Source organism: Cottoperca gobio, chromosome 13, assembly GCF_900634415.1.
Source record: "Cottoperca gobio chromosome 13, fCotGob3.1, whole genome shotgun sequence".
Classification (NCBI taxonomy): Eukaryota; Metazoa; Chordata; class Actinopteri; order Perciformes; family Bovichtidae; genus Cottoperca; species Cottoperca gobio.
This window is the reverse complement of record NC_041367.1, coordinates 16223332-16348791: the sequence shown is the minus strand read 5'-3', so window position 1 is coordinate 16348791 and position 125460 is coordinate 16223332. Positions and strand designations below refer to the sequence as shown.

General features: G+C 38.9%; 6 protein-coding genes across 8 annotated transcripts; 2 read left to right on the top strand and 4 right to left on the bottom strand.

Moving 5' to 3' along the window:
- Nucleotides 1–13904: 13904 nt before the first annotated feature.
- On the bottom strand, nucleotides 13905–68508 carry b3glcta (beta 3-glucosyltransferase a). 3 transcript variants are annotated; one of them, XM_029446989.1, is made up of 16 exons: nucleotides 67807–68508; nucleotides 60671–60714; nucleotides 48738–48777; nucleotides 38699–38808; nucleotides 33598–33674; nucleotides 32848–32959; nucleotides 30588–30724; nucleotides 30419–30482; nucleotides 29343–29474; nucleotides 25122–25191; nucleotides 23059–23172; nucleotides 16729–16828; nucleotides 16157–16276; nucleotides 15187–15331; nucleotides 14337–14520; nucleotides 13905–14272 (listed from the first exon to the last, which is right to left on the bottom strand). In XM_029446989.1, exons 1-15 carry the CDS (start codon nucleotides 67868–67870, stop codon nucleotides 14353–14355), a joined length of 1497 nt encoding a protein of 498 aa, XP_029302849.1. In that variant the 5' UTR covers nucleotides 67871–68508; the 3' UTR covers nucleotides 13905–14272; nucleotides 14337–14352. The 3 variants fall into 3 exon arrangements, with proteins under 3 accessions (XP_029302849.1, XP_029302850.1, XP_029302848.1); XM_029446990.1 differs by having other exon boundaries at nucleotides 13905–14266; XM_029446988.1 differs by having other exon boundaries at nucleotides 13905–14520.
- A 2155-nt stretch (nucleotides 68509–70663) lies between these two features.
- wdr95 (WD40 repeat domain 95) lies at nucleotides 70664–87472 on the bottom strand. The gene is made up of 30 exons (XM_029446521.1): nucleotides 87426–87472; nucleotides 86524–86776; nucleotides 85343–85396; nucleotides 85172–85255; nucleotides 84938–85003; nucleotides 84156–84386; nucleotides 83983–84062; nucleotides 83764–83854; nucleotides 83631–83678; nucleotides 83477–83523; nucleotides 81862–81979; nucleotides 81645–81714; nucleotides 80847–81066; nucleotides 80652–80757; nucleotides 80054–80205; nucleotides 79784–79886; nucleotides 79519–79625; nucleotides 79327–79406; nucleotides 79173–79227; nucleotides 79040–79085; nucleotides 78609–78668; nucleotides 74514–74676; nucleotides 74319–74414; nucleotides 74158–74216; nucleotides 73368–73500; nucleotides 73238–73277; nucleotides 72732–72820; nucleotides 71253–71437; nucleotides 71026–71127; nucleotides 70664–70894 (listed from the first exon to the last, which is right to left on the bottom strand). The coding sequence occupies exons 1-29, from the start codon at nucleotides 87470–87472 to the stop codon at nucleotides 71059–71061; spliced, it is 2952 nt and encodes a 983-aa protein (XP_029302381.1). The 3' UTR covers nucleotides 70664–70894; nucleotides 71026–71058.
- A 480-nt stretch (nucleotides 87473–87952) lies between these two features.
- Nucleotides 87953–91088, bottom strand: tex26 (testis expressed 26). Its single transcript, XM_029446863.1, has 7 exons — nucleotides 90820–91088; nucleotides 89479–89563; nucleotides 89212–89374; nucleotides 88947–89103; nucleotides 88648–88830; nucleotides 88383–88538; nucleotides 87953–88274 (listed from the first exon to the last, which is right to left on the bottom strand). The coding sequence occupies exons 1-7, from the start codon at nucleotides 90830–90832 to the stop codon at nucleotides 88147–88149; spliced, it is 885 nt and encodes a 294-aa protein (XP_029302723.1). The 5' UTR covers nucleotides 90833–91088; the 3' UTR covers nucleotides 87953–88146.
- Nucleotides 91089–91994: 906 nt separating this feature from the next.
- Nucleotides 91995–94727, top strand: LOC115018099 (high mobility group-T protein-like). Its single transcript, XM_029446914.1, has 5 exons — nucleotides 91995–92152; nucleotides 93312–93467; nucleotides 93588–93733; nucleotides 93830–94004; nucleotides 94137–94727. The coding sequence occupies exons 2-5, from the start codon at nucleotides 93321–93323 to the stop codon at nucleotides 94281–94283; spliced, it is 615 nt and encodes a 204-aa protein (XP_029302774.1). The 5' UTR covers nucleotides 91995–92152; nucleotides 93312–93320; the 3' UTR covers nucleotides 94284–94727.
- A 6074-nt stretch (nucleotides 94728–100801) lies between these two features.
- LOC115017823 (protocadherin Fat 4-like) lies at nucleotides 100802–104372 on the top strand. Its single transcript, XM_029446520.1, has 7 exons — nucleotides 100802–101215; nucleotides 101306–101480; nucleotides 101599–101779; nucleotides 102037–102287; nucleotides 102390–103129; nucleotides 103895–104053; nucleotides 104352–104372. Exons 1-7 carry the CDS (start codon nucleotides 100802–100804, stop codon nucleotides 104370–104372), a joined length of 1941 nt encoding a protein of 646 aa, XP_029302380.1.
- A 14069-nt stretch (nucleotides 104373–118441) lies between these two features.
- On the bottom strand, nucleotides 118442–119413 carry LOC115017822 (olfactory receptor 52E8-like). Its single transcript, XM_029446519.1, has one exon. It carries the CDS (start codon nucleotides 119411–119413, stop codon nucleotides 118442–118444), a length of 972 nt encoding a protein of 323 aa, XP_029302379.1.
- Nucleotides 119414–125460: the final 6047 nt, after the last annotated feature.

Here is a 125460-nt window from a genome sequence, read left to right as displayed (position 1 = left end):
TAGTTTAGGAATATGGTGTAGTTTAGCACAGAACTTGGTATCATCATTTGAATTCCCATCAAAAAATACCAAAGAGTGAGAATCAATATGATTCAGATAATTGAAGTCGACTGAGGTATTTGTAATTCTTACCAAAGAGGAACTTGGTACAATTAGCAGTGGTTTCTTGGAGAGAAAAACAGCAGGTGATGTTGTTGCTACTGGAGAGGAAGAAATGAGAACGCAGGTTTGTGGATATTTATAAGACTAAGCAAGAATGTTAAGGCTACATGTGAAGCCAGAGATATATTTCTGCTTTTAACTCTAACCAACACCTGGTCGATGCAAGTAATGGTTTTCAGACAGATGGAAAGTGTCCAATTTGCATACAGGACCTGGGGAGGCATAAAGACGCTACCTTACACCATTGATGTTTTATATTCAACATTTTAAGGGCTAAATACTCAAGAAAACCTTCCAATCACTGATTTTTGAATTGTCTCCAAAAACCTCCCTTGCAAGCTAACATATCCAAATTGCAGTAAGAAGTGACTGTTTGTACTCAGAATTCATATATCATCTGTGAGGTATTACAATGTAGCTGATGTTTACTAACTCAGGCTCTGATTGCTTTATGCCAAAGCATACCAAAGGGATGAGATAGGCAGACGATCTAATGAGGTCATCCATTTCTATTTTGTTCTTAAATTTGGTTATTTTCTGTGAGCTGACAAATGCTCACTTAGCAGGGGTATGTCACTCTTCTCCACTGCAGCCCCTTTCTTTGATCAAGGCTACTAGAACAGGTGTACTTTACCATGAATATCTTGCCTACTGTGCCGTTAAGGCTTTTCTGCCAACCTAATTATCTACCTAATTATGGGATCTAATGCCACCACAGCAAAGGCATGTTTAATGCCTTAGTGCATATCAAGACTAATTTGCACATGAGCAGAGATGATCAATGCAAAAAGAGTAAAATTATAATATATTCTGAAAGTGAAAGTAAGAATCTAAATGTAGTGTGCAACCAAACCTGAAACCCAGAGAGAATTATCCCCCACATTAATGCACATTAATGCATTGTCCCTCACACTAGTGGCCAGAGATAAATTATCCTTCATTGAAGGGGCTGGAATTTACATAAAAAGGTCAAGATGGACAAGGTACAGTATGAAATGAAAAGATCACATATTATATTATTTAGATAAACCAGTTACAATTGACTTAAGTGCAAATCAGGAGCTGGCAGCTTTAGACACGTCAATGATTTCCTTTTATGCACAGCTAGCCACTTGGCACACCGTGCACGCCACTCTGCAGCCCCCATGCTCTGCACGACTAAGAGGACTTTAATGGGTTTTTCTTTCCACTTTAGATTTAGCAACACAACCTAACGCTGCTCGCTGGTCAGGACATCAGTGGAGTCACACATGTCTCATTTGAGTGCATTTAGCATGGTCTGCGTTTCACACCCAACAATGTAGCCTTGAGGTGACTTGTAACTTGTAGCTTTACACCCCGATCGTTTGCTTTCAAAAGGCAGTAATTACTTGACGCACACATGTTCTGTCTATCTGTTTATCTACTTGTCACAGACAGTTGATAAAGTCAAGTTGATAACTTTATGTATATAGTTGCACTGTTAACAATAATGATCCCTATGTTTTGGGATGCTGGCAGAATTCAGTGAGTAGTCTTCCAAAGATGAATACGTCACTTTCATAGCTGTGAACAAATGATGGATCTGTTCAATTTGCATGTTTTCAAGTGGTGGCTACTTTGGACATTGTCATTTTTTATTAGGAATGTATTAGGCCTGGTTGTCAGACTGTAAATGTAATGTTACTTAGGTGAGTGATTACAAACGTTGTAAAAAGAAACAGGCTTTATTCTGTTCTGTGTACCCTGTGTCAACTTTCAAGATGATTGAGTGTTGCCGCCTCACTGCTGTTGGGCTCATATTATTGCTTGTAATAAATATGATGACCTTTATATCTCTGTGTCCAATTCTGGCTTAATTTGCACAATCTGCGATTGTCTTTTTGCCCTTGATGTTTTTGTTGTTGTTATGACGGCTCTGTAATTCTTATTGACTGCTCCACATGTGTGGCATCCAAAATGAATCAAATTATATTAAATGAATATGAGTGTAATGCTAATAGACATGGATGTGAAAGCCTGAAAGCAGCTAGAACATCATTGTGTGTGTGTGTGTGTGTGTGAGTGAGTATGAGCAGCATCAGTCTCACTGTTATCACTCTTTGGGAAGGCAGAGGTGAGAGCTGTGTATTATTTCCCTGGAACTGATGCTCCAATTCATCATCCTCTCTCTGTCTGGTTTCAATCAGTCCCCTACCTGCTAATCTCCCCCAAGAGGGATAGCAGGCCTGGGCCTGGCACAAAAGCACGCAGGACGGCCTCTTATTTATCTTTGATTTGATCAACAATCTGCTTCTCTGGAAATATAACACACCCCACAAGATGACACAGCTTCAAGTTATGAGGCTGCAGCAAAAAATACAACTCAAGATTAAAATATATTAAAAAAAGCTGAATAAGTAAACACAGATATATAAATGATATAGGACTGACAGTCTTAAAAGGCATCACAGACAAAACCAAAACAGAGTCAGACTGTTAGGCATAGGCAACATTAACAGTCATAATATACTATGCAGAGGCTTCTGATAAAAATGTATCTCTAACCCGATTTGTCACTCCAATAATTGACATCCTACTAAAAGAGCGTCGTCATATGTCTCGGAATCTGTGCATTTTGCTGCAAGGAAGCTGCTCTCTGCATGTTTTTTTTAATGTAATGTGTGGAATTTGTCCTCTGGTCGTCTCCTAATTTGATTAGTGTGTACGGATCTAAAGGATGAAGGGCAGTGATATCAAGTCATTATCTGCGGAAATATGTATCACCCTTTGTGCTTTACACCAATTTGCCTCACATAACCGGATTTGACAATTTCAATCAGAGCCTCTATCAGTGACTTTAAATCTGGAACAGATGGCAAGTTGAAACTAATAATATTAAGAGAGACATTCACCCACACAGAGTACACTTGCAGGGAAGCAAATGCAGACAAATTACAGCATATCACAGACAATATATTCTAAATGTTCTTACAGTGCTTATAATGCAGCTATTACTCATGAAGATGCTGTATAATTCTATTCCAGTAAACCAAACACAGCCGTACAAAATGTTTAATCTTCATATATCTTGGGGAATTAGTTGTCTCATATTTCTAACAGTGCAATATCCTCGCCCATTAACACAATCAAATGCATTGCTAATTACAACTGTGATGTTTTTTAATAATGTTTTAAATAAGTAGTGTAAACACTCAGCAGACCACAAAGCCTTTCAGTCCAGAGGTGACTGCAATACAATAAAAAAGCCATTACAACTTTGGCAAAGCAATCATGTCTGGGTGAGAAGGTTAGAGCCTGCAATAAGACATGCTTACTTGCATTTGAACTGTGTTTGCCTTTGACTGTTCTGTGAGAACAATGAAATATTGTAAAGTGTAAAGTAATCGAGAATACATATACGATTTTGTAGCCATGAGGCTTGGCTCTACCACAACAACTATGTATTACATTGTCATGGAATTAGGCACACACATTAATTTCTCTCTCGGAACGAATCTTAATAACTTTGTTGACCTTTCAATCTAGCGTCATCTAGGTAAAAACTTCAATTTACCAAGTTTATGACTAAACCTGCAACACTAATGACATTCCTCAGTTGTACTGTGTGTTTATTGCTTATTAGCAAACGTTAGCATGCTAACACACTAAACTATGATGATGAATATGGTAAACATGATACCTTCCAGCCATCAGCATGCTGACGTTAGCACAATGCACTGCTGTGTCCACGTACAGCCTAACCATGCCACCAGCATGGCAGTACACTCTTAGTCTTGTTTATTTATTTTTTAATCAAAGAAATGTCAAAGTTCCATGAGTCATACAGTGTTAATGCAGCTTTGACTTGAAACAGGCAAGTACACTGAAGCGAGAGCATAGTGAGATTACTACATAAAACAAAAGTGGAGACAGTCATATATGACCCTCTTCAAAGTTATTACGCAGTGAGGACAGATGAAACAACAGAGCTTCATTTCATTCATTCCATTTGAAATGTCACGCTCGATTACTTCTTTTCTTTTTTTCTACTGATCAGTTGAACATTTTTTGCACATTGACATCATCGCTGCTGTATGAATTTGCATGAAGCCTGACTCTCATGAGGCCATGCCAGGGCAATAATAACGGAGCCAATAAAGATAATGTCATACTGACAGCAATTTAAGTGATGTTAATGATCATTGGGACACATTACTGTAGAAATACTCGACTGATATACGGTAAGTAGATTTCAACTAAAGGCCAGAATTAATTTATCCCAGAGTACCCAAAATTGATCTAACCAACTAACCAACTGAATACCCCTCCCTTTCCAAAACTGCGGTAACGAATCACCCAGTGCAAAATTGTGGTAACAGTATCTTTCAGGACCTTCGCCTCACACAGAAGCCATCTGTACCATAACTTTAGAAGCAATGAAATTCATGCTGCGGCTGGCATTACCAAACTTCTTAGTCGGGGAACTACGGTGGCCCTTAGATAACGCAAAAACAAGAAAGGCCCCATCTACAGCCAGTGTTTGTTTAGTCTGTTCCGAGCTACTGTAAAAACATGCCGGTAAAACATGGCGGACTCTGTGAAGAAGACCCGCTCCCTATGTAAATATGAAGGACTCATTCTAAGCTTACACAGCTGAAAACATAGTTATGAATATTATATTCCATTTCTGCTAATAGATCACCCTAAACCAGGGGTGGGGAACCTTCGGCCTTCTGGCCATATACGGCCCGCGAGACCATTTGATCCGGCCCTCGAGGTAATTCATAAACACACACAAAAAATTCCACTAGAGAAAAACTCCAAAAGATCTAGACAGCAATAGTATAAAACGGGCGACTGAATATTTTTCCTGGCCAATGTCAGGTTCCATGAACACAACACGGAACGTGTCATAATGTGGTCATGTCATGTCAAAAAACGTCAACATTAAACAAGACTGTCATTGACATCAGTGAACGCAGCGTGGCGAGTGTAAAAAAGAGAAAGGTGGATGCGGAATGTCGCACTTTCCAGGAGAAATGGACGAACGATTATTTATATGTGGAAGTAAAAGGCCAATGTGCCTAGTTTGTGCGGACGTGTTTGCAGTGATGAAAAATAATCTTGAGTGTCATTACTGCACGAAACATCCAATCTGCATGAGCTGAAAGGAAAGTTAACACTCTTCGGCGGAGTTTGGCCCAACAAACGTAACATGAAAACATGGAAAGATAGATCGGTAGACCACCACACCAAGAACAGACTACTCCACCACTGCTGTGCAATTATCACTGCCAGGTGCAATATTCACTTTATTTTCTATCAACTACTTGGTACTTTTCATCATTTTGGCTCTGTACATCACCACAATGGACTTGAAATTAAACAATCAATATGTACTCTAAGTGCAGACATTCAGCTTTAATTTGAGGGTATTTACATCCAAATCAGATGAATGGTGGAGGAATTACAACACATTTTATACGTGGTATCCCCTTTTTAAAGGGACCAAAAGTAATTGGACAAAGTAACATAATCATAAATCAAATTGTCACTTTTAATATTTGGTTGCAAATCCTTTGCAGTCAATGACAGCTTGAAGTCTAGAATCCATAGATGTCAGCAGACGCTGGGTTTGGTCCCTGGTGATGCTCTGCGAGGCCTTTACTGCAGCTGTCTTCACTTCCTGCTTGTTCTTTGGGCAGTTTCCCTTCAGTTTTGTCTTCAGCAAGTGAAATGCATGCTCAATTGGATTCAGGTCAGGTGATTGGTCTTGGCCATTGCAGAACATTCCACTTCTTTGCCTAAAAAAACTCTTTGGTTGCTTTCGCAGTATGCTTTGGGTCATTGTCCATCTGCACTGTGAAGCGCCGTCCAATGAGTTCTGAAGCATTTGGCTGAATATGAGCAGATAATATTGCCCGAAAGAGTTTAGAGTTTAGAGTTTAGATAGATAGATAGATAGATAGATAGATAGATAGATAGATAGATAGATAGATAGATAGATAGATAGATAGATAGATAGATAGATAGATAGATAGATAGATAGATAGATAGATAGATATAATACAAGGGAACCAGTTCCATTGGCAGCCATACATGCCCACGCCATAACACTACCACCACCATGCTTTACTGATGAGGTGGTGTGCTTTGGATCATGAGCAGTTCCTTCCCTTCTCCATAATCTTCTCTTCCCATCATTCTTGTACAAGTTGATCTTTGTCTCATCTGTCCACAGGATGTTGTTCCAGAACTTTACACGCTTTTTGTAGCTACCATGCTGCTTGATATTTACCGACACTTGTCAACATACAGACCAGGGGAGGGACTATTAATGAGATTTGCATTCTCTGTATGGTGTCACCATCACAACAACAATTATTCAAAGAGTATAGCCTGGCGAGCTTGGTTAAAAGAAAAAATGCACAAGAAAAACAATGAACCAACATCAAAAACAAACCCATACTAGTTGCTGGTCACAGTCAAACACAATTAACTGTTTTTTAGATTTTATCTTTGGAATTCTCGTTGGGTATTCGGCTGCTCATATTTAATTCTGCTCTTCATTAAAATGCATGTTTCAAAACTGCTCTCCACTTCACCATTTTATTCTTGCTAAAGGGCTACAGGTCATAAGTTCAAGGTATTGCTATTCATCTGGTCTTACACTTTCACTCCAAATGTCTTCACAAATGTTAATACGTAACTTTCATTTTGCATTTTAGTTGTGACAAAATGTCAATAAGTCATCATTAAGTGGTAAAGACTGATTTTTTAACCTAAAGCAAAGCTAATGTCATTGATTTCCAGCGTGAACATTTTTGCATGATGAAGATGATTTCTCATTTATTTATTACTTAGGTATGCTATCACCAACATTAAGTGAACAAAAGACCAACTGTGTCATGATCCTGGCTTTTAATCTTTCTGTCTTCTGTTTTAGTTTGTTAGTCTGTCTTCCTGTGTGTTTTCTCGCCTCTTGTGATTTGTTGGCCCCGCCCTGATTTAATCCTCCTGTGTCGAATCACCGTGCTGCCCTTGTGTCTTTGCCCATCTACTCCAGCTGTGTCCGGTTCTTGTGATTCGTTGTCTGTGTGTATATATACCTGTGTGTCCCATTGTTTCTTGTTGGTTCGTCTATGTTTCCTGGTGTGAGCGGTCCTTCTGTGTTTATCCCTGCGTTGATCCTGGTGTGCCACGGTGCCTACCTGGTTTGTCCTATTTTTTATTGCCTTGGCCTGCTCCCTCAGTTTTGTTCTATTCAGCTTTGTTTATTAAAGCTCGCTTTTTGTTTGCAACCTGCCTGTTTTGTGTAGGCTACTGCGCTTGGGTCCTCTTTTTAACCACACTGTGAAAAACTGCAAATCAGATGAAGCATTTGATCCTGTACTCTTCTGCTGACTTATTTAATTCTGCACATCATAAAACACCACCGACAACATGTCATAAGAGGATTATGAGCTTTTCTGAAATGATTCCAATTTTATTTCCCACCTCCAACATCAAAGTCAGAAACTTTGATGTTAAAAATGAAACATATCTTTGAAAACATTTAGGCACGGATGTATTTAGTGAGTAATATTTAAAAAGATTGACTCGCATGCCAATGGATGCAATGTGTTTTTTTGTGTTCCTGGCCACTTGTGCAAATCCTAAAATGTATTACTTTTTTAATAACGCATGTCCATGTGGAGGAAGTTCTGCAGTTGGATTTACAAATGGAGCTGTGTAGCTTGAACTATTTTGCGAAGTAAAATACTGACATTAGGTGAGGTCAAAGGGAAGAACACAGGAAGTCACAAATCTAACCTTGTGAGGAAAAGCATAAAACATCCATTAAACAGCATGAATAAGTTCTCCCGCACTGTGAAAGCTGGGCTCATAGCTGACTGTAACATTCCAGATAATAACACTTCAGGTGAGAAGTTCTAAAAATACTAAATGAACTGGTGCAGTATTTCCAGACTTTTCTTCACGTCAGATACTATGGCTGCGACTTATGGCGCTTATGCTGTTCCGACTTACCCACACCACTCACAATAATTACATTTCATGTGGAGATGAAAGTGAACAGGTGGCTTTTTTTCTGCTGCTTTCTGTGTCTGAAATGTGTGGGAGGAATTATGACTAGTTTCATCACCTTGTTGTTTCATTGAATATTTACAGTATCAAAGTACCTGCACGTCAAGCATGTTTTGCACTCTTTATTTTCTGGTTATTGAATAACTATGATCATCATCATCAGAATGATGGTAGCCTTGCTTGCAGCATTTGAAAGCAGAACAGTATTATTCTAACACACTACCTGAATATAATGACTCAGTCAAGGACAGTTGCCTCAGAATTGGAGTTGCTCCCCAGGTAAAGCAGTGTGGCTGCCTGCTGCTCCTAAAAGGTTGGGTCGGGTCAAATTCGGAGGACAAATTGTCCACAGGCACTACTAAAATACCAATGAACTCACAGAGCTACGAGCCACACCATGCCTACACCATATATTAATGTAAGTGCAATGGTGTACATTAATATACCAGACAAACACATGTCCTTAGACTGTAGTGAAAGAAGACAGACTTATCACGTGTAGGGTTATACTGCTGCAGCAAAATCATACAGTGCACATTTTCCTCTATGACAGTTATACTCAACTCTCCCCTAATCCCGTAGCTGGGTCACACCTCCATACGTGCAGCTCATACAGTGTCGGGAACTGGAGGTGAAGGCTCACATAATCAAGTGCTCCCACTCCTTTCTCACTTTTCTTACAAACTTGTTAAAGTTAATGCTTTCCCTGAGCCCATGACTATCAACAGAGCAGCTGTCAGCCTCTCCACAATCCTTGTTACTTGAAACACCAACAAAAATATCAATTGAGTTTCAGTTAAACATTAAAGGCAAATTGATTTTACACATACACATTACTGATTTTACACATACACATGACTGATTTTACACATCAAGATCAGTTTACTTGTCATGAGCGGCACCACTCATCAGCAGGTAACCATTTAAGCTCTGTATGCCATCAATGTGCAGCTGTTGAAGGGAACCAATAACTGTTTTATTGTATTATTAGTCCATGGGGACACTGTAAAAACTACATTCAGGTCATAAAACAACTTAAAATGATACTGCCAACATCCTAATGCTCCCCTCAGGATAACTTCTCGGCTACCTTTTTTAACTGTAAATGTTGAATTCTGTTGATTTATGTCGAGGTTGTTTTTTTGGGTGTTAACCTCTCAACCTAGCTCTCTGTCCTATCTTTAATGTAATGGTATATTGTTATAGCAATAAAATGTTGATCACACAAGAAAATATGTATTCTGTGAGTGTATCTACAGTATATCAGCAGACTCCACTCTCATCTTGGACAGTTAATACTATCTCTCCCCATCAGGCATGATACAGTGTCCCATGCAGCCTGTACAGATACAAGGAGTCTATTGTTCCCCTGCCAATAAAACTGATTAACTCTGAATGATAGTGTGGGTCTCCACTGCACACATACACAGGATGCTTCACATCCCTATACTATCCTTTCCTTAGTTCCTATTATTTATTTATGCTGAGTGTACAGTAATTTAACAGTATTTCCCCCCCCTCCCCCCATGGTGTATATCTTTAGTTATAGTTTTTATATGATATATTTAGTTTTTTATCCAGCACTGCTCTTTTCGTGTCCTTGATGCTGTGACTTCCATGTTCAAGACAAATTTCCCTGCCAAGCACACTAAAAAGTATTTGATCTAATCTAATCTTCTCTTGGAATAAGAAGCTGGTGGAGGGTGAGTATTCAGGAATATCTTAATCGCTATCAATATGACAGCATATTATTTATTTTACTATAAACTCGCTATAAAACCAATCTCGTATAACCAGTGGTTAATATCTGCTAGCGTTTTGACCTTCAACACTTGTCCTTGGCCTGGTTTTTATTTCAACCTGCCCATTTACCAGCACACCTGCACACATTCAACACCCTCTGTATTTTCCACTCTGCCTCTTTAAAGAGATCCATCTCAAACTCAGTATTATAATTTGAATGAGTTTATTCTTTGAGGTGAAATTGTGCACAATCATATTACCTTTACAGGACACCCCTGAATTATACATATACATAAAAATAATTAATGTGACAGCCTTGTCAACATTCATTATCATGATTTTTTTTTTCTCCAAGTAGACAAGCAAAGAGATGGCTACTGCCGAGGAGCACCTTCTGAATGCATAATGTTTACAATCAGTACTTAATTTGATTGGATAGTATCAGTGAACTGTTCCATTGATATGAAGCTGTTTACAATGCCAGCAAAGTTACACATTGGACTCAGAAAACACTGCCTCGCTCATTTCCTGGCTTTATGTGTGTATCACAGAGAGGTGGGAGTGTCAGTGGTCTCATATTAGGGATAAAATATTAAAATATGATGAGTTATGAATTAATCAGCAGTCAATTTGACCCCTAAATGTAAATTATTTAAATAAAAATAAAACTGTTCCATTGAGTTCACTACTACACTTCTGTGTTCACTACTAAAATTGCTTTGCGCTAAACCCTAACTTCAGCATGCTAATAGGTAATATTTAGCAGCGCTAACATGCTAATAGGTGATATTTAGCAGTGTTAACATGCTAATAGGTGATATTTAGCAGTGCTAACATGCTAATAGGTGATATTTAGCAGTGCTAACATGCTAATAGGTGATATTTAGCAGTGTTAACATGCTAATAGGTGATATTTAGCAGCGCTAACATGCTAATAGGTGATATTTAGCAGTGCTAACATGCTAATAGGTGATATTTAGCAGTGTTAACATGCTAATAGGTGATATTTAGCAGTGCTAACATGCTAACATTTTTTAATTTGCACTAAAATGCAAAACACAGCTGAGGTAAATTGGAATGTCATTAGTTTAGGAGTTGGGAGATGGCTAAGGTTGTTTGTACAAAATGTCATGACAATTCATCCAATAACATTAGTTAAGATATTTCAGACTGAACCAAAGTGGTGGTCCCACCAACAGGACAACAAGTGTAACCTTTACAGAACCACATCGCTACAGCATGGCTAAAAGGCTATAACAGAAATGTGATCATTACAATATATGGCTCACAAGGCTTAATTGTTTACCTAATGAGATCACTTACTATATCTGGGGAGACTTAAGTTTTGTTTCATGTCTCATGATAGTTTAGCTAAAGAGAACTTGCACTGTTGTTCTCTGAAGCGGTGGAAAACAGATTGGCAACAAGTGAGATCACAGTGATGATAAAAGCATCAGCTGAGCCGACTTTGACAGAGATTTGAGATGGCACTGACTGCGGCAGCTCTTCTCATCTACTCCCTTTTGGAGACCCTGCTGGTCACAGTAAATCCTCAGAAGAAAACGCACGCATGTTCAAACAGATCCTACTGAAAATTCAAAAATCTTCCAACTGCTATTCAGCCAGGACTCTCAACGGCTCACACATGCTTTCATTCGGTTAAAAAGCTTTGTGAATATTAATCCGGCCATGTGAACCCCAAATCTCTAGTTACAAAGATGAAGGCAGATGTTGAAATATGAAAACATAAACTTTCTTTACAGTTTATTTGCAACCAAGCTTCAAATGGAGGACTAAAGATAAATAGGGAGTGTCTGCAAAGTGCCACCTTTTTGCTGCTGTTGCCAACTTAATTCACAGCAATTCTAAAGGGCTAGTCCAAATGACAAAACATGCTGTCCAGTTTTTATGGGGACTATTGGTAGAAAATATCTCAGAGGCAGGTATTGAAACACCTCGACCAACTAAACTGAAACGATCTGCAGACAATGTTTTTTTTTTTTTTTGTAATTTGAGTGAAACAACTCTTTTAAACTGACACAAATGCTTAACGGGATGAATATTGTCAAGTTAAGCCTTACAGACCCGTTACCATTCTGCCCCTTCTCCACATTTGGACTGATTCTTGAAAATCTTTATATCATCTTTCATCATAAGTGAGTAATAAATAAATCACAAAACCCTGACTGGATGAAATGTGATAAGAAAGAGGACAAAAGGCAAAAAACTAATTTATTAAAACAGTTCACAGAGCAATATTGTAGCACAGATGACTGGAATTGAGGCAGACATCTGTGGTGTTTTTTGAAGCACATGATGCAAAATCCCATAAGTGACTAAAATAATCTTCAAAGCCAAATTCATAGCTGCATAGCTGTTGTTTTAGGCAAGTTGTTTCAGGAAAGGTGAGGACGTCACTAAGGACACTGAAAACATGTATTTTCTTCTGTGAATATCTCTGCAGAAGAGTTTACAGTTCAAAGTTACATTATGGTACGTTTTTTTAAGCATGATTTCTAAAGCACAATAAAATAAGGTATGGCAGTGAAGAGGCTTTGAACCAGTATTTAGACCATTATAGGAAAATAAAATATAATCCAGCAGTTCAAAATTCCAAAAACGTACTTTTCTTTTAACTGTTCAATTTTCTTCTGAGGGTGTGAAGTGCATAACCTGTTTCTAAAAACTCCGACTCTAAGCTGAACAGGAAATAGAGAATGTCTTTTGGAAGGATACAGTGCTACACTCATCTTCCTGATTGACTGTTTTGGACAAGGATTAAAGCATAAAAGTCAACACTAGACAAAGCTTAACCCGCCTTGAAAGTTGCTGCTAAAACGCTAGAAATAGTGGCGGAACAAGCATGTTGTGTGAACCTGCTTAGAATTATGAAGAGGATTTCCCTCAGTGCAAAGTACTGACATACCACCACTCATCACTCCATGTGTGGGTGAGTCCCACGAGGAATTTAACTTGTTTCCTGCAAATAGGTTACAATTCATAGGTGTATGAGATGTCTCCTTGACTTATTGCACTGCTTCAAATGCCTGAGGCTAATAGACTTCTCATGAACTCGAGCCGGTCTGCCGTGCTATTAGGCCAGTTTAAATTTAGCACCACATTACTGGCAGAGTCTATGAGTAGAGGAATATCTTCTGTATTACAGTGGGCTTTCCAGACTGACAGTAATGAGTTTAACATTTTCATGAGTTCAGTGTAATTAATATCAAGCATTTCATAATTTTCAGGTTTTCTAAATCTTGTGTGACCATGAGGCAGCAGCTACTTCCAGTTATTTCTTTTTAGAATGAAGCATAACAGCTGCAAATTAACTTTTTAAGATGGCAAAGAACCAAGAGGAAGGTTTAATTCCTCAACCGAGGCTCAAGGTCTTTAAAAAGACCTTTAATAATGGTCAGCAAATCATTGGGTCCGCCAATTTATTAAATGAGACCGTTCATTTTGCGAGAAAAAATGTGAAAATTAAAAATGAGAATTGATGCTGATGAAACTAATTTCTACCTCACACCTCAGGATATCAGCTTATGTTTTACAAGAAAGTAAGCCTCCTAAATTATGTTTATTTTTTGTGCCTTTGACTGAGGTCAAAGAGAGCCTTGAGAAGCAGATGGTCTGAGCCAAAAATGTAATGAGGGCTTTTAGGTGAGTCTAAAGTAAAGGTAAGACATTTATCTGCCCGAGCAGCAGTTGGTCCCTTTGAAAGACTGCATGTTGGGTACATTTTGGGAGTAATTACAAACCTTCAGCTTACTTTAAAGAGCTTTAATGCCTTTAAGCTGCACCAATAGCAGTGTTTCACCATCTTAGTCTTAGCCTCAATTAACCTTTAACAACTTCATAATTTATACATAACTGCCAGTAATGTAATTTAGTTTGAACCTATCTAAATCCTATTATAAGCCCCCAATGAAATAGAAAACAAAAAAACATTCTGAAATATTTATACTTTTATGTCAAAATAGAGCACATTGTACAGCATATGGGATACTTTTTTTCAAAGACACAGTATCTCCAAGAGAAGAAGATCCTCGTTTGTAAGGTTCAGATTATTCATAGGATATAAATATACACATAATGTATCCATACTTCCGAAATAACAGTAACCTCAACATGCAACTCAGTCATGAAGACACTGACAGATTAAGTCATGGACACACACTCGCATGGTCCCTCTTAATAACATCAACAATACAAAAACATTTACATCCGTGAAGGACAATATTTCAGTTCCATGACTTCATAAAGCGGACACACACACACACACACACACACACACACACACACACACACACACACACACACACACACACACACACACACACACACACACACACACACACACACACACACACACACACACACACTGTGTGCTTAAAATGATTATAACTCTGTCTTAGCGCTCTTATTAAGTCCATCTGAAGCTTTGGCCCTCAAGTCATCCTTGAGCCATTTGTTGAAAACAGCAATGGGGTCGATGTTCCAGTGTTTATGGAAAGAGATGGGCACCTGGTGAGCTAAGAAGTCTCTGGCATAGTCCTCTGGGCGTGCCTGAAAGGTAAGATTAAGTACAGTAATTTAGATTTGGAAGCAGCCACAAGAGAATGTGTGCAAGTGCTGCAGAGAGCAAGAGTGAAGGTGTGAAAGAGTACGCTTATGTTGAAACAGATACAGCATGCTAAAAACTGAGCCACTGCAACTTTTGTGTTTTTAGAAATGATTTCCAACTAAACATGAGTAACAATGTGTTGATGTTATTGGCTGATTCTCTGACACAGTGACCTATAGTTTGGATTAAATCATTGTATTGGTTCTCAGATACATCAGACTTAACGACACGTCCTGAAAAGGTTAACACATATAGATGCCCATTCAGATCCATAATAATTGTAATTAAACTCATATTTAATTGATATAGTACTTTAATGTTTATGTTTAACCTTTACAAAACTAATTCTGCACAAATCTTGAGTTGTCCAATGATGTGAATAGCCGTTATACTCATGGGAATCTTTCCCATCCGCCCCATGTGACGTGAATGTGACATGCTGCTGCATTTACATCATGTGAGCAGAATGGGACAGTTTTGCAGAAACATTTTTGAATGGCATTTCATCCAAAAGGAAGTGAGAAAGAAATCCATCAGTCTCACCGCCTTAGGTACAAATACACACAGATAGAGACACAACAAATGTGTTGTAAGAGTGTGAATACAACCTGGTGGAAAAGTGGACTGTGTGTGACAGGCAGTCCAAGGGCATTGAGGCACATTCCCAGCACCATGTCATCCGGCGCGTCATTGCTGTAGCACTTGCAGCCACTATTAAGAAGTTGGACCACAGCCTCCCTGCTGAACACCATACTGCAGCCGCACAGAGACGGACATCAGAAATGTTAGTGAATAGATACACTACACAGCCAATTTAGTTGCACTGTAAATTATCGGTTTAGAAACTAGTGTTGGAAATGACCGGGAAATAATAAGCATGTCTTTCAGCTGTCATCTTAAGGTTCAGCGTGCTTATTTTAATCAGTCGGTGAGAGGGCGACAGCGTAGTGAGTGAAACTGAAAATCAAGCTGTGAGGGAGATGTGGCTCTGCACAACAATGATGTGACATCTCTTTGAAAAGAGACGCAATCATATATGAAAAAAACAAATCTTGGGCTGCCAAAATAAAATTGCCACTCAAAACAGTTATTAGAAGATATCACTTTTAAGAAAACTGTCACAGCGACTGAAGTGTCCCTAAATAGAGTTTTTCACACTGCTCACTCACAGCTCACAATATATGTGTCGTACAGCCTTCCTTCCAGCACTGACAGCTGACATATAACGTCAGCGTATTGCCCACTTCTTCTTGCATGTAATAAAAAGAAATATGTATCTTTTGGAATATTAGTTTTTTTGCTATACGTTTGCATTATGTATTGTGTCTTCTTTTTATCAACTGACCGTCTGTTTACTGCATTTTGCGGTGATTTATTCTATTATTTATTGACTATCTTTAATGTAATGCAGCCTGCAAACCACAATTTCCCTTCAGGGAGCAACACAGTTTTGCACTGAATTGAAAGGTGTATCGGTAAATTACAGATTACAGGATTTCCATTACATATTTTATAGTCTCTCTGCTGCGTCTGTATCTTCCATCATTATTCCCCGAGCATCCCAGCTATGAAACTCACCCTCCACCTCCCGTGATGTAGCTGTAGCCGCCTTGGCTCAGGCCATAGCCGTACCTCTCCCCTAGACACACTGGTTCAGAGGGGTTGTAACAGCTCAGCAGGACTTGCAGTCGGGAGAGGCTACAGGAAGCACAGATCAAACTCATAACACACTCCTCATCGTTGTACACACAAGCCAGCGCGTACACACATATAAAACGGTCCATTTACGAGCTACAATAACTGCTCTCCTTCAAGAACTATAACACATCCAGAGGCTTCCACATGAAGGGGCAACCTGCCAGATAGAAGTGAAGCCAGCTGGACTTAAATTTATGTACTGAGCTTTTCAGATGTTCGACAGGATGGTAATATCTCTGGAACTAATTTTCCCCAAAATGACTTAATTCCAAACGTTTCTCTCTTTCGATGTGCAAGCATTTTCGTGGCTGTGTGAGACAGAATCTGTTACAAAATGTATGAATACCCGTCACTCAAACTTTGAGAAAAATGAAAGCGTGGAATATAAAGAATGAGACACTGTGTTCCATTTGAAAAAAGAGAAAACCCATTTTCAGATCATGAAAATATACCTGATAAGTGTGTCATCGTCGACAACAAGGAGCCACTTGGTGTCAGGGACAGAGCTGCTTAGAAATCTTTGAAGGATGGCGAATGTTTTCCCGCAGTGGCCTGCAAACAGAGACATGCTATCAATACACTGGCCTGTATGACTTAATCACATATTGACCATGTGCTGTATTCTGGTTTACAAAGATGAATGACCTTGTTGCAGTAAGAACAGGTATAAGCAGGTGTTTACATGCACATACACGCCTCCATACACACAAACACATACACAGGACAACAGCTCTGCTACAAACTGAACATAGTCATAAATTATGCTAAAGGTTTTAAAAAGGTGTCAGGCTAACTGCCAGTCACAATTAGTAACCACATAAACAAAAACATTAGTAAGGCCTCAGTTTTAAGGAAATAGACACAGCTCCATTCAGTACAATGAGTGAATGAATTGTTCAGAATTAAAGGCTCCTGTGGGAATCCAGTCAGAATAATGTTGATATTGTCAAATAAACATTAGAAATAGGGTTTTATAAAAAAAGAAAACAAAAACTATTGCAACACTTTGTTAAAAGACTTTCACTCTCTTCACTCTACGAGCGTGTGGGTGCCCAAACCTAACAAGGGTGCAGAATAGCATCATAAATTACAAAGTGTGAACAAGTAGTGGCTCTGCATTCTACTCCAGGGCACCTCAAAAGAATTCATGGCAGTATGCGGACACACCAGCCACTTCAGTGATCAAACAAGTTTTACAGTCACCTTTGTAAGATTTCTATTGCACAGCATTAAAGAAAATGTTCTCAATGTGAGGGTGTGTCGTTTAGAGCTTGGTGAGCCGAGAGAAAGCTGTTGTCTATAGCCGAGCATCTCAAAGACATAATATTAAAAAGGTACGTTTTGGCATGATGAGCCTGGAAGATCAAACTATTGCTCTGGCATTTTTGACATGACTGCCAGATGGAACAAAATGTTCTGCCAACTGCTGAAAACGAAAAAAAAGTGATGTGGCAGTAAACAACAAATACAAGGAACCAAAAGAAATATACTCATCAAATACCTGCACACCATCAGGGCTGAGACATGGAAATCCCTGGTGACAAGCGTCACAAAGAATACTGAGGCCTTACTGTTTTATTTATAAAAAGGCACCCACTGTGCTTTTCCCCCTAGTATCTGAATATAGAATAAGTAAGGACACCTTGAACAACTGACAGGAATACAAAAAAAAGCAAAAAAGCACTATTAGAGGCAGATCTCCAGATAAGCCTGGCAATGTTATCCGTCGTTGGAGGAGGTTAGTGAGTGACGTTCAGGGGCATGGCAGCAGGTTCCATGTTCATGTCTCATGCACTTTCTATCATTTAAATGTCAGCACGAAAAAGATCCCCCACCACTGCTAAATTTAGTGTTTACCATTTTCCAATTTCAAGGACTTGCATCACACTCCCCATCACTTGCTCTATTCTGATTATCATGAGTTTATTGTTAAACTTTCAAAATACTGTATATACTGTAAGGGTTTTGAGTTTTTACCAGATGATCCCCTAAACAGTTTAAAATATGCTCAAAGCAAGTTTCTAGAGGCAACCAAGTATTTTATGGTTAAAATATAGTCTTTAGTGTCAGTCTGTCTGTCTGTCTAGCCACATTTCATATCTGCTTTATTAGTATACATTTTTGAAAAACACTGCTTAAAATTGATTAGCTAATATGAAATTCTGAACATTCTCTTCAAAAGATACAGAAATGTTACATAGTTTTAAGACTTGGGTCTCAAAGCACAGCCGAGTCAATCGAATCAATGAACTCAGTGGACGGTAAAAAAATAAGAATAACGGTGGAGAATACAGATTCTTGACTTATTGATCATGTGAACTCCAAGCAGCAACATAAAATCTGAGGTCTTTAAAAAGGACCAAACAGAGGCCAAAAAAAAAAGAAATTAAGCATGTCCCAACTTTGACTCAATTTTAGTCCGATAACTGATTCAGTATCACGTGGGTGTATTTGGCACAGAGGGATAGATAAACTGCTTATTTTTCATTTGACCTCCATCATATATAATTTCAGAGCACGTTTATCTGATTAACACAGTGGCTTACAATATATCCCTATGTGACGGACTCCATTGCATGTTTGTTTTTAAAGATACAGTGTAATACTAATTACATTTTCTGTTGTCATGGCGCTATTTAATCAAGGACCATTCATCTTTAAACATACTTATTCTAGACACCTGTATGTATTCTAGTATGTGAATTGCAGTATGAGTGCTCTGTTTGACTGACAGTATGCATAGTTACTAAACAGAGAGTAACTTCAGTATCTGGCTGCTTTCCAAACTAGAGAAAATTCCCCCGCCTCGATGACAGACAGTGGATTGCTGCCAAACTTCCAACACTTGATCGTTTTCTCCAGAAAGTAGAAGAACTGGCATGCAGTGCAAGGCAAAATTAAAGGAAAAGAGACACTTTCTCCAAGATGACCTATCCACAACTGGCTACAGAAAATACTAACATAATTTATCGGATGAGAGGAGCCGAGCCATGGCTTTTTCTGGAGTAAGACATCAAACTCGCACACAACCCTCGGCACCCTGGGTTAGGGAACGTGTCGAGTTATGCAAATGAGCAGGTTTGAGAAGCCAGACAACATACACTTTTCTGTCATGGCATAATCAGCGGCCAGCCTGCCAGCTCGGCAGTATGCAAACTGTGAATGGGAGCACACGTTATCTCTTGCTCTGACCCCAGTCGTATGGAGGGAAAATATCATGAAGATAATTAAAAAATCTGCTAAATGGAACTAAACAGACAACCGTTATTTAATCTTTAAGTCAGAATCGCTAACCAGTTTACCTACTAGAGCTTCCAATTAGCGAAATGATATTTAAAGAAAAAAAAGCAAACATTCGTTATAGTTTAGCCTTGTTAAATGTGAGGATTGTACGTTTTTCATAGCTATATATCATATCATAGTAAACCTATTATCGATAATGTGTTTTCTTTCTCTGTCACAGTTGCAGGTACTGTATGATATTTTTTTAGGTTTCAGATACCGATGTTGTATTGGACCACTATTAAAGTGATGTTTCTCTCATGTGTTCTTCCTTTTTACTCTTCACATATTAAGACTTTCAACGTTACACCAGGTATGCTATCTCGAGATGTTCTGCAGTTATGATGAGATGCATTAGCGAGCTTAGCATATAGTGGTTTTTGTATTGATGTAAACTACACACACATTTGCATTTACTGGGGGAAATAAGAAGCAACAGGCTGGACGAAATACAGATTGTATGGTCTTACTCTTTACAGATCAACAATATCTAGTCCCAGTGTGACGTAATCAGTTTGAAATCGGATTTGAGCATTCTTCAAAAATCTGATCAAACTTCATGCAGACATTTCCATTTAACATTAGATCTTTTTAAAGTCCAATGTGATGACTCCAGTGAGGATACAGTGGAAATCTGAGAGCATTGACAGTTATCAATGCTATCTGTAGTTTAGTGTCAGAAAGGCAAAGGAGCTGCTAGAGGATTTGTTACAGAATGAGAAGCCGCCGGGACCGCGGTTTGCATATTAACAACAAACTGAACAGATACTAGAGTAACTTTACAAGAAAAGGTCGACTTCTTGATGAGCCTCAGCTTTGCAACAGACTAGTCTGCATGTTCCAGCAAGCAGCTGGTGGCAGTTTGCATCCTTCGCTGCCTTAATGCAAAGGAGGTCCTTGTTAAAGAGCTCATCTGCCTGGAGTCAGTAAGTGAGGGGAGGCTGGAGACTAAACCACACTCTTTCGAACAACCTTCAACCCTAAAGTGGGCTGAAAGTGGCCGATGCATCATCACAATAATGTGCAACATGAGAGGTCTGAGGTGCTGTTTTGTGCCGACAGCAATCAGAGTAAAATTATTCGAGTCCAAATGGCCTGTGGCTAAGGCAACCAGGCGGATGCAGAAGCAGAGAGCTACCGCTGTCTTCACACACTACCCTGGATAGCTTTGAGTGATCTAACACTCCCTTATATGTTGTCATACTTGTTTCTGATTATCATATGATGCATCTCTAGCATCCAGCAACTCCCTCAAGAGAAGCTAAAGGATGTTGTTGGGATGCAGCTTCTCCTGAGGGATCTCGGCTCTCAGACCCGTTGGGGGATGTGCTTTCCCTCCCGAGAAGCCTGAACTGTTCAAGAGTCTCCCGGTCAGCCAGGACCTGCAGTGTCCAGTGGTGCACCTGCAGTGGGAACCACCTTTGGGCTTTGTGACCAGGTGCAGCCTCTTAATGCAGAGGAACTGTGGTTGTAAACTTCTGAACTCATGATTTTCTCCTTGATTTCAACTTACTTTTGAGTAGAAGTAGAAATTTCTTCCATTCGAGAACATACTTTCATAGAAGATAACTATTACTCTCATATGTGTCCCTTAAAAAAGGTATATTATGCAGCATTTTCCTAAAGATTTACATATAGACATGCAAAAACATGGAATGCTATGTGTCTACAAGCAGCAACCGACAATCCTAAGTACTTTACCTTTAAATATAAAAATACATCGAGAAGACTGGAAACAGAGGCAACAGCTAATCTGGCTTTTTCCCAAGGTAAAAAGTCAGCCAACACCTCTAAAGCTCACTGATTGACATGTTTTGTTTGTATATTCTCTACAAAAACTGTAAAAATGACAAGCTGGGGCTTTGTGCCAGACTAAGTTCCAGGTGCATCCTCTTTTTGCCTGGAAACCACATGGTGATGACAAGACTTCAGGAAGTCACTGCTCCTGGCCAAGAAAGTGTCCAGCACATTACCCCCACATAAAACCAGTGAGCTTGACAGGTCTTGGCAGATATTGTCACAGGCCAGCTGCTTCCAGTGATTATGTTAGCTAAACTTAGCTGCTTGCTGTAGCTCCACATTTAATGTACATGTCATCTAACTCTCTCCAAGAAAGCCTAGAAACTTGTTGTGAAATGACAAACTATTCCTTATATAACAACCCTCGGCTACAAAGTTTGTAAAGATGGACCTGGCAGTTGGTTTGACAAAGTTCAAAAGGTTAAAGTGTGCCGGAAATAAACTACATGTGATGACATTTACTAATGACAGATCAACACCAGCTCTTAAAAAAAAGATATGTGGAGCAAACATTTCATCAAACACTAACAGGCCTGCAGTCTGTTCAAATCAGCAGGGGATGTTGGCCAAGCTTGTGCTGATCAAATGTGAAATTTATTGCTCTCAGTTGGAGAGAAGCTCCTCAGATTCAAAAACAAACAGAAGGCTGAGACCAATTTATCACCTCAAAGTATTCTGAAAAACAATTAAAAAAGAAAGCATGCCATAGTTTTAAAAGATCTTAGCAGCATAATGCAAGCAACTCCCAACATAATTGACTACAAACTCAGGTTCACATTTCATTTTCTATGTAGCTCTGTTTATTATGCTGCTGACCATCCACCCATTACCCAAGGCCTGTATCTGTAGTAACTGAGGCTGAAGGAGTTTAGCATATTTATTTATTTACCAGGGACAGTGCACATTAATCAACGTTTCAGTTTCCACCTCAATGTAAATATGCCAGGGTTAGATAATGACCTCATTTTCATCTGTAGTCCCTGGGCAGGTTTTTACAAATAGTGTTATCAATAAAATGCTTCAGCAAGCACTACAGTACAGCACATTACAATAAAATACCTAAATACATTACAAAATGAGCAGATATGTAAAAACAATGATAGGATGTAACGGCAGTGCCAATGATTCCACTTTATGATAGCACGTTTGGTTTGCCTAAGCCATCTTTTCAGTTTATGTTTAAGGTTAGATAATTAATGCTCCCTCTTAATTCAATAGGAAGACTATTCCAGTAGTGGGTGGTCTGAGTGAGAAGACTGTTTGCCATGACTTACAAAATCTGTATTGTACAATAGAGACCTCTCTGGTAGTTGCTCTTGCTTCCCATGCTGCTACTATCCTTCCTTCCGCATAATGAGCTGACTGTGTGAGTAAAGCCCGTGTAAAACTTTAAAGATGAGGCAAGCATCGGCAAACTGTTTAAAACTATCAACATGAAATAAATGAGTTGTCTTGCTGGCTTGTGACCAGCTGGTGAAGCAGTATGTTATGTGTGGGAGATGATCATAGCATGCATAAAAAGGCCTCTGTTAGGTATGGCCTTATAAGCCTAAAGTAAGCAAAGTTGAATGTGGTAGCGCTGGCCACCTTTTGAACATACTTATAAAATGACAGATTCAAATCTAGAATGGATCCAAGATATTTAAAATCAGACACAGCTTTAAGCTTTTCTCCTTTAACAAAATAAAAGGAGCACTTACCTCTTTCAGTGTTTGGAACTCCTAAATAAATGGTTGGTATTGAAGGATCAGCGTGGTCACTGTAGTACTCTAAAAAGAAGGCATCCTTTTCCCAAGTCTTCTTTATCACTGGAACTGGAGCAAAGGGGAGAAAAAGTGATCAGTGTGTAGTTTCACAACAAGCAGACCTCTGGTTCTGTGCAATATACACTTCCCTGAGAAAATGAGCTTTTCATATTTATTGAAATACATGGTTTCTTTCCCGCATCTGTCTGTTCTTGGTAAAGAAAATTATATTAAAGAGAAATCTAAGAAATCTTCAGAGATGGAAAATAGATTGCAATTGAAAAAAGAACAAAAGGTGACAGTTTATGTTTCTTTGTTGAATGACTATGATACATTATCAGAACTAGGCTCTATGTGTATAACACAGATACAGATTTCCTGTGGATTTGATCGGGATCTGGCTGATGAGATGTGGAGGTTTTGTGACGAGTTTCTGGGTTGTCGAGAGGCGAGAGTGTACGGGCTGGGAAACAAAGAATACTATTTCATATCACCACACTGATATTATGTAACCATATTAAAATGAAAATGTCTCATGCAGGTCAGATGCTGAATGTCAGTCGTACTGTAGTAGACAATCAATCGATGCTAAGGAGCAGTTTGAAATGAGACACTAAAACAGACAACATGCAACATACACATGAACATTTGTGAAAAGACAAACGTACAAATACAAATGTATATTAGACTACTGGTAAAGTAAACACAACAAGTTACTGTATGACCTGAGATACTGAGATGTAATTCAGTTGTAAATAGAAAGGGATTTTAGTAAGAATTTACCATAATCAGTAAAAGCTACTGTGAGGCTGTACTACATTACTATAGCACAATACAAAACACTATTAAATCTGTCCATAATGGAGCAGAGACCTAGCACTTTATACATAACACATTATTTGTGTTATATGCTATTTATAGTTTGTTTTGTTTCATTTTGTACCATGTAGGAATAACACTTCTTTCTTTTGTTTTTGTGAATATTTGGAAAAGTGTGTTACGTGCGGATTGTTTTTGACAAAATAAAACCAACAAACCAAACTAGTTTGGACTAGAAACCATTTTTCACAATTTTCTTTTTGTGTTTGTACAAAATGTACACAGAGCAACAAGTGATTATGGGATACCAGTGTTTCTCATTTCTTTTTGTTGCAGTATGAAAGCACCTAATAATTAATTTAGTTATGAAGGTTGAATCTTTCATACTGTCACAGTAATAGAGCTACCATGCAAAGGAAAACGCTGTGACCATATCAGATTGTTCACCATATTTTATATTAACTAGACCACTGCACATTTTCATGTCCTCGAAATTAAATGACGAGGATCGTTGTTTTCATACTGTTGTATGTAATCACTACCGATAAAGAAGATAGAAGAAGCCCTAACATTTTGTGAAAGTGACATCCTAAATTAAATACGAGGCTCTTTCATGTATATCGCTTATTGATCCAAGCTAACCTTTGAATGTATAAATCTAATATCCATTTCCATCTTGTCTACATCTGAAACCGATAATGGCAACTTGTCTGAGGAAACGGTAATTAAGGTAATTAGTGTAATTACTTTTGAGCGACACCCTTTGAATGTAGTGTACAATTTGTCAGACCCCTCTGAAATGAATCTGCAATTTGATCAATTGACTGAACCTGATACACTTGTTCAGGTAATTAGAGAATGGGATTTACTGTAGATAGCTTAATGCTATCAGAGCATTCAAATGAAGAAAATAAATCTGCAGCATTTTCGGATGATTCCGGGATCTAGGGTTGCACGTAATTAAGTACTTCAAGGTTTTTTTTACTAAATAGGCCTACAATCAAATCCTTTCAGACCTAATGGTGGAATAATTTAGCGAAATACTTTATTATGACACTGAGGGAAAGCTCTTACACAGTCACACATGTCAAAGGTAAAACAAATCCATTACGTGTAAACAACAGGACAAAAGCATGTGCCATCTAAAAGGGAAATTGTGCATCTTTGGCAGATTATGTGAGAGTGGGAGTGTGACTTACCTCTTTCACTGTGAAACTTCCTACACGTTTTCACAGCAACAAATATATCTTCTTTATTTACAGGCTCCCCCTTTGATGAAAATAGGAGACATGAATCAAACAAATGCTCACATGAACATACCACATACATCACATGTGATTAAGACAGAATCTATTTTATGTGGCCAAATGGTTGAAATGGAATTTTTCCGGCTATAATAAGTGTCAAAGTGATCTGTGGGACTTATCTTCAAAGTGAAATTAGAATTGGATATTTCTGTAAATGGTCCGAGGTCATTTGGCCGTCTGATTGTCTTTAGCTCTCCCTCGAAAGTAAAAACATACAGCAGCTGATAACACTGCAGCTTATGTAAAACATTCAGGACTTTATGCTGAATTAGGTGCAAAATGTAATAGCCTTGGAAATGAAAAGACAAGCAACAAGTGAGACTGGGAAAAATGATAAATGAAAGGGATTACAAAACTAACATCTCTGAGCCCTTCGTTATTACATAGTCCGAAATGGAAGAGGCTGAATGCTTCTTTTTTTTTTTCCACAAGCTCAAACAATCGCACAGAAAGAGTCACTAAATCAACATCAGACAGAATGCATAAAACATGCAACCTACATTAAAACTGTCATCAGCTGCTGCACAAACCATCACTTCTCCAATATTTGTAGACAGGATGTGATGTACAGTCCTGATAAAGCCCGAGCATCACATAGAAACCAAGAGCTGGATATTTAAAAAATAACGTACAAATTACGGCTGCAGCTAATGATTATTTTCATTATTCCATCCATCTACTGTTCGGAAACAATTGCTTACTTACACATGCAGCACCATTGGCTTTCATTTGCAGTCCAATTGACTATCTTTTAGATCTGTTTTTTTGTTTTCTCTAGCCACTCCTGAGGGAACTATCGGGCTCTTTAGCTGATTCCATGCTCCGCCATCTCCACCAGCTAGTCATTAACTGTGTCTGTTTGCTGTTTTCATTATGAGAGCAGTGAGAGGGAACAAAAACAGCAAAGTTGAGGGTCAGACAGCTAAATAATTAGCTGGAACTCTCTGCAAAGCTACGTAAAGCAGAGGAAAGCTGCAGATTCAGGTGAAATGTCTCTATCACTACGCATTTCACATTTAAGAATCTGGAATTAACATCACACCATCAGGCTGCACAGATAGTTATCCACAGGACTGTCAGGCTTTTAATATTTGTGATGAAGTGCTGTCTGTCTGAGTGTGTAAGCACCGTATGTTGACCTATGACCCAAAAAACCTCAAGGCAGCTCAAAATACATATTTTTATTATGAGCTTATTATGAGCTTTAATCCTCTTTTTATGAAATGACTCATGTCTGATACAAATTTGAACAGGCCTCTGCAGAGATACGCAACACCACAATAAGTTTATTGCCTAAAAAAAAGAGGTAATTTGTCGATTGTCGTCCTTCGCCTGCTTAAATCTGCCCCTTGAGCCTCTTGAGGCTCTTGACTCCTGTGCTGAAGTGGCCCCCACTTGGCAATTTGTCTTGCAAGTGTTTCGAACACGGACCGATTACGATAAGTCTCCTCTTGTTTTGTGATGTGAACTTCTCCCCGAATACTTAATGAACCTGTGACCTTCATGTTTCTTCACCGGCTGCTCGAGTCTATGTTTGCTGGTCAAATTAATGCAGTTTTATGAGGATAGTGATTTTAAGGGAGGTAAAAACCACATTTCAGACCGCAACAAACATGCATCAGACTCTAGAGCACATATGCACGTGCAGTATTTGATCTGAATCTCAAATGAAATGATCAGATTGGATTGTTTTTCTGTCAAAGAGTGGAGGGAAGAAAAATCTGAATAAGGAAACTTTCTGCAGCAGTTCTGGCTTCCCAAATTCAACTCACCTCACCCACTCTCAACACAGCTACACTATGAATATGAAATACCATGTGGAAAAGCCAGGTCATATAAATAATATACTGTCATTTTACAATAAATGCAAGTGCACCGTCAATCATAATTAAAGTAGACTGAAAGTTCTCTCTACATGACACTGCAAGTCGAGACCTTACTTTCTTTGTGTGCCAATAATGATATCTTTTTCCTCAGCCACATCCCCCCCAATGGCGCCTACTCAGATGCAATGCAACATCAAGTATGGCCTCAAGATAGTGCCAATTATTTCCTGCAGGATTACTCTACGGTAAGAAACTGCCTGCCTCGTAGACATTTCTCTCTTGCACATAAAACCGATTATAATATCTCCTCTCTGTATTATCTAATAAATAGGAAACCACACAGATCAATGCTATTTTTGTAATAAAGCCTTCATTACACTATGAGAGATGATACATATTCAATTACTTTTTGAATTACACAGTGTAGCACCAGTTCCCGACAGTATTGCTCCCATTTGATTTATTTAAATAACACTTTTGCTTCACATTTTACATTACAACAAAGAAACAACACAGCCAGCTTATTCACAAGCAACAAACATCCTTTAGACTCTCGTGATTTATTTAAAATTCATCACTAAATATGTGCTCATGTAACAACCTACTGATGAACATGTGTGTAAGATGGCTGACAAAAGAGAGACAGAGGATAAAGCAGAATGATTGAGACATTGAGAGCTGGTTAGTCACCAGCTGACAACAGAATTGCACTTTCCTTGGTCCAAACACGATGAAAGCATAAATCTAACAGAAGAAGCTGAAGACCTGTTCAAACTACTTCCAATGTTAGCACTAGCTGACACCACGTCAGCATTGGAGATGACTAACCTTCAACACATTTAGATGAATATAAAAAATAAGTCAAAAAAAGTCTGAAGCAACTGTAGATGAGAGGACGCAAAAAGATGTTGCTTAGCAACGGAGGAGTATTTTTTTTCTTGACGGAAGACTGTTAAATTTAGCAAGCAAACCCAGACTCCTGTCTTTTTAGGTTTATGCAAAATGTTCTACTGAAAGGAGTATAAAGGCAATAACACTCAAGGCCGCACTGCACCGTGAAATATTGGTGCTGTTTGGATGTGGCCGTGGCCACGAAGGCCGAATATCATGCATCATCACAGAACTGCCAACATCTCGCAGTGAAGCGCCCTCGGTTTTATGTTGTTTAATTTTGTTCCCTTACAATTTCCTGGGAATTGAGGACGACAACCTAATTGATGAGCACACAGAGGAGATACTCACACACAAAGCAGATACTCACACACAGAGGAGATACTCACACACAAAGCAGATACTCACACACAGAGGAGATACTCACACACAAAGCAGATACTCACACACAGAGCAGATACTCACACACAGATACTCACACACAGAGCAGATACTCACACACAGAGCAGATACTCACACACAGAGCAGATACTCACACACAGAACAGATACTCACACACAGAGCAGATACTCACACACAGAGCAGATACTCACACACAGAGCAGATACTCACACACAAAGCAGATACTCACACACAGAGCAGATACTCACACACAGAGCAGATACTCACACACAGAGCAGATACTCACACACAGAAGCAGATACTCACACACAGAGCAGATACTCACACACAGATACTCACACACAGATACTCACACACAGAGCAGATACTCACACACAAAGCAGATACTCACACACAAAGCAGATACTCACACACAGAGCAGATACTCACACACAGAGCAGATACTCACACACAGAGCAGATACTCACACACAGAGCAGATACTCACACACAGAGGAGATACTCACACACAGAGGAGATACTCACACACAGAGCAGATACTCACACACAGAGCAGATACTCACACACAGAGCAGATACTCACACACAGAGCAGATACTCACACACAGAGCAGATACTCACACACAGAGCAGATACTCACACACAGAGCAGATACTCACACACAGAGCAGATACTCACACACAAAGCAGATACTCACACACAAAGCAGATACTCACACACAGAGCAGATACTCACACACAGAGGAGATACTCACACACAGAGCAGATACTCACACACAGAGCAGATACTCACACACAGATACTCACAGACAGAGCAGATACTCACAGACAGAGCAGATACTCACAGACAGAGCAGATACTCACACACAGAGCAGATACTCACACACAGAGCAGATACTCACACACAGAGCAGATACTCACACACAGAGCAGATACTCACACACAGAGCAGATACTCACACACAGAGCAGATACTCACACACAGAGCAGATACTCACACACAGAGGAGGCTCGGTGCTCAGAGTGGTGGCACAGTGGCCGGTCTGGGGAGAGCCCTCCGGCTCAGTGCACAGCTCAGGAACAGCAGTGAGATGTGGACCGTTCCCATTGTCCCAGATATACAAGGCAACCTGGAATAACACAGATTGATCTTTTCAAGTTTTCCAGCTAAGGACAAGATGCAATCTACAATCTATTAATGCTATGTTATAAACTTAACAGAAGAGATGTGGAATGTTTTCTGTCTTCTTTCATAGTGAATACAACTACTTTGCTCTCACAGCAAATGTAATATTCAAGAGGACTTGAGAAATGTTGAGTATCACTTTACCGCTTTCTAATAAAATCTAGGATATAGTATAACTATTCTACAGGGGAAGCTCCAGACGTTACAGTAACAGAATATGTAATGAGGAGAGTACAATCAGTGCCGTCTGAATATTGGCAACTGTCTCACAGAATAAGGAACTACAGAAACTGGAAACTGATGTTTTGCCGATTTACAGCCTGGAGCTAATCTACTGACGGTGAACTGGATTGACATTGAGGATTCATGCAATAATTGTCTGTACGAGATATCGCATGCTTGTGATGTGCATTTTAGTGTTTGAAGTCCCATTAATCCGCAGAAATACAACTTCATAATATTTTTTAAAACTTAAAATTCCTTAATTCCATCTCTCTTTAAAAAAAGATGCATCTAAAAGAATATACGGTATTGTAATTGGATCTTTAGGACTGAGCTCATGCCGTCTCTAACTGAACCACCTTTCACAGACTGAGCTTGATAAATCTGATGCTGTGTTTACTCAACGAACTCCCTAGATGCCCCCCCGACTGAATTTCAGTGATAAAAATAAGAACCTCAACGCTGCACCATGACAATTTCCCAAACTAATGAGATTTCACTTCAAGGTTAGATGGATTTCATGACTCTCTTTCTTTGTGTAAATAAATTATAGTAGGTTGGCACCGGCTTGAGTTTTTAAAAAATGTCTGAAAACCGGCAGCCTCATAATCGCTGTCCAGACACAACAGGTCTGAATGTAACCGTGTGACGTGCGTGTTATCTCACCTCATGTTTCAGGTCAATGGTGAAGTCGGATTTAAGTGGCTCATTTCTCACTTTGTCTGCAAGCCTAAAATAATAAATCAGAGATTTTTAGTTGATATATGAAATAAATACTAAACCTTTCAAAAAATATTACTGCTGTGATAGAAACAGATTTACTGCACAAACTCACCGAACAACGAGGGAGGTGCTTACGGCCCAAGCAGCAACGAAGTCTGGATATTTAAAGATGGAGGGTTTCTCTGCAAACGCATAGTGATGGATGATGGTCGACTCCTCGTCATGGAGGGGCTTACCAAGAAACCACTCCTGAGAAATGAGAAGTACGAGACAGGATGTCAGCGGGAGTGCAGGTTACTACTCTTTACTGTGAGATTTTAATGTTATTTTATTCTTTTAACCAATAACATATACAATAACATTGAGCTCATTTGAGACAGACATAGACAGTCACCGGAAATGATTTCAAAGATGTTCTAAGTTTGTCACTGCCTGTGAAAATAATGAGATTTCTTTATAGAACAAAGTTTAAGGCTCTATTCATAATTCTTGACGTATCTGGAGTAAAAGTTAAAAGGAATAATTTCAGGATATTGCTTATTCGAGTGGTATCACTCTTCTCATACAACTCTCCACCAGACAGCAAATAAGCGTATTTCCCAAAACTTTAAATTTCAATGTATATGCAATGAGGTTATGGGAGCTCATGTAGTTATTCCACTAACAAAATATCTTTATTTAAACACACTGGCATGGTTGCAAGTTTATTAGATACATCTAGCAGCAACGGTCATCCAACTTTATGGTCATTGTGGAAGCTGTAGTTTGTGGTGCTGTTAAATTGTATTGAGGTCTTTTTGTCTCGCTTATCAAAATACAAGGCTGACCACAATGCCCTGTAAATCGTGTATCCATCGTCTCCTCCTCCTCAGGATAAGGTTGTGAATAGTCACATAATGAATAATGAATTCCATCTCCGACATTGAAGTGAAATACCATGCAGGGTCTAAATAGTCCAAAATGACAATAAAAAAGGTTTACATTTATTATTTAGCAGAGACAGACCAAAGCAAACTTCAATATTTGATGATTTACATCAAAGTGTAATTAACATAATGTGTGGCCCTGTGTCATTTAAAAGCCAGCTCAAACTTGTGTTGAAAGCTTGTCAACAAGTACAAAGAGCAACAAAAAAAAAAGTTTTTTGGAATGTTTAAAACATTAATTAACAAACTAATTATTGATGGAGAAAGCTATTGCTCAGCTTGATTAAGTGAACATATTTTCATTACAACCCCAATGTATGATTTTCTGACTGATGCATTTATCCGACACAGAATATATATTCATCCTACCCCACCGACCCATATGGAGGAAAAATAATTGTGGAGTGGAGACACAGAGCTTAAAGGTTCAATGTTGCTCCTCCAAAGAAATCGGCGGCATTATTTCTATTCATCTATCTGTACTACTGGGGCTATACACACTCTAATGTTTATATTTTTGTTGTAGCAGTTGGCATATTTATTGTATTCTAATATATTATTTATATTGTGTATTGCATTTACTCCTGTGTAAAGCCTGTCAGCCAGTCAGTGGGAAAGAATACCAAAATTCGACCAAACTGCTGAAACTCTGAGAGCCGATCAAAAAACATCTGCTATCTTCTAATCCTCACGTGGGGCTGATCCATCGGTGTTTACTGGGCACTAATGTTAACCGGGGCTGTAGTCTGTGTAACATTATGTAAATTTGTTTATTGGACTAAATCCAAAGTGCGAGAAACTAGAAAACGGCCGCATATTTGGCTCGTCTCATCATAGTGCGGGTGGATTTCTCATTTCTGCCACTTTGAATGTAATCAAATACACAAACTATAAAACAGACACAGAACATGGCTGTAATATTTACAAGCGAGTCAGGCAGCTGTACTTCTTCTCCCTCTGTATTGAGGGCAGACTGGAGCTACAGTGACTCACTATCACCTCTAGAGGAACAAGTGGTATTACAAGACTGAAAGGAGCGCAGCTAGCTGTTAGCATGCTAACTTCAGTAGATATCTCTGCAACACAACACAGAGACATCTTTGACACAACATCAACACTGTTACCTCTTCACATTCTGTTGATAATGTTAGTGCATTGTTTTTATGTTTTAAGTTTAAATTCTGGCAGATCTTACACATTGAACCTTTAAGTTAGGTCTACAGCAGAGGCAGCAGTGACACGTCTGACAGGTTACAATGTGAGCTGGCAGGGCTCAGTGCAGCTCAGCAGCTGAGGAGAGCTGAAGCTAAACTGATACTGCACTGATTGAACCGATGATCAACTAAGCTGGAGCTTTGGTCTCGCTGATGAATTTGGCATAGAGAAACAGAGCAACACAGACAGACAGAGAGGGCTGGAGGTTTAGAGGGAATATTGAATACTTACCTTATTCTTGTCAAATTTTGCAAGGACTTGAACCAGCTTAGTCATCTTCACATTTGTTTCCTCCTCAAGAAATACAATCCAGGATGAGTTTTCCCCGAAGGAGTAGGATAAGCTGAACGAACACAAATACATCATCAACATAATTAAATAATGAAACGAGAATAAATGGAACAATGCCATGCACACAAACTCTACACAAACTGTATTTTTATTTTTTCCATTTCAGTCCAGTCTGAGGATCTATCTAACGTAGGCCCCTGACCATGTCAGATCAAGGCAGCCGCACAGTTCTCCCTTGAGGGGAGAAAGACACAAAAACCTCACAAGCACACAGACTTATTGTAGGGCGGGCGTAATGATTTTGGCAATACATGTCCTCAATCTTTATGATGGAGGGAGAAAACAGATTCAGATGTTATTTCACACCTCCCCAAAACAATTTTTGAACACACATTGGATTTTTGAGAAGGCCCAAGCATGTAGACAACTGTAACTAATGTCATTATGATGCTGTTCAGACCACAGGATGACTGCAGCAATAGGCTTATTGTTGCAGTTATAGACAGCATTAGGAAGGCGTTTATCATAATGTGAGGCAATCGATCACGGTTATTGTGTAGATAATAGCTTCTCACCAATCTGTGGCCCTAAAACTAAATGTCTTCAAACCCAAAATATAACCTCGAAAGCTCAACTGAAGGGAGACTCAATGTTTCAGACACTCAATACTGAGAGTTCAGGGATACTTACTTAGGCAGCAGAGGAAGGATACTCCAATCTCCGTCATGATCTGATAAAGTGTGAAGAAGCAAAACCACCGGGGGTTTCTGAAAGAAACACCACACAAACCAGAGATGAGGTGATGTTTATTAACAGTTACACACAGCTATGGACAGTAAACATTTATGCAACAAAAGGAACATACAGTGGCCTGTTGTTCAGAGAGACTGTACAGTGACTGGGACATGCTTCAGAACTGGCTCATCAGCATTGACCTTCCAGTCAATTACTTTTTGTTAGTTTATTAGTTTTTGCCCATTTAATAAAAATCACATACACTCTGCATTAAAGCAAACCATTTTGCAATCCAGGCTGGTGTGTTTTACACTTCTTAAATATATCTTTCAACTACTCTACGCAGACGAGCAGTTTTCTATCCATGTCTGTAAGATATGAAAATAAATTAGCAGACTCCTGAATGCTAAAACTTGCTTGAGTTGTTTAATCAGTGAACATTAAGTCTGCCGTTATTTTTGTTAATGAAAACATTATCACTGCTTGGTAATGCAATTTGAAAAATCTGCACTGCTTGAACAAACAGCAATACTGTGTTATGGTGACAACATATAATCACTGACTACAAGTGTCAACAAATATAATAAAAAGACCACAACCAACAATAAATGTGTCCTCCAAGCATTGCCTATGTTGCCAAAGTGTGATGTTCCAAAGATGTTCATTGTTGTCCAAAAGCTGATCCCTGTTATACGGGCATGTTCCTTGCACACCTACAGTAAATCAATGGTGAAGTGCCACTTTACTATTGGACCTGACAGCAACAACAACGCATGTAAACACAATTTTATGAATGACAATAAACCTGGGATAATTCATTCTCAGTGAAAGTGGGTTGTCTGGTTGTCTTTCTAGTCAACAAAGAATACAAATGTGTGGATGGGGACTCTGGTCAAACTCAAAAGGTGTGATTAATTTGGTATAATGCTCCTGATCACAGGATGATATTAAAATGGTCACAGGTTCGCTGAAATTTGCCTACGGGAACAGAACACATAGTAGAAGCTGTTTAGACAGTAAAATGTTCGTCTTTTTGTTAGGGCGACGTGAGGAATCCCAAACATTGTGTCAGTTGTCTTACACTATGACACACTACACGTGATAAAATTACATTTAAAGTAAAGTCGATTTCATATATATATATATATATGTAGCAAAATATCACAAATTTGCATCATTTTCATTCACAACATCTGTTTGGTTGGGCTTTATCAGGCTTATATTGTGTAGTCTGACCTTGGCTTGACTTAGTTTTTGTTTGTTTGATCTATCAGTGTGATTAGTTGACAATAGGAAGAAGTCGAATTAATTCAATCTTATCTTTTAAGGAGATAAAGCTTGCAAACACACTGGTATTATCCTTTAAAACCGATATTGCCTTCAGGGTTGCTGCTCTTGCTTGCCCTTACACTAAGAAATAAACTGCCAATAAGACACAAATATCATTGGACACAAGCACAGGATATTTCAGGACATGGACAGTGCACATATAATCATATTCAAATAAGAGGAATCATATTTTTGCAAACTGTTCTATAGTGAGGACCGAGAGTAGGTGTCCGAGAGAGCCAACGTTTCACACTGCGAGGAAAACAAAGCAGCAGAGCGTAAGACCCTGGGGCTCATTACCGCACGGTCCACTCATCATGCAGGAAGTCAGGGTGAACAGTCTCCTCTCAGCCATTCTGTCCAATGTCAGCCTGTTTGATTTAGGGGACGAGTCTGACACTGTTTACACTTATTAAACCCTATTAGTATGTTAGCTCCTATCAAATATGAGCTTTATCTTAAAGCTAATGGCGTAATGACACCAACCATGTTTTATTTAACTGCTCTCCTTGACGTTCGCACTATTGCGGTTGTATAGAAAGAATAACTTAGAGAAATGTTAAATAGAAAAAGAAGAAACGTTGTCGTCAGATAATGTAATCTCTTCAAAGAGCTATTGGCATTCCTGTAATGAAGGAGGCATTCAATAGGAAGAGGATGATTATGTTATGGCAAGCTGCAGACTCTTCAACAAATAAGAGCTGGTCTTCGTGTAGACATGAATAGGACAGGATTGCTTGGTGACTTGGGAAAAGATGGGGGTCACTGAGACCAAGAAAGCTGTTTTTACCAATAGGAAGGGCTGGAGATCAAAACCACTTCAGTGATGAAATAGTCAAAAAGGACATTGTTGATGTGAGTGAGGGCCATATCTCTAACTGAAGATCAGTTCAAATATTTTCATCCGTGGCTCCATGAACACAATGCTTAAGATAATACAAGTGAAAGCATTATGAACAGTGTATTTCACTATCGCTGCTAAAGGTTTCTGAGTTTAATCTCATTCTGTTGTACACACGTCTCTGTGGATATGAACATCGGCTAAATGACAAAACTACTGTGTAAATGTAATGTGAATTCCTCCCAGAAGGCACAATGTCAGACTGCAGGAACATGGGCTGTGAGCCGCAAGATAAAATACACAAGTTCCTGTCTGTGGGAGGTTTCGTGATATCCACAGATTTACACAAAGATAAAAACAGAAATATGTGCCGAGGGTAAAAAGGCTCGGAGACAGACATACTGATTGACTCCGTCTCGGAGATGCAGGGATCAGCGCATGGATCTTCAACTTATCACTGATGCTGGCCTGAGATTTCACATATTTAGCAACACTAAGCCAACCTTAAATCATTTAGGAAGCTTTCAAGCTTGAAATAGTTTTGTATTGCATTGCTTTTGTTCATCATTCCCCGACCTACAGAAAAGAAAAGCCAAATACGACTGGATGACGACAATTAAAACCTGAACCTTCTGCCTTGAGTATAGGACTATGACTCAAAGGTTATTTCAGTTCTCTAGTGTCTCTTGTTGTTGATTTCAAGAGATTTTCACTACATTACAGATTTCTGTGGCAATGCACCACAACATACTGTACACATCAAGCATGTTTACAGCTAAAAGCCAAGCAAATCTCTTGTATCATTGGGCTTTGATCCTTTTCCTTTTAGTAACCCACAAACACCCTAAACAGCAGAATTAAAAGCTTGAGTGTGTGTAGTGCCTCGGAGGTGGGAGTGAATTGGTGGAGGGCAGGCTGTAACTCGTGTCTGGCTTAAGAAGTTGGGGGTGGCAGTATTCAAGATCAACTGCAGAGTTTACACTATCATCTACTGTATTATAAACGTTTTGTGCTGCATTTTCCTTCTGTGAAATCCAGCACTAACAGTATGCCACAATTCAGACACAGTTTTCACATGTATAAGGAAATTAGAAAGTGAAGTATTAGTAAATAAAGTTGTCTTTCTTATGGATTTGGCCTTTTGCATTTGGCAGTCCATTCAGCTTTTCAAACTGTATTTTTTCAATTTGGTTTATCCTCTATACAGATCTTAAACAAGATGCAAATGTTTCTATCATCGTGGGTTTTCTTTTCCGAGGAGTCTGCAGCCTTGGTGGAGGTACAGCATGCGCCGTCTGATTGCTGATGTACACCTGAGGCTGACGGTATTTTCACTCTGATCCTGTGAAGATAACTCATTTTGATCACAAGTCTTTGGGTCTTATATCTCTTTGAAAAGCTGTCAAGCGTTTACTGCCGCCTCTTTGAGAAGTTGCTGATTAAAACTCTCCCTGGACTTAGTTTGTGTAATTGCATGCAACAGATACTAAAACGCCAGACATCTCTGAGATCATAAATGCAAACACAACATGATGTGATATTCATATCGTCTGTCGCTTCTTATAAAATGTGATGTCTATTAGTGTAACAGAATCTTTTCATGGTAAATCTTATCGACTAGCACACACTGATGCCACTATTCATTTCAGGAAACATGAAACAATCTTTCCAAACCGTGGACAAAATCCGCCTTATTTGATTTAAATAATAATAATAATAATAATAATAATAATAATAATAATAATAATAATAATAATGGTATTTTGGACTTTGTATTGCTTGGGGTTAAAAGTAAAGGATTTCAGTGTGGCTGTAGTGAATAAAGAGAAAAGATAACAGAGAGTACTTTTCCAAGGGCATGGTATTTAAATGGTGTGGCATACTAAGTATTCTCAAACCACAACAACAACACTAAACAGACAAATAATGACTCACTGTGATTATTTATATATTTTTTTCAGATAAAAAGGTGTGTGTCATCCAGCAGTGGAGGACACCGAGACAACAAAAAATCTAAATCTAAATCTAAATTGGTCCCTTGCTACAGGAAACACAGCGAGCAGTTCCTTCATCTAATTTACTATAATAATGTCATTAGTGATGCTGCATTCAGTATTTAACCAAATGGAATAACTCCTGTATTACATCTGGCTATGATGAGATTTAATGAACAGAAGTAAATTGGCATTTTGACCTATAAATGTTCCCTGTGTCTTCCATTGACATGCTGCTAATGTGCTGACTGATATTTTACAAATTGCATGAAATAGTGAGCCGTTGTCAAATAGAAAATACAGTTTTTCTTTCCTGCAGCTTGTTTGGAATATCTGAATTATAATCAGGAATTACAATATTCATTAAGATGCACATATGACTCTGGATGATCATCACTTATTATTAAAAATGTTCTAACAAGAGGCCAGAAGTGGAAGGTTGATTTGCTGAGAAGAGTGATATATCTGAAAATCAAGGCTGCACAAATGTCTGGATTTATTAATTACATAAAATAATAAGCGAGCACATGATCTGCTGTCGCGAGGAACTGAGGGTGTTGCATATTTCAAACTACACTTTGATATTTTGGGCGCAAGAGCTTTAATATGGAGGGTACCATGAATAATTCTTCATACTGTCATTCAATATATAAAATGATGAGTATTAAGTAACAGTGTAACAAATGTCAAAGCCTTTTTCATGTTTAACTTTCTCCCAAATGGATTCCAATGATTTTTAAAGTGTACAGCGTACAACAACTCATATTTAGATGTGAATTGTTTTGCTTCTAGTGATGATCGTCACCTACATTTTGTCTTCTAAAATGTATGTGAGCTTTTCATGTGCTCTTCCAAATAAAAGAGCATATGTGCATGAGTGAAAGAATCTTACCTCTGTGAGACCGTGTGCCTGCTGCAGTAAGTCTGCTCTCCGTCTCTCTGCCTGCCTCACATGGAAGGAGTTGCTTTGGCTCTGGATGACGAACACTATCTCCCGCAGGTCTGGAGGAACACAAAAGGACAGAGATGTGAGACTGCTCACACTCTGTGAAAAGGGATTATGGCCATCGATGACCTTCTGAGAGCAAGACAAGATAAGAACCGCAGGTCTGAATAACTGAGGTGGTTCTGCTGATCTCCATTATTGGCCTGGTGATGATAACCAGCACATCAAGAGCTTAATTGGCTCAGGGAGAGAGTATGTAAATGTCACAGCCCAGACTGTGTTACTTAATAAAAGATTAGCAGTCAGAAGGGTCTTCCTCTGAGATGCCATAACACCTAAAAGGTTGACACGGCCCAGCTGTCCACTTCTGGCTGAGCAGCGTAACTGCATTGACAGTAAAACTCAGTATTGTTACTGGATGTTAAGGCCAAGGTTAACAGTGAGCCACTTATTCAGTTTAAAAACGGCTAATATGGGCTACTTCAATGCTGACAATGTGCTCAGATACCATCTTTGTCATTGACTCAGTCTGCTGCTGTTCCTCTTCATGTGAAACCCATTACAAGGCAGTAATACTGACACAGCTCAGTGAAGAATGACATTGGCTGCATAAACATGTTCATATAAACCCGGTGGCTCTCACGACCAGTACAATCAAAACTAGATCAAGAGGGGGGAGGGAATAAAACAAAGAAATCTGTCATTCTGTCTTTGGCTCTGTACAATTACATTGGACAACTCCTAAATCCATAAGCTGTCACTCAAATCAACCTGAAGTCTGCTGCACCTGGCTGGAATGAAACAAAAAGGCTTCTCAAGATTTTAAAGCCGAGAGGTTGGAGCCAATATTCAGCACGTACGAAGAAAAGCAGAAGAGAGTTTTCCTGCTATAACAGGCAGCTCAGAAACCTCCCAGTGATGAGATGTACTGGGATTTTACTTTCCTCTTTTTGTGCTCAAACAAACAAACAAACAAACAAACAAACAAACAGGCTTTGTGCCAAACAACTCTCACTTGCTTTCAATGTTTTAATTAGCTACTTAAGTATGTGTACAGAATATAGTCATAGAGGGTATACCATGTCATTAATTATGATTACCAGAAGGAAGTTTTCCCATGAAGCTTTGCAAAATGTGCAGAGTAAGTGTAGTTTAGGGTTTCAAAACATAAATAAAGTAACAGCCACTACTGACAGGTCTCTAATCTTTCCAGTGGAATAGTGCAAAAGCAACACCAGGAAAAAGGGGACGGGCGAGTGCTGACAATGGCAGGATTAGATGGATTGCCTCCTCCTCAATTACACTACTTGAACCTTTTCCCACCCTGGGTTCTCATATTAGCAGCGGGATCAGGGGTAGACACTGTGTCAGGGTACAGTATCTGTGTCAGATCTTTTTTAATTAAGTGTTGGTGGGTGTGTCGCCCCTTTGCTTTGCTGATAACAAAGATCCCATTGATCCTGGAGCCCTGGTGAGGGGGGGGATTTACTTACTAAATCTCAGCATGTCCATCTCCCAACAGATCTAACCTCCTCCGAGAGCTGAGCTTAGAGAGTGAATACCACTACGCCACCTCTAAATGTCCTTCTGCTGCGTTTGCTAAATGAATGACTGTGTGTGTGTGTGTGTGTGTGTGTGTGTGTGCTTTTGGTTTCACAGAAAGCAGTGCATTTTAAAGCCCCAGGTGTGGTACAAGCCTCCTGATACTGCACAGTACAGCAATAATACCAGCTGCATGTTGCCAATCCCTCATTGCGAAGATAAGGCATACCCCCCTATCTCAAAGCAAAGGAAAATCCGGGTTAAAAAAAGAAACTAAATTAAGACTAAATTCACTGGCCTCGTCTTCACACTAATGGGTTTCGATTAATCATCAAACAACGGGGAGAAAAGGTAAAATCCTTCTTCCTTCACCTCCATCATTCCTGTGTCCTTCTCCTATCAGGAAAAAAAGAAATCACCTTTGTATACTACCTTGACACTTATGGCAGCCCATGATAGACTACAATTATGCAATCAATACGTCTACCGGTATTTAATTATAGGGAAAATATTTAAAACAATACCATCGGTGCCAAGGATTCCACAAAACACCTTTCTATTGAATAGGTGAGATTATCTAAGCATGCTTCTGGGCTGAGAAGAATATGAATAACAAAACATGATCAACACTTTGGCCGTTCCTCACCCTTGCATTGTTAGGGCATTATAAGAGGATGTTAAAGGGAGAGTTCACCCTAAAATCAAACCCTCTTACCTGTAGAGATTTTTATCCATCTACATTGTTTTGGTGAGAGTTACAGTGTTGGAGAAATCAGCCGTAGAGTCGTCTGCCTTCTCTCAAATATAATGGAACTAGATGGCACTCAAAACAAAAATACATTTGAGAAACTAAACAGTGATGTCTTTTTCCAGAAACCATGACCTGGTTACTCCAGATAATCCACATCATTTGTTGGGCGCAGTTTCATGTTGGAACTATTTCCTTTCTACTAAACTACACACGCCAACCGTATCACCGCGCAGACGAAAGCGTGCATCTACTCGATGGTTGCTCGGATATTTTGAGTGGTGCCAAGGCATAACTACTGCAGATGGTTGTTAGGGCTTTGTTATTGTGCCAATTGGAGGTATTTCAGGTCTTCAGAGCTGTTGCTGCAATGGCCCCACGACTATATGGAACAGTGTTTTTTCTTGATTTTTTAAAACTTAAAGTTATATTTGTGGTTTGGTACACTTTGTCTAGTAGTTGTTTATATAAATCATCATGGTAGTGGCATGGCTCTGGGGTAACTATGGTCCATGGATGATGGATCCTGCTATGGTGATCCTATAATTTTCCTCTATTGCCATCATCAATGTTCACCTTAGTATTTAGTTCAAAGTAACGTTAAGTACAGAGCCGCTCGTGTGGCTGTAGACTAACTATTGTACCCTTTTCTTTCTCCTGTAAAGCACTTTTACAAAGCGCTATATACATTTAGTTTGCTTTCCTTTTTGCTTTTTACTTGCCAGTTGCTATCGTATCTGGGTAGTCGCTAGGTGTTTGCTAGGGAGTTAGCGGTCACTGCAATAGTCGTTAGGGTGACTCTGGGTGCTTGACAGGGTATTTAATGTTTTTATGGTTATTTTGTTTTCGGAGTTACAGAAGTAATGCTATTAGTACCAGCAGTATCAACTCTAGTTGTAATAATAGCAGTATTCCCGGAGCTGAAATTATGCAATAAATTAATCTGCTTAATAGTAGGGCAAGGATGTGAAGCAGCAGCGTGGTGCCAAACATACCACAAAGCTCTTTTTTGTTGGTTAAGTGAAATCTAAGGATGCCTCTTGGCTGAAAAATAATATGCCGCGAATGAAAGAGATTCAAGATTACTGGGGAGATGAAGCTAAAACCCCGGTCACATTGGAACAGATGATTTTATTTTGCCAGGCTGATGGAAGTACAAAGCATGAGTCTAGTGTTCGTTTGTCTCCCCTCACACATTCAGTATTCCACAGGGGCCACTACACAGAAAAAAACTATCAGCCTTGAAATATATTGGATGAAATGAGACACAAGGGAATTCTGCCTCTTTCTCTCTCTGATCTGACACTTTTCTCAATGCCATCCTTGAAAAGGCCATCGGCAACGTCTGTGTGAAGGCTTTTCTGCATATAAGAGGGCAGAGGATCAGCTTGATTGAAGAATCAAGGGCGATAATCAAAAACGTGGTTGTATTTCTTGGTGTATACACGCATACAGGAGGGTGTCGTAAATATCTGCACTTGAATGTAGATCGTGTGCTCTCGTAGTGGCCTGGCCCTGCAGTGTTGTCACCTCATTGACACAAATCAATAGTGACACTTCCTTAGAGCAGGATGGCAGACGTTGCCAAGTGGCAGAGGAGCTGAGAGCACACTGACCTCTAGGCACTCCTGGAGCTCTGTCATCTCCAACAGTGTCACAGAGCAGGTGTGTGTAGCCACAAAAGCTGCAACAGGAAAGTTTTATTTCAGCCTGGAGTATCTCCATCTCCACAGATAAAGAAACAAACGTCGATGGCAAGGCAACCGACAGTGAGCATGCACAAATGAACGCATGGGAGTTTGGGACGGCAGCATTTGAAATGTATTTGAGGATTCTGAAAGAATAAGGAGCGGCGTAAAGAGGGAAAGAAGATCAATAGTGTAATTTCAATGACAAACGCCTGCAAAAGTCGAGAGAGATAAAATTCTGCAAGTGGGGCCATTAGGCTGTTGTGGGAACAATGAAACTGTCATGACAGATCCAGAGCTCTTCATTGCCAGCACATATTCAGAGATGACAGAGGATGTCAATAGCTCATTTCCATAGCCTGACTTTCTCATCCAGCAGCTGATTGTGCTGCTGTAAAACCTGCTACACTCCAATGACTCACATCATTGGACTCCCCGAGACAAGATGGCTTAGAATCATCCTTCTCCTAAAAAGTCTCCTCCATCTCTCTCTCCCTCACGTCCAAGATGGTGCATCCCAGAGACATACTACGCCGAAGAGAATTGGGTTGCAGTTTCCTGACCAAACTAACCATGACCGTCACACCAGACAGCACAAGGATTTAATAGCCAATTCACAGACATCCGGTGATATTCAATCTGGAAGCCCAAATTCAATATTTCAAACTTTTTAGTCTGTCGAGTTTGATTTAACCGTATAAAAATAATTCACCTTCTCTATAGGCAATCGTCTGGTGTGGCACAGGCCTATGTCTCATGCAGCAAGTGAAACGATTTGCTATCAACCCTCTACTCATATTCATGCTGACTTTTAATTGCCTTGAACACCATCAATAGAGAGCATGGTGTATTTAACTTTCAGCTTACTGCTAAAAAAAGGTCAGTGTCATAAATATCTCTCAGTAAGAGAGGAAAGAGAGTAGACAGAGAGGGGGCAGACAGAAAGGGAGTGAAATGAGGAAGCAAACCAATCGAGAGAGAGATAGGGAGATGCACAAAGATTGTAAAAGAAGAAGAGAGGAAGTGTGTGCGTGAGAGAGAGATAAAGAGAGGTATGCACGAGGGGAAAGCTATCAGAGGCAAAAGTCACTCTCCAAGTAGTAACGCAAACACACACAAAACAATCACACAGGAGATGCAACACGTAGATGTTTGGGAGAAAAAAAAAGGGTCTCTAATCTGTGCTAACCACACTCATTACAGGTTCTCTCGAGTTCATGACTCTACGGACAAGTCTGCTGAAGACTAATGAGAGCTGAACTCAACCCTTAAACTTCACTTCGCATCAATAATTCAGGAAGCTAAGGCAATTAACGCTTAACAGATTCCAGGTTTTGCTTACAAAACTCATTCACTATCGATAATTGTATTTCTTGACACCACTTTAAAAAAAGCTGTTTTCCTAATTTCTGAAAAGTTGATTTGTTTTTGAAAGATGCAGCATTTCATTCCCCATACATCAATATACGCTTGTACCGTTTGTGACAATTCTAAGGTTGGATGTGTCGTGTTCAGAATAATAAAGAAAGAAAAGCAGAAACAATAGAGGTGGCGTTGAGCCAGGCATGAGGAAAGGGTAAGAGACAGAAAATAAGGAAAAGTAAAGTGTTATATAGTGTTAGTTGGTACGCAGGAAGAGTTCATTCAACATCTTGTGAACATTGTACCTTTTTGAAGATGCAATGCGTATGGCCTGTAAGGGGCTGGCTCCGAGCCACTTCATGAATATAATACAACTGCTGAGGGGACAGTAGCACTGCTTTCCTAGGTGAAATAATTGTTGCAGTGACAATCTGATTTCAATTCTGGCACACCTTCTCTGCTCTCAAGCCATAACATTCATTGTTTGTGGCACATAGTTTCCCTATGCCCTCAACTATCAAACACTATACTTTAAAAAGAAGATCCAACTAAGAATAAAAACTGCTTTTGTCGATGTACCTTGCATCTGCTTTTTGCTGGAACATTTGTCTTTCTCCACCATACAAAGAACCAAACCTTTAGTCATTTCTTTCTACAACACCAGAGGTGACAATCTGATTATAGTGCTATTCCCTTAAAGTCGAAGAGCAAAGGTTTATTTCTATATTTGCAACAAAGTAAAAAATAAATCATACAAGAAAACACAGATACATGACTAGAAGAAACTGTAAAGGAGAAGCAGAAGAAGAGGCAGACAACACTATTTCTCCACCATTGCAGCACCAAGACGGTTTTTTTAACAAGGATGTTTGAAATCCTGATTCATGTCTCTGTATTCATGTTTCTTTCCACTTACACATACCACTAAAAGGAGATTTAGTTACTTGGAGAGCACAAAGTATGTCCCATCAGAATCGAATTTGAACCGTTTTGTTTATTTTCTTCTATTTCATACATGTTCCACAAATCAGTGTCTCCCTATCAGTGGTTCAAGACACAATCTGTGCAGCAAAACAAGTTTAAAAAGTCCCTTTTAATGTAGGACTTTCCTAACCAGGTCTCAGTAGATCTCAGTGTAAAATCCTTTAGGAACAAGATGCAATCTGAAATCTTGATTGAAAAAAAGTCAGTCAACTGTAATATATCAGATCAAGACGTGTACATCGGCACTGCCTAAAATGAAAAAAGGTACAGAATATAAAACCATAAGCAATACATTACTGTGGTCTGGATGAATGGCTGGATTTAAGTCAATTCTGCCTCTTTTAGACATTACATAATCGCCTCACATCGAATTACTTAAAACAGCTGAGCTTGGCATACAAAACTTTAATGACTTTTCTCAATTCATTAAAGTGGCAATAGACAAGTTTTTTTGTTTTAACTTATAGTTATATAGTAAATGCTGATTGCGCAATGTAATGGAAGTATGACACCATCTGCGTTTAGATTGGTTCCCTAGAGTAGCTTTCACCGTGCAATGTATGCATGTATGTATGTATGCATGTATGCATATATGTATGGATGTATGGCTGTATGGCATGTATGTATGTATGTATGTATGTATGTATGTATGTATGTATGTATGTATGTATGCATGTATGTATGCATGTATGTATGCATGTATGTATGTATGCATGTGTGTATGCATGTGTGCTTTAAACCAGGAGCACTAAGTCAGAACATGGGACATGAAATAAAACCACCTTCTATACTTAAAAAATTGAAAAGGTTCTTGACAATTTCATTCTTTCCTGTGACTCCTCTACTGTGAAACTGCATATAAAACATCATTTTAACTATTGTACATTTTCTCTATAAATGAAGTGAATTGAGTGAATTGATTGGGCTAGACAGCCAAAGGCCTTACACAATTTGGGTTATAATGATGTCTATTGTATTTTGTGAAGCTGTAGAATATGAGCTCGTTTTGATACTGTATCCTTTAATATAAACTGATTTAGAGAAGAAAAAGGAAGATGTGGTTTTAGTGTTATATTTCTACATTGATGAACTGAATTTAATGAGCAATTGAAGAAGTGTATTCTTGTTGGCTAACATTTATGCTGGCACGTTGAAGCTACAATAAAATGTGAGAAAAACAGACATTTGTTGATTGTGCTGTTGGAGATGCATGGTACAATCAGGAAGGACTTGGGGCCCTGGGCACTCATGGAGAACGTTTTTAGCGCTCATATTTTAACAATTCAGTTATTTATGTTGTGGCTGGCTTGAACAATTTATTTTCCTGAGGCCTTTCTGTAGGTGATGTCCAGGTTTCAACTATTTGTCTTGTTGAGCTGTAGCATGTTGCATTTTTAAAAACACTACATACACAACAATATGGCTTCACGCTGACTTTTGTAATGTGATAATGTAGATGAGCAGTGTGTACAAACTGTGTACAACGCCTCATTTTATTTAGACTTAAATGAGACATAATTCCATTAGATTTGGCACCCTGTGTTCCCTCTAAAGACACATTGTTTGAGTGATTATATCGGATCCGTTCGAAAAAGGTCACCGGCTCCTTTAAAATAAACAAGCCAGGTATACTGTACCTTTTGAGCTGTATAGTTAAAACAGAAAGCCTGACTTTCCTTTATTCATCTTCTGAATTCCTGCCCACAAACAATTTTCTCTGCAGGCGAGCGTAGCTTTTCTGCTGCGACAAAGGGATTTACTAGGGCGGTGCCAGATAGATAGTGAAGCTCCGTTTTTTTAGATAGCTGTCTGTTTGTATTTCCTCTCTGTGCTGAGGTGCCAAATGAGAGCATTATGAAGTTGCCTTTGTGTGCTTTTGCGTCTGTGGTGACCCAGTTGAATGAACAACAGGAAGAGGTCCAGAAAACTGGCTCCAATCTCCTCTGCAGGCTCCTGAAAATCACTCTCAGAGGGTGATTGTATGAGCCCCCTGTAGCATGAAAGGCATGCATGAGATCCTTTTATTTGCTCTACTTATGAAATTCCTGGTTTCTGTCAAATCGATAAAGAGATGGGACTATATTTATGAAAAAGTCTGAGGAACTGTGCAGATTATATTTTCAAAGCAGGCATCAGACAAAAGCCCTTTTACCAATTGCATTTAATAGCATAACCAAATGTCACACTGTCCAACATTTTTCATTTCAAGATTTACTATTCATGATTCTAAAAAGTGATAACGTATTTCAATACCGTTCAGTTAAAAAAGGAAAAATACTCAGTAAGTCATCCAACATTACAAATGAGTTTCTCTGACAAAGACCGATTCAAATATCAAACACAACGAGTCCAAATTATGACCCCTAATATGAAAAGCAGCTTTGAACACAAGTACCATCAAAGACAGCAGCAAAATCATTAATATACATCAATACAACCTGCAAGTTACCAATTTGTATATACAGGGCATCAGTAAAATACTTATTGGGTAGAGGTTATCAAATAAGAGGATACAAACTTTGTGCTTCAGAGAGAAAGCGTACTCTTACTTTACAAAGTTTTATTCTTACTGGGTTATTCCTTTATCTTAAAACGATGATATGCTTACAAATGAAATTTCCTTTGGGAAATTGCACAAAGCTTTTTGTTGTTATTATTATTCATAATAATATGGTGTACATTATTGTTGCCAAGCTTTCCTCTTAATAGAATATAAAACATGAATTCACAGAGAGCATCTGTCTTCAGAGATTTAATACAATAAACAGGGTTCACGTTTGCAGATCTGGAAAGTTACTTGTACAGTTACTTGCCTGATAAAAGACACTTGAACATACAGGCGTACGTCAAGAACATCCGTTATTCTTACCCTTAACAGATGTTAAAGTCTTTCATCGGTCCCTTCACAACCTTAAGTCTCTTTCAGACTCTCTGCTGGAAATCAAGAGTTGAATGCTGAATCCTACGACTTCACTTCTAACAACATCTGCACTTTAAAACGGGAGGCAGAAACTACCAAAACAACTACTGTTGTTGTTGGAACAAAACATATTAGATTAAGCCTGGGAAGAAAGATGTACATCTGTAGCTGTAGCTATACAACTGTACGTCTTTAGAAAGATAACAAAATGTTGTAAAACATGTCATTTTGTGGTTGAGATCCATCTGACAAAGTAAATTAACGTTAAAGACATTTACCCAGAAATGTAATTGTAGTTAATTGGAAAACATGAAGTATAACAAACAGTGTGGTGAGCCATTTGCCCTTTCAGTCAAGTCAACATATCATATTTTATATTATTTTATTCATATATTTTCTATAAAGTGGCACATGAAGGTTGGCTCCTTTTTTATGACATATTCTAGCATTACTAAAATGACACAAAGGATATGCCCATTGGTCTCCTATCTGTACCCTGTAAGTATTTAGTATGTTTATGTACTGGTTAATTGTATAAGTACTTACAGTTACCTCCAAAATGCAAATTCCTTATGCTTCAGTAAGTATTTCATCAGCATCCCATGCGTACAGAATTACATATTACATATTTACACTGTAATGTCAAAAGCCATATATTTCAATGTCTTTATTATTGTGTATTCTTTTTTTTATTGTCTTGCTTCCCTACTACTTAAAATTAGAAGAAAAAACAAGACTTACCCAGTTGATTGTTGTGGATGACATGCATATCATCTTGGCTCTGAAAAGACAGAAATACTTTTAAGAAATAAAGATCTTCAAATAATGACCTATATACAACCACCTTTATGTTCTGACAAAAGATGCAGAAACTGTCAAAACATGGCTTGTGTGAAGATGCTTAGTTTGGGCTAAATACTCCATTTCATCTTCCTAATCACTAATTAAGGCTTAGTGATACTAAATATGGAAAGCCCTATGGGTTATTTGAAGAAATAATGGGTGATACCCCACGTCATTAGTCCTCCCTAATTGTGTGGGTTTAGAGCCTTCAGCGTTTAAGCTCTGCGCAGTCGGCTCAATTAAAGGTGCTCAACACTGTTCCACCTCCAGAACTCGCAGTGCACGCGGCAGGCCATGGAGGGATGAGTGAATCAATCACAAGCTGAGCAAACTTTGAAGGGCTGTCTTTTACCTCCTTCTTTCAGAGGAAATCTTTCAGTCTTGGGAGAAGGCGAGAACGTGCAAGTTCTGGCTGTTTCAAGAACTCTAGAGGCGCAGAGTATTAATAGATAATGACAAACTGAGGCCTGATTTGATTTATGACTTCCTCTAGACTAACAATCATTTTACTGGCAAGCTGTTGCAGCCTTCAGAGAGCTTAACTAAGTCATAAATTCACTCTCAGTGGGTGTGGTGCAGTGGTTACAGGGAATCACGTTTGGTGGCAGTTGTGTGAACAGCCTATATGTAACCCGCTATCTCAGCACATTTGGAAGGCTAGCAATTTTCATAAAAGAAAAAAACCCTATTAATTTAGTCAATTTTGTGCCCATGAACAGTTTCTTATAACTGTCACGACTACATATCATTTATTTTTTTGAGGGCACATCTTTCCTGCACCCATCTTTCGTATTATAATCATTAAATCCTGAATCAGTCGTTTTGACAGGCATTGTGCAGGCACATTTAAAAAAAAAAAAATGAACAAATAACATAAAAGTTCCCCATATGCACAGCGATGTTGCGTGCATGTGTGAGGCTCTTTGTCTTCTCTGATTTTTTCAGGTGATCAGAGTTAAAAGGCAAATATATGCACAGGCAGACAAGATCATATCAGGGTGATTTAATTCAGTGGGTACAAGACATCATCTTAATTGGACTCAGTAGCATTAGTCATGCCCGCAAGGTTTCTGTCTCATCTTATCAAACGCTACTCCTCTGAAGTCATTTCCTCAGCTGAAGAGAGGGCACCTCAAGGAAAGAATACATCTCATACGGCAGGAGAAGCTGCCTCGTTATCAGATGATTACTCTTATCAAATCGTGCAACTTGGTAAAGGCAAATAATCATAAAACAAATTGGGTAGTTGTGACAGAAGAGTGGCAGGTGCAAAGCAGGCTCCTCCAGCACAACTCAACTCTCAGGCAACGGAGAGGAAACGGAAAAACACTGCACTGTCAGACAAATTAAATCAAGATCTCCAGTGTTATGAATTAAGTGGCCGGTGAAACGTTACCAATTATTGTGCAACTGTGTGTGTGTGTGTGTGTGTGTGTGTGTGTGTGTAATGCATGAGAGTCTAATACATGATTTTACATGACCCTACTGTAGATAAGACGTAATGTTTTATGACCCGTTTTAATTAAGCTTTAATGAGAACTCTCTAAATCTAGCCCTATACTGTTATACATCAATTTGTAATGTTGCTGCATATTTCAGGAGTTCTTTTGTAATGAGCTTTTGTAATATAGGCTCTGCTGAGTCCAAAAAAAGGCAGTCTCCTCATTCATTTAAATTAGACCACTATTTTGGCACAGTAGTGCTCCCAACGCAGCTGCCTCAGGCAAAAAACACAAAGTCATCTGATGTAAAAGTTGAACCTGCCTCAGCTTTTCCACAACACATAATGCAGCAAGGCATTTCTTTGGCCCATCAATTACATGCAAAGTATTTGCACAGTAGATGACTTTCTATGGTTACTTATTACCGTTTACCTGGTAATCTCTGTGATGAAGGATACAATATTGATATTGTGATATCTTTGCAGAGTTGTAAAATCCTATCTTGGAGTATTAGAAACAAATGTGCAGTGTGTTGCTGTCTGTATAGGCTTCAAGCTCATGGATGCATTACTCATCCCGGACTTCTTGGATCATATTTCATCCTCTCACCTGTACCTGTTTTGGAGTATGAACAACTACTTGAGCTATTGAGGTTATGTATTTACACATGTTTATACTTCCTACATTTTTCAGGAAGACAATTATAAACCTCCAATACCAAAAAGCTACTCATTGGACCTTTAACAAAATACTTTTTTTTTTATTCTGCCCTTGATCAAACTTTTAAAAAATCCCTGCAGTTGAGTGACACCAGGGATACAAATCTTTCTCTGATAAATAAGCCAATATTCTACGGAAGAGTGAACTCCGATCAGGTCTAACATCATTTTCGCCATTACCGAGAGATGAATAATTCTCAGCTCACAGAACTCGACTCTTTATGGCCTTCTATGTTTCTGCACGCAGGTAACGCTCTCCCTAATCCCATCTGACAGCAGGCTGTCAGCCATTTGCAGTGGGAATCAGAAACCCATCGGTGTTAAAAAGGAATTGCTTTGAGTCTACACTGTCTATCTGAAGGGGTTAGTTTCACCAAGCATTGAGCGCGTTTGGTCTGTGGCACCTCAGCGCTGATGCAGACAGACAGAGCGATTGTGCCTCGTGTTTAACCTCAGAACAACGACAGCAATGCGGTTAAGGTTTTCCCGGATGAGGTGTACAGTAAACTCCTCGAGAACGATGCTCAACCTACTTAATGTGATCATTATGTAATCAAGGACACCAGCAAAGACAACCCTTTGATCCCTGCCTATTATTTGAAGGCTCTTCACATACTTACGTGGCAGAGCTCCTGCCCCCTGCTACATCTCTCTATCCCGAGGGCACAGACGCTCCACTGATGTGAGTGACCCGTCAGCTCCCATTAGCTTTCTGGTTACTGATGGCAACAATGATTCAAGGTTGCAGGATTTTCTGAATTTTGACATGAGTAAAATGTGGGATGTTTACAGAAGCTGGCTGTCTAGAGGGACTTTGAGCACCTTGCGTACCTGAGGAGTTGACCACCATTATTCACGGTTCCCTTTCTATATTTATATTGACTGAGGAATAAAATGATTTGACGGTAAAGTGAAAATTGTCAGATTCATTTTGAGGATGCTTTCAGATGTATTGAGCGGTGTAAGAACTAAAAGGCTTTTTGTATAGCTCCTCCATGTCAGGGTGCCAAAAGAAGTGACGGATAAACATTTTATTCAAGTTATTTTTCATTCACAAGCAAAAGTTCTTAATGTGTGAAGACTTAATGACTTGAAACGTCTGCGGCCTTTGAACATCAGCAGGCTATTCTTCTCATCCTTTTTCTGCATTTTGTTGACTTCCATTGGAAAATAAGAAATAAATACGTTAACACTGTCGGACTCAACCTGGCAACCAAGGACCTCTGTAATAGAGGCTGTTAGTTACTGTTGCCAAGCCTGTCAAGCTTTTTCCTGTCTTCTGTTCTCACACATCACATATGTAGTTTACAAAGAACTATGGTGGCCGATTTACCCTTTAGAAGTCGTAGTCAATTTTAAAACAATGTGTCCTTGATTTGAAATGCAGGTAGGCAAAAGCAGGCTTCTTATTTATAGCCGGCAACTGTTGCATTTGCTGGCTGAATGATAACAGTCGCTGCCAGATTTGATCAGATGTGGCTAGCTGGCTAACAAAGTTAACTGGGTACATGAATTGGTTGAGAACGCCGTCTCCTGCCTTCATAATGTTTCCAGTGGACTAGTTTTAAAAAAAGGTCCCATATTGTAAAAAGTGAGATTTCTATGTTGTTGTTGTTGTTTTTATTATAACGCAGGTCTAGGTGAGATATAAATACTGTGAAAGAAGTAAGGTTGTGACGTTACAACTATACTATGATAGGGAATGACTGCAACAGAGTATAGCAGCACTTTCTGTCTGGACAGAGCTGCCTCAACACAGTGGAGAAATACTACACAGTGCATGTTGTAATCGTGGACAGGGCTTCTTCTCTTTGGCCTTGAAAGTAATGCTCCTTACTAACCCTACCACTGAAGCTAGTAAGCTATGCCGAGTATTGCTCTTATAAAGAACTCCATGAACACTGTTTTGGCCTGTGGAGAAAACCAGACCCGTCGTGCCTTGCGCCGAGTTACAGCTGCTGAGCTATGATTGGACAATCACTCTTTAGGGGAAGGGTTTAGTGAAAAGTCAATTACATCTCCTAAATTATAAAAGTGATATCAAGAATGGTAAACGTATAGATATTGGACTCTCTGCCTCTGTGTCAAACACAGAAGAAGTAATCAAACCTTAGGGAAGTCTGTGACAGATTCACTTGATGTGGATTCGTTCTGCACGGCATGAAAGTCCCTGTACCTCTTGACGCATGTAGCTCAACAGTGTAGAGCAGAGGAAGATATGGAGCTGGTAGATGTTGAGTGTTGGCAACTACTTTCAATGGAAAGTAACTAAAGTATGCTTGTGAAAGAAAAAAAAAAAATGAAGTCATGACTAACTAGCTTTATCATGAGCCATTATAATTTTACAAGCTGCCATCATCTCATCAATATGCATGTGACTAACTGTAATTTAAAACTATTTTACTACACTATCAAGGCTGTCATGAATAGAGAGGATCCAGATACTGAAATAAAGTCAATTTTGTAAATAGTAATCATCCTGAGAAAAAATAGAGGGGTCTTAAAAGTCTCCAAAACTACCGAAGAAAGTTGCCAACTCTGCAACACTGTCAAATGTCGGCTAATGCCAGGTCACTGCAGCTGTTACTCATAAAACTAAACAGTAATTATTTGCATCCTCTTGAGGGCAACTTCAATATGTAATCAATTGGCTTAAGATGCTGTGTTGGATGATTGGATGGTTTCTATAGCAACAAGCATTATCCTGTCCCCAGTAGAGTAGGAAGCAGTGAACAACCTCAGGCCCTGTGATCCGACTAAATCATTTTATGGGTTAAAGATTTGTATTTATGTGTATTTCCTGTAGTCTGAAAGTGCTACATCTTGCATTTCATTGTGCAACCCTGTGTTGTAAAATTACCCATAATTGACCTTGTAAAACCTTCTTTCTTTGTTTCTCTACCTTTGTGTAGCAGACAACGCACACTTAAATGGATTTCATTAAGAAGAAGTGGCTTAGCTTCATTAATAATCTGAAATATAAAGAGAGAGTGAGCGACTGTTACTGCATTTAAATGTCACATCATCAGGGTGATTGTAATTCGCAGGATAAATTACAGTCGGCTGAATATTTAAACTCCTGCAAGCCTGGTTTAATCAATAGCTTCACAATTCTGTCGCATCAGAGAGGATTTTGATCAGGGGTGTCAAATATGTGGCCCAGGGGCCAAAACCAGCCCGCCAGAGGGTCCAATCCGGCCCGCAGGAGGACTTTGCAAAGTGTAAAAATTAGTTGTTTTGATCATAAAGTAAAATACTGTTCCAGATACCTGTGATGAAATGTTTTGTGCCTTTGTAGATACACTGTGATCTGTACGTTGTAATGCACGTGTGTAAATGATAAACTGAAACTATTGTTGAAATTGCATCTTTTTTTCTTAAGAAATTTCAGGTTGTTCATAATGTTTTGTAAAAAGATAAAATGTGAACAGTTTCAGAAAGTACTTGTACTTTTTTGCACTGAAACGAAGGGAAGAATTTGGAGTTGTCGTTATTTATAGTTTATCATGCTATGATTTTACTGGTCCGGCCCACTTGAGATCAAATTGTGCTAAATGTGGCCCCTGAACTAAAATGAGTGTGACACCCCTGATCTAGAGACAAAAAGCAAAATAAAATAAAAATAAAAAAGGCTCTTTGCTTTCCAGAATGCAGTAAACAATACTAAAAGTTTGACAGGGTCCAGATTTTCTGATCTCATATTATTGAGTACAGTTTTGGTTGTTTATCTTTATCCATCAGCTGATGCACTGCTTTCTTCAGACTCCAATATGTTTCAGCTGCCTCCTCAGCCCTGTGACTCTAAATGTTCTGTGTCCCTAATACCACTCTTGTGTGATATCCTATAAAGTTTATAGGGAGATATTACATTTTTCATCCAGAATTTCCCAATTTCTCCCACAGTAAAGCAGCTCAAGAGGGGCACGCTCACTTAGTTGAAGACTGTACGCAGGAGGGATTCAGCTTTGTTTTTCTAAGCACAGGAAAAACTGTTGCCAACAGAGTCAACCAGACCGCAGGAAATTGTTGACAGTGGTCCAAATCTGGTTGCCTTGGGCAACTACTGCTGTCAGGCCCCGCTGTGCAAGTTATTTAGGGTCACAGAACGCTCCCTGGACTCTACATGAGATTGCTGATATATTTTTCTTCAGATTTTAGCCATAACAAAAAGAGTGGGGTTACACATGAAAACCTTGCTCCAAGTGTTGTGAGCAGTAAATGTGGTTCAAAGAGTTACAAAACAACACTGATTGCTATGAAGTGCTGTGTGTGGAATCTAAACCTGTATCTGATCACGCCAATTTTATTTATTTATTTATTATTTATTATTTATTTATTATTTATATATATATATATATATATATATATATATATATATATATATATATATATATATATATATATATATATATATATATATATATATATATATATATATATATATATATATATATATATATATATATATATATATATATATATATATATATATATATATATATATATATATATATATATATATATATATATATATATATATATATATATATATATATATATATATATATTTATCAAGTTAACAGCAGTTGTTTCATAAACTTTTATTTTTTTTAATTAAGGGCATCTAGTCTCTTACAAATAGAAAAACTAATTATTTATTTTTGAATACCAATTTAAAATAAATTGCTGTTTTATTTGCCTACATATCTGCTCTGTGCATTACGTCCCGCGTTCCCCTTTGAGAAAACAAACAAGAGAGAAATGCATACTTTGTTTCATGATGGCACCCCCTAGTTTTGCACTAATTTGACAGAATATTTCTGGTATCCGTCTACGTAGATGGAGACTTCGATACAGCCAATCAAATCTTTCATAAAAAGCAGTGACGTCAGCGATCTGCCATAGGCAGAACACAGTCACACTGAGCCAGACAGCAGCGAGCTCCAGACACAAGACGACATCTTGACCTTTGAATAATAAACAAAACGTTGATGCAGTTGGGTGTGTACTGTTGATAATCCCTTTCTATCCAGTTGTAGTAGGATCTCTCGGTAATAATATTAATAATAATAATAATAATAATAATAATATTGGCAGCATTCATGCAGATTTGTAATGACAGAAATATAATCTTAAGGTAAGCTCATTGCAGGAGTTGAGGCAATGATTGAGACGTTAGCCTCAGACATCTCCTCTTGACTTTGTTTTTCTTTCACCAACTGCCCATGGTAAGGAAAATGCTAGAAAATAAAAACCTATTATCCTCTTATGCATGATGTAACTGCCATTTAGGAAGCACGGGTGACAGTTTAAACAGAAATATTTTCAAAGAGCTGTTTGGCAGAAAGCATGACATCCTGCACAGAACAGAGAGAGGACGTTCTTGTGTAATCAGACATGATGAGTTTAATTGAGTGTGTCGTTAAGGAAGGCGGCGGCTCTTTTCCTTCAAGACTGGTCATTATGTCAACAACTGAATGCCACTTAAGATTGAGTGCACGGAGATAAAGATCTATACTCTTAAAATATAAAGGGTGGCAAATAAGAAGTACTTAGGTCTCTTATCTAGGTTACAAGTTCACACTATTTAGTGTCATTTTGGCATATTTTGGAATTAGAATAAATGGGATGTTCCCATGACCTCCTGCGCAGCCTTAAGAGATAAGATAAAACTTAAGAAAACGTTTGTTTTGTGTGAAGCTACCATTTAGCCTGAAAAACACATGAAATAACTCAATGACCTAACAAACATGAGCACTTTCAATTACTTCTGCTGTACTGGTTTTGTTCTTGTGCATGTCATATGACTGGTTGTTGCTTTTCCCCACATCTAGAAGGACCATTGCCTGAAGGCAAAGTCACCCTTTTCAGAATAAAGCTAAGTGCCCTTATGTGCCGAATGGTGGCAAAGTGACAAGAACATTGCCAAGTTGAAGTTATTCATAGGCTTTGCAGGACACTCAACAGGAAGTTTGTAAATAATTTCTCACACCGTCTAGTCCTCGTGCATTCTTCTCACTGCTCTGAGTCCCCTGAGTGTATGAGATCAAGGCTCTTCTGCTTACATTAGCCACATTTAAGTACACTTGTTGTTTAGACTGTATATGAAGCCCTGAAGCGGCAGATAATCAGGGTACCTGTGCATGTCTTCGCCAACTTCTCCAAGTCATTCTAAGTTCAAACTGATGCCAATCATCAGAGGCTTCAGGCCGTCTTCAAAGGAGGGGGGGGGGGGGCGCTAAAACGTGCTCTGTATGCAAGCCACGGAATGTGTTCAAAGACAACCACTGAAAATTACTGCTGCAACCACGTTTCCTGCTTTACATACCATATGCCTTTGTAGCAATGTTATATGTAACTACAGTATACTGATCAAAGCACAGCATGCAGCTTTTCAAATCTGGAAACTTTAAAAGATGATCATATTTTAATCCAGCATAAGGGAGAAAACAATAAACCACGGGTTGCAGAATCACACTGAAAATGTATTTATCAATTTTATTAAAAAAAAATACTTGGAAGTGTAATACTATTTTGTACACACACACACGGGCTAATCAATCATGTATAATAAGCACTGGTCGAACAGTACTTTAAACAAGGACTACATTGGTGGTTTTATTAATAATGAATGGAATGCAAACTGCAATCTTATCTTCTCGGAAGCCAGGTAGATCCTTTACTTTGTGATTATTAATGGCTTCTTTAATGGGTTCCCTCTTTGATTTGCAACCGCTAAACATTATAGTACTGCCATTTATTAAATTATAACACAAAAAAGATTGCAAGTGAACCCACTCTCCCCGTAGTCAGTCGTTTTAGGCTGCAATAATCACAATGAAGCTCTGTGACGTACCAGTCAAATTCCTGCAAGTCGATTTTCACATCAGAAACTGACGGTCTTGTGCTTTATACGTTTCTAAACAACTCCATTTAGTTGAAATAAATCATCTCTTGAGAAGCAGGAATCAAACTGATTTTGGATTTGATTTGTCCAAAACACAACAAATATAAATACAATTTATTTTTGATCTGAAGTCTGTTTATATGCGTGTTGTGTTATATATAAAACTTATAATTCCTGATTCATTGGAAGAAAGGAGTTACTGACAAAAGGATACACAGTACATAGCAACTGTGTTAGAAAGTCAATAATCCTCTGTGGGAAGAGCAATAATTAATTGCTTCATTCAGCAACTGGTTTAACTTTGAAATAATAAATGAAGTGTGTTCACTTTATAGTCTGCTAATTTATCAGGATGTGTTTTAGACAGTAACTTTCCATAACTAAACTGGAGCGGTTCCATGACCCACAAATTTGTATTCCTCTCTAATTTGTTAATGTTGGTCTTCGGCTCAGGAGATGTAAAAAGAGGACAACTACCTGGTTTCCACTGTGCCGGTGGGATTTGTGAGAAAAACACACTACACTCACACAATACTGACTACAACAGATGTTTGATACACACATGTTGACCCTACTCTCCTTCTGGGATACAGCTGTAATAGTGACTGCATTAAGAATCAGGGGAGAGTGAAGGAGAAGATCCAGCACCGTGGTGTTGCATCCTTCTGATTGTATTTGTTGTTTCTATGTTACATCCATGTTCCATTAGGCCCAGGTGACGCAGCAGAGCAGACAGCTAGTGGTTAGCGACCTGTGAGGGCACCCACCTGTCACTCAAAGCGTACAGTCACAAAGGGGGAAATTTAGAGACTAAAACCGTTTTTTGTACCATGCTGTAAACTTATTAATTTCTGCAGTTGGGCAATTTAACATGGAGATTGACTCACTTCTGGAGGCAGCCTCAAATGGCCAGTCGATGAAATGCTTTGTTTTGGCACTTCCGTGTTGGCTTCGGTGTTCAGCACCGGAGATTGTTGCTTGGTCACAAACGCTTATTCCCTCAGGCAAAGTCTGCAGAACTGCGGACTAAGGGAAAGTGTGCAATAAATGCTTAAATTGTCTGCGAGACAGAGCCCTCAAGCGCTTGACGATGTGACAGCTCTCTCTCTCTCTCGTGCAGCCCTAAACCCTCACAGACTTTGGAACGGGCCTTTAAGTCCGTGGGTCCGTGAGTGTGGACAATGGGATTGGGCCCGTATGTGCCCGCTTGTTCACTTTCCGATTTCCTTGGTCACGTCTCAACCTACACACCTGCCTGCCAACAGCTCGTGACCTTTCCAACCCCGGCTCTTCTCCCACACGGTGCCAGATCGCTTGCTCAGTGATAGCTACGCTCCGGCCTCTAGCCACGCATCTTTTTAGAAGAAGTTTTTCCGCATTTTCTTGTAACCCAAGTTAATGCTTGTTTGTTTGCTGTGCTCCAGGATGCTTTTTGCCCGTCTGCCAACTGCCTGCCTCTCCACAATCTCTCCCCAGCTTTGTCTGCCTGCTGCTCCGCTAAGCTGCTCTCCATTTCCCCCCCCTCTTCCCTCTGGCAGAGACAAACTAGAACCTCTGCAGATACTTGTCCTCACTCCGTATTTGGTCCGTTCAGGGACTTGAATCGTCAACTTCGGGTTTCCCAGCCAAGCCCCTATGGACTGAACTACCGCCCACCTACTTACAAAAATAAAAAACGTAACGCGTGGTTCCGTGGTAACTTGGCAACACCCCTCATGAGCTCCATAAAGCATTAGCAGCCACATATCAGGGTCAAGAAGGGAGGAGAGGACATCAAACTTTTTTTTTCTGCTAATGCGCTACATTTATATCCAAGTATAGATGTTTTGTAAGAGTTTAGACAAAAAATGAACTCCATAAAAACGATTCTCAGCTTTTATAATGTGATTTTTACAGCACATTAAAAATGACTTTCGTTCCCGATTTCCATTGATGCAAAAACTCTGCTCTTTTTATTCCTTTAATGGGTTTCTTCTCCTGAATGGATGATGGAAATATTTGCTTTATCACTCTGACAGGCAGCTGTCCCTAATAGTTCTTTTATAGGAAAAATAAGTGCGATTGTGCGAGACTGTGCTTTGACTGCGTAAAAGGCACTCTGAGAACGTGGCACAACAGACATAAGCAAACTTCTTTTGTTCAGATTAGAGGCCGATATCTTTGTGTGCTTTGAATAAATGCAATCTTACAGAATCAATTGTTTCACGATGGGTTTTTTTCACCTAAATAACACTGGAGGTTTGGTTAATGACAATTACTGCCTAACATCATTTACAACTATATGAAAAAGTGACAACAAAAAGGGTGAAACTTCCTCTGCAGGGAAAGAAAAGCGCTTGACATCAGTAAAAAGCAAGATAGTATTTTCCCCATTTCAGTGATGCTTAGCAACTCTGCCAGGAGACTTACTGTCAACATCATCTCACACCAATGAGAAGTAGAGCAACTGAACATGTTAATTATTTATCAAGCAGCAACTGCAGACGTAGATAATGCAACAGCAAGAAAATCATCTTGCACTTGAGGAACGAGCGAATAGATTTGTATTGCGGCGCAAATTGAGCTTCTGATCTGGAAGACAAAAATCTATCCATTTTTAAAACAACATGGTCATTAATTTCAGCTGGTCAGGTAATTAAGGCTTTAATAGAGGTGAGGAGACCAGCAGATGAAGGATTAACACTAATTATCAGAAAACTAGCAAAAGCACATGGGTTCAGACTAATCTGCACACAGGAAATAAAGAATGTGTTTGTTTCTTACCTGTGAGCCTTTTCCTGTGCTGCCAGCAGAAAAGTTGATATGAACTGCAAGAATAGAAAGACAAGAAAGATTGTTCTTTTAGACATTGATACAAAACAGCAATGAATCCTTTTAAACTGAACCATAAACTGTCTCCTTTTTTCTTCAGGCCATCTACAACACAGGCAGGGCTGAACAGAAAAACATGCTTTAGGTTATTATATTTGGAGGGAAAAAAATGAAAAAGATATCTCAGAGCATAAGCCCTTTGTGCCGAGTCTATGTTGGATCTTTGAGAGCACCTTTCAGAAATTTGAGTTTATAATTAGAGCCCAGAGAGCTTCTATCCAATTAAATTGCCATCGATTCTGAGATGAGAAAATCTTCTCAGAAGGATTCCCAGGATTTCAAATCAATAAATCAAAAACAGCAGTCAAATCAAAATATATCAAATCAGGCGGCCTGCACTCAAACATCAGTCCGCTTTAAATCGGACTTTAATTAGGTGATAGAACTGACAAGAGTTAAATTTCTTCCTCCTGACTCACAGCAGCAGCCATTAGAGGGCAACTGAGAGTGTTGATTCAAACCTAAAAGTGGTAACGTTTTCTAGGAACAATCCAGCTGAAATTCCTGTTATAGTGTAATATCCAATGTACACACACAAAATAAAGTCCAATATTTAAAAAAAAGTATATATATATTTCATTAAAAAAAAGATACAATCTCTGATTTTGACCAAATTACTGCAAATTGGCTCAAAAGAAAGGGAACCCTCTTCTTAAATTATTCAAAAGGAGCTGATTTAACTTCAAAACACTTCAGTGTGTAAAGCCTGGAGTTAAGCCACCAGTTGTAATGAACCTAATTATTTTATCATGAAAGCTCCAAAAAAACAATGGATGCAAGCCATTTTTCACAAAGTCCAAATTTGCCAGCCAAGCCAAAGGATTCATTTGTGCATGTTTCTTTCAAAGAGAAGAAGAGAAGAAAAATACCCACATGAAGGTAGTGATTGAACCTTAGGTCTTTACTGATTTTCAAAGAAAGACAAAAAAAAGACAGAAGAAAAAAATAAAAATAAAAAGGGGATCTGACTTTCATACTTTCTTTTTAAAAATGTAGCCCATTTTGTTTTAGCAAGAACACTATAAATTATAAACAGTGAACAGAGTGGTTTTGTGATGGGGACAGCTCTGAATATGCCTCCAATAGAGAAAGTGATGAGACAAAACGGGAGGAAACACAAAAGAGCTGCTGGTGATCGTTCATATCAAGACCCTGGAAATAATGAACAAACTGAGAAGAAACAATGCTTCTGCAGAAAGTGGGCATCTTATTCATTCAATTCCAACAACAATTTGTCTTGCTTTTTGCTTGTTTAATATATTACAAATACTACTGCTTTTTAAACAAATGAACTTTTAAGCCCGCATGGATGAGAAATCATAAAATGGCTCAGAATAATTGAAAGTGTGAACTTCTACAGTTCCCCGACTTATGAAACCATCTCATGTTGACCATGTGATATGGTTGAAAGCCCTAAAACCCCCAAGTAGACCTTGAGCGGAGATTGTCAACTGCAATATTACAAGGTCAAGCTCAATATATTGACTAAAGCTTCTGTTCTTTTAAACACCCATTTCATATTTTTAACAGTTATTAACTTGGGTTTTATCAACTGCCCCTTTAAACAAGTGTCTTACACTTGTAAAAGAAAAGCCTGTGCATGCTGAAAAAAAGGAGCAACTAAATGTTGGAAATAATAATACAAATAATTAGCATTTTACTGACTCATTGTTTTTTGTTATATCAGCAACAAAACGTTAGATAAAACAAATGCAGGCTAAAACACATTATCCAATGTCCATGATTCCTAATTGCCATGTGCAGTTTACAAACATAAAATCTGATACAGCAAATCACAAGACCCGTAAAGCAATAAGAGTTACATTGTAATCTGGCATCCCAGTTTCGGCATGAAACAAAGCTTCCTAAAGGAATATGTCCACGATACATTCTGCTCGTCGTTTCACGGCTCACCCTAGAGAGGGAGAGTCAGAGACACACGGAGGGGGAGTGGGAGAGTAACTCCCTACATCATGCCAGGAGTGCTGATCGGAGCACATCCATCTCATTGCCTCCTCAGCCTGCATAATCAAGTCTGTTGTTTCCAACCATGTTTTCAATTGAGCCGCATCGAGGGGGAACCAGTTTGCTTTGATTTTAGAAACTCTGCAAATCACTCTACATGCTGAAAGCTCTGAATGGTTCAGCTGAATGCTTTTCAACAAGCTTCTCAATTTACATTGTCTTTGTAATAAAAGCAGACGTCCGATGCAATTAGCCAGGAAACACTGTGCCCATAACAATGGCAGGGAATCAGGTTGGTATGGGTGTGCAAAGAAAATATGTACAGTGGGTACTTTACAGGACTACAATTCCTCTTTGCTCAAGGTGAACGGTTCTGCCAGGAGCCATTTCCTTTTAAGGAACTACTTAACTCAAATGTAAAAAAAATCTTGATGGATTCAGAGTCATTAAGCAATGATTTGCTTGTTTGACAGTTGGTGTCAGACTGAACTTTGCACATCATCCAGGATTTAATGAGTAGAGCAGAAGTGGAAATGAATGGCGGCACCACATGAAAGCACTTTGAAGTAACTACACATTTGACACCTTACAATTCACATTAACAAAAAGGTGGCTATGCAGGTGTTCTAGTAACTTCAATGCTTGCAGTCAGTGTCAACTTTAAAAGGGCATTAATAATTACCATGTCCATGTGTGAGTGTTCAAAGCAAAATGAGACAACTTAAAAAAGGTCTCCAAAGAGGTTCAATAGTGAAGAGACCGAACTGCAGCTGCACTGGTCCCCAATAAAAAAATGAAAATCATGTTAGCTTCACAATGCTGATTTATGGTGGGGCTGCCATGCAGACCAATGCACTAACATCCTCAAGCAGAGGGCCATGAAAGCTGGATTCAGCGCTTCTAAAACAATAGACAGCAGCTCCCAGCTCTTCTGTTCGTACATGAACGCTATCCGCATAGCAAACAATGGCGTAGCGAGGCTGGTGAGGACAGTCAAACATTCAGCAGACCAAAGGGACTCAGAGTTTTCCTCAACAGTTGGCAAATCAAATGACAGATAAAAGCAGAGGGAATATTAAACTTCTTCTGGTGGTGACAAAGTGGATTCTCATGTCACCCCGTTTTTTTTCAACACAAAGCTGTGTTGAAATTAAACAGTTGATTTTCATTTTGCTTTATTCATGCAAATGTAATGGCTGCAGAGTTTTTTGGAGTCAGCATTCACCACAGCACGAGTGTAGACTACCGAGATCAGCCTTTAGCCAACTGCACTACAGATTGAGCCTTTAACCCGGTATACCTAGGAATCACGTTCATACTGAATGCTTCTGTGATTCCAATACCAATGTTCAGGGCATAAGCAGTTTGCTTATATGTAGCGAGGCGGAAAGTATAGTGTGCAGCAAGTAAGACTCATGCTGGAGATGGGTGTTTGCTACCCGGCACAAATGTTCAATTTACATTTACCTTTCTACTATGACCATGTCTATTGACTTTTCCGAACCTTTACCATACCTAGTTATTGTGCACAGATATTGCAGAACGTTGGCATTAGATGGAAAAAAAGACATTGTCAATGAACCTAGTCTGGGTTTTTCAGAATCGTTCTATATGGACGCTCTTGTCAGGCGATATAGTTCGTGCCTCTGAAAGTGTGACAGCTCAGACTAGGACTGATCTCAAAACTTATCAAGAAGTCCAATTGTTTCTGTTTTGACCTCCCTCAGTTTTATTCTCGTCTCTGAGTTGTGCGACTCCACTCCTCCAATGCACAATGAGAATCACTTTGAACTCATGCAGACCCGTCTTCAATTTGTGTTGCCTGTAGAACAAATCCATGTCTGTTTGCTTGCTTCTATTGTGTGTAATCACCCTCTTTCTTGTGCTTCGTGTTCAGTCTGAAAACATTTTAAGAAGGATTCCACTCTGTCCCTTATAGTCAAATTACTAAATGCAACTTCACCCATCTTTCATTGTTGGTAAAAAAAAAAAAAAATCTGTAAAGTAAATCACAAAATGCCAGTGTTTCTTTAAATAATTATTTCATGGAAAAACACTTTGCGGTGACAGAGGCAGAAGAGCCTATAATAATAAAAGTAGCTCCTCAAAGAAGTGGAACAGATGGCACACAGTTTGCACTGCACATACAATTGTAACAATGCATCTGATTTGTATGTTATATATGCAGGAAGAACAAGCTTCATCTGGCATCGTGTCATATTAAATCTAAACTTTTTATTTCCACTCGAACACATTCCTGTTTTTTTACTGAGCATGCTTAATATGCAACATCCTCAGGTGTTTTGAAAGGTGCTTTTTAAATAAATAAATATGCATTTACACTATTAGTGATATTTAACATGGCCATACATTAGGCAAATATGCAATACAGTTAAACAGATGGTGTATGGTGTCTGAAACACAATAAGTCATTAGTTAATTGATCTACTATCAATCTCAACATTAGTTTGTCTTAAGTACCACTTAAGGATAGATAACGTGGATAAAATCCTATATCACAGTGCTTGTAAAAAGGTACCCGGTGCCCGATCCACTTTAGATGGCTTCCTTTCAGTGTATGGGAGCCACAGCAGCAGCTGGACCCTGAACCCCACTTGAATCACAGACCTCCTCACCCTCTCACCCAGCATGCATAGAAAACACAGCTGCTTGTGTCTGCAATTTCAGTTCTTCAATCACTAGCCACAACTTGTGAGAACAGCTGGCAGTCAACGAAGAGTTGTTTGTGAGCTTTTTGTGAGGCGTTTTAGGATGTGGGGATGGAGAAATAAAATAGCTCTCTGTAACTTTCCAGATGTTCAACCTTAAGTTAAGATGAGAAAGCAGCAACAACCTTTGAGATGTTGTATGTTGGTACATGATGAAAATGTCAGCGACCGACCAACCATATGTTCATGTTTCACTTACGTGATAAAATTAGAAAGAACAGGTGCAAGGACCATTTCTCAGTTGCAGAGTATGAAGATCATCTCCAACCGCAATAAATAAGCCATTTGTAACATTTCAAAACACTCGCATAACAGCATTAAAAAAAATCTAATGCATACTTTGTGTACAGTACTCTCTGCCTCAAATATCGTACATCATTGTAGTATCCCTACATCAACGATCACATGCAGACTTTGTGAAGCTACAACAAGTACCACAATTGAAATGCAGCCCATGTGGAGTGCTGTAGCCTCCAACTTGGAGGTGCTGCTCCAGTGCACATCAGAAATGACAGTCTGTTGAAGCCTCGTGGACGACATCATTGAAAAACAGCAGAGGTGGCGCCCTAATGTCACCAAATTGGACGCTCTCCATACCTGGGCTGTGCCTTGGTGTTAGGTCCATGAATATTACAAACAGGGGCAGCAGATAAGCAACGTTGTCAGTGTCTGATGCCCAAATAAACATGCTCGACTCTGTGCCAAACACAGCTTTGACAGGGTACCGGTGGAATGCAGCAGTGACCCGGCTCCCCATACTGCACAGAGTACACTGTACTGTATTTTTTGACTTAACAAGCTTGAATTTTTAGCTCCGAGTGTACTGTATGTTTTTGGACAATGTGCAACATCTTCAGGAAAGCTAAAATGCAACATTCACCTTATCCAGTTATTAAACAAGACAAGTCTACATTTATTGACACACAACCAGGAATTGAGAGTGAAAGATGATCCTATATGATATTTGACAACTTTTCTTGCATTCCCAGAGAACTTAAAATAAGAGAAACAACTGATTTTTTTTTTTTTTACATGACATAAGCACAATCAGGTCTAAAGTAAGCAGATAAGGAATGTAAAAGAGTGGCAAAGCGCAGGTTAAAAACAGATTATCCCAGGTCGAATCCAATTAATAATAAATCAGTGTGAGCAGAGGCAATTTCTTGCAGCATTAAGATTCGTAGATCCTATGTTGCCTGTAACCTATCGGTTTGTGGTCTTTAGCACAACAGTATGTTATTTCTTCCTTGGTTTCCCAGGCAAATGTTGCCCTTTTCTTGCAGTAACCAACACATTTGCAGATCCTTTTATAGTCTAGCATTTCTTATTACAGTGACAATTGTCAGTCCCGGCAAAGCAGGCAGAGTCTCCTGTGCTCAGCATTTATCTCCACTTTTCAGGAGGACATCCACAGAGTACACAAGGCCAATGCAATATTGGTCACTCAGTGTAATTCTCCCCACAGCTGCAGCTACACATTGTGCTGCTGCACCCCACCCAATGGACATGACACACCACTGAATATATTCTGTATAGCAGATTATATGAATGGATGTACTGCATGTAGAGATCTCTATTATTAATGGTGAAATTAAATTATCCTGAAATATTTTACATTTAAACCATTAACTAGTTGTCTAATTTAGTAATCAAGTCCATGGATATACATATAAGTTATACCCCATTTGTACATGTTCCTGCAGCAAATGTAACTATTAAAAATAAAAATAAAGTACAATGACATTCTTTCAATTGGCTGGTAGGACTGTGGATATGATCGTTCCCCTTCTGTGGCAAAAGAGGAATCAATCACTCTCTGTGTTTAACTACTTTTATTGCTAAATTCTTGGCGCAGACTGCCAGAGAGAAATGTGACTTGGTAAAGCTTACAGTAGCTACAGCCTGAGGTGTATTTATCCTCGGGCTGGATTATCACTAGTGCACCGTCAATGTGTCAGGAAGAAGCTCCTTCAGTCTTCGCGAGAGGGAACAGATGTCAACAGAAATACCGTGATTCCAAAGGAGAGGACTTTCAAACCTTTTCCTGTGATTAACTCTAATGTAAACTTACAGTCGTGCAAGTCGCCTTTAAACTCCTCAGGAAGTTGAGGCAAATCATGCCTCCGCACTTCACAAACAGTTAGGAAAATACACTTATAGCTAGTCTCGTCTCACCGCTGCATTTTCAGCGCTACACTGTCGCTTCTTTTTAAACATAGCTTCACCTCTGAAAACAACAGTGTTTACTGTTGAGGGTATCCGTACGTCCCTCGCAGCTGCGTGGTCCGAGCCCCCTGACATGAAGATTAGAAAGTAAAAGTGAGTCCTACTTACAGACGGAGAGGAAAATTAAACAGCCGGCCACTTTGTCCCCGATGCGAGGGTTGTTCGACTGCATCCTGGGAGAGTCCTGTGAGCAGTGTATGTGGTGGAGAAAGCTCGCAGTGCATGGGCTTTCTGACAGTGTTAAAAAAAATAACAACAAGGGCTTTTCCTTTTCACAGTTTCACGGAAAACGGGGAGTGGGTTTGTGCTCTGCTAGAAGGCATCCACATGTTCTGTACGAGGCGCAGCGACGCGCTCTGCTGGCGGGATGAGTTCACTGAGGCAGCCAGACAAAAACACATACTGTCGACTGTACGGGTTTACCGGTGCCGCCTTCAAGTGCTCTTGCGGAACTCCTGTCTCAAACGGCACATAGTCTGTGCTGCTCTGCAATTTATACCAAGATAACTTTAATAGGGCCGAAACCAGGATTTTACTGAGGTCAGGCTTATTTTTCATTAAAGACTACTTTGTCGATAATGCTTGGTTAAAAAATAATTTGAAAATAGTAGCCTATATTGTTATGATGTGTTGCTTTGCTCTGTTTTATTATGATATAAACAGAGCAAAGCAGCAAATCATCACATTTGAGAAGCTGTAACCACAAAATCTTTTTTAAATAGCCACCAATTAATTTTTTTCACATTTAATTTCCTCATTTCCTCGAATCACACTGCCTCACTGCTAAACACACGTACCAGAAAGCCCTGCACCTTGACTCAATATATATGTTGTTGTTGTCATGGCAAGAAAGGCACAGGTGTAACTAATTGCAGTAATTAACAATGGCTTCATTCAGTGTAGATCTCCCAGTATAAGGCATGCCAGAAGTCCCTGGATTTGGAACACCTAAATGCGACGCCACCATCATTAATGTTATAAATAACACCTTTGTAATGTTGAGACCACTGTCTGTCTTGAAAAGAAAAGACCCATCAGGGCTCACAGTTTGCGTCCCTGACATTGAAACTGTGTAGACCCATTGTAGGTACAGTAGATAGGTTTAATGATTTAGCCTGTTAATATGTAATGCTTAGTTACTAATTGACATTTTTGATATATGAAAACACATGTGCAACTACAAGTAATTGCAAATAATAATGGCTACTTTGTATGTAAGTGTTGCCAAGCTATTTGCATGCTGGCTTACTGGTACATCTAAATTTAACTGACAAAGTATTCATTCGTTTTACACCTGTGTGTTTCCTGTTCTTGTGCACATATTTTCTGCTAAGGTATGAAGATTCAGGATTAAAGTTTAACAAAAATATTTTTCACAAATTTGCTCAGTTATGTTTTACATAATTTGAAGGGAATGGTTTTCTGAGGTCTGTAATGAAGCTGAGAGCTTAATGATCCTGTAGAAATGAGAAGTGTCTCAGTCCTGACTACAGTAGTGGCTTCATTTAGCTTTTAAATGACAGAAAAGGAAAATGTAATCTTTATACTGTCTGTAAGGATGCGTTATTTACGCATTAAGTATTTAATTAAGTATTGAAAGCCACATTGTGATGTGCATCAATTAAGGTTCCAACAAATACTGAAAATTAAAACATGGCCTAATTTTGTATAGGCCTATACATAGTGGATATAATATCATTAACTTTAGTTGTCTGGTTGTAGAAACAACATTTCCAACACCCTGTGAAGGCAGCATTCATTCAAATGCACTTTGACAGACCAATCCAGATTTGTGACTATAAACAAGTCTCTCCCACAGCTAGAAATAAGAAAATCAAGACTGCCTCACCCTGGATTTTTTCTCCAGTGCCAGTAAATGACAGGGCACATTTGTGGATAGTGACTGTTACTTAATTTTACAGAAACACGGTCAGACTTTCTGGTTCATGACTGCTGGCAAATAAGAAAAGTGTCTGAGTATGTTTTCACTTGAACATCACACTATTTTTAAAGCCTGGGTGTAACTAAAACACATGGATGTGTGGATGTGACCTATAATTAAGATGCTTTCCATCCAGAATTATAGTTTCTCCTTTCTATAGGTGTGTATATTCACTGAGCATTCCTGAATAATTCAGAGCTCCCACTTCTTTAAATCTGTGTGGGTAATTAGGTTTTAGTGCAAATAGTTACTGTAATTAAAAAATAAATGTGGTGTGGATAACCTCCCCCAGGACACTCTTGAAATTATTGTTTGTTAACATTAAATGGCACAGCCTCATACTTTTCAAGTAAGATAAAGAGGGGGAGTGTGTGTGTGCGTGCGTGTGTGTAAGGGATAATAAATGTGTGTGTGTGTGTGTGTGTGTGTAAGGGATGATAAATGGCAGGATTTCTGTGGGTTTGATTTTCATGAATGGTGTCCCGACAAAATATAAATACCACATTGAAAAATCTACTTGATGGACTGTGCAAAATACAATTTTTTGCACAAACATTGTACAAATACATCTCATAATTTCATGTTGTTATTTACTGTATATCACAGTTTATTATGCTTGCACACACAGGACTGTGTCTGCTCTTATATGGCTCACTCTTAACCTACTTATACCTCAAACGCACAAATACTGCAGTATACACTGGGATTAGTTATATCTGTCCCTATTGCGCTTTAAAAAGGTGGTATAATAATGCAAACTCCAGCCTAAGATAGATCTCTCACTAGAAAGTTATAAAGTAAGTAGAGAACAGCTAAAACAAGGGCATTACATAACACCTTCACAAGATCCAAGATAATGCATGTAATACATGGATAATACATCATACACCCAATATTCACTATAAATCCAATATTCCCTCATCTTTTAAATCTGCTTTCCACCAGTTCCTGAGGGAAATGCTACACTAAATTCACTCGGGAGTCAATAACTTTGTCTGTCCGCTCAGCTGTTTGGTGCTCAGAAGGTCGCGTGCAGTGGGATTTTAGAGCTTTTTCATTGAAAGGAGTTTCAGTACTGGATGCTGAAATGATCCAATTTACCCAATTGTGATCAATACAGACTTATTCATCTTATTCAGATGACTCCAGCTGCTTATGAGAGGTCAGGTCTTACACTGGTGTTTGGTGGCTCCACAGCATCAAAGTCTTTCAGATCACAGTGGTTCGACAGCTTGAGAGTTTCATGACGACAGCCTGAAACGCAAAAGAAGACACACACACTAAATATATTAATATAATATAACTCATTTTTTAAGCTGAGTCTGGTATAAGCCTTACATTGCATGTGTACAGCAGTCTTTGCTGGTGTAATGGTTATTACTCACCCAGTCTTGTGTTCCTCTGGATAAAACAGGCTTTTAATCTCCCTTAATGTCTGTGTCACTGACGGACGTTGGGGGAAGTCTCAGTTTACTGTTTGTCTCTGACTGCAATTATGCCGCAAGAGGAGTAGGCAAAAGTTCAGTTCAGTTCAACATTTGCAGGGGGGAGAGAAAGAGAGACACGTAGCTTACACAGTTCAGATAATCATTAGTGAAGTAATGCAGCTCACCTTTAGTTCACCTCTATGAGCCCCAGTCTTGTCAGGATCGATGGCAACAGAAAGACGTGATTTTACATTCAGAATTTCAGTATCAGGCATACTGAGAGGATCAATCAGAACCTCATAGGGGACAGCAGGATGTTTCCACGAAGAGGAAATGTGGACTCTCCAGCTCTCAGACTGCCCAAAGGTCCCTGAGGACAAAGACTTTTCAATTTCAATGTGTTTCAAAATTGCGCAGTATTGTGCTGAAGGAATGTGACAGAGTCAAAACTGCAGCTTCTTAAAATGTCACAATGTCTGAATCTATTTGAAATTCAAGGGCTCTACTGTGCAGCGCTCCCTTACTGACCCACAGGGAAATGTGAGCTTTTTTTTTTCAAAGTCTTATGAATCAGTTTGAAAAATAAATGCTAAAATATTATTAATGACATTTCCTCACATGCAACTATTTCTTAAAAAGATGTGTAAACAAGAGAGATGTGAATTTTACATTCATTGTTCCTATCTACTTCCTGTGAGAAAAGCTGAAGACCATTAACTTAATACAGAAAAACTGATAATACCGTACAAATAAAAATGCATCAGCTTTCTGCCCAGTTATTTTGTAGAAGCAGTAGATTTTCAGTAGGTGGACGGCCAAAAGTGGGATCACAGTCTTCCATTGGTTGTTATACAGCATTTAGAGAAACACTGTGGGGTAACCTGTACAGTCTGTAAAGCACACTGAGACAAATGTATAATTTGTGATATTGGGCTATACAAATAAATTTTATTTATTTATTTAATTTGATTGAGAGTTGTGATAGATGTATGTAAAGGCTGGACTATCAACGAGGTCAGTGACAGCTGTTTAAAGGACTAGTTCAACATTTTGGGAAATATAAGAGTTAGCTGAGAAAATGTATACAACAGGTAGGTTGTGCATTAAATATGAAGCTACAGCCAGCAGGCAGTTATCTCAGCTTAGCACAAATACTATTTCCTGGTGGAACTTCCTGTGGAACTATTCTTTATGGTTTATTTTCAATGTCTATTTATTTGTTTGCAATGTGATGGCCTTTAGGTACATCCTGCATCACTACTGCATGGATTTGTGTTATTACCCAAATGTAACTGACACACTGTAAACCTACAGCCAGGTAGTACTGTAGTGTAGGAGTACTGGTTGTTTACCAGCTCTCTAAGCAAAATATAATTAAGCTGCCATGTAGTTTTCTGTGTGCACTGTACTTGATGGGTACTTGAAGGTGACAGGGCACATACACAATGCACTAGGAGTGGGAGGAAGGAGGTACCATAAGGGTATTATTTTTACACGAGGTCCCTTAGTGGGTTGATCCCACCATGTGTGCCGTCACACTGAAATGAAAATGCCCACAAATAACAGCATTTCTACCTAAAGCACTGCACCATGATTAATGTTGTTGGCATGAACATTAATAATGTGTAGAAAGAAGGGATTGACAGATGCAAAATGACACCCACCTATGAATTCTCCATGTGCACTCCAAAGGCGCACAGTGTAGTCAGTGGATGAGGTAAGCACCACTTGATCATTGTCAACAATCTGCAGGCTGGACCAGAATAAAGAGACAAGAGATGTAATGAGAGAAGGCATTTCTGGCAGAACACTCTAAATCATCCACTCTGTTGGTACGTCTGATGGCAGATGCACCCCGGGCAGCATCTTACGTATACTGATCGTCTGTTTAAGACCTTCCCACACACCGTTTCTTCCATACTTTGTTCAGTCTACTGCAGCAGACGGAAGTTATGCTGCTGCTGCTGCTGATTCTGCCACCTAATACTTAGACTGATTGTTTCCACTAAGGATGTAGCCATGGGGACTCATAAATATACAACAAGCTAAAAGTAAAGGACACAACCCAAAGTCTACTTGCTGTTGGACAGCAGTTACCAGATCATTTTAAAATCAAGACAAGATGAAATTATGACTGACCATGAGAAAACGTGTTGTGTGTTTTACATACCCAGTGATTCTGCTGGTGTGGGCACGCCAGAAGTTTTCAGCTGAATGAATGTGAAAACACATTAACAGTATTAACAGTAACTCTTCATATTTCTACTATATGTCTAACCAAAGAAAATAAAGCAGCTAACCTCGAGGTGATCTTTGCCCAGGTGCAAACTTTTCCATGTTGTAAACATAGATGTAACCTATTTGGTCAGCAGCGTACAGCATTGTGTCCTTGTCTGTTTTAGCCAGTTTCGTAATCTTTTGTTGGAATCTAGACTGCAAAATGAAAAATAAAGAATGAAATCTTGCTTTTCAATCATAGCACTGACATGTCACCAACTGTTCACAATAAGTATTTGGTAATGGCTAAGTAACTGTTACCCTCCCTGCAGACAGGTTTTATACATTCCCCAAGATAATAGTCCTCGCCAAATAATCTGATATAATATATCATAACAAATTGTAGAAACTAATCATCAAGAAACCAAAGTACATGGAAATAAAAGCACCTTGAAATTGTTAAGAGACATTGTTGCTAGGTAACAAAACATAAGTGGGGTATGATATCAAAGCAAACATTTTGTTTTAATGGTGTTTTTAGTGTCTTTTGTGAAAAATATTAACATTTGAACATTTTATAGCCTCAAAACCCAATTTCTGCATTCATAAGCACATGTTTTATTTCAGCTTTATGCCCCCTTTTTCCCCCACCGCTCAATATTAAGGGTCCCTGCTTTGCATTATGTAGCTGCAAGGAAGGTATACCTGCTAGTTGTTCAAAAACTAGAACTAAGCAAAGAAACAGCCCGCACCAAATGATCTTACTGTTTAATCAGCAATTTTGAAGGTAAGAGAAAGAAAAGTGAAACTGGAGTGCTATGACTGGAGATCTAAACGTGAAACTAATAAATGTTGTAGAGTTAAATATCTTACAGCTTTGAAGGTGCCCACACATTGTCTTCCACTGAGCACGTTCCAGAGATTTATACAACCTTTAAAAGAGAAAATACATAATTAACAGTGTATTTGAAGACACTGTGAAAGGTTGTAAAATGCAGTCATGCGCTTTAATTAGTGCTGTTTATAACACTGACCCATGGCTCCTGACGACAGTAGAGCTGTAGCCGAGGAAAACTGCTGCAACTTGGAGTTCTTTAGGAAAATGATGCTTGGAACGCTTGTATCCAGTCCTGTGTAACAGAGAAACACATCAAATAAATACAATGTTCTCATATGCACATCAGAGTTTTTATTGAACATATTCACCATTCACTTTGCTCCAAAATTACCTTCAACATTTTGGTGTTCAGCTAGAAGAGGGCTGACAAACCGACACTGTATACGTCCAGAAACCACGTTCCACACTATAATCTCTCCATTATAGCTGCTGGTGGCTAAGAGAGATGGGGGACACTGCGCCACACAAAGGATGTCCTCCTTATGGCCACTTTTCTGAGGAAAGACAAAGTCTGAGTCTCTCATAATGGCAGGATAAAAGGTTTTGCCACAGTAGTTTTAAAGATAATAATTAAAAAAGATAGTGGATCGCTTTTCCTGTCACTTCAGCATGTTTTTAACCAACTGTAAAAATGTGTTCAAGCTTCAAAGATTATCTCTTACAATGGCAAGGAAAGTGCAAAGTTTAAAAAAAAATTATATTTACTGATAAAGCCTGATATGACACTAATGGTACGGATCCAATACAACTTTAAATACATCGTTTTTGGGAACATTTTGGGGAAAAAAGGTAACTGGCTGCTGGTGGTAGCTTATATTTATCATACATTTTACAGACACAAGGGTGGTCTTGTTGATCTTTTTATTTCACTCTCAGTAAGAAAGTGAATAAGTGTATTTTGCAAAATGTAATCTATTTCTTTAACTGTATCAATTTAAGAAGGATCAAGGGGTTTGCACAACTCAAAGAATAAGTGGAGGGGGGTTAAAAGTCACCAGTGTGACAAACATTTCAAGGAAACATCTTTCTGAAGAGCTAAGCAGTTCGATTCAACAGCACAGAAATTGTGGGTGGGAAATATTTCCACTCATTTCAAGCTATGTTTGAAGGTGGAAGAGTTTTCGCTGCAGTCTTCCAGTACTCTGGTGTGTCACACGTTTTGGATCGTTTAGATATCAAACCCCTGAGCGAGCAGACAAGCCAAACATTTCTCTTGCCTCTGTACTTCACACTGATATGTGGCCTTTTGTGCTTCCTACTTTCTTTCACTGAACTTATTGGGAACATTTAGCTTAAAGTGACACTGCCAACGAGAAACTGTATACAAATCAGGAAAAGCAGATGGCATTCTTTTGACTGGCACTGATAAGTGAACTTACTGTAAATTATATTTCAAGCCTAGGAAAATATTTAGCTGAACTGGGCCATGTTTTGAAATATTAATGAGAAGCAACACAACACTGACCATCTGGAGAAACAGAGAAAAAATCACAGTGAACCCCGAGGCTCAGTGGATAAGGGAAACAAACCAATATATATAGAACAACCCATTGATCTTCTTCCTGGAGGCCATTAATGAAAAACAATTTCAAGAGAGGGCTCTGTAAGGGGGTCACTCTTTGTACTGTCCTCCCTACTGCATTCATTCTACTCTGTTGATGGGCCTTTTTGAGGGTGAGTGCAACTACCAGCCATAATAAAAGAGATGGAAGGGGACTCAGCTTCACCTCCTAAATGATAATAAAGCATTACTGAAAATCAATTTTCCCTCCATACAGCTCATGGAGAGAAAGAACTGCACCCTGACACCAGAGTTAACCTGACCACTTTATACAGGTACAATCAAATAAAGGAACTGTAATCTATCCTGTGATATTATTGGGGACTGAATATACAGCGTTGAGAGCATGAGGCTACATTCATTTTTGTAGTTGCTGATTTTACCTGACAATGAAGTGAGATGCTGTTAAATCCCACTTCATTGACATGTAAAATCAATGGTTATAAACTATTTGGAATGGGAATAGGAAAATGAAAAGGTGCTTGGTCGAGAAATCCTAATTATTTTTGGTAATTCCCTGGCTTTTCCTCTTGTGCACACTGGGGAAGCTATAACCAAATGCTGAAAAATATTTTTTAAAGCAATTTTTTTAGGCAACGACTTCCTCGTTGGCTTCAGTTTTCAGGCCAGAAGTTTGCCGCTTGCCAAATACCTGCAAAGCTAATGGCACGCCTATCCGCCTCAACTGTACTTTGTGTTTAGTGATAATTAACCAATGTTAGCATGCTAACATGCTAAACTAAGATAATAACAATAATAAATTGAATTTATATAGCGCTTTTCGAGACCTCAAAGCCGCTTTACAATAGTAGGGGAAGTGGGGGAGGGGTTAAGACGAGGGAAGAAAGAGAAAGAGAAAAAAAAAAAAATAATAATAATAATAATAACAATACGGTTAACAGGGGGCTAGCAAATGATACTAGAGAATAGGTGCGTCTTGAGGCGGGACTGAAATATGGAGAGGGACTGAGAGTCACGGATGTCTTGGGGGAGGGAGTTCCAGAGCCTGGGTGCTGCCCTGGAGAAGGCTCTGTCTCCAAAGCTGCACAGCTTGGATTTGGGGGTGGAAAGGAGACCAGCTGAGGTGGATCTGAGGGACCGTGGGGGTTGGTAGGAGGAGATGAGGTCAGTGAGATAGGAGGGGGCTAGGTGGTGGAGGGCTTTGTAAGTGAGGACCAGGAGTTTGTAGTTGATTTGGAGGGAGACAGGTAGCCAGTGGAGTTCTTTGAAGATGGTGAGTATGGTAAACCAGCTAAACATCCGCATGTTGGCATTGATAGGTTACAGCAGTAGTTGTTTGCCTGACTTCACCTTTAGGACATATTGTAGCCTAAAATCAGATTAAATTAGTGGTTTCATTCACAATCCAGCAACTATAAATCCGTCAATGATGAGAAATACAATCCCTTCAGAATGCCAATGGTGTTAGCATCTCTCTGACGTGCCTTGGATTACAACACTGTGACATTTAGAGTATCAAATCATCTGTATTTCTTAAGGAGATTTTTCTTGAGATAGATGTATTGCTTTTTGAATACACAATAATCATGTGCTTTAACTTTTGTGCTAATTCCGATACAATTTTATCTGCAAACAAAAACGTGGAAGAAAATAACTACAGGGGATAAATATATTGAGGTTAACCTATAAGTCACTGTGGTGGGAGCATAGGGCTCAGTCAGTACACCTTGTGTTCTGACTGAGTCAGTGATAAAAATCGTCTTACATTTCAGTGAGATCTCAGACTCTCTGGAGCAGAGCCTGCCATAAATGACAGGTATACTGACAGGTCAAAGCTTGGCTGCACTGGGAGAGACACAAAGAAAAGCTATGTGATGTGACATCCCCAGTGATGTGTCTGGGAGAAAACCTCAATATTATATATTACACTATAACTTAGTATAGGCCTGTATACCATATGGGTAAATGAAGATGGCAAGAAAGGAAAACATTTCAAAATATGTAATGGAAATTTTCAAGATGGAGAGAAATGGCGAGAAATGTGAGACAGGAGCAATGGGGTAACTTGCTGCTTGAGTTTTTTTTGTTTTTTTATCTGCAAGCAATGCTGCACAGTAAGGCAGAGATCAGGGATGCTGTGTTACCCATATCTCTCTGAGCTTTCCAGCCAGTCAGCAAAACAGACTCTAAGGACGACAGCGTTCTCTGTGTAATATGAACAAACATCCAGCAGTGAACTATTACTCTACACAGCACTGAAGGTGCACCAGTGACTGGGGCTGAGAATGGACAGGCTGTACTGCAGAGCTAAGTTTACTATTTTATATACTACTGGCTATATACACAATGCATCATATTTTATGTATTTGTATGCAAACTCCTTGTAACCATCACTGTCAAATAAATGTGATGGAATAAAGCACACGGTGTGTGTCTGAAATGTAGTAGAGTAGAAGTATAAAGGGACATAAAATGGTAATACTCAAGACCTAAAATACCTCAACGTTTTACTTGAGTATAGTACTTAAGTAAATATGCTTTTTTACTGGAAAAATGGAAAATGCAGATTTTCAAAAACATTGTTTTATAAATAAAAATACACTGCAGCAACAAAACGATGAATAAGGTGGTAACTGAATAACTACAGAGATAGTTCAAACTGTGCACTCGCCTGATGTGTTTTTGATCATGCATTCAGTTCACAAAAAAAATATCCAATTTTTATTTTTGTCATTTTTAACACATATAGCTGTGCTTTTTAGAAATGGAAGAATAACGATTGGATCTGACTGAAATGAACATCACAGGGGAATACTACCTCTCAGTCGGAGCCCATTGAACTACTTATTATTTTGATCTGCCTGAACATCTTTTCTCAAAGACAATTCTCTGTTTATTAATCACCAGATCATCTTGCCACGAAGGCTGCGGCCTCTGAATATGATGAAGTCCCTCAGGTATGTCCTGACAAAATAAAGATGCAGTCAGAAAACAGGACATTTTTGACTTAATATTAATATATTTTCTTATGTTTGGATCAGAAAAATTGCTGGCAGAATATCCTATTAGCACATACAAATTCTTATTAACATGACCATGACAAGAAGAGTTATCCGCCATGCAGCAAGAAACGTGCAAACTTCTTTCTGATTTTATAATGACATTCAAAACAGACTATATGCAGCATGAACTATCAGTAGTTCTTTTTATGTTTCCCAATGTATACAAAGGAAAATAGGATACAATATGATGGATGGATTGGAGAAATAATTGGATTGGGATTTCTGTAGCACAACTGACAAATAATACCTAGAACTCATGTCTTTTTTACTCACTGGGTAAATGTCAATCTTCCGGTCCCGGCCGACAGACATCACATAGCTTCAAATATAAAATTGCAAAAGCTCAATATGAATAAAAATGTACACTGAGCCAAGAACACAAGCCATAAATCACATCATTACTCACAAAGTCCTGTGAACTTGCACAAAGATGCAGTCACACACTTCGTGACATTCACCATCTACAGAAAACATTGAAAGCAATCTTTCACAATTAATGGATAATATAAGATTTCAAGCTCTTTTGTTTTGTGGAAGTAATGAAAATGTACAATACATACCCTTCTGTAGTGTCTTTAGGCACTGACCATTGTTGAAGTTCCAGATCTTTAAACAACCATCTCTCCCACCTGTGACGAGTCTGCAAACACAAAGTGTGATAAAGTAGTGTGTAAGTGGTAGTAAGGGTAAGTAGTGGCTAAATATATTTCATTAAAAGTGAAACATTTTACAAACTGTTTCATGTACAGCACCTTCTCCCATTGGGGTCAAAAGCCATGCATGTGATGGCAGACAGGTCATGTGTGCCACCAAACTCAAAAACCTGACGGCCAGTGTCGAAATCCCAGACTTTAACAATCTGCAAAAAGTAATTTTAACATTTGAAAGTAATTGTTCAGTTGATATATGTCAGACAAATATGATCATGTTCCTATTTTAACACAGACTGGAGGAATTTAAAAGTGGAAGTGTGAAGATGGGTCATTTGTGTCTGTTGTAAAGTATTAATTTACTCACAGATCCCTCAGTGCAGCTGACAACTTGACGGAACTCCTCACTGTATCCGCAGCACATTACAGTCTCATTATGTGAAACAGTCAGACGGCTGTGAAGCTTTGGGCTTACAGAGGCAGAAGATAATAAAATGAATAAAAAGGAGAAAAACAACTCTTCAAAAGCATCAGCTGTATTTTTTATTTTTAGAGTTTTACAAACCAGTGTCCTGAAAATATCTTCAGAGTGCATTAGATTCTGTGATGAATAAAGCACAAAAGCTTGAAAACCAACCTTATCTTCAGGGAGAGCACAGCCATACAGTCTGCTGCAATGTAAAAGGATTTCATAGCAGAGGAATATGAGCATGCCGATATGTCACCATGAATCCTGCTTGCTTTGGGGTCTGCTGTAAACACGCAACACTGATCTTGAATATCCCAGATCTGAAATGGAAACAGGTGAACAGCGATATAAGAAGTATTCACATTATTCACTTAAAGCAAAGCCACGCTACAGAAATATTCAAATTCTCTATTTAAAATGTAATTCTAGTACAAGTACAGGAGCATTAGCCCTAATTTGTACCCTTAAATATCAAAATACTATATAATACACATTCATGCAGAATGCCTCCTGTCAGTATTACATTATACCACTGGATCATTGTTATTAACTGATGTAAGCAGCACTGAACACTGTAGCTTGTTGAGGTGAAGCTAACGTATGCCGGTTTTTATACTGCTGTTTAGCTTAATCTTTAATTAACATCACGTTTAATAAAGTAGCATAAAATGGAAAAACTCAAGAAAAGTCAAAGTCAATATTTTGTTTTTAAATTAGTTGTAATTAGTTACTTAGCGAAACATAATAATAATGACTCATGAATCACCTTCACAATGCGGTCTATGGAGACAGAGAAGATCTGACTGTCCTCTGAGAAGATGCTGAGGTAGACGATGGGAGCGGAGTGGCCTTTCAAAATACCGGTTGGTTTCCTAAAAAGAAAAACAGAACCAAGAGGAGGTGTTTTTTTTATTTATTGTTCGTTGTCTTAAAGATAGCCTGCTGAACTCTGGCTCCTCACCTAGAAAAATGTGGGTTCCACATGCGTATCAGTTTGTCCATGCCTCCAGTGATCAGCAAGCTGTGCTCCTGACAAAGGTCAAAGGTCTTGACCCCTTTGCAGATGGTAAAAGCTGTCTGGTCACATGATGCTCGAAGCTGTGGAGTCCAGCTCAGTTGGACCTTCTTTGTCTTACCTTCATAGCAGGCCTCTCTGATCTCACTCAACTGCTGTTCAGCGTCTATTAAAGGCAGCACACAGCCTCACAAAGAAAAAGAAAATACATTTTGTTACAAGGCTACGTGTATGAGCATCAATCAAACATGCCTTCTGTAGCAAGGAGAGCCATTATCAGAATAAATGACCAAGCGGGCAAGTAGACACACACACAACACACACAAACACAAACACACACACACACACACACACACACACACACACACACACACACACACACACACACACACACACACACACGCATGCTGGCATTGATTGGTGAATTTGTGATAGATGAGTCATCATGCGTCATCTATTACAGCTCTCCTACCAGGCTGCCTAATGTTCAACATAGAGTTTGATTACTGTTTGAAAGGACGTTTTAGAATTGTTTTTTAACATTTTCAACATTTGTCTTTTTTTATCTGTATCTTAAATCACAGCACATTCACAGAGAATATGTATATGAATATGTATGTGTAAGAAGAGAGTAAGAAGTGTTTTAAATCACAATATGGAAAGTCTTGGGTTGTGTGTTATTATCCTGATGGTGCTGAACATATGCCAAAAGAAATAAAAAATCCAAAGAAAAACAGATAATACCTATAACGAGGGAAGAAGATTCTTCATTTGATGAGGAGACAACAGCTTGAAAACTATGAAAATATTTTGCCTAAAGTTAGAGAGACAAATTAGTTGCTCAGTTTATTTCAGGGTTATCTGTTCATATTGCAAGTAAAATGTACACAGCTTCTGCAGATATTGTACATTTAGATTAATTTCTTTGGAAGGTAAGTATACATGCACATGGAAAGGTCACCTGTGTTACCCAGTCCTGATGAACTTTCCATCTGACAAATGTCACATTCGGAGAAAGCACTGCATTGTCCATCGCTATGTTGGGAATATTTTCAATCTTTGGTAATTTATTCCATAATCTATAAAAAAATTGAAGTTGAGATGTACATCAGGCATGAAACTGGTCACATTTTCTGAGAAACAGCCCTACGTAGTATGTACAATACATATAATATATTTGATTGCCAGGGAAACTATAACAAGCAAAGGTATAATTTTCCACCTCATCTTTCTGTTTCTGTGCTAATAATAATCCTTTTAGTATTTTGAGTCCATACACTCAGTTCTCTGTTATGACCAGAACAAAATAAGTACACAATCACTACTGCGAAAGACTCGGATTGACTCAATCTCACATACATGTTCTTTCATCCTGAATACATGGAAATGTTCCACGTTTAACTAAGAAAAGAGAAATACAAAAGAGAACCTTTTAAATGTTGAAGGTCACAATACTGGTGCAATGACTAGTCAATGAAGTCACCAGAACAAATAATGTATACTGCATGACCCAAACAGATTAAAAAAAGTTTTTTATAGTCTGGGAAAATGATAAAATCATTTGCAATTGTTTAAAATAAAACCTTAATAAATATAAAAATTAAAAGATAATTTCACAGCTACAAATCTGAACACTTTCTCTCAGTAATACATACCTAATAAATCAACAATATTCACAAATGACTGAATTTGGAGACACATTTTAGTCGACAATCTTAATGGAGATAAAAACATATTTCCTTTTAGTGCTCTAAATGTTTCTCTATCAAAGCTCAATATGTCAAAGTTTGATGATTTAATCAAGAGTTTCTTATATGATAAAGAAAAGATGAAAATGTCATTATGTTAGCAAAACCAGAAAGTTTGGTTCACTGCAAATGTGTTTTACAAAAGAGAACTGAAATTTGAAAAAATAAACCTTGCCCTTTCAAAAAACAAAAAGAAAGAAAGGAAATCATAGTCTTCAATTATTTAGTTGAAGTAGCTCTGTTTCTTTGTACTTAGAGTACTGCAAAACTGCACATCTAATTAAGCAATTCTGATTCAGAAGTGTGTGGTAGTCTTTAATGTAAAATCATGCCACGGCTGCTATCAGTCACATTACTGAGCAGAGAGCCTCAAATGTTTTACTCATCAGCACAAGTGTTATGCTGTGAATCATCAAATACGGCAAATGTATCTCACTCATAGGAAAGTTCATTTCAGTTTTTCACTAACAAATTCCTTTTGATCAGTCATCACATAATCTGAGAGGGAAACAAGAAAGCACACAGATCTGATTGGCTGTTTATGGTTGATGTCTTCCTCGGGCTCATCTGAATTTTCTTACCCGGCTGTGTAGTAAACTCAAAGAGTCTAATCAAAGACTTTGAGTATCTGGCAGATTATTGCTGGAAAAGATGCTTGAAATGTTCTGATACTATTATACTGTAAAAAGATGTGCACTGTATATACTAATAATACCTTTAGGATACCTCGTCCTCTAATTCCTGTTCCAATAACACTGACTAACAGTGTGTAAGTGAATAATTCAAATAAGATTGAATGTGTGTAACGCTTTAGAAAAGCAAAATTACCTGAGGGTATCTCCAACAGTGGATATTAAAATGATAGTCACGCATCCCTGAAACACAAACACAAAAATTAACCTCTGCCAGTGTTAATCAAGTGGAATATAATAAATGATCATTTTGTTTGAGAATTGGATGAGGATTACACAAAAAGACCTACGTCCATGTCTCCATACACAATACAACATTTATCAGGGTCCAGTGTAGCTATGAGGGAAAAACACAAACCATTATTGCGAGTTATTGCAACATTTGGAAGATATGGTTACATACCGCTTTGTTTTTGCTCACCTGTAGTCTAATGTCAAAGGCACTGTGTCAAGTGCATTGATCTGGCAATAAGGCTCCAGAGTGGAAAGCTCATAAAGTTGGATCTCTCTGTCTCTGCAAGATAACAAGACACACACAATAAACAAAGCTTGAATAGTCTGGAACCTGCAGTTAGAGTAATCAATGTACTCAATAAATAAAGTGCTCTTTAAGTTATTTTATTAAACCTATTCTCATAATACCCCGTTCCAATCATCAGCTTGTTGAACTCTGTCATGAGAGTAAAATCACTTGCCCACTTTGACTTCCTGTTTGCAGGGTCCTTCATTCTGTAAGACGTGAAAAAAATGAATATGTTAAACATATTGACGTGTCCTTGAGGTGTTCAGATTAATGTAGAAATGTGAAAACATACAAACATGTGTTTGGTTTTCAATGGTTTAAGTTCAGGGCTCCAGGAGCAAACAACCCCGTCTTCTCGCACTGTTATGATGGAGCCATCATGGGTGGAGTGGATGTTGACAATGGGGATGCCATGATGCAACGCCTTCGTACTGGCTGGCAGAGTGAAAGCCACCTGCTTACTGCGCCTCGTAGTTTCCTGCTTCTCTTTGTACTCCTGCAGCATGTGTGTGCAGAACTCACCCTGTGACACATTACTTTGTGTTAGGTTCAGGTTGTGTATCCTGCACGTTGACAGATATACAATTGCTATCATGGTTATTTAATAAGGGGCATAGGTTGGGTTTCACAGGTAGGGAGGAAACAGTTCTTCAAGCAAAAATAAAATAGGTATGTGGATGATTATTGCTATTTCCTACATTTTCATCTAGAAATTACGAAATGTGTTACATCATGCTTTCCAAATGATTAGCAGTATAATAAAAAATGAAATGTTGTGTAATTGCTGTATCTTCACTAAAAAGAGCTAAGTCCTTTATGTCTTATTTAAAATGTAATATTTGACTGATGTTTAATTATTGCATGAACATAGGATTTTGATAAGAGAGGCTAACGTATCTCCCCCATTACCCGTGAAAAGTACAATTGTAAAATAAAATAATTTGACTCTTGCAATTAAAAAACCAACCATACTACAACTTATTAAAGTTGACTAACTATCCAGCCAGAGAAAAAAACAGTGAAGTGAACAAAAAGGATGCATGCTCCATAAGAGACAGACAAGTTTCATCTCACCCATGAAATCTGTCCTTGGCCTGAATAATCAATCTTCTTAAATAACCCTTGAATCTGCGCATTGCTCTGTGAAATTCAAAGAACAAAAGAATACAGAACAATGACACTTATTGTAAATCAATCAGATAATTGCAAAGACTCGTCCTCAATTGAAAAAAGTGACATACAGAGAACGCAGAGATGAGAGAATCTGAGCGAGAGTAAAATATCAAAAGAAATGTCACACTGTCTTACCGTCTTAGGCAAACCCAAACACCTCTTCACTATACGTCCAAAACTCTTCGCATCAATGGATCTCAAGCCACCCGTTTCAAATTCCTTTACAAGGAAAAATACAGTCAAATCTTACAGATATGAATATCAAGACTGTCAGTATGTTTTTAAAAGATGCAGTTTAAACAGTACCTCAAATGCTAGTTTCAATTTCTGGAGGTTGTCGAGTGATATCGTCTCATCGATCTTATTGGAGAGAGGAACAATTGTGACTTTATATTTTGACATGAGACAATTAATAATGTGGGTTGATTGTGAATATTCTATGAAAGGAGCACAATACATAATAATACCAGTACTACAGTTTAATTGGCAAAAATGCTCCTTTTTTTTCACTCCACTCAAATCCACTCACCAGGCAGTTCATAAAGTCTGTGTGCTAGAGAGGAGATATTAGCACCATGTAATTATCAAAACACATAATTAGGGCTGCACCTCTGAGTATTAATGACCATCTGTAAAGGCCATTGGCAGCTATGATATGTCTCTGAGATGCTTGCACAAGTCTGCACGACTGGCCGGGCTGATAATGGCCTCTCTTCAATTTGCCACGGTTTCCTAGCAACGGGTCATTGATCCATGACACTATTTGATCCATCATTAATAAATAACCGGGAATAATAGCCTAATTCCTTAAGGATGTAACTAGAGTCAAGGTTTCCTCACGTTATCGCCTGAATTTCAGAGATAATTGTTTAATCAGTAAGCGATGGAAGAGCTGAAAGTCGACTGCAGAACTTTGAACTCCTGAGCCTGTTCTGTCTAATCTGCCATGGCACATTGCTCATGACCTGAAGCAGGAGCGTGTGACTGACATCTGCAACGTCAACTTCAGCTGGTGCATCAGCCTCCTGCATCAGTCCATCATTCCTGTCAGTTTAAAAGCTTGAATTTGAATCTACTGGGGTCCTTTAAAGTGGTTCGCTCAGCAACTGTGCTTGTTCTTCTTTGGCCTGAAACATGACCGTCCCTGGCTCTGGTACAGATTGTCCTGCCTGATGCGCTGTTAGGCTGCGAGTAAATTGATCGTCAACCTGATTTAAAATGGCATTTTTGCCATTATCTCATTCATTCTGCAGAGATATGCTTCAGCTGTAGTTGAGTGTAAGCACATGAAGGAGTCTGTAAACTGGTGAATGTAACACTCTAGTGACACCTGGAGGATAAAAGCAGCAACTTTAAGAAAGTAGACTCATTGGGAAAGGGATCATGGCACTGAAATATTCCAAATTAAGGACAACTCTTTATGTGATAGGGTCAAATGTATCACATTCTCTTATTTCATTTACAGATTCATGGTTTGAAAACTGTACCTTGAGGCTGCACAGTCTGCGAGTTGAGTCAGTAATGTGGTAATGTCGTCTCATTTGAGCCTCATCTCCAAGTGTGATAGAGTGTCTCCGCCTGTTCTGTCTCAGCAGCTCTCGCACCAGCCATTCAGGCTGCTCTTGTCTGTCCTCGGTGACGGCCCTTTGTCCGGGTGCTGAGAAGTCATCTGTTAGTTTCTCACTCCAACAACCCGACCCCGTCGTGCAGCCCCCTGTAATCCCCAGTTCAGAGAGGATGCTGGAGGATCAGAGATGTTGTTTTGTTTAAATGCATGTACTGTTGTTATAGTAAATTGTTATCATGGGTAAATATTGTTTTGGTTCTCACTAAAGGTTTTTGAGAAGGTTGTTATTGTATCTTTACTTGACGCAGGGAAACCAACATTGTTCCAAACTTTTTCTTTTTTTAAATGCAAGTGGAAACTTCACATAGATCTATTTAATCTTTGGAGTGTGATTGTAAATTCCAGGTGACTTCCTGTATTACATGGTAACTGCTCAGTGCTGCCACAGATGGCAACTCAGGCACCATGACAACAGTAAACATTTTATGAACATGACAGAGAAACAAGGAAAGGCCTTTTATTCCTAAAGTATACCAACATTAAAACTCTTCAAATACAAATACAAATTGTATTAAATAGGGAAAAACTCACAGATGAACACATTTGGTTTTAAATGGTGGTAAGGAGAGAAACCAAATAGCAGATTACCTGGTCACATGTTGGGTTTCTAATCTTCCTGAGGCTGAAGAAGCGCGGACTCTTTTCCCCAATGGCATCCTTGTTAGATGGCGATGTGATGTAAAACGCAGACTTTAATGTGGCCCATTTCCCCAGTCAGACCTCCAAACAGATGTTATTCAGACAGATCTCACATGTGTCTACCTGACACTGACTCTAACATTACACCTGAGCAGAGCAGGTGGCCCCATGGTAACTAAGAAACCCAGAGTGACAACTGAGACTACAAAACTACGGACAAGAAGCTGCACTTACAGAGAGAGAAACAGCTTCGTTAAAGCCATGTTAAATCTAGTTGAAAACTAACAATATATCGCACTCTTTACATTGTACTTCAATCAGCCGACTAATGTAGCAATCGTCGGGTAATAATAGTTTAATTCAACTCATTAATGTTTACTCACATTTCCATTTTTATTGCAACAAACAAGTGCATACATAAATTAAAGAATAAATATCATTAATATTCCTTTTGGAAAGACTTGGAAAAAAGTATTTTACATTGCAAAACAGAATAATCAAAAAGTTTTACTGCTTGTCTGTGCTGAACCCATTAAATCAATGCAACATGTTTTTATTCTGTCTTGTTATCAAGCTGCAAACAGACTGCATAATGTTAGATAGCAGAATATGGGGGCGATGAAACATGAAGGCAGACAAGTATCTTTTCATCTGGCAGAGATGTTTAATTATCACAACACACAAGTTCAACAAACATGACAGCAAATATGACCTGAAAGACACTTTTTACAATGTATTATATCATATTATTCATTACAGTTTTTACCCTTACCATGAAAATAAATGACATAAAAACACAAAATACAAAGAAAGATGAGCAAACTACTAACATCAGCAATGAGGTTTAGAGAGGTCCTGGCCAGCTTGATATCCACTCTGGTGAGCAGGAATTAAGCACAACTGCTGGGAGTTTATTCACCTTCTCCTTGTTGTTTGGATCTTTACTTAAAGCTGTTTTTAAAGCCTCCTTTTCTGCAAAGCCAAAAGACACTAAACATGAATTTACCTGCCTGTCAAATTCAAAATCAGTGCGCATCCTGTTAAAATGCTCAAAAATGTGATGTTGACGTTGATACTTACCCTGCTCAGGAACAATTATGTTCAACTGCTGCAGCTCCTCGGGCAGCAGAGACTTTATCACACCTGGGACATTAGTGATTCTCTTTCCACAAAACCTGTCGTAGTTTGTCAAATCTGATCTTTTCTGCTCAGTGTGCCTTTGCACAACAGTTGGAACTGCAACACACAGAGGATAATCAATCGATAGAAAGCATTAGGCTCGGGGAATTGTAAGCACTCTTAAGTGTGTTTACATCAGTTCTTTGTTTTTTTTTACTATACATACCTATACCACGACAGGCCACGTCAGAAGCTGTGCTGCTGTAGTGAGACAAGTTGCCCTGCAGTTCTGGTTTCTGCTTTGGCAGGCGGTAATTGTCCCTCATCTCTGTATCAATAAAAAGCGGCATTTCACACCTGCTTTGAAGAGGTGCAAGTCTTCTTTCTGCATTGTTAAAATGACCATGTCCTGTCAAATAAATTCCACAACAAAACAAACATAAGCTGTAGAGAGAGATTATTATGCTTGTTGGATTTGGACAGGTGTCCTTGAGTGTCAGTCATTCAGCTGATGCTTTCATGTACCTTGTGGCATACCCATGTAGTCACATCTGTAGATGGAGCTGTACTGTGCTGTCAAAGCCTTATGGATTTCCCGCTCAGATGGGGGACATTTCCAAGGGATGCCGACATACTCAGAGCTTCGTGTAGAATCCTTAGGCAGCCTCCACCTCATGAAAGACTTCGGGGAAAATATTTTTGATTTAAAGGTTACAATACACTGTGAGAGGTCAAGCATGGCATTTAACTATCAATGTAAAATACAGGCTAACAAAGCCTGAATACCAACCTGACTGGGATGCGGGTTGTTTCTCCTCTGTCCCGAGGCTGTTCCTGTGCGAATGCATTCAGGTTTGCAGGCTGGGTTCCAGCCAAAATCCTTGTTGTACACAGTTGAACCAAAAGGTCCAGACTGTGAAGAGGAGTCTATAAATGAAGTTGACGTGGGGCACCTACATATGCATCAGCATAGACATACAATTACACACACAGAGAAACAAACACACACATTCTGTATACCTATTCAGAAGCCCGTAAATACATAAATAGAACTTACAGCAGAATCTCTGCAGTTGGGTGTGGCCGATAGACAAACTGTCTTCTATTGGAGGTTTCATATGGGTCCCACCACTGTTTGCCCTCTACAACAACAAAAAAAGATCGTACAGCAGTGTAGTGTACAACAGTCACTCTGGGCTACAGAAATTATACAAAATGACGCACCACTGCACCCTATATACTCATGTTGGATGGTCTTCCCTGACCACCCGTAGACTGAAACACTGGCACATCCTTATTTATAAAACTATTCTGGGTGCTCTTCCACAATACCTAAGGATCTACATTAGTAGGAAATGTAGTGGACGGTATCGGCTTCGCTCCGAGGACTTGTTTCTTTTAACTGTCCCAAAAGTCCGTACAGAACTTGGGAAAAGGGCTTTTAGTTACACTGCTCCGGCTGCCTGGAACCAGCTGCAGAATGAGCTGAAACTCAGAGAGCTGGTCTCTCTGAACAGACTTAAAGCGATTCTTAAAGACATTGAAGCAGACCGCTGTGTCTGTAAATGTTTTAATTAATGTTGTGATTGTTTTTTTTTTGTCTGTAACTGTGCTGCTGCCTATCTTGGTCAGGACACTCTTGAAAAATATATTTTTAATCTCAATGAGGCCATATCCTGGTTAAATAAAGGTTATAAATAAATAAATAAATAAATAAATAAAATCTTGAAATGCTATGTAAAACTCTGTACTGTGGCCCTATTTAAATATTTATAGGTTCCAAAATAGATACATTTTATTACTACAAGGAGAAGTGTGCTTGACAATTTTATTTTTGATTGACGTGAAGTTATAGATTTTGATTTTCCCAGTAAGAGAACAATGCTCTGAGACACTTCAGTATAGAAAGTCAACCTGAAACTAACAAGGGTGAGGAGAGGTGGACAAAAAATAGGATTTTGCAAGGTGCGGGGGACATATCCCCGTCCCAGAGGAAATAACGCCCTTGCTTACACTCACAACACAACTAACTACTACCCAATAAAATGACCCCTAGGCGAGGGATGATGAATAGGGAACCTCTACAATAATAATTATAATGCTGTGAAAACTAGAGTATAACTACAGCAGTGATAATAATAAAACGTGACTCTGCAACAGTCCAAAATAATACAGTGAATTTTTATAAACTAAAAATAGACAGTATAATGTACCACAGTCTATCATATAGCCAAATCCCACCATAAACCTATATTACAGTAAACAAAGACATAACAGAAATGTATCAAAAGAGGTCTGCAAAATCAAATATTACATGTTTTTGCAATTCAAAATGATTAAGTTACTTTCCATTAAGTTAAGAAATTTCAATCTTTACATATCCTCGGTTTAACATTACCTTTGGTTGCCATTGGTGACCGCTTGTTCGGTAGCTTGTGCTGTACTAGTTTTGGTGTAATGAAAACCTTTCCTTTTCCAGATGACAGTTCACATCATGGATGGCTTGCTCAAAAGCGTAACTGACAACTGTGGATCCTAAATTTGAGCCTGTGACATAAAAAGTTTGTCTTTCAGGTATTGTTTTTATCTGTGCAGAGGCAGAGCTGATCCCAGCACGGTGTTTATGTGCCGTGGTTATGGAGACCTGCAACATTTGAATGGCCACAGTGAGCTGCTCAGCAGGGGAGATGTGGCATTAAATATTCAATATAGCCAGATATGCCCTATGTTACTTTCATACTTTCAGTTACTGTCAGAAATTGACCATGTAAGTGTAAGAAATACTGTATATTTGCTATATATGACAGCTATAGCTGGTTACTCTGCAGATACACATTTCAACATACAATGATTGTGCATAAGAATGGTGGATTGCATAAAGTACTTAAAATCCCTGCACTCCATCCACTCCTTTTTCAGGAAACTCATCTTTTTGCAATGTATGACATAAATATTTTCCAAAAATGTCAGTTTATGCAGATACAAGATTCAATCAAGAGATGGAAATTCTCCAGATCATTTTATGTCTTATTCTTTTTAATTCCCTTCAGCCTTACTGCTACTAAACCAGCCAGTTATCCAATAATCTTAATCTTTAAATCTGATTTAAAGATTGAAAATAAAATGATCTGCCCCTTAACCAGCTACAATATTAAAAGTCTGCTTAAATCCACTACCCGTTAAGTAGGTACTTAACAGGTAGTTTGTTAACATTAATCTAAATTTACTTTGGCCTCTTTATTCAAATGTCAATGCATTTTGAAATTAGCAATTCAAAAGTGGTAATACAATACTAAATGCAGTTTGAAGTAAATCATTTTGATAAAGAATACAAATGAAAGCTAAATCAGTTGCACTGCACAGTTAAGTGTAGACTTCCCAATAGAGTAAGTGCACACTGTAGTGTTACTTCTACTACAGTAAACACGGGTAATGTTCCCACTGAAGTCTGTAGACTAGTTGTATCCCATCCCAACATGACTCTACTTGCATTAATTTGAGCTTTCACTAGAATAAAGGCGTTGGCTGTTTGACATTCAAGTTTAGCGCCACAGCCCTGCGACAGCGAGTGTCCAATAAGATACTCCAAGGAGTTGACGGCAGCCAATGTCCAACAGTAGGAGCCCGACACACAGGACAAACAGAACCATCCTCCTCACTGCCGGAGCATCTCTTCTCCTATTGTTTGAGACATACCCGACGCCGAGCTGGCTTCGTATAGCGCTGTAGGGGTAAGCATAATACATGTTAACGTTAAGCGACTAGTGTGTACCTGATATGAATAAACCCGTGTGCTCCGATAAGGTTTGCACAGTATACATCGGCATTGTAACCATATCATTAGTTGCATGACTGAGCTGGATAGGATGCTAACAAGGCATTGAGCTCCTGCTGATGTTAAACACTGTCTTGTTATCTTAGCTGCGTAGTTATGCAACACTGACATTAGCTTCGACCGTAAATAACGTAAATAACCCAAACAAGGTCATATGCACGTTAAATGATAACCCCCGAATGACCAAGTCAACTACTACGCTTGGGTTAGCGTAACCTCCGCTAATGTGTTACGAGCTAACCCATTTAGCAATCCTGCTATGTTAGCCTGACAATGGTGGCTGGCTGGTCTGCCCGCTGACTCTAGCTAGAAGGTGAACGTAGGTTAATACTACTGACTGGTGCTGAAGCAGCCCGGGCGCAGTGATGCAGGCGAAGCATCTTTCTCCGTCAATATCGTCACTTTTATTAAAACTTTAAATCCAATTATCTGTATTATCCTGACGCGTCATTTAGGTTAGAATTAAGGCCTGTTTAAAGCCGTGTGGTGCGTGATAACATAGCAATTGTTCGCAATCAAATCAGCCATTTTAACAATCGTCTCGTGAAATGAGCACCGTTTCATGCCAGATGGTTAAAACTAGCTAGCCTGGCTAACATTAGCTAGCCTAGCTAAAAGGCTAACGGCTAAAGCAAGAGGACACAAAGCAACGGCGAAGGCACAATGGCTACCAACTAGCGAACAATCAAAGGCGGTGGAAGCTAATGCTAATGGATTAATCTACATGCTAATTTAATGTAAAACTAACGTTATTATATAATACATTTAACCTCATGTGCTGATTTTAACTAACAATATACTATATCACCGTGAATGCATGCTAGAAGTACGGTACCAGTAAACTAATGTGTAGTTAAAGGAAGCATCATGTTGGCCTTGCATACAATGGGTTATTAGTCATTCCAGACACCCTCCTCCCACCACCCGATTTAAACAATAGATGGAACTGACAAAGCAAGAGGCAGACCCTTGACTTGGGAGACGTTTAGATATTGCCACTGCTGCTGAATGACTGATACATTTCTCTCTAAACATTAATGTTTTTCTCTATTTAGAAATCCAAGATGGGCAAGGACCTTAGGAAGCCGAAGGGCAAAATGTCCTCATATGCCTACTTTGTGCAAACATGCAGAGAGGAGCATAAGAAGAAACACCCCGAAGCCTCTGTCAACTTTGCAGAGTTCTCCAAGAAATGCTCTGAGCGATGGAAGGTAAAATAAATTACTCTAAATATCTGAATCTTATATTTTATTTTATTCTCTAAATCCAATATTTTTTAACAAGCATTGTATGTCTCCTAGATTGTCTCAAACTGCTGTTTCTTCCTACAGACAATGTCACAGAAAGAGAAAGGCAAATTTGAAGATTTGGCCAAACTGGACAAGTTGCGTTATGAGAGGGACATGAAGAATTACGATCCCCCCACGGGCCAGAAGAGGAAGCGATTCAAGGACCCCAATGCCCCCAAGAGACCACCGTATGTACCATAATGAACTTGCTACACATTAAAAAATCTGACAGTAAATGCCAAGTGGATTATGATCATTTATCTTACACATTTTTTCCACCACAGGTCTGCATTCTTCCTGTTCTGTGGTGACTTTCGTCCAAAGGTAAAAAGCGAGCATCCTGGACTCACCATTGGGGACACAGCAAAGAAGTTGGGAGAGATGTGGAACAGCTCCTCTGCAGAGAACAAGCAGCCATATGAGAGGAAGGCTGCCAAGTTGAAGGAGAAGTATGACAAGGTAAATGGACAAAGCTGGACTTGTTTTTGTGAAATTTTAAGATAAATATTTATTTGTTCTGAGGTTTCTTTTACTTTGAAGCATTTAAAAGAGTAGGTTTCTCTGTAAAAACACATTTGTTGGGTTCCACAGGATGTCGTTGCTTACCGCACAAAGGGCACAGTGGAAGTAGCATCTGCTGCTGCTGCTGCTGCTGCTCCTGCTCCCACAGCGGACGATGATGATGACGAAGACGAAGAAGATGAGGAGGAAGACGACGATGATGAGGATGATGAGTAGATTGCATAGGGGTGGGACCTGAATTTTTGTTTATGCCATATAACCCTACTATATTCAATTCACCATCTTGAAACATAAGTCAGATTGAACAAGAACATGTGTATATTTAATGTTTTTAAGATGTACAGTGTTATTCTCCTTTTTTTGTAAAGTTAACACTACATATCTTAAGTTTGGGATTTTCTAGTGGTAGTTCTTTATCTCCTGCCATGTGTAACAATTTTGGAGGATTTAAAATCAGTATAAAAGTAACTAGTCTTTAGGTGTTACAACTCAAAAATGAGAGTTCCGAGTTGGTAGTGTATTTTTATTTTATTTTGAAAAATATTTTTTTATGTGCTGTCCCAATGTCTTTTTATTGTTCTTTGAATACCACTCTAATATCAAATACAGCTGTTGACATTAAAAAATGTCTTCAATAAAGGTCGTTTCTTTTTTAAATAAGTTTTTTTTTCTTTCTCTAATTTGAGTTATTTTGACATCTCCCAAGGTTACCACTCAGTTATCCAAGGTGTACAACATCCAGCCTATCAAGTATACACATAAATAAGTCAAACATTCTGGGGTTTGAGGTTTTTCATTTAAAAGGTGGCTGAACAAGTTAATCTGGAAGATAACACAGCAGCTCCTTGTTAAACTGTCAAGTTATACTTGCACAGTTTGTGGCAAATATTCAAAACAAAATGAGGACTAAATAGTCTCAACTCAATCTTTACTTAGTTTCTATCACATGGTCTGTTATTCCCCCAGCAGAACAAGCAAACAGTATGAACACAAACATGTTTTACTACAATGATGAGCTTTTTCATACATTATTAATTCCAAATACAGCCTAATGTCTGTGATTCGCCCTGCAGGAGTATTGCATTTACCTGGAAATAAGTTTGTGAATCGGGTTTATTGCCACACAGGAATTTGTCAAGTCAAGAAATATATAATACAAAATGCTGATTTCTTTAAAATAAAAAAGCTGAAAATGCTTTGGGAATAAGGCCACAGTATAAAGAATATGTGCAGATTACAGTGTATGTTATCTAACTACCTGATTTGTATTTTATGCTAGGCTTCCACAGTTCTGTTTTGTTTTTCCCAGAGTAGCCTTGCAAAGTAAGTGTAATCCGTGTTTGGTAATCGTGCTGTGGTTAGAGCAGGGGTGTCGAACTCGATTTAGTTCAGGGGCCACATACAGCCCAAAAGTGGGCCGGACCAGTAAAATCGTAGCATAATAACCTATAAATAATGTTTCAGTGCAAAAAAGTACAAGTACATTTTGAAAATGTTCACATTTAATGAACTGAACATTATGAACAACCTGAAATTTCTTAAGAAAAATAAGTACAATTTCAACAATAGTATACCTCAGTTTATCATTTACACATGTGCATTACAACTTACAGATCACAGTGTATCTACAAAGGCACAAAACATTAGTATTTTACTTTATGATCAAAACAACTGACACACCACACCATACAAACTAAAGTGGGAGGAAGGTTAAGTTATCACCCTGCCTTGTAAATGTATACACAAAAAATACGTAAAGGTTTCCACAGTAAGTATTAATTTTCCCAGAACTATATTATTCAGGGTGCAAAAGTGTCTGAAGCAGCATTTTTACATTAATTTCACGATGTCATTAAGTGCAGTCATCCCGCGGGCCAGATTAGACCCTCTGGCGGGCCGGTTTTGGCTTGTTGACTTTATGTTTGACAACCCTGGGTTAGAGGAACCTAAAACCAGAAGGTGGCGCCACAGTTAAGTAAACTGTAGTTAGAAGTTTAAACCATAGTTGTGTCATGCACATAGTGCCCAGCCCACATGGTGAGATGTTTGTCAGACATGAACATGCCTTGATACATTACATTGTAAACAGTGTGCCCTCCAGCAGTTCTCTTTGCTTACCCAACTCTTATTAAAGCAGTAAATATGGCCGGGACATAAATTTGACGTCATGATATAATTCCACTCTGTCCCTCTCTCTTTCTGAATCTCTGAACTTTGTCTTTTGTCCCAGGCTCCGCAAATTAAATCAGCCAAACAAAAGGAAGCATTCCATAAACACTTCTTTTCTTAAAATCACCCACCCAGAAAAACTCAATAGAAATTAAGGACATTTTACTGAATTCAATACCCCTTAAATCATAATGAGCAATAATGGTAATGTACCTGAATTGTTGGGTAAAGTATGCTTCTTCTGATTCTACACTAGGTATTTGTCATCAAATAATATGTTCACAATTTAGGCTTGTAAAATACAACACTGTGTGTGTAATAGTCCCTAAATGTCACAATACTATATTGTTGAAAGGGCATAATTCAATCCAAGAAGACAAATAGTCATATATGAGAATTAGTAGGGTTTATTTGTGACTAAAGGAGGATAACTCCATTGGTTGAGTTATACTGACAACATACAATTAAGTGTTGTGCGCTTATTCTAGTTGCACCAATAGGTCCAGAGAACAGTTTTGTTGTTAGTGTGTGCACTTCCCCAGTGAGTCCAGGCAGGGATCTTTTGTGATGCTCTTACCGAGATAGAGTTTCCTCTGTGTGTAATTTGAGCCAGTCTCTCAGTCACAGTGGCCTCACAGTCACTTAAAGGGGGTTCACGTGTCCATTTATCAGACCTTTCTCAGCACCATTGACCTTTGCCATACAAAGAACTGTCCTCTCAAATGTGTTTGCAAATATGAATGGACCCACAGTGGTCTCCTTTCAGCACTGAAACAGGCTTTCATCCTCAGTGTGTCTGCATGTAATTAACATTAGGATTACAACTGTTGTTTTTATAGGGAAGAAGCCATGATGATGGCCCTGTTCCCCTGTGTACCAGTTACATTATTACATTATAGTAACTGTAATTCAGTCAATCATAAATGTAATCCCAAAAGAGGCAGTAAATTCATTCTGAATATTAAAGATAAACTCTTTTGACAATGCTAGACATCTACTCAAGAAACTTATATATTATGTTGGTGCAATAACAACCTGTTAATATAAATTCAGCTTTAGTATTCTATACAACAGTGTCATGTCAGCTATCTTTTGAAATCTGTGATTGATTCAGATTAGCAGTTTTCTTTTCTTGTCTCTCCTTTCACCCATTGAATGAGTGCCTTGCAGTGTCTGAAAGAATTCCCCCTCTCTGATGTGCAGCAGAAAAGGCTCCCTCTAGGCTACCTTACTGCAGGCAACTGTTCAAAGAGTTCATTTGATCTCTACATCGAGGAACCTCAAAAGCAAAATCCATGGAGAGAATATAAAACAGACTGATTCAGCAAAACATAGTAGTGTATATTATACTTATTTTTTCTACTTCCTTGAATCATTTAATAAACAAATAAATAATGCATGGACTAATTAATGCAAGGCATGTTTTCTTTTGAAATACATGTAACAAAAAACTTTCTGCTCCATTTTGGAGCCCCAAAACAGCTTTTTCTCAGCGGCACGATTTGCATAGAGTGATGTCAAAGGGGCGTGTCAGTCAGGATTACAAACTGAGAAGATTGAGCAGTCACTATGGATACAGATTTTATAGTTTTCCATTTGTTGTTCTTGTCTCGAGGTAATGCTGCGCAGTTTCCAGGACGTCACTTTTTAATTCCATGTCTCTTTTGTTTTTCTTAAGATCTTATTTTCTCACTTGATTTTGCAAGTAAGAGGCACTTTATACTTTAAACTTTATAATGGACTCTACTGGACTCTGGAGAAAATATGCGATTTTATTGTTTCATTTTTTGGTAAGTTGACCTGTTAGCTCATATGTTGCAGCAGTGACAGATACCTGATTCCAACTTGTTTAAACAACTTGTTTAAACAACTTGTTTAAACAAATCAACTACTGTTTATTTTAATAATGTATCAACTTTATACCAGTTTATAGTGTATTTAAATGTGTGGGATATGTAGGCTGTGAAAACAAATCTTCCTCTGGGACAATAAAGTATCTATCACTTAAATGCTTAAAAAGTTGTCTATTTAGGCATAATTCACTTTCCCAACAAACCAAAAGTCTTTTTTTCTTTCTTTTTTTCCATGGTTCCTCAGGTGTTTAATACAACATCCTCTCATGAACCTCCATCTGAAAATACAGTGAATGCGAGCAGCGAGAGACAGATTGTAGAAATCGTCTCAGGGCAGCATACACGGTCCTCCTGGTATTATACGTCCATTGATGCTGTGTCCAAGCATGGGACAGTCGGCTTACAATCCCATAACAGATGGCAAACCCGGATGGCTTTCTCCAAAAATGTTTATTCATTTGAAGTGAAAGAAAACACAGTACCAGGTTAGTCATCTGTGCATTGAGGCCTCCCTTTGGCCATGGATCAATTGCATAATGTTCATTTATTTAATCTTTACATGTTTATTATTTAACTTGTGAATGTATATACTATGTTAATTTCTAATCCTGAGATAGTTTAGGTTCTTCTGTTTTTGACAGTAATATTGCTTGATGTTTTCTTTTCATTCTACTAGTCACTATATCCCCCAGTGATTGTGCATTATCCATGTGTTGACAGGAACAATTGTGGGAAAGGTGGAAACAGTGTTTGAGAGTCTCACGCCTATCACATATTCGCTGCAGGAGGATAATGGAGAGAACCTGTTCCTCCTCAGCCCCTTTTCAGGGGAGTTCCTATTATCCCGCAGCCTGGATTTCGAAGCACAAAGATTCTACATACTCACTGTGGAGGTGCAGCAGGGGGATGGACAGGTATCCAGTGTCAGGGTGTACTTCAATGTGTTGGATGTGAACGACAACCCCCCTGTTTTCAGTCAGGATACCTTTTCTGCGTCATTGCTGGAAGACGCACAGGTTGGCACTTGCTTCCTTTCCTTGAATGTGTCAGATAAAGATGATGGTAAGTGCAAAAGTACAAGTGAAATATAAAAAAAACATTTAACATTCAGCACATGTCATATTTGTATGGCCAATGTGGCATTTAAAGGCAAAGTAGAATCCACACATTGTTCTCTGCTGGCCTTACAACTGGTACAAGTCTCTCTATGCCAAAGGCTGTTTAATGTCCCTTACCTATCTATACCAGTATGTACATGTGTAAAATGTGTATTGGAATTTAATATAGATGTAGCTCTTTTTCCATTTGATTTGATTTACTTTCCATTTTTATTTCTTTTTTATTTCTTACTGTATTATGTATTTTGCTGTTTGTCTTCATCGGTGTCCCATTGTTGTTGTTTTTTTTAACCTTTTGTGGTGAAGCCGACAACGTGGACTATAAAGTTCCTAAAGTTCCTTGTTTGTTTTTTTATAAACCATTATTTTGTACATCAATAGTTTAAAGTCTATTCATCCTTACTGCTCATGTACTACAGACACAGGATTTATTTTCACTGTCCTGTATCATCTTTTTCACATGCTGTTGCAGCTGGGGATTTATAGGTCTGTGCAATTAATGGGGGTCAAATCCAAAGCTAATGAGATGCAGTTTCAAAGGTTATATGCTGTCTTTACTTACCATCAACCTCATCCACATTCAATTTATCATAGCAATAAACAAATTATGGCAACAACTAAACATGTCTTCCCAATGATTGGGTTGACCTGCACATGGCAAGCTGTTGGGAGAAAAGCATGGATGACTGTGAAAAAGAAACCTTCCAAGTTATGAGTGTGAAATGGCATAATTATTGTTCACACATTTGCCACATTTGGCAAGTCAAATCCAGATATGATCATACAATTTGCCTATCTTTGTGTTATTTATTTATTTGATTCATGTTTAGTTGGCAGCTAAAGTCTGCACATTTTAGTTTGTACATTTGCCAGTGAATTCCTATTCTTGTCCTCTTTTTTATTGCTAATGAATACTTGATTAAAGTATATTATCAGCAGACGCATTTAGCAGCAAACATCTCTTAAAATCAGTACGTCATGTGCAAAGTTCAACGTTTTGTTCCTTGATTTATATATATATTACGGCAAGCCATAATGAGAAGGACGTTCTATTGTTTGTGATAACTTTATGTATTATCTTTTTCTCTGCCAGGTGACAATGGAGACTTGAAATTAAGAGTGGTCGGTGGAGATGAAGAGGAAGTGTTCTTTATAAACACAGCTGGTAGTTTATGCCTGAACACAGAGTTAGACAGAGAGAGACAACACCTCTACAATCTGACTGTGACAGCCAATGACTGTGTCCAGCCTGTGTCTTCACAGTTCACCAGCACGGCACATGTTATTGTCGTGGTTGATGATGTCAATGACAATGCTCCATCTTTTGTGTCAGTCAAAATAATATATATACCAGAGGACACTGCACTTCATTCTGTTATCATGACTGTGCATGCTGAGGATCAAGACATCGGATCAAACGGGGAAGTTTTATATTATTTAAACAACACTTCTGGTGGCGTGTTTAGCATTGATAACAGGAGTGGAAAAATATACCTGGAGGAGGCATTGGACAGAGAACAGGTAGATACCCTGACTATTACTGTAACAGCCACTGATAAAGGCTCACCCAGGATGGACGACCACTGACAATCTCATGGTGCAAGTTGAAGATGTTAATGACCATGACCCAGAGTTCTCACAAAGCACCCTCAACCTCAAAGTCAGAGAGGATATCCCGAGAGGAACAAGCCTGTTTCAGGTTCAGGCTCTTGATCGAGACATCGGGAAAAATGGACAAGTGCGGTACACATTGACCCAGGCGAGTCCGTTTGTGGTGGACGCGGTTCGAGGAGTCGTCACCGTCATGGACAAACTGGACAGGGAGAGGGATTCAAACTACACCTTGATCATCACAGCTGTAGATCAGGGAACTATACATAGATCTGCTACTGCTGCTGTCAGTCTCACAGTGTTGGATGTCAACGACTTTGCACCCCTCTTTAATCCACAAACCCTGACCATACATGTAATGGAGAATGAGGAGGAACGCTCCCAGCTAACACGCCAGGTGCTACTTTCTCTAGTTAACCGAAGACTTCATCGAATGTTGGTTACAGAATGTTTTGATGTTAACTTCTAGATGCCTTTTTTTATCCAGGTCTCAGCATTGGATGAAGATTTAGGTGTCAACAGCCAGCTTACCTATTTTATACATAAAGGAAATAGTGATGGTTTGTTCTCCATCACTCCCAATGGCACTTTTCAAATTTTAAACAGCCTGGACAGAGAGAGGGAATCAATGTACTTCGTTACCATCATTGCTGTTGATTCAGGTGATTCAGGCCAAAGCTAAATGTGATCAACCTTATAATATGTTATTCTGTAAATCGTTTTACTGTCAGTTTCGCTTCAAACTGTTTGATAAGCCATTATTTATTTTGCCATTTGAAGGATTGCCACCCCTAACTGGAACTCTAACCGTACACGTCATAGTGGATGATGCCAATGATAACCGTCCAGAGTTTACTGAGGAAGTCTACAACACAATAGTGTCTGAGGACAGTCCGACAGCCACGGTGTTTGCCATGATAACTGCATCTGACATGGATGAAGGTGTCAGTGGGGAAATAAGGTGAAAAGTCAAAAAGTCACTCTTTGAGAGCAATGTTCAGAAGTACTTTTTTATAATACATTCTTGAGAAATTACTGCTAAAGTTAGGCATTTTTGTCTGTGGCCTACTTTGGTATCATGTTTCCTGAGGATAGTAGAGTAACATTAGGATCAACATTTCTTACACAAAATGTTTGTGTATTTGCTCGATTCTATATACGTTATGTTGATTTATATCTGATTGTAGTAAACTATTACATCTTTTGACTCTCCTTTAGGTATTCCATGGAGAACCTTGATGTGCCTTTTGCCATCGAAGAAACATCTGGAGAGCTGTTTACAACTGATGTCCTGGACAGGGAGACAGTAGCCATTTACAGGTTGACGGTGATTGGCAGTGATGAGCATCCTTCTCAGCCTTTGTCAAGCTCAGTGCTTGTTACTGTGCTCATTGGAGATATTAACGACCACTGGCCCCAGTTTATGAACAGCCCCTATGTGGCCTATGTGCCCACTGAGATGGCTCCAGGTGACAGTTTTTACTTACACTTGACAATTATTTATTGTATCCTGCATAACATGGATTTGATAGAATGAGAGTTTTATTTTGTTTATGTTTTTTTTCCTACAGGCTCAGTTATTTGTGCTGTACGAGCAACAGATGCAGATACTGAGATGAACGCAGAACTACATTATTCCTTATATGGAGAAAGTTCAGATCTGTTTTCCATCCACCCATATAGCGGCACGGTGTTCTCTTCAAGTGCACTCCGGAGAACAGAAGCTATCATTGTCAACATACATGTGGAAGATGCTGGAGAAAATCCTAAATTTGACATCACTACCATCAGCATCAGATTTCAGAATGCCTCCGAGTTTCCAGAGATGAATGTGGATGTTCTGAGTGATTCCCTCTCTGAGGACGAGCCAGTGGGAACATTAGTTGCAGTTGTCTCTGCAGCTAGCATCAGAGCTGAACCCGTCTCTTTTTATCTAGCTTCTGGAAACTTTGAAGACATGTTTCATGTGGAGCAGTTGAGTGGAATGTTGACTGTGGAGAACCCTCTGGATTATGAGAACAAAAAGGAGTTTACTTTGTTGGTAGAAGCCAGAGACTCTGGCTCGCCTCCTTTCTCATCATTTGCAGAAATACACATAAACATCAGCGATGTAAATGATAACTTCCCTCAGTTCACTCAAGCTGAGTACAGGTGTGAGGTTTTCGAGAACTCCCCGGCATCCTGGGTCTGTGATGTTCTTGCCATTGATGCTGATTCAGTCAGCTACGGCACAGTGCAGTACAACATAACAGAAGGAAACTCTGTTGGGTTTTTCACAATTGACCCTGAAAATGGTTTACTGAGCACCACGGCAAGTTTAGACAGAGAACATATCCCTGAATTCAATTTAACAGTTGTAGCTGCAGAGCTTAACACTCCTCTTCATAAAGACACCGCAACTGTTATTGTTGTTGTTTTAGACAGAAATGACAACGCACCTCGTTTTTCTCAGATTTTTCTCATGGAGGTACCTGAGGATTCCCCTGTGGGACACACGATTATACAAGTCACCTCATCTGATGATGATACTGGTGCAAATGCAATAATTAATTACTCCATAATTGACCAAAGTCATGATATGCCATTTAATATTGGCTTCACCACTGGCTTCATCACTGTTGAAAGACCTCTGGATAGGGAGGTGCAGGATCATTATATCTTGAAAGTAAATGCAAATGATTCAGCATGGAGCATCAGCACCGACGTCACTATACTCATTGCAGATGTCAATGATAATAAACCAGTATTCTCTGATCATTTTTACAGCGTTATCTTCCCTGAAACAAAAGAGAAAGATGTATTTGTTGTGCAGGTTCTTGCTACAGATGCAGACATAGGGCAAAACTGTGACATTGTGTATGTTATTGAACCTCCAAATGAGCAATTTTGGGTGAATGCTTCCTCTGGTGAAATCTATACACATCAGCCACTGATTTTACATAATTCTGCTTTGGAAATCTACCACTTTACAGTCATTGCAAATGATTGTGGCAGTGTTCCTCTGTACAGTAACGCTGCTGTCACAGTGAGATTAGAACCATACAACTACTACGCACCAATGTTTTTACCTTTCCAGCCTCTGATCGCTATCCCGTATCACATAGCTGTTGGTACAGAGGTGTTCCAGTTTACAGCAATAGATCAGGATGTCAGTAACACCAGCGTTGGTATTGAATATGTTTTGACAGGAGGTAATGCATCAGATTTCTTCTGGATCCAAGCTGACAATGGAAAAGTATTGTTAAATCAAACTTTGGTGGAGAGCGTAAATATGTCTTTTACTTTATTAGTTATTGCAAAAGATCAGGGCTCCCCCTCTTTGTCATCACAGACTGAAATCACTTTGGAAATTACTGGGAGGAATCAATTTTCTCCAAGATTTAGAGAGCAAGTTGTCATTTTCTCAGTCCCTGAGGACTTGCCGGTAGGATCAGCAATTGGGAAAATTCAAGCAGAAGATAGGGATTATGGTCCCAATGGTGTAGTCATGTATTGCATTACCCCAGACCATCAATACTTACCATTCTCTGTAGGAGAAGCATCTGGGCTGCTAACACTGATCAGAGAGCTTGACTTTGAAAAAGAAGGTATTTATCATCTCCAAATCAAGGCTCTGGATGGAGGCTGGGTCTCTAAAACTGGCATGTTAAATATTACTGTAGTAGTTATGGATGTGAATGACAATCCTCCAGTCTTTTCATCCTCAGAGTACACCACGTCAGTGCCTGAAAACTCAGAAATTGGAACACATGTCCTAGTTGTGAAGGCTTCAGATGCTGATATAGGTGCACATATATCCTACTCTTTTATTGCTGGCCATGTGGATAAATTTGCAATTGATTCACATAATGGCACACTTACCTCTTTGGATGTCTTTGATTATGAGCGAGAGCAGATCTTTGATCTAACAATCAAAGCTTTAAACATTGGTGGTCATACTTTATTTGGTTTGGCACACGTTATCATCCAAATCTCAGATGTCAATGAGTTCACACCTACATTCACGAAAAAAGAATATCACTTTTCTGTATTTAAAAATGTGCAAATTGGAACTAGGATTGGAAAAGTAACAGCTACAGATTATGATAAAGGCTCTGAAGGTCAAGTGTTTTACCTGACGTTTGGTCAGAATAAATATATGAGCTTTGATATCAACAAACCTTCTGGAGAAATATACACAACTGGCAGTTTGAGGAAACAAGGCAACAGTCACATAGTTTTAAAAGTTCTGGCCAAGAACTCTGGTGTTATCACTGGCATGGATGTAGACGAGACTCTGGTCCACATCAGTGTGATCGACACCAACGATGCACCCGTTTTCACCTCTGCGCTTCATTTGGCCAATCTTGCAGAAGACAGCCCGGTTAGGACCTCTGTGATAACTGTTAGTGCTCTGGATGAGGATTCGATCTTGGACTGGAATAGTTTCTTCTTTAATATTGAAAATGGAAACACAAACTTCTCTTTTGCAGTTGATCCATCAAGTGGTGTTATTTCAGTAAACTCTACACTTGACCGAGAACTGTGGCCAGTTTACAATCTGACTGTTACAGCCACTGATAATGGCTCTCCACCATCCACTGGCACTACTAATGTCATTGTGACTATTGACGACATTAACGACAACGCTCCCAAATTCACATTCACTGAGGCTCAAGTGAAGGAAAATCAGCCTCAAGGCACAATAGTTGCCAGATTAAATGCATCTGATTCTGATTTACCTCCGAACCGGGGACCTTTTACTTACTGGTTGGCAAGTCCTTCAACAGGTAATGCTTTTTCAGTGACTCCTCATGGAGTTTTATTCACAACACGGACTATCGATCGTGAACAAATCTCTACATATCGAGTCCTGGTGGCCGTTAGGGATGCAGGGATCCCTCCGCTGTCATCAATAACAATGATCCACATCAAGATTGTGGATGAAAACGATAACCCTTCACTGCCCAGAAATATCTTCATCGAGGTGAAATATTTTGGCAGTTCTTTCCAAGGAGGCATGATCGGTAACGTCCATCCGGAGGATCAGGATGAGTCTGATACATTCAAATGCTCCATCAAAAGTGGACAACTTAATATGTTTACAATACCTAATGGCACATGTGAGCTGTCGTCGTCTCCTTTTCAGGGCGAGGCGACATTTAACATCACCATCGAGGCTACAGACCAGCTTCACTTCCCAGTCAACAACAGCATCTATGTAAACTACAAAGGTTTCACAAATGCTACTATAAACAGCTGCATATTATTCTATGTGCTATCATCCTCAATGGAAGAGTTTATGTCTAATAAGTATTTGCGGTTTGTGAAAGCTTTAGACAGTCTGTTTAACTTACAGGCCTCTAAAACTCATGTATTTGGAATCAAGCATATTGGCAATGAAATCCTTCTATTGGCTGCGGCAAAAAATTACAACGGGCAATATCTTAGCAGAGAGATAGCCAGTGGTATATCTGCTGGCCATAAGAAACCACTGGAGGCTCAGAGCAATGTGACCATTTCTCGCATCACAAGTGATCCATGTCTCACCAGCCCTTGTCAAAATGGGGCAACGTGCAACAAAAACATTTACATCAGCCAGGATGTTGCTGTTCTGGAAAGCTCGGCGGTGATCTTTGTGTCACCACAGAAAGAGATTTTTAATTGTACCTGTCCAAGCTGGCTTCACCGGAGCACTGTGTGAAAATGACATTGACGAATGCGAGGTGCATCACTGTCAGAATAAGGGCACATGTGTGAATACTCCAGGAAGTTTCTACTGTCACTGTCAGAGTGGTTTCTCTGGCTCTTTCTGCTCCCCTGATGTAGATGAATGCCTGGAGATGAAGTGCCAAAACGGAGGAACTTGTATCCCCACTCTGGATGGATATCACTGTCACTGTGTGCCTGGATTTGAGGGTAGACTTTGTTGTATTTAAAACAAAAACAAAAAAATAACAACATTATTCTACATGAAATTTGAGAATTTCTTCAAAGACTGGACTCTATTTGTTTATTTGTTTTAGGAGAAATGTGTGAGCAGTTGATAAACCACTGTAGATCAACCCCTTGTGTTCAGGGCAGCTGCATTAATTCACAGACAGGATTCTCTTGTCATTGTCCCTTTGGTAAGAATAAAGAAGGAGCTTTAAAGAAAAAGTTCAACATTTTGAGAAATGCGTTTATTTGCTTTCTTGCAAGAGTTATATGAGAAGATCAATAACACTCTCATGTCTGTCTGTTAAATACAAGGCCACAGCCAGCAGCTGGTAAGGTTAGCTTCACACAAAGACTCCATTAGAAGTGCTTGTCGCTTGTTGAATATCCCCTCCACATTTCTCATTTCTCTTTACATTCTTAACACTATTTCTGTCACTTTTCATGTGTGCAAATGATTGCAACACTCTTCCAAGAGAGACTGTTTGAAATTGTATTCCGATTTCTCATATTTAAACAAACCCAAGAAACAGTCGGGCATTTAACCCCCTCTAAAATGACGAATTTTCAGTTTTACACTTCAGGTTTAATAAGTGACCTTTTATGGTGATGCTGGTGAATTAAATTTTCTTTAGACAGAGCCAGGCTAGCTGTTTCACCCCTGTTTCCAGACTTTGTACTAAACTATGCTTACTATGCTGTATAGCTTTATATTGAATTGACAGAATATGAGAGTGGTACAGATGTTATTGTGTAACTTTCTGCAAGAAAGCAAATAAGTGTAAGTTGCAAAATGTTGAACTATTCCTTTAAGTTTCATGAAATATACTCTAAACTTTCAAGCTACAACTCAGAACAACGTAGTTATTAACATTTTCAAACACCATGTTTCATCTTTACTGTAGGAGTCAGTGGTGTCCACTGCGAGGAGCACAGTTATGGCTTTGAGGAGCTGTCCTTCATGGAGTTTCCCCCGTTGGATCGCAGGACTAATTTGATCTCGCTAGAGTTTGCTTCAGTGCAGAGGAAGTCCCTGATCCTGTACAACCCTGGAGGATCATCGAACAGGAAGTTCTTAGCACTGGAGATACTGGATGGGGCCATACATCTCTCTTATGACCTGGGCTCCGGACCTGTGAGGCTGCAGACACACAAACAAGTGGCAGACGGATATTTCCACAGTGTCACTGTCAGGAGGATTGGGAATGTGAGTTTTAGATATGTCAGCACATACACCAAGTTAATGAGATGGCATGTTTGAGTTGAAAATGAGAGGAGTCAATTTCAAAAGACTCATGTAGCACTACTTTTGCACTTTTGAACAGATGGGTTCTTTGCATGTGGACAACTGCACGGATGTTGAGAACAATGGATTTTGTTTTTCACAGAGTGATGGCAGTAGCTTAAAGAGGTAGCAATGAAAAAAATAATCACTACTTACGCACAATTCATCATTTCTGTTTTCGGCCTTGTGTTTAGTGTTTATTAATGACATATTTCTGTCTTTATCTACAATCAGAACTCTAGATGTTGGCAGCAATATGACAGTTGGAGGAACAAGAACTTTTGAATCTATTTTACTGCATCCTGCTCAGATAAAAACCCATGACTTTGTTGGATGTATTCGTAACATTCATGTGAATGGCATCCAGCTGAGACCTTCAATGGCCCTTGCAACATATAACATCCTTGATAGGTAAGCATTTAATATACACAATTACATTTCCCTTATATAACTGTGAGGTTCTATGATTTAAACTATATTAGCAGGGCTTCTTGGTGGTGTAGGGGTTTGAGAAGCTATTATCATTCATGTTTTTAGTCATGCTGTGGACCTTAGTTGTATGTCTTTCCCAACTCATTTGCTGTCATCTCTCTTTTTCTTTTTTGTAACCATTTGTATGTCTTTATTGGGTGGGGACGACCTAATAAAGACATACAAATGGTAAAAAAAAGAAATACAAAATAATTTGTATAATCAACTGTTTTACATAGTACAGAAACTGTGTCTCTCTATTACCTTTGTATATGTGTACATTTCAACAATTCGTCTTTGTAACTCATTTTTGTTTTATAAAGGTGTCCTCGGACAACACCATCACCATGTCATGGCAACCCATGTAAGAACGGTGGCGTGTGCCAGTGACCTTTGGTCCGACTATCTTTGCATGTGCAAAAGCCCTTTTACTGGAAGCAACTGTGCTAAAGGTAAAGATACCTTTTTATACACAGGACTGATTTTTGTTTGATTTTCTTAACTTTAATAAAAAAAATGTTTCTGTCTTTTCGAATAGAAATGTCAGAGGAGCTTGTATTGCTCTTTAACGGGAATGACTACATTGAGTATGTCATCAAGGAGCGATTCAAGAGAGAGTACCTGCTAAAAAACTTGCTGAATGATGAAATGACGGAAAACACCAGAGACCAAAGAGGTATTAACATCAAGTTCAAGACGCAAGACAATGGAGTGTTAATATTTGTTGTTGGACAGACAGGATACACTACGCTGGAGGTAAGTATGGAATGCATTTATCCAGATATAACTAATCAGGGATGGATTTATGTTTCAAAGTGTAAAATTACTTGTTTATTTTCTGTCTAATTCAGATAAAAGACAGAAAGCCTGTGTACATTTCCAAAGATACACAGTCAGGACACCTGTCAGAGTTCACTGTGGATTCTCCTGTGGCTGACGGAGTCTGGCATGTCCTCTCCTTGTTCAGCGATGGACAGAACACCTTTCTGCTTCTAGATAGTAAATCAGCCTTGAACATCACAGACCGCAGCTTGGATCTCACTCCTGTTGGTGTGGAAAAAATTATTTTTGGTGCAGCTCTGACAGGTGATTCAAAGCTCCAACAGTCAGGTAAATATACATAAACAAAATCATTGTTGACAAATTAAGCGTTAATGAGTGAACCAGATATAAAAAGGCCATGTTTTTATTAGTCATTATGATAATGTATAATATTTCGGTATGCAATGAATACATCTTGGACACATAACTACTGTACAGTACATGCACTGTTAATCAAGGCCAATAATACACTTTTGTGTTTGTGCATGTTTGACAGATAAAGTAGCAATATCTGAAAAAAAAAAGGGAATCTTTGTTGCATATAAGTCAAGATAAAATGATTTTAGGGGTTGATCCTTAGATGATAAAGGTCTTACACATAAGGCAACATATTGCTTTATTTCACTTCATACAGGAGGTTTCATCAGGTTAGGTCCTTTGTTTGGTGAGGGAAAAGAGCATGGGAGTTTGTACTATATTCAGTCCTTTCTCTTCATATCTATTATAAACTTGCAGCTAAATTATTTAAATGAGAAGTAACACCACATTATCCTTGCTATTTAAGTAGATCACTCTAAATACAACCTGGATTTTTAAACGTACATGAAATTCTTAGCAATGAACACAGATGAAACTGTCTTTTTACTGCAGGGTTCTCTGGATGTGTGCAGTATTTCAATGTGAACGGTTACACTCTGCCTGTCCTTGGACAAAGCATGATGGTGGACATCTGGCCGAGCTCAACTCTTATCCAGTCGAGGTGCAGATCTCCGGGTGTCTGCCTCCCTTTGCCCTGCTCTGAAGAGGACACTTCCAGGAGGCGTTGTCTCTCTGCACACTGTCAAAACCGCCCGGGTACTTGTGGATTTGCTGTGCAAAACAGGTCATGTGTCTGTTTACATAACGTTTCTGACCACGCCTGTGATATATGCATCTCTACAACAGAGAGCCGTTATCAATGCGCTGAGGCTCAGGGCAGTGTGCCTCTGTGGCTTATAGCTGTGATTCTTCCTCTAATCTCCATCCTGGTGATTATAGGAATGTGTGTTGCCCTTCACAAAGTGAGGCGACAGAAAGCAGAGTGTCAGAATGATAGCTTGCCACAGAAAACAGAGCAAGGGACAGACAATGTAGCGTTTTGTTTTGATGACAACAGAATGCTCACAGGTGCTGCGTCTGCAGAAAATGAGAAACAAAACCCTCCAATGAGTGCTGATCAGCAGAGGTTAGGTGTGGAGTTTTACGGTGATGCCAGTCCGTCAAGTGTTCAGCCGGTGTCCAACAGTGAGCTGGAGTATTATGAAATCGGCAGCATCTCTAGTGCACTTCATTCAGACACTGCCTCACTGAACCTCAGCCAGCCTAAGCATCTGTACAGCACAAAGTGTGTGAAAGCTGATCCTAAACGGTGGGGAGATTTGAGGATGTTGTTAGCAGAATTTAAGAAAGAACGCTCCAGTGAAGAGAGGGCAAAAAGTCAGAAGAAGCCTAAAGATATGACTTTCCTAAACAAGCAGTTGTTGACTATTATTGATGTAGAGCACTCCCAGCATACCCCACCTTGTCCCAAGAACAGGTTGGTACAATCAGAGTTACTGGATCCTGTACGATGCCTCACTTTTGAAGAAATTAGTAAACTAGACACTCCTCGGGAGAAAACAGTGTCACATCAAGCATCCCTGAGATCTGGAGCTGCACAGTCCACCACGAACATCGGGGCTTCATCTGACAGTGAAACAGACAGCACATTCCCCTGCTCGGAGTCTGAGTGCGGACAGTTTGCGTGCAGCTTCAGACAACAAGGCATCTTGTCTGTCAGCTCATTCTTAAAACACACCTGTCCCTCTGATGCAGGTCAGGATAAAGCTGAGAGTGCTCCCTTCAGTATGTTTGAGCAATGGGAAAATATTTTAAATATGCATCTACCTTTTAGCAGCTATGCTCCTGTATTTGAGGATATAGCATGTTTTCCCACTGAACACAGTCATAACTGTGATATGCAAAGTGACATTGAAGAAATTATTTGATGGCCATTATATATGTGTCACTTAGTATAAAATAGTAAACATTTATGCAGTCTTTATTATTATTATTATTATTATTATTATTAATAATAATATGTACAGTAGCTGATCGTCACCTGTGCTTTATTTGATTGATGTCTTGTACATTATAAGATGGCACTGTTTTAGATAGCTAAAATAGACTTTCCCAAAGACCAACAGAGTGGCTGTGTTAAATTCACATTTACAGGCTTGTAGAACTGTCAAAATTCAAGTCATGTAGTAATGTAAAGTAATGTGTCCTTGTGGAGTGTGAATAGAGAATTACATGTGTGCTGAAGTTGGAACCTGTGAGGCCCTTCAATACAATTACTGAATGCATTGGTCTGAAATTCAGAATATTAAAATGAAACACTCTGTTACACCTTGGATCTTTGCTCTTCAATGCTCCAAAGTCCAATCCGATAGAAATGATGTTCAACATCCTGGAGGCTGGTTGCCTTGCCCGGTGTTCGAAAAGGTTCCAAGAAGTCAAGAATTTATCCTGCAAATAAAACTACTCTGAATGGTTTAAACAAACAATATAACTTTAGAAATGAGAAAACACAAATGCTAGTCATTTGCAATTTCATGACATTTGAAAATGGGCTACTGTCTGCTGGGTTTAGCAGCTTTTAGTGAAAAGGCCCATGTACCTACTGTAGGGCTCGTTACAGTTTCTCTCTGTTTCACTAATTCACCTCAGTGCTATGCATGTTAGGATGCAGCAGTCTGCGGTCACCATATAGATAATAAAAAAATGATTTGTTTTATAAGAACAACTTAATACATTTTATTCATGCACATTTCTTTAACAAAGTTAGAACTTACTTTACAATAAAAGTAAACTTATACAAAAATATGCAAATAATTATGAGATAACAAGACAAGAAAATACAAAAGTAGAAAGTTGAATAAAGCAATGATATAAAACATAGCACAAACAAAGCAAAGCACAAAACTCTTTCGGTTGTAAAAAGAAAGCCTTCCTGTACAAGTGAGTTTTAAGATGTGGCATAAAGTTGATTCTGACTTGGCTACTTGCTAAGAAGAAAAGGCTCTGTCACCTTCTAAGATGGCATGTGGCTGTAAGTGGCTGAACCACTTGTAGCTGCTGAATCACCTGTGTCAGGACGATGCACCTTCACTGTCGCGTCAGAAATTGAATTTACCGGTAATTTTCTTTTAACTGACCCTGTCTTGAGCCATCGATCCATCTGGTCAGTTGACCGCTCAAATTGATCATCTATAACGTAAGATCATAAAAAAATATTTTTCAATTAGCTATGTCACTTAAACTTAACACCCCCTGGCAACTGCAATCAGTGCATTACACAACGCCGTATTAGTGTAGAGCAGTGTTTCTCAAACTTTTTCAGACCAAGGACCACTTAACCAATAAAAAAACGCTCACGGACCACCTAACTCCCCAAATATCTGCTTTTTCAAGCTGAGTTTCACAGCTTTCAGACGAGAAATTAATAAAAAGGTAAAGCTAATTCAAACAGAAATATAAATGTATGTCACATTTTATCACTTTATCAACTCATACATTTATTTTTACATTACATTTTTGCTACAATTAATGGCATATTAATTCATTTATCCAGTCAATTATTTATTTATTCATTTATTTTACATTTTGTCAGGTTCGGTCCTCCACAGTGCTGGTGCTGCAGAGGGAAAAACGGTAATCAACATAGACAGAGAGGCAGAATAGTTAGCATGAAAAGGAGTCACAGTAACATAGAGTAGAAAAGACAAATGTAAGTGGTTCAGAGTGTATAGTAACTAACACGATTAAGTTAGAACAAGTTACAAGGAGAAACAGGTAGAACTTCTGCTGAAAATTTTATGCTTGTGTTTTATTTTCTCAGGTAGGCCTAAGTGGTAACGTTAATGCTAACTTTAGCTGACTATTAGCTATGCCTTGCTAGCTTAACATAACCGTTGACTTAAGTTCCTCAAAAAAAAAGTTCATGACCTTTTTATGTTTACTATATATTGTGTGTTTCATTGTGTTTTGATCTGACAGGTTTCTTGCTAATACATTAATAGCAATTGGAGCAATAATTGGAAAGAAATCTTGGGGAAATGGTGGTCACATTGCTGTGTAATATGGTAATGTCATAGTCTTACATGTTCAGCACCATTTATACTATATATATATATATATATATATATATATATATATATATATATATATATATATATATATATATATATATATATATATATATATATATCCCAAAAGATATATATATATATATATATATATATATATATATATATATATATATCTTTTGGGATTTTGAGAGACATTAAGGCAAGGTCTGCCTGTTTTTTTTTAGCATTTCATCGCAGATGGACATACAGCGTTTCATCACAGATAAGCACTGAGATTTCACCACACTCCATTGAGAAAAAACTAAATAAAATCTAGATAGAGGTAATGAGGAAGCTGTAGCCTGAAGGCGCCTATTATTTTAGTTTATACTTTACTAAAGTGGTGCATACATTCTTAACAAAAATGTGTAATTAATTAAATTGCCACACTTTGAACCTGGACCTTTCAGGTCACCTGAGGATCTTGGGCCGTGGGGAAGTTGCCAGTTTTGGTAATCCAGCATTTGCACATATCATACTGTCGCGGGCCAAGGTAAAGGTAAAGGTAAATAAAGTTCAGCCAAAGCTAATATTAATATTTAGAATATTAATAAAGGCTGAGTTTAACAAATCAACATATTTCCCAACGCTACAGTCTTTCAAGTATGTCACCCGACCTTTGTTTTTCAACTCCACACAGACAACTCTTTGTGCTTTTCTTAAGCTAGTTCGTTAGCTGACAAGCTAGTGTGTGTGTGTGTGTGTGTGTGTGTGTGTGTGTGTGTGTGTGTGTGTGTGTGTGTGTGTGTGTGTGTGTGTGTGTGTGTGTGTGTGTGTATTAAAATAGTATAAAATAGCAGAATTAAAATAGTATGAAAATAGCAGAATTAAAATAGTATGAAAATAGCAGAATTAAAATAGTATAAAATAACATTGGAAATCATGCCTAGTTTCCCTATCTGTGCCGTACTTAACGACCCTATTGCCGGGAAATCACATTCATTATACCATTCTTGTAAATGTTTTAAACTATCAGAGCCATATTTTGAAAGTATGAGATCAACAATGGGCCCCTGTGGCCTTTCAACTGGTTTACTCCCTTCGGTTAAAGCCAGTTTTTCTCCAATACAAATTTTTCAGAGAAACTTCAAACTACACATTCAATGTGAAGCCAAGTATAGCAAAAATTGATTTAATAATTTAAATTAGTTTAAAGTGGCATAGATTAGCAGCATTACAAAAAATAATAATAATAATAATTCACCATTAAAAGGCTAAGATAAAAAGATGTAAAATATTACCATTAAAAGGCTAAAGTAAAGAGATATGTTTTTAGCTTACTTTTGAAGATATTGAGCGAGCTTGCCTCCCTAATGTCTACAGGTAAAGTGTTCCTTAGCTTTGGTGCATAATTGCAAAAGGCTGCATCCCCGATATTCTTTTGGATGTTTCTGGGTGCGGTTCCGTTTAGGGCTTTGTATACAAGAAGGAGGACCTTAAAGTAAATTCTAAAAGTTACTGGAAGCCCGTGTAGAGCGGCTAACACTGGACTGATGTGGTCTCTCCTCTTGGTTCTAGTCAGTAGCCTTGATGCTGTTTTTTTTGGGAGGCCGGTAAAGAGTGCATTACAGTAATCGAGTCGGCTTGAGATAAAAGCATGGATTAGTTTTTCAGCATCCTTTTAATTTATAAATTGTCGGATTTTAGCTATATTTCTAAGGTGGAAGAATTATGTTTTTGTCTCCTTGTTTATGTGGGATTTAAAGCTTAGTTAGTTTCGGTACTGTGGCATTCGGTACTGTGGCATGCTCTGAAGCCTGATTGAAATTCCTCCAGGATGTTGTTTTCTTTAAGAAAGGAGTTTATTTGGGCCGAGACTATTTTTTCTAGTATTTTGCTGATGAATGGAAGGTTAAATATTGGCCTATAGTTGGTCAGCGTATTACTGTCTAGGTTAGGTTTCTTTGGCAATGGCTTTACAACGGCTGTTTTGAAGCCGTCTGGGAAGATGCCGGTTGGAAGAGACGTGTTTATAATATTTAGGACGTGACTTGAAATGCTGTCGAATATCCGCTTAAAGAATGCTGTAGGTATCGGGTCAACATAAGAGGTGGAGGAGTTACATTCCATCACAGTTTTATGAAGTTCAGTTAATGTGATGCAGGTAAATGTTCCCATGGTTACATCACAATGTTTGCAGATGTTCTCTGTGTCTGCATCATAAGTGATGCTGGCTCTGATTGAAGTTATTTTATTATTAAGGAACAATGCAAGTTCTTCACACTTTGATGCAGAGGACTGCGGAGGGGTGAGGGCAGTGTTCAATAGTTGGTTAATAGTCGAGAATAGTATTCAAGAATTTCCAACGTTCTCTGTGATAATCTTAGAAAAGTAATCCTTTCTTGCCAGCTGCATTGCTTTACCATAGGCAGTCATGGATTCTTTGTAGATGTCAAAGTTAACTGTGAGCTTAGTTTTCCTCCACCTTCGTTCAGCTGCTCTACAAGTCCTCTTAGTCTGAGTAATATTGCTGTTGTTTAACCATGGGAAGATTCTGTCAGTGGATTTCTTTTTGACCTTTAATGGAGCAACAGTATCCAGGGTAGATGACAAGGTATTGTTTAGATTTTCAACCATGAGATTTAAGGAGCAGTCTGAGCATGGCTCAAATGATCTCATGATGTTCGAGAATGTTTCCTCTGCTGTGTCATCTAGTATTCTTTTTTTGACTACTGTCTCTCCTTTGGTGTTTGTTAAGATTAGATTAGCATCAAAAAACACACAGTGACATATAATGGTAATTCGATTACTGAGACCTTATCGATGTCCAACCTTGTCGTTATCACTAAATCTAGTATGTTACCATGCTGATGAGTCTAGTAACTTTTCAAGTTCAATAGTGTTGGGATCATTCTTCTTATTTACGTGAATATTTAGGTCTCCATGCAGGATTATTCTTTCACATCTAATGATGCTGAGTGAAATCAGCTCTGAGAATTCCTGTAGAAATAGTGCTGAATAGTTTGGTGGCCTGTACAATGTGATGATGAGCAAATATAGTTTTGCTTTGAGCTCAATAGCAAGATATTCAAATGATGTAAATTCACCCAGCTCAATGTCGTTACATACAAGCGACGCTGATAAGATAGCGGCAATCCCTCCACCTTTCTTATTTTGCCTGATTGCCTGATAGTATTTATAGTTTGGAGGACACGTCTCAGTCAGTGTTGCCACACCAGCAATGTTGTTTAACCAGGTCTCAACTAGAAACATACAGTGCAAGTTCTTTTGAACTATCAGATCATTAATCAAAAAATATTTGTTAGACAATGATCTGACATTCAGAAGAGCCACTTTCAGCTGCAGAGAGTCTGTGATAGGAGGTAAAGCCGGCCCTGGTTGTGTACTGATATATCTAAGATAACCAGACGTAGTGCGTACTGAGCGTTGATTATTTTGTCTGGTAGTAATCAAGACAGGAACGGCATGACATATTAGAACATTTTGGTGACCAGTTTGGGGGGGGGTGATGTCCTTGAGTGTCCATGAGTGTGCTTTTAGTATACGCCGAGGGGGAGGTGTGGAGGATGTCTGGGAGGGGGGAGAAGAACAAGGGATGTTTTGGTATCTTTCTTACCGTTAATGTTAATGCCTGATACAGTAGAATATGTCGTTATTTATTGCCAAGGCATTGTTAGACACACTGCCTACTTATATATCTGTGGTGGCAATTAAAAAATTAATCACCTTCCGGCAAGAAATGAACAAATATAGAAGTTAGAGTTTTGGTGTTCTTTAATGTAGAGTTAGAAGTGTTCAACAGAACTAAATCAATTTCAGCTGAAAGGCCAGATAACCTGCAGCCACATGTGCTACAAGTATCTGACCCTGAGTATATAGAAACACAAGTCATTTATACTGTAGAATTGCATGGGCAGGATCAGGTAATACACATTGCTGTCTACCAAATGGGAACAAAAGGCAGAGAGACATCACACATGTTAATTGCGTCTGTTAACATCCGTCTGCTGATTGCCTGACAATGGTCAAAGTGGCACCTTTCTGTTCGTCAAATGCTAGCAGACACAGGGACATCAGAGATGTGTATTATAACTGTGAGAAAACACAGGGTTAGTGACTGTAAGGCCAAACAATTTTATAGAGATAAAATATAACAATATCTATCCTCTTATCCTTTCACACCATCAACAAAAGTATTAGATCTTCTGTATTACATTACATTCTAATTCATTTAGCTAATGCTTTTGTCCAAAGCGACTTACAATGAGTGCAAACAATCATGAGGATACAACGCCGAACAACAAGAATCTTGCAATTAGCTTCAAATAGGTACAATCCTTTAAGTGCAGAACAATAGCTTCAAATAAGCCAAACAAAAGTGTAACATACAGAAACAATATAATACAAATGCAACCATTAGCTACAAATAAGCCAAACCAAAGAATGTTTTTGGTTTTTTATTCGTCGAAGACGAAACAGGTGAGTTTTTCAGTCTGCGATGGAGGGTGTGACTGTCTGCTGACCTAACATCTCAATGGGACCTTCCTGGCTAAATAAAAGATGAATAAATAAGATTATCACTACCGTTGTAGCTTGTGTAGTGCCCAATGGTACCATTTAGATATCATTTGATTAGCATTATCTGAACTGTACACTTTACAGTAATGAAGCGCACAAAAAATACAAAATAATTGCAAATGAAACCAAACTTTGTATGATGTGTATGAGTGTATGATGACTGTTATTTGAATGAAAGTTTTATCTCTATACCAATCCTAGTCTTTTTCAGCTTCTTTATCAAAGTCTGCTTGATATCCTGAGTCTTGAAACAATATATAATTGGATTAACAGCAGCAGGAAAAAGACTGTACAACAAAACCAATAAAATACGAACATCTAAACTGAAAGAAAATCCAACAGTATTAGCTACATAAACAAAACATCTGGGAAGGTAAAAAAGGCAAGTGATAAATATTTGTGGAGAACAAGTTGATAAGGTTCTTTTGCGGCCTGCAGCATTGGACATTTTAAAAATGACCATAATAATGGAAGCGTAGGAAAACAAGATGATTGCAAGAGGCAGCAAGAGACAAAACATGGCCATACAGAGAGCAGCAAGTTGTACAATTTTAACTTCCTCACCACATGCCTGACTTGTTATAGAAATGTGGTCACAGAAGCACTGAGCAATGACATTTGATTTACAGTAAGGTAAAGTGAGGGCGTGGAGTACAATGGTCACCATCATAGGCAGAGGTATGAACCAAGCTAACCCACAGAGCACAGATATGATGTTGTTTGTGATTAGGACAGGATAACGCAGTGGAATACAAATTGCAATAAATCGATCAAGAGCCATTATCAACAAAATGAAAGAAGTTACTGATCCTAAATAATGAACATAGAACATCTGTGTAAAGCACCCATGATGTGAAATAAAGCCATCACCAAACCAATATTTTGATATGATCTTTGGAAGCGTCACAGTGCCAAATGTTAAGTCATTTAGGGCCAGGTGACAAAAGACCAGATATGTTGGTTTATGAAGAAACTTCTCATAGATCACAAATGCTAAAACGAAAATATTTCCTATTGCAATAGTGAGATAGATAACAAAGAGAAGAGCTGACACATGTCCATAATACTTTGCTGAAAGTCCCGGGAATCCAAGGATGAAGAAGCTTCTCATCCTTGTGACATTGGTGTAGATCATTATTGTCTATTATCAGTAGATAGCAGGTAAATAAGCATGGCAAAAAAAGTTATTAGTCTCATATTTAATCAAATTAATCAGCTCAATCTTTTTTAAACATTATATTTAAGTTGTATTATACACAAAAAAACACAAATACAAAACATTTTCAAGTTAAAGTTGTTAAAGTTCTAATGTGAATATTTGATCACTTTTCTCTCTCATATGATTATAAAGTGAATATTATTAGTATTGAGTATTGCTTTGGGCTCTGGTAACTTGTGACTGGCATTCACCATTACTTTTGACATTTAATAGAGTAAATGATTAATCTGTGACACAAAAAATAAGCAATAGATTAATGATTAATACAATAAAAAAAATAATTGAAGGGCTAAACATATTTACATACTACGTTCTTCACCTCTCACCTGACTGGAATCCATCAGCATAAAAATTGTCCAATTGCAAAAGCTTTTGTCCTGAATTATGACACTTTTCTCACACGTTTTGACAAAAGCTTGTACATTTTGTTGTTTAACACATAAATCAATAGGTTATCTGTCAACAATATAATATATAAAAGGGAACAAAGACACTTAATCAATCAATCAGTTGTGGTGTTCATTCAGGTAAGAGTCTTACCTTTCAGATGCAGGCCAACAACTACAAGCTGAGTGCAATGCCTGGGTAACTAAAATGTGCTCCCTGTGACGTCTGACCGTGCATGGCCTCAAAGGGTCCTATGCTCACATTAATCTCTAGAGTGTAAACAGCGTAAGGTGTATAAGGTATTTTTTTCCTTTTTTCAATGATTCATGGAAAACATGCATGAAGATGAAAACAATTTATACTTTACATAAACATGAAAATAAAGTCAAATAGATTTAAAAAGGCACATTTAAGCTACATTCAGCCTGGTTGTCTAGGTACACAGTAGAGACTCAAATACTGAAATACAACAGGGACGTACAGATCTGGAAGCAAATCCTTATGGAGACTGTATAAGCATTGTAAAGGTGGAAATCATGAATCCCTTTGCTGATTTCAATTGTTTTATTTGGTTCAGTTCAAAGAGTTCTAATCACTTTCTAGGCTAAGAGATTGTATTTTTTTTTTGCATTATATACACTTGGTGTCCAGTAATCAAAAAAGTTAATTGTCTAAAGTTTACAACTAAGTGTACATGGAACTCAGTTCATATATACATAAAGAAAAATATTTTTTTAAATTCTATATTCAATATTGTCATTTTAAAATAAAGAATAATTCAAGTGTTATTGATTTAAAAAAAGAAAAACAATTAAATACAAATTTTAGACGGAGCTCCATGGTGACATATTTAGAACATGCCCTTGTCATGTCTCGTCGAATTTGTTGAGGTTTTCATGTGGTCTTGTCACTTCATGTTTTATTTTGTACCTACCTCTTGTTTCTCGATCCAGATCCCTTTACTTCATGTCTTTGTGTGGTTTCCCGCCATTGTCAGCGTCTGCTGCCCCTGATTGTTTCCACCTGTTCCCACTCACCGCTTGTATAAATTGTCCTGTCTCCCCTTGTCTTGTTAAATCATGTGAAATGAACCGCCGTGTCAAGAAGAGTAATTATTCTGAAAAGTTTGTATATCCTCCTCGTGAGTGCTTTGAGTTTGATTTAGTGATGGGAAAATTAAGCTTTTGTGAAGCACTGAACCACTTCAGCCAATTGTTTCGAAAATGGGTTCATTACTCGAAGCTTCAGGTACAGTGACCTCTACTGGTGAAGTGCAAGGCTGCAGTGGATTTAAAGTATCTTTGCCTTGAAAATTCTTTGACGCACACATCTAAGACTGAATATCATGTTCTATTTAAAAATAAAGATTGATGGTTGTGAGTACGTGTTATTGAGAAGAGAGTGTTGGGAAAAGAAATTGGGCTTTTTATGCCTTAAATGATAGTGGAGTTTAAGATTGGATAGAGAGAAGGGGAATGACATGCATCAAATGGCCGCAGGTCAGATTCGAACCCCAGGCCGCTGCGACAAGCTTTTGAATGTTGGTGGACTGCTCTACGAGCTGCATTACTGGGGCTGGGCATGATAATGTGGGATGTACATTATTCTTTCAACATATTTAAATTTGGTTTCTTTACTTGCTCACAAGGAAGATGATGCTGGCGTGCATAAAAAATGTTTCGCTAGTTGGCTGGCTCCATAATGATCCAATACAAACGCAATACCAACAACTCAACAGCAACAATACATACTACGACAACAACCCACAAATTTGCGGTTATAAAGTGTTGAGGCACTTTGAACTACTTCAGTCAGCCAAAGTGTTCACCAAGTTGGACTTAAGAAACGCCTATCATTTGGTTAGGATAAGAGAGGGGGATGAGTGGAAAACAGGATTCAATACCCCTAGTGGACACTGAGTATCGAGTAATGCCTTTTGTACTATGTAATGTAATGCTCCAGCAGTGTTCCAGACCTTCATAAATTAGGTTCTGAGGGAGTTCCTGAACGTATTTGTGTACTTAGATGACATTTAGATATTTTCCCCAGACTCGGACACCCATACTAATCATGTTCGTCAGGTTTTTACAGAGACTGCAGGAACATCAGTTATATGTCAAGGCGTGAGTTCCACGCAGAATCTGTGTCATTCCTAGGGTACATTGTCATGACGAACCAGATACAGATGGACCCTGGCAAGGTCAGTGCAGTGGACCGACACCGGACTCGAGAAAGAAGGTTCAGCAGTTCCTAGGATTTGCTCATTTCTATAGATGATTCATTAGAAATTTCAGTTTGGTTGCAGCCCCTTTGTATGTTCTTACCTCTTCAAAGGTCCTCTTCAGATGGACCCCCCAGGCCGACACTGCCTTCCAGAGCCTCAAGGAGAGGTTCACCACAGCTCCCATACTCACCATCCTGGATCCTCTATGTCAGTTTGTGGTCAAAGTCAACGCCTCCAATGAGGGTGGGGTCCTGTCTCAAAGGTCAGCTGAGGACAACAAGATGCATCCGTGTACCTACCTGTCACATAAGCTAACACCAGCAGAAAATAATTATGATGTGGAGAATAAAGAACTGTTAGCGGTGAAAGTTACACTCGACGAATGGAGGCATTGGGAGCAGAGCAGCCTTTTAGTCTGGACATACCATAAAAACCTGGAATACATCAGGAAGGCTAAATGTCTCAACTCTCACCAGACCAGATGGACGTTGTTTTTGTAGCAGGTTCCACTTCACGCTCTCTTTTCTCTTGTCTATGCTCACGTGCCATCCAGGTGTCAGGCGGATTTTGTATGTGATCAGACAGCACTTCTGGTGGCCTGCCATGGACAAAGAGGTGGCGGAGTACGTGGCAGCCTGTCCGGTGTGCGCCCGGAGCAAGACCTCATCCCGGGCCCAGGTGGGCCTGCTACATCTGCTGCCTGTTCCCCAACGCCCATGGTCTCACATTTCCATGGACTTTGTGACTGGACTCCCTCCTTCAAAGGGAAATACCACCATTCTGATGGTGGTGGACTGGTTCTCCAAAATGGCTCACTTCATTCCCCTCACCAAACTCCCCTCTGCCAAGGGGACGGCAGAGGTCATGATGAACCAGGCATTCAGGATTCATGGTTTTCTCTGTGATATTGTGTCCGACTGGGGTCCACAGTTCATCTCCAATTTTTGGAAAGAGTTTTGCAGACTCTTGGGCGCCACCGTCAGCATGTCTTCCGGCTACCATCCTCAGTCAAACGGGCAGTCGGAGAGGCTCAACCAAGAGCTGGAGACCACCCTACGCAGTCTCGTCTCACAGAACCAGGCCATCTGGAGTGACCACCTCACCTGGGTGGAGTATGCACACAACACACTTCCCACAGCTGCCACTGGCCTCTCTCCCTTTCAATGTACTAATGGCAACCAGCTTCCACTGTTTCCGGCAAATGAGGGGGAGGTCATGGTGCCATCGGCCCATGCCATGGTCAGACGTAGTCGCCAGATATGGGACGATGCTCGCCGGGCATTGCTTAGAAGTTCGGTCCGGATGAAGGCCGCAGCTGACAAATATCGCAGGTCTGCTCCCATCTACAGAAGGTCTGGCTCTCCAAGGACCTACCTCTCCATGTCACCTCCAAGAAATTGGCTCAAAGGTTTGTTGGTCCGTTTCCCATATTGAACATGATTAATCCTGTGTGTGTACGTCTATGTCTCTCCAGGTCTATGAAGGTTCACCCCACATTCCACGTCAGCAGGGTCAAACCCATGCTGGAGAGCCCACTCGTCCCCGCCTCCAAGCCCCCCCCACCCCCCCAGATTGTCGACGGCGGTCCGGTATACAAGGTCCGTAAGCTCTTGGCGGTCCGCAACCGGGGATGTGGTAAGCAATTCCTGGTGGACTGGGAAGGCTACAGCCCGGAAGCACGCTCCTGGTCGTCGTCGAGCTTGATAGTGGATAAGACGCTCATAACGGACTTCTATGCACTCCATCCGTATAGTCCTGGGCCGTCAGGAGTCGGCCCAAGAGGGGCGTTTGTTGAGGTTTTCATGTTGTCTTGTCATGTTTTATTTTGTACCTACCTCTTGTTTCTCAATCCAGATTCTTTTACTTCCTGTCTTTGTGTGGTTTCCCGCCATTGTCAGTGTCTACCCCGCCACCTGATTGTTTCCACCTGTTCCCACTCACCTCTTGTATAAATTGTCCTGTCCCCCCTTGTCTTGTGCCAGTTTGTCTTGTTAAATCATGTGAAATGAACCGCTGTGTCAAGAAGAGTAATTATTCTGAAAAGTTTGTATATCTTCCTCGAGAGCACTTTGAGTTTGATTATAAGTTTTTTGAAGTAAAGTATTGTTTTTTTACACTTTACATTTGTTTCTGGCGTCGTTCGTTTGAGTCTTCCTTCCCTGTGACCGAGGTCGTGACAGCCCTGCGGGCGACTCACGTAGTCCCTGCGAGCGACCAAGTACCCGCGGGCACCGCGTTGGCTACCCCTCTAGTCTGACATGGATGTTTTTGGTATTATTTTTGCCATGTTTAATATCAGAATGTGATCACATTATATAAAACTCCACATCGCGGAGCTAGGCATACATATTATTATATATATTATAATATAATAATAATAATAATAATAATAATAATAATATATATATATATATATACATATATATATATAATATAATATATATTATATATTATATGGCCCTAACCCTGTTATTGATTAGCCAGACTGGCTACGGTGTTAGACGAGAGAGACTTAACGTAATACAATCCTTTAGACAGAGAACATTTCATTTGTGAGAAATATGCATCAGGGATGTTACTGGTGCGATAGTCTGATGGTGGTAATGCTAGATGTACGGGCAACATATTACTCTCGTCATGTGCTGCTGAACAATAATGGCAAACCATTAGCCACTTTTTGTTCTCGGCATAACTCGGATTTGCTCCCGGTGAAGCAAATTGTTTTTTTGTTTTTTTAGGAACGGGAAATGAAATCCCACATTCAGAGTCTTGCCAATTTCTGATCACTTCGCTGGGAGAAATGTTCCCCAACTTCAAAACTTTGGGTGTGGTGCTGCTAATTCAGTCTGCAGTGTGTCAGCAGAGCCCTGCGGGTTCAGCCCTCATGTCACAACCTGGGTCGAGAGGAGGCGACAAGGAGGGAGACCACACAATCCATAACGTTGCTATATTGTTTAATTAAGTGAATGACAGGAACACACAGCACAACGCACAAGCACATTATAGGATCAGTCAGCAGCCCAAAGTGAAGAGAGCGAGAAGATCTTGCAGGTCTGCTTTATAGCCTGAGCCCAGCCTGCTCAGGTGTGCTGAATCACTGATGAGGAGATGACGAGGTCTCAGCTCCACCAATCAACCTCCTGAAACACATGTTAAGCACACATCCTGGGAAGGACAGGACAGCCACCTCTGAGGCCGTCACACTAAAGGACAAAATCAATACGTCCATGAGAAGTTGTCTGTTTGAGGCAAAGACACACAAACTAATTCTGTTGACTTGCATTGTTCATATGTGCCTGTTTAGGCATAAAGGCCGCAATGTTTTTAGTGTTGTCTGCTGTCAGTGCGATTA

Excerpts from the sequence above, each read along its gene's own strand:
- b3glcta (XM_029446988.1), bottom strand. The coding sequence starts at position 67,870 with ATGCAGTCGAACAACCCTCGCATCGGGGACAAAGTGGCCGGCTGTTTA. Across the intron at positions 30,725-32,847 it reads CAAAATTTGACAAGAATAAG|GAGTGGTTTCTTGGTAAGCC; the intron begins GTAAGTATTCAA and ends CTCATTTCTCAG. Across the intron at positions 15,332-16,156 it reads TACATCACGGGAGGTGGAGG|TATGGTGTTCAGCAGGGAGG; the intron begins GTGAGTTTCATA and ends GTGCGGCTGCAG.
- wdr95 (XM_029446521.1), bottom strand. The coding sequence starts at position 87,472 with ATGGGGCCACCTGCTCTGCTCAGGTGTAATGTTAGAGTCAGTGTCAG. Across the intron at positions 79,626-79,783 it reads TCAGCTGCACTGAGGGATCT|ATTGTTAAAGTCTGGGATTT; the intron begins GTGAGTAAATTA and ends TACTTTTTGCAG. Across the intron at positions 73,278-73,367 it reads TGGGCAAAGATCACCTCGAG|CTGAAAACTTCTGGCGTGCC; the intron begins GTTAGCTGCTTT and ends ACATTCATTCAG.
- tex26 (XM_029446863.1), bottom strand. Across the intron at positions 89,375-89,478 it reads CCAACTGCAGAGATTCTGCT|GTGCCCCACGTCAACTTCAT; the intron begins GTAAGTTCTATT and ends ATGCATATGTAG. Across the intron at positions 89,104-89,211 it reads ACAACCCGCATCCCAGTCAG|TCTTTCATGAGGTGGAGGCT; the intron begins GTTGGTATTCAG and ends TTTTCCCCGAAG.
- LOC115018099 (XM_029446914.1), top strand. The coding sequence starts at position 93,321 with ATGGGCAAGGACCTTAGGAAGCCGAAGGGCAAAATGTCCTCATATGCC. Across the intron at positions 93,468-93,587 it reads AATGCTCTGAGCGATGGAAG|ACAATGTCACAGAAAGAGAA; the intron begins GTAAAATAAATT and ends TTCTTCCTACAG. Across the intron at positions 93,734-93,829 it reads AATGCCCCCAAGAGACCACC|GTCTGCATTCTTCCTGTTCT; the intron begins GTATGTACCATA and ends TTTCCACCACAG.
- LOC115017823 (XM_029446520.1), top strand. The coding sequence starts at position 100,802 with ATGGTGCAAGTTGAAGATGTTAATGACCATGACCCAGAGTTCTCACAA. Across the intron at positions 102,288-102,389 it reads GCCCACTGAGATGGCTCCAG|GCTCAGTTATTTGTGCTGTA; the intron begins GTGACAGTTTTT and ends TTTTTCCTACAG. Across the intron at positions 104,054-104,351 it reads TCCAAGCTGACAATGGAAAA|GAGAAGCATCTGGGCTGCTA; the intron begins GTATTGTTAAAT and ends CATTCTCTGTAG.
- LOC115017822 (XM_029446519.1), bottom strand. The coding sequence starts at position 119,413 with ATGATCTACACCAATGTCACAAGGATGAGAAGCTTCTTCATCCTTGGA.